Source organism: Eleutherodactylus coqui, chromosome 11 (assembly GCF_035609145.1).
Source record: "Eleutherodactylus coqui strain aEleCoq1 chromosome 11, aEleCoq1.hap1, whole genome shotgun sequence".
Classification (NCBI taxonomy): Eukaryota; Metazoa; Chordata; class Amphibia; order Anura; family Eleutherodactylidae; genus Eleutherodactylus; species Eleutherodactylus coqui.
In genome coordinates, this window is record NC_089847.1 from 83316486 (window position 1) to 83449225 (window position 132740).

The window sequence follows — 132740 nt, forward strand, 5'->3', positions numbered from 1 at the left end:
ACTGGTGGGCTTGAGGGAGAAGAGGTGTAGAAGAAGATTAAAATGAAAGGTGCCTCTGGCCTAGTACGCCGGGAGACCAATGGTCAGATTAGCGTTTGTAGAAATGATGAAGGGGCTAAAAACTTGGGCTCATGTATGACCTACGGGTAATGCTCAATAATAGGTTTTGGTTGCCAATAAAGCTGATGCTTTGTAGAATCAAAAGTTTTTTTTATCAGAATTAGAACCAGCAGTGTTATGTGTTTCGAGGTTTACAGACCTCTTCATCAGGCAGCTGGATTTTAATGGCTTACATCAATAATATCCTGCTCCACATCGTCTACAGCAGGGGTGTCAAACTCATTTTCACCGAGGGCCTTATGGATGCCTTCAAGGGGCCGATTCTAATTGTAAGACAGTAAAGTAAAAGTGAACCCCGTAGTGGCCATTCTGCACATACGCCCCCGCACAGACGCACGTCGTTTTGCGCATAAGCCCCCACAGACGCACGTCGTTTTGCGCATAAGCCCCCACAGACGCACGTCGTTTTGCGCATACGCCCCCACAGACGCACATCGTTTTGTGCATACGCCCCCACAGACGCACATCGTTTTGTGCATAAGCCCCCACAGACGCACGTCGTTTTGCGCATACGCCCGCACAGACGCACGTCGTTTTGCGCATACACCCGCACACCATTCTGCGCATACACCTGCACACCATCCTGCGCATACACCCGCACAGACACACACCATTCTACGCATACGCCCACAGAGATGCACACCATTCTGCGCATATGCCCGCACAGACGCACACCATTCTGCGCATACGCCCGCACAGACGCACACCATTCTGCGCATACACCCGCACAGACGCACACCATTCTGCGCACAGACGCACACCATTCTGCGCATACGCCCGCACAGACGCACGCCATTCTGCGCATACGCCCGCACAGACGCACGCCGTTCTGTGCATACGCCCGCACAGACGCACACCGTTCTGCGCATACGCCCGCAGACGCACGCAGTTCTGCGCATACGCCCGCAGACGCACGCCATTGTGTGCATACGCCTGCACAGACGCACGCCGTTCTGCGCATACGCCTGCACAGACGCACGCCGTTCTACGCATACGCCCGCAGACGCACGCAGTTCTGCGCATACGCCCGCAGACGCACGCCATTGTGCGCATACGCCTGCACAGACGCACGCCGTTCTGCGCATACGCCCGCACAGACGCACGCCGTTCTGCGCATACGCCCGCACAGACGCACGCCGTTCTGTGCATACGCCCGCACAGACGCACGCTGTTCTGCGATTACGCCCGCACAGACGCACGCCGTTTTGCGCATACACCCGCACACCATTCTGCGCATACACCCGCACACCATCCTGCGCATACACCCGCACAGCATCCTGCGCATACACCCGCACAGACACACACCATTCTACGCATACGCCCGCACAGACGCACGCTGTTTTGCGTATACACCCGCACACCATTCTGCGCATACACCCGCACACCATCAGGCGCATACACCCGCACAGACACACACCATTCTACGCATACGCCCGCACAAACGCACACCATTCTGTGCATACGCACGCACAGACGCACACCATTCTGCGCATACGCCCGCACAGACGCACACCATTCTGCGCATACGCCCGCACAGACGCACACCATTCTGCGCATACGCCCGCACAGACGCACACCATTCTGCGCATACGCCAGCACAGACGCACACCATTCTGCGCATACGCCCACACAGACGCACACCATTCTGCGCATACGCCCGCACAGACGCACACCATTCTGCGCATACGCCAGCACACACGCACACCATTCTGCGCATACGCCCACACAGACGCACACCATTCTGCGCATACGCCCACACAGACGCATGCCATTGTGCGCATACGCCTGCACAGACGCACGCCGTTCTGCGCATACGCCCGGACAGACGCACGCCATTCTGCGCATACGCCCGCACAGACGCACGCCGTTCTGCGTATACGCCCGCACAGACGCACGCCGTTCTGCGCATACGCATACTTCACAGCGTCCCCAGTAGTAATAGTGACATCAGAGGAGGGGGGAGGAGGATCCCAGCTGCACACTGACATCACAGTGTGCGCCGGGATCAGCACTTCTAGCAGCGCTGCTGAGTGAATACCAGCAGGGGAGCTGCGGCACCCCTGCCAGTATTTACTAATGTGGTGAACGGCCGACAGTGGCGAGTGCCAGCTGGGAAGGCTCTGAGTGCCGCCTCTGGCACGCGTGCCATAGGTTCACCACCACTGCTCTAGATGATGTGGAGCAGATGTCTGATGAAGAGGTCTGCAAACCTCAAAACACTAAGGCTGGCTGGCCACGGGTGGGGTGTCATAGCGAGATCTGCGGCGATAAATCACACGCAGAGCTCGCATGACACACTTTCTATAGGATAACTATGGAAAGCGCAGTCTACTGCACATGAGCGGAGAATCACAGCGATTAGTGCTTTTAGTGCTCCCCCATACTCACCCGCAGTGGGAATATTGCTAGCGATATTCCGTTGCGGCTATGGACAGGCGGCCTTAACAGTGCTGGTTCTAATTATGATAAATAAAAAAAGTATCGGCTTTATTGCCAACAAAAACCTATTATGGAGTATTACTTATAGGTCGCAACTCAGTACAAGTTTGTTACCACTTCATCAGTTCTGATAATAGGAATAGAAAAGCATGGGAATTGTACATTCCAAAAAGTTACTAGAGAATTGGGGGACATGTGCTGCATGAATTACTGGGGGTCCGAACCACAAGCAGAAAACAGATTAACTGCCCATGACTCTGTCTGCTTGCCTAGCTGCAGAAGATGGCAGACTGGGAGTCCAGAAAGACCATGCCAAGGAAACGGATGTGTGGTAATGGTGAGATGTAAGGATGAGCGAGTATACTCGCTAAGGCACTACTCGCTCGAGTAATGTGCCTTAGCCGAGTATCTCCCTGCTCATCCCGAAAGATTCGGGGGCCGCCGCAGCTGACAGGTGAGCTGCGGCGGGGAGAGCGGGCGGGAGAGAGAGATCTCCCCCCCCCCCCCGTTCCTCCCGGCTCTCCCCCGCAGCTCCCCACCCCGCGGCGGCACCCGAATCTTTAAGGACGAGCAGGGAGATACTCGGCTAAGGCACATTACTCGAGCGAGTAGTGCCTTAGCGAGTATACTCGCTCATTCTTAGTGAGGTGTGATATACACAAGGGGGCTGCAGGATTTTATTCCGATCGTTGGTTTCCATCGCCTCAGCGTGTTTTCTCCTGATTAATTTAATATCTTTATACGGACAGAGATCAATTTTTATACCCCAGGTCTCCCAATTCCCTTCTCTTTACACAGACACAAAGCTATAGGGTGAAATGTCTGCTCCCGGCCACCACTAGGGGTAACACCGATTACACAGTTTGCTACCTTTTAAGTAAAAGGGGCCATACTGTATAAATACAATATACAGATAGGTTGCCACCCAGCCGGTAATCAAATCCAAAGGCCGTTGCCTCTATTTTTTACAGATCATATTACTGCTTAGGGCTTACTCACACGGCCGTATGTGGTCCGTATTTTCCCCACACTGTAATGAAAGCCAATTGTTTTTTACTGGGCCATTCACATCTGCATTTTTTTCACACACATGAAAAAAATCTGCAGTATGTCCTATTTTGGTACGTATTACATTCCAATATAGGCTGTGGGGATTTAACATAACGCATGGGTATTGCTGTGTATTACATATTATGCATGTAAAACAATATGCGCGGAATGCATGGGGAAGATGTGTGAGTCAGCCCTTAGTGTGGGGTGGGCTGCATGGTGAGGGTAACTGTGGAGCCAGCCAGGGACTAGACAAATGCCACATGTTACATCTTCTAAAGTTGGATCATTAAATGCCCATTTGGCTACTTGTCTTGAAGTTGGGGAAGGGGTGACTGTCGGGCGGATTGCTGAGCAAGATGCCTTTATACACTGTAGATTTGAGAATCTAACACTGAATAAGTCTACAGAGCGCCCTCTAGTGTAATTATGTATATATGACAAACCATTTCAGGTACAGTGCTTGGGTTTCCAAATGCAGAAACGTCAGTTATCCATTGCCAATAGATTGGTGGATACAATGCACCCTAGCTGAGCAAGTCTTCTCAGAACTGTCATGAAACTTGTATCTTAGTCAGTTAAAGTTGTACTCTATAGGGGTCGGAGCTGTTCTCCACATTCACTGCATAAACATATATTCAAATACAGTGCTGGCCTTTACTTATTTAGCAAACTGTAGGTACATTTTTTACTCCCTCACCATCATAGGGGGGAAAAAAAAATAAAAATTATATATATATATATATATATATATATATATATATATACGGCGCTGATAGATAGTCTGCCTTCATTCTGCTTGTGCAGAAGGCAGCAAGATGGCAACATACCCACACCAAAGCAACTCAGAGAATAAATACTGTACCAGAACCAAGCTCATAAATACATCACCACAACCAGGCTCAGTACATAAATACAGTACCAGAGCCAAGCTCATAATGTAAATGCAGCACTAGAATAAGGTCAGTACATAAATACAGCACCAAATCCAAGCTCAGTACATACATGCGGTACCAGAACCAAGCTCATAACATAAATACAGCCCATAACCCAGCTCATAATATAAATACGCCAGCAGAATTAAACACATAACATAAATACAGTCCCATAATCAAGTTCATAACATAAATATGGCACCAAAACCAAACTCTTAAAATAAAAATGTCACCAAAACCACGAGCGAATCATTGCACGTCGCGGTGGCAACACATGATGCCAATAGCCGATTGATTTCTGAGTTGGGCAATTCATAGTTGTGTTTTTTTTTTTTTGCGTGTTAAAAAATTGCGCTCTCTTGAAGGATATTATGCACACATACACTCCAAGATTGTATGGGATTAGCGGCATGCAGCAAGTTCGCATTTCATTGCGTACTTGCTGCATGCTTGCACGCCACTACTTCTGAGCCCAGCCTAATATAAATGCAGCGCCATAACCAAGCTCATAACATAAATACAGTAGCAGCAGTAAAATGCAACTTTATGATTATAATCATAAATGTATAAATTTATGAATATAACCATAGAGCCTACCATAAAGAATTGAGGTGACTGGAAGCGGGGGCTACAGTGGCACAGAGAATTTAGTCGAAATTGATGGCAGAATGAATGCGGCATCTTACCAGGAAATACTGGAGAGTTGGCATACGTGAGACAGGAAGCTGAAAATGGGGCCCATCCAAGTTTCCAACATGACAATGGTCCGAAACATAAGGCCAAGGCCACCCTACAGTGGCTGCAGCGAAAGAAAGTGAAGTTTCTGGAGCGGATTTCAAAGTCTGCTGACCTCAACTCAACATTGGCCACTTTGGGGTGAACTAAAATGTGTAGTCCATGCTATCATTCCAAGATGATGGCCTGCCAATATAGGCTCAGAATCCAGAGGTCACTTATCATTTACAAGACATGCACCGGGTGTTTTATCTTTACTGCACAGCTCGGTGATAACTCAGGCTTATATGACTTACATCAATTTTTCAAATGAAGACGCCTTAAATTGACACATATTTCTTTTATATAACCAGCGAGTACACAAGGGGCTCAGCTGGTGTTCACAATGTTTGCACTACATTATGCTTCATTGACACCAAACCTGGAGACAGTTTCTAGGGAATTTGACCAATCAGACAAACACCAACCCTTCATTAAAAAAGTCAATAATGTTGCATAACTTCTAGAACCACTACTTGTCAAAAGTCTCTTAAAAGAGAAGTTACACTTTTAAGGCCTCTTTAACACAGGTGTTGTGTATTTTGGCCGGCCACATCGTGAACTGAAAAATGCAAGATGAAGGAAATCTCGCATTTTGTCGCCCATTCACATGGCTGGTTGTGGCGTATATATGCTGCAGACTGGAATTCCATCAGCTAGGAGGAAATCCTTCAACTGGCACAATAGAGCCAGCTGACATAAGGCTCATTTAGATACAACGATTATCGCTCAAAATTCACTCAAAAGTCGTCTTTAAGCGATAATCATTGTGTCTAAATGTGTCCATCTTTCACTGTTTGGCTGAACGACGGTTTTCAGTTCTGCTTGAAAACCGCCGTTCAGCAGAACAGCTGATAAGCAGGACTGCACGTTGTCGCCCGCGGAGAGCTGATTACAGCTGATAACATTGCTACAGCTGTTCTCAGCCCTGTGGCAGAACAGCTGATAAACAGGACCACACGCTGTGTCTGCTGTCCATGGTGCCGAATTCTCCACGGGTAGCCTGTGGCTAAACAATGGAGCTAATTACAGAGCTCAGACCTCCTGCTTTTGGCCCAACGCTCATGTGAATTGGGCCTCAATGGTTTGGTGAACATCATTCTCTAGGGGCCATACAAATGACCACTGCCTGTAGTTTAGATATCTTTTACATTACTATCCACCCAGTCACCTGCTTATTTCTGGGAGAAGGAATATTAAATCGCACTCTTTTTAAAAAAAAAACAAACAAAAAAACAGCCCCTAGAAGCAGTTGTTGTTTTGCTGCAAAACTCCAGATATGCAAATGATTAGAGTTGCGGTGTGATTAGATGAACGGTCTTGCCACGTGATTCTCTAAAAGTGGTTCCCCCTTGGCCTATAAAAGGCTCTCGGAGGCTCCTTGTGTGCAGTGACCTCTTCTTCCACTGGTGTAGAGCTTGCTGACCACTAGATGCCTCTACGATGCAGAGAAGAGATTTCACCCAGTTAACAGAGTCTGATAGGCGCATTATTGGAGTGCGAGAAGCTGGATGGTCGTATCAATGGATTGCTCGCCACCTGGGCCGTTCTGATCAGACTGGTAGGTGTTGGGTCCAGTAGATACATGAGGACACACAAGGGGACCAAGCTCAGGACGCCCTCGATAGACCACCAATAGAGAGGATCATCTGACAAACACAAACAGCTCCAACTGTTTTGTTGTCCATCATCCAAAGACAGGTGGCATCCCATGTGTTTCTATCGTGGCGATTTTCAAGAGGCATTTACCATCAGGATAATGCTCGGCCACACACACAAGGGGGTCACAGGAATTTCTCTATAACATTGCCACACTTCTGTGGCCTGCCCAGTTACTAGATCTATCACCAATAGAACATGTATGGGACCCTCTGGGACTCCAACTTCGACCGCCTATGAGTTTATCTAAAGTGTGACATTCCTCTAATCCCTGGCTGGATTCCACCCCCTTCTACAGTTACCCTCACCATGCAGCCCTTCCCCACAAACACTAAGGGCTCACTCACACGGGTATATGGCACACGTATTCCGTACTTATGTTAAATCCCCATAACCTATATTGGTACGTAATATGCACCAAAATAAGACATGCTGTGTTATTGTTTTACGAGTGTGAAAAAAACGCAGCTGTGAGTGGCCCAATAGAAATCAATGAGCTTTTAGTATCACGTATTACACGCCTGAAAAATACATATACCTGAGTGAGAGAGCCCTAAGTGACTGACACTGTGTACTAACTTTCATTAAGTAAATGAAACAGTAAATATACGGCGCCTGGTCCTGGGCTTAAAACCCCGCCGATAGTAAAATTACAGCAGGGCTTTAAGCCTCCTGCCTTTGCAATCAATAAGAGGCAGGACAGGTTATCAGCTGTTAGTGACCGCTGATATTCTGGAAAAGAAGGCAGGAGGGGTTTTTAACCCTTTCTACCTTTTGCTTTCCTGAGTACACAGTGCTCAATGAGCGCTGTGTACTAAAAAGTAAAAGTGTAACATTCACTCCGGGAGCCAGGGGTTCATGTGACCACCGGGGTTCCCTGCTACAGCAGAGCTGGAGTGTCATACCAGACCCTGGACAGCAATTCCAGTGATTAATGCCACTGCAGGGGTTGTTTTCCCCTGTAACTGGGGCTCCTATGGATGCCCCAGCTACAGTGGGAAAGTGTAAAATAAAAAAATAAGTGAATGTTCCCCAGAGGTCTTACATGACGTCATGGGGGGACATAGATAGTAAAAAACATAATTTCATACATCAGTAAGACAAAATTCCAGAATAAAACAACAATACATACAAAAAAAAGGGAATAACAAAAAGACGACGCCAACCAAAACCGTCGCCATATGCGCCCTGCAAACCAAAACCATACGTATTATATTTCAAAATGTCCGAAACAAATAGAGAAAACCGTTCCAATACTTTATTTTAGCATAAATATACTAAATTAAAAAAAATAACTATAAATGTTAGAAAAAATCATTTTTTTTAGCATTTTACCCCCAATAAAACTAAGAAATGGGGAAAAAGTCAGTGAAAAAGATATTTTAAAAATCGCCCTTTATGTCACAAAAGAAAATATAGCAAAAATAATTTTGATAGCTTAAGGAAACAAAATAGGGCAGTAAAATGGGTAAAATCTCTAAAAAGTGTCTGGTCCTAAAGGTACAAAACAGCGGGGTTGTCCCGCGCCGGAACGTTTGTTTTTTTTTTTTCAATAGCCCCCCCCGTTCGGCGCAAGACAAACCCGATGCAGGGGTTAAAAAAGATAACGGGATAGTGCTTACCTGAATCCCCGCGCTCCGGTGACTTCTTACTTACCTGGTGAAGATGGCCGCCGGGATCTTCTCCCTCGGTGGACCGCAGGTCTTCTGTGCGGTCCATTGCCGATTCCAGCCTCCTGATTGGCTGGAATCGGCACATGATGGGGCGGAGCTACAAGGAGCCGCTCTCCGGCACGAGCGGCCCCATTCAGAAAAGAAGACAGGACTGCGCAAGCACGTCTAATCCGGCGATTAGACGCTGAAAATTAGACGGCACCATGGAGACGAGGACGCTAGCAACGGAACAGGTAAGTGAATAACTTCTGATAACTTCTGTATGGCTCATAATTAATGCACAATGTACATTACAAAGTGCATTAATATGGCCATACAGAAATGTATAACCCCACGTGCTTTCGCGGGACAACCCCTTTAAGGGTTTAATCCAGTGGACAGACAGATGCTGCTACCCTGATCTCTTGCTTGCTGCTCCATCTTCCAGGTCATAGGCATGGAAGGCCAGTGACTGGCGGTACTGAGCATTATCCTCAGGGATGTAGAGACTTCTGTGCCCCTCCACCACTGTCAAAACTTGGCACCAAGGCTGGCTGCAAGTCTCACCCGGTACTAAAAAACAGTCATACTTGGAGCTTCCGTCTATATTTGTGTTGCTAATCTCTGCTGATACCACCACTATGGGATGCTTCCTGCACATAGAACAGACACCTTTAGAACAAAAAAATACCATCCAAGGTACAAGAGGGTGTGGTTGCGGGCATAGCTTATCACGACCTATGGTTTCACCACCATTATTTTAGTGGCTGCAACTAGTAATTGTATCACACACAGTGTCCCAATAGTAACAGTGACCCCAATAGTGATAGGGCCCTTAGTATTAGCCCTAGTAGTAATAGTGGCCCCAATAGTAACAGTGCCCACAGTAGTAATAGTGCCACCAGAAGTGGCCTCAATAGTAACAGTGCTCCCCAGTAGTGACCCCAATAGTAATAGTGCCTCTAGCAGTGACCCTCGAAAGTAACATGGCACCCTCCTTGTTGACCCGGTGGCCAGGCAGCAACCCAGCACCATCCAGAATGTCATTCACTTTGTCTATCTTCCATCTGGTCGCTGCTGTTGCAATGAGAGGCTGTGGCCCCTGACCTCTGCTCCCCGTGTTGCACTGCGTATGGGATGTAGACAGGATGGAAAGAGAGGTTGAGGTTCACAGTGTCTGTTTTAAAACAGCAGCGTCAGCTGGAAGATAGACAAAGTAAGTTACACACTGGATGGTGTGAGGTCGCTGCCTGTCTGCAGGTACTCAGAGCTAACATTTATTTGCTATGGTAGTTGATTGCATGAGGAACAAAACAAAGTGCCAGCAGGGGTTTAAAAGTCAAAGATAAAACATGGAGCACAAAAACGGGTTTATTTGATCGCTGATGCTGTGCAGCATGCTACTGAGGACAGTTTTCTAAAACATAACAGGTTCTCCTTACCAGCTCATTTGCTGTTGTCTGCACCCTGTTTCATGTTTCTAAGCTCTTGAGTTTTATGTGGTCTTTCCCATTTTTCTATTGCCCTGCTGTTTGCAATCCACTTTCATGCAGGGGCGCACAGCAAGCCTAGCATTTTACCAGTAGTTCACTGTCCTGCACTTCCTTGTCCTGGCTTCTTATGCTGCATTGCTCTGTCTCTGGTGCAATCAGCAGGGGGCCAGTATCTAAGTACCCACCCCTCTGCTGTCCCAGGATATATCTGTCATTCTAGGCAACTGGTGAGTAAACCCAATATAATGTGTGTGCACACAGATATACGTCCCCAGGAGAGGCAGAGATTGTGGAGATCATTACCACGGTGTCTTCAGATTAGATCTGTCAGTCTGCAGCCTCTGAGTGCATACGAGTGTCCCTGTAAAAATAGCTTCTCCCTCAGTTGATAAGAAAACATCCCTGTGTCCGTTATTACAGAAGCTCTGTGCCTAACAACAGACAGTGGGTTGTAGAGAAGGAAGACCCCTAGTGGCAGTTACTTCAAACATGATTTACAATGGTAAAGCAACAAAGTTTTTAATGCAAGTACATTGCAGAAATGATGAGACTAACATGTTATGGCCATCTTCCAAGTTCTTATAAAGTGAACATTGTCCACTGGCTTCACTCTTGAATTAATTAGGTCTGCGATCAGCCAGCCATTTCATTTCTTGAAGAAACCATCAAGATTTACACTAACCACACTGGACTCTTTATAAACTACTGAGTAGTTTCCTGTTCAGCAGACGTATCTTGGATTAATGAGTAGCCACTATGTCACAGGTAATATGAAAGCTGTGTGCAGATCAGGCAAGAATAAATATTAAAATTCATTTTTCACTGACAACTTCAGTTATGTTTCTCAGACCAAAGGGCGCTGATCAGGCCATCATGTATTTTCTATGGTTTGGTCACGTCCTCTTAACTCCAGTCACACCTAAAATTCACAATGTTTCAGAACCCACTACCCGGATACTGAGATAGAAAGCATGTCATCCAGACAAACAGCCTTGCAGAGCAGCTGTCAGATGTTCCAGGACCTGCATTTGTTGCTTTCAGTATCCAGGTGACCACTTCATCTTGTTTACCATCTAGTCGCTGTCTTCGGAATCGGCGCACGTGGGATTTGCCACAATTGTGCAAAGATCCTTGGCTGTAGTTCTCTTAAGGAAAACCTTCTATGGAAAACGAGTTACTTTCTATTGCTGTGTTGTTCAATGCCGTTATTTGTCTATTAGGCCTCATTCACCCAACTTTTTTTAATTTAGCGCCGACCAAAAAAAAAAAATCACAACCAAGTGAAGCATTGGATTCCAATGCATTCATTCAGATGGTCAATTATAAGCCGCGGAAAAATGTCTGGCTGGCGAAGATAGGACATTGGCGGACAAATACGCTGGCTGATGTTTTGACACGGACAGAAAAGATAGGTCTTGCCTATCTTTCAGCCGTGATCAGCTGGCGGCTCCCATAGGCTTCTATGGGAGCTGCTGGTAAAGGCAGAGAGAGCGGCTAGCGCTGCTAAACTATATCAGCTGGATCTATTGAGCCGGTAGAAGGATTTTTGAAGATCTCTCCTGGCCGACAGAATTCCAGGCTTCGCATTTTTACGATTTTTAGAACAATAATCTTTTCATCTAAATACACACTTTAGGCCTATTAACACTCAATGATTGTCACTCAAAATAGATCCAGGCTCAGGTTTATAATGATATTATACAGGATGGGCCATCGAAAAGTAGCCAAGCACCACACTCCTATGAAAGCTGTCTAACAGCCCATAGCAACCAGTCACAGTGCAGCTTTAATTTCTTAGGCATATTCATCATTGCATTCCGGGCATGGAAAATATAGAAACCAAGACTAGGGATTACGCCAGCCAGCAGTGAGGGGGAAAGAGCTAATAGCAGCCACTGTCCAGTACTACAGTCCTGGTTTCAATGTTTTACCATGCTCCGAGCATGCTCAGAGTGCAATGATGAATATGCTCTTATACTGTTGATGAAAAATGAAAGCTGTGCTGTGATTGGTTGCTATTGGCAATAAAAACAGATCTTCTTTTAGACAGCTTTCATAAGAGCGTGGTGCTGGGCTACTTTTCCATGGCCCATCCTGTATATAACATGTTAGCGTTGTACATCATAAGAATCATTGTTGCCATAGTGATATACTACATTGTGCCAATATACATGGCCCATATAATTATTGAGACCACTAGGCCAAGTTAATGAACTTAATAGCCATGTCAAGTTCACCCTAAGGCTACAGGATCTTAAACATTTGCCCTGTCTCAGTGTCTCTCAATACTTTGTTTCTTGTTTTCCATTTCCTGCAAAGCACCAAGATCTGCCCTGAAGATCTACAATGTATTTATGGATTTTATGACTTGCACAAATAAAGTAATCCATCTAATCATATCTTGGAAAAACATATTTTTATTAATAGTTTAAATATTACCCGTCCTTACTGGGGAAATTATAATGATACGGCCGAAGCACGCCCTCGTCGAGTTCATTTCTTAAGAAATTCTCACCAGGCTCTTCTAGTGCCTTGTTTTCCAGACCATATAATAAGGCTTCGCTCAAGTAAATAAAAATGAAACCACATACGGTATTATATTTATTTGCACAAGATATCTAAACCAGCCGTCTTATATTTCTCTGTAAACTACAATGATACGGATGAACAGGCGATTTAGGGTTCCCGCACATGGCCATACTACAGCGAGACAGTACTGAATTGTAAGATAACACTCATACACGTTTATAGAGCCATGCTGTATGAGAGGCATAAAGGTTTTTTCTGGATTCCATATGAATTTGAGTGAATAATGGCATGCTCCATCAGATGCCATATAATGTATACTCCCCTTTCAGTATTGTTAACATGGTGCCATATGTCGTATCTATGGCTTCGTATTATGGCATAATTCACAACTGTCCCTACTTTTGACCCAAGTCCCTTTGTCCCTCTTTGCCTCTTAACTGTCCCTCTTTTTGACCTGGGATATAGATTTCCATGAATACATTTACTATATTGCTCCATAAACTATCTATATAGTTCTTAACTCTATATTCTTATTTGCACAGGAAAAGTGTAGAAGCAATGGAATGAAACAAAGGGAGGAGACACAGATTAGATATTAGACAGTGAGGGTGATGATCAATGAGTGGAACAGGTTGCCATGGGAGGTGGTGAGTTCTCCTTCAATGGAACTGATCAAAGAAAGGCTGGACAAATATCTGTCTGGGATGATTTAGTGATCCTGCATTGAGCAGGGGGTTGGACTCGATGACCCTGTAGGTCCCTTTAAACTGTATGATTCTATAAGACCTTATAAGACCCAGATTTCAATATTATTTCATCATAAAATTTGTGACACACAGGTCACATCATCAATAAAGTCTAAAAAAATATTTGTGAATCAATTCATAAGACTATATTATCAAGCAATTATCCCCAAGATTAACTCTAAAGGGTCCTCTCTTCTATGGAATCATCATTGGTCTAAGCTTGGACCCACAGGAGAATTACCTTCTAATCTGACCCCACCTGCTCACTATTTCCACCAGCAATGTCCATGAAGTGTACCCTTATTTATCTACATTCTCTCCACCTTCCTAGGATTTTTTTTTCTTGGGGGGGGGTAATGGTTTTGATTAGATGGAAATTGAAGAGAAAACAGAGTATGATACATCTCACCGATGTTCCAGATGTAAAACAGCCACACTACTCCCTTGTCAGCATAGGTGAGTTGATATTAAGTGCTATTAACCCTTTAAGGATGAGACCCTTTTTTTGCCCCCACTTAAAAAAAAAAAAAAAAAAACCTCATAACTGTTTTAGTTTTCCATCAATGTAGCTTTCTGAGGGAAGCTGTCCTAAACACATTTCCTCTGAATGATCCAAGGAACCCTAGACTGTCTCTGCAACTGACCTACTTTTGTCTCAACTGAAGTTAGCAATTGCTAATCACATTGTAGTAGCTTTAATTAATAAACCTACAAATCAGTGTTGTCCATTCATTATTCCAGTAGAAGAAACCTAAAGGCCTCAGCCGAATGTACGCCATAATATTTCATAACTGCGGACAGGATGAAGTCAATGTTCTCAGCCCTGAACATTGCACTCCTTCATCTATTGAATTGCTATCTGTCTGCTTGTTTAATGCTTCACTGCTTTCTTACACTTGTTTCTATGGCTGGATTAATCCACAAATCTGGGTGACTACAAGAGGTTTATGCAATCGTGTATCCGAGACACTTCCCTAAGGTGATATTAATATCTGTTTCTAGAATGTGCTGCCGCTTGGTGTTCTCATTTACTGACAGCAAACCAATGCTGCAGACGGTTCATTATAGTGATTAAGCTTTAGTAAACATTGGAAAACCCCTTAATGTTTTAATTATCATGCATTTATTTGGCTGAATGCACTCTGCTATAGTGTATCACTTTATATTACTTGGTGTATTATCTTCATATACAGATTTTATCTACCTCTACATAAATGCAATGTCTTCTACCCTGCTACCCTGTTTCCCTGAAAATAAGACATACCCTGAAAATAAGACATAGCATGATTTTCCAGAATTTTTAAGGATGCAAAATGATTTTTCAGGCTTTTTGAGGATGCTTGAAATATAAGCCCTACTCCAACATTAAACCATGCTAACAGTTAATTAAAAAATGTCAATTTAAATAGTGTCCAGGCAGCTATACATGTAAAAAGGTTAAACCTTTTTGAACAAAAATTAATATATGACACTGTCTTATTTTTGGGGAAATGTGGTATGTGGGTCAGGGGTGTCAAACTCATCTTCACCGAGGGCCACATCAGCACTACAGTTGCCTTTAAAGGCGATCATTCACATGGGCATATTTGCACTCCGTATTATGCAGGTAATATTGACAGCTTAAACACCATTGATTTGCATTGGCGTATTCAGACATACTTTTCACAGGTGTACACACCGAAATTGCCCATTAAGGCTCCTTCACACGGGCGTATATTTGCACACACAAAATTTGTGTGTGCAATATGCTGAGAATTGAACCCATTGATTTCAGCCATTTGCCATATTCACCGTAAAGTTTATTTCAGATTTTTTTTAATCCCACTTGTGATGTCTTGATCTTATTTATATTGCAACCCTGCCATCAGTTGTTTGAAGAGGCCACAATGCTTGGACAAGCACCATAGCCTCTTCTTCATGTGGCCTTTCTGCAGCTCAGTCCCATTTAAGTGAATGAGACTGAGCTGCAAAACCAAGCACAGTGGTATGCAATGTGTGGTGCTGTGCCTAGTACACGATGAAAAGGTAGCAGTGCTTGCCAGAGGGCCATGGTCCGTGACGAGTAGGGGTGAAAAGAAGAAGACCCCTACTGATCTGATATTGTTGACCTATAATAAAGATGGGTGTCATGTCTGACAAAGGCGTTATACAGACCACCAGGGCAAGGAGTGGATAGGAAGACAGGCAACACACCAGAGCAACTGATGAACCTGCCTAACTAGCAGTTCACCCACCCCAAAAGGGGCAACCCTGCGACACAAACCTGGGGCTTCCTTAAAAGACCCCAGACGGAATAAGGGAGGAAGGCAAACCCCAGGAAGAAACCAAGTGGGACAGATCCAGGAAAATACGACAGACCTGACAGGATAAACACAGAAGGAGCAGAACAAAGCAAATGTAGATAGCAACCCAAAGTGACACAGAGCAAATGTCCACATACAATGCCACAACTCCTCACTGAACCAAAACACTAACCTACAAGATACAAGAAAAATAACCCCTCCTTTCTACTCTAAGCAAACAGTTTAAATAGTCAAACATAAATCCTGCCAATTGCCATAGCCAATTAATTAACAGCAAGAAAGCTGTTAACTCCCCTGTGTCCAACCCCAATTAACAATGAGCGTGCTCTGGTTTGGTAAATCATGTGGGCTGGGGCTGTGCCTGTTCACCAGCCTCGGCATGACGACAGCTTATCACTATTTAAGCCCTGGAAAACACCTTTAAAGGAATTGTACCAAAATTGCAAGTTATCCCCTATCCATAGGGAATAACTTGTTAATTGATGGCGGTCTCACCCGCTGAGACCCACGCTAATCCCAAGAACTGCATTTATCATAACCAGTATATTACTTCGTAATCATTGAGATCATTGAGAATGGACGTAGCTGATACTGAGCTGCTTGGCCTATCACAAGAATACCATGTAGTGATTTGGTTAAAGAAATAAATATATTTCTCTAAATCCCTCCCAAACAACTTAATGTTAGAAAAAAAAGACTATTTATCTCGACTGCAGAGATTATTCTGTCTCCCAGTGTGATGTCAGCAAACACTGCCTAATCCTATAAAATTCGTGGTGTGGATATCACTAATCCAATTGAGCTTGCTTTGCATCAGCACATACAATGAAGTATGGGACTGCTAGCTTGTGGCTGTTTTGTCTGGCTTTGGGGTTCTCTAAAGCCATTGATGTGATACCAGGTAAATATATCGAAGTGATTAATATATGTAGCACGTTGTCTCATCGCAACGACAGAATTTTGTGATATTATATTAATTTATAACTAGTCCTTACAACTTGTTACTACCAACAGGTCGAATCCGTAATCATGGTCATTATGTCTGCAGTACTTGGGGAAACTATCATTTTAAGACCTTTGATGGTGGTTTTTACCGGTTTCCTGGCAACTGCACCTACAACTTGGCCTCGCATTGCCAAGACTCCTACCAAGAATTCTATGTCCATGTTCACCGATCATTGGACAATGGTCATCCACTAATAGACAAGATCACCATCACCATCAAGGATGTGACTGTTCAGCTGAAGAACAACTTGGTGGTACTGAATGGGGCCGTGTGAGTTGAAGCTTTTAATGTTCATGCTTTTCATTTCTTTAGTGGGTTATTGGAGCTAAATCAGAGTGTTCCCTTATGCAGCGTTTAGACTTAACAGTTATCGTATAGAAAATCACACAAACGAGCGAAATGGAACAATAATTGTTCAGTTTGAACGCCGCCAACGACTAAATGGCACCTGAGAATTGTGTGCTTCTCATTCGTCGGTCAGTTTCAGCTGGCATAAAAACCAGTGCCAGCTTGTTCACTGATTGGGTTGTTTAAACATTGATCAATGCATGAGAAGTGTACAATTCTCAGGAAGAGTTGTATAGACTAAAAGGATGGCCCAAGCTCGGACGAGCTGGTGATGACGTCATCAGCTCGTTCGCTTAGGCAAAGGAGAATTGTGAGATTCTTGGCCCATGTGAAAGGGCCAAGATTTGACATCAGAATAAAGATCAGGGATCATGCCACCAGTAGGTTGTCAATAGAAGTGGAAGTAAAGGGAAAAACATTCTACAGCTCTACTGTATATCTTCCATTATGAACTTCAAGTTAACTTTTTTTGGGGGGTGGGGGGTTAGAAATGGTTTGGGCATGCAGTTAATTATATGCTGCCCTTTTTGTTTTGAATTGCGTTAGATCTCACGCAGCTGACAATGCTGAATATGTATATGAGCTTGTATGGTGACACACCACATAGACCTTATGGGTCCATAGTGTGGACTGCTAAATACTCTGTTAGCCACCATATGGCACGTCTGTCGATAACTCCATAGTATGGGAAAAACAATATTATTTCTCAAGGTTTTTATGAAGGAACTGTGTGCTTTGAATGCCTCACTTTGGGTATACAGTGTATAACAGTTCGATCCATAATGCAGCCAAGCACTTCAGCCTTACTTTACAACTTTATAATTTAACTTTTTTACTTCTACTGAATCACTGAAATACATATTTGGTGTTTGGTTTTTTTTCTTTTTTTGTTATATGCGCAGAGAATAGGCATATTTTCTATTGTTATATTTTATTTATCTGTCTTTTTGTTTCTAAGTTTCCCTGTTACATGCATTAAGACACTTACGAATAGCATGTTGATCATAAACCATTGCTCCAGTGTGAAATAGAGTCTACCTCTTATACTGGGACAATGAGAGAGAAGTTACCAATGATATATTTAATGAGAGTAGGGTGTATCCTTAATTCAGTTGTAGACAAAGCTAAATATGCGTATTACATCACAAGAAATTATATTAACCCTTGTAGTGTTCCACAATCACAGTTACGGATGATACGTGTAAACCAAAGCTATACAGAATTTTTTTGTAACGCACTCACACTCGTGATTAGCTACATGACATAGGAGAGCATGTATTCATCTACTTCACTGTACTGGCTGTATTTAGGGTGCCAGTACATGTAGCAGTAATTTGCCTCTAGTTTGCAATGTGATTTTTGGGCATGTAGCTTATATCTTTCCAAGATGCATGACCAAAAACCGTATCACAAAACTTTGGCATCTCATGGTAAAACTGTGTGTGGTCTTGGCACAGAACTCTTGGCCACATGTCACATTATCAGTATTGGGCACCATTATGTTCTTACTATTTCATATTGCTCATTTCTCACTTTCCCTCAGCCCCACTGTGAATGTAATACACTTCTCTCAGGGGCGTAGCTAAAGGCTCATGGGCCCGAGTGCCAAAGCTTATCTTGGGGCCCCCCAACTTCTCTTAACCCTTTAACGCAGAGGTGTAACCTGAAGCTCCTGGGCCCCAATGCAAAACCTGTAACAGGGCCGTCAACTATAATGCTTTATTCATAGTACTGGGCTCCCTATATAGCGACAAGAGGCCGTATGGGCCACCCAAGGCTCCTGGGCCTGGGTGCAACCGCATCCCCTGCATCTCCTATAGTTACGCCCCTGACTTCTCCTTCATATTTAACATGGTTTTCACAGTCAAATTTTCACTAGCTTTAGGGAGATAGAGCTGTTTTCACTTTTCTAAATATGAAGCCTTCCTTAAGGCCAGCAATTCGAAAGGAACAAGGCTCTAAAGTCTAGGGCCAAGGTGATGTTTGAAAATAGTAAAGAAATGGGTTTTAGGGATATAAAAGTGTCTCATATCCACATTAATTGCTAATGGTGCTAGATTCTGCACTGCATATTTATGAGTTTTAGATGTAAGAATATTTACCCTCCTTTTCCATAACTGTGAATACTTCTGTTTTTGTCAAGAACACAAGGAGTCTTGATCTGCATTCCTACAAGGGTTGGCATATTGAGTTTCTTGATCTCTTAATTTCTCTATAGAGTTCTTGATATGGGGGGCAGTATTACATGGTTACTTGGCAAAGAAGGATTTAATCGGTTTTGTAGTCTTAAAATAACTATTGTTGTTTCAGGCAACTTGAGATCTTACTGGAATTGACCCATGCTTAACTTCTTCCCCTTATCCTTGGGATTATTTTTCTCAGCATTGTACAGCAGCCCCGTACTATTCTCCGCATTGTGGTGATAATGAGTATGATGTGATCGTCAAATCATCTAAAACATCCTGTTCTCAAGTATTCAAGGAAAAACCATCCTCGGATTGTCGTCTGAACATCTTATCTATAGATTTGAACTGATAACTTGTCTTTTCCCAGAATTGTCATCTTGAATTTAGAGGATGATTTCACAGGAATTCGGAAAGACGTTTCACCATGGAAGATTTGCCTTTATTTACAAGGGACTGTTCATATAGCATTCTGAGCCTTTTGTCATGCTGCATACTTCTGACGGAAGGCTGCAAGATATCCTACTGTAGACCTATACAGTGTATATGTCTCTCATACATTTCCTTCTTACCACACGAAAGGCTGGGCACTATATTGGATGTCTCTAGGCAGTGCCCTTTCTTCCAGCACTGCCACTACTCACTGCTGATGGTAGGATGGGTTGGCTTGTCTTCCCTCTGCCACATATGGTCTTTGATGCCCAGACTCAGAACTACCACTTGTTTTGTAGAAGCCCCAGACCCATGAATAAACAGATACATCATTGGAGTTCCTGGAAACAATATGTAACTCCACATCCAGGCACCAAAGACCAACTTGGGCAGAGGGATTGCCGCCCAACTGATCTTACCCCAATTGGATAAGTGAGAACAGTTAAGCAACTAGAGTCCCCCCCTGAATCCTGAAACTCTGTCGGGGGCACCAGATATACTCCAATACTGCTCCCTTCTCCCTCTACTGACTGTCATGCATTGCTCATATGATGACTGTCCATTAAATGACAGTGACATCAGGGAAGCTCTCCTAGGCATCCTTTAATGGTGGCCAGGGAGATGCTATACATTGGCATCCATCACTCATAGGCTATTATGGTCTATGTTATGCATGTATGTTAGGCACTTTCCTAACGTATACACTAAACATGGAGCAAAAATGCCATATGAATTTAAGAAATAATCCCCTAAAGTGGGTATCTAGATTACTAGTGAAACAGAATGCTGAAATTAGTAATAAACTCAACTCAAAGTGGCTCAGTCAGGTCTTCAATGCTCCCTTATCTGAGGGCACCAGAATACAGGAGGAGACACTGAGGTCGGAAATATAGTTTTCTATGCCAGTTTCATATCTGTGTTGGAACCTCCATTCGAAGTTTTCGTCAGAGAGTTGGCTCAAAATACCAGAAGAAACAGTGCTGCATGCAGCGTTTTTTTTGATCCATACAAAAGCAGCTGAACAGAAGCTGAACGGACTCCATTATGGTCCATGTTCGGTTCCGTCCTCTCACGGAGATGGTCGGTCGAGGGGATTCCCTTGTCCTGCTCCCTGAATGGAGCAAGAAAGTGGAATCCCCAGTGCAAGTGTGAAATCACCCTTATTTCAGTATGATCATATAAAGAAAATTGTTTAAATGCTACTGGGACCCATAGAGAAAACCCATGAGTTCTGCTTTCCCCAGCCACACACAGTAACTGACCACTCTCATGGTCTACCTATATAAGTCCTGGCAGCATTTAAAGAGCTTTATACATGAAATATTAGATCCTATCATAGAAAACTGTATAATCCTACTGTCTACCTTTTTTAGGGCTCCTTTCCACTGGCGATAGCCATAATCGCTGCGAGAAAATCGCAATGTTAAAATCGCATCGCTGCAAAATCGCAAGTTTTTGCGTTGCGATGCGATAATCTGTTTTGCCATTACACTGTATGTGCGAGAGAAAAACGCAAAACGCTGAAACAATCCCCCTGCTGCGATTTTTAATCCTCGCATCGCAGCTTGCCCTTAAACATCGCTAGTGGAAAGGTTGTCATAAAACAACATGTGCAGGACTTTCCTGCGAGAGCTCGCACTGAAAACGCACGATTATCTCGCCAGTGGAAAGGAGCCCTTAGGGTGAACACCCATTTGTGTTTTTTTAACGCTGCGATATCGCTGCGTTTTCTTGACGCGATTGCCAATAGGACTTTCCAATGTTAAAAACATATTGCAAGTTTGTGCTTTTGTGATTTTTGTGCGATGCGTTTTTAACATTAGAAAGTCCCATTGACAATCGCGTGAAAAATACGCAGCGATATTGCAGCATTAAAAATACGCAAGTGGGTGTGAGCCCTAAGGGAGAGGCTCGCTTTGTGGGGTTGCGCTAGAATAGCTCCAAAACTATTGTAGGTATATATAGGAATAACAATACAGCTAATACAAGGCTTCTGGAATTCACAGGTTTATAACTGTTTTTCAGGGTCAAGACACCTTACTACGGTTTTGGGATCCTCATTCATAAAAGTGATGACTATTTTAAGATGTACACAAAGGCAGGCTTGACTCTCATGTGGAATGGAGAAGACGCTGTCATGGTGAGCTACTGTTATTAAGTAACTTCAGATTGGCTTCGACTCCTGGTGACTCTATAGATAATGGGGGGAATATGGGTCATCTTCGCACAGTGGAAATACTGTAGAATTTACACTGACGGAACTGCTGCAGAAGTTCTTCAACATTTATAGTATAAGGGCTTATTCAGATGGGCGTATATCGGTTTGGTTTTTCCGCTTGGCCGATATACGCTGCCCCTCTCTGCAAGGGGAGGAGGCGGGATGGGGCGGGGTCTAGTGCATTGACTCCCCCCTCTCACTTAGCTCTGCCCCCATCCCTCCTATTGCTAACAGTGGCAGGGAGAAGGCGGGAGCTCAGTGCACTGCTCCCGTCCCGTCCTGCCTCCTTCCCTTGCAGAGAAGGGCAGCATATATCGGACGGGTGTGAAAACCCAGCCGATTTACGCCCATCTGAATAAGCCCTAAGCCATGTGGAGGGGATTTAAAAAATCTCATTCACATGGTGGGGAAAATTTCTGCAAAAAATCTGCAGCATTTTTCAAAAATTTGCACCATTTAGGAGTGGATTTGCTGTGGGTTTTCCGCTGTGGAAAGCCTGCAGCAATTAAGCCCCGTACAAAGGTGGCCTTATCATTAGAGGATTTTGTGATACCATTTTCTGAGATGCTTTGTTCCCCAGCTCCAGTGCAAAATGTTCCAAACTTACTATATTGCCGCATGATGTTGATACATTTGTCGCATCTAGAGATGGACCTACACTTACTGGAGTGAGATTGCTCAAAAGTTTTGAGACTTTTTAAACTGTCTCGATTGATGTCTGTTTAAAAACCTCACACCAGTCACACACCGCCCCCTTATTCTAGACACCTCTGAAAAGTTTAATGAACAAAATTGATTTGTACCAAAAAGAAGGCTCAACTTGTGCCAGTTGTGCCAATTCTGGCGCAACACCAATAGTATACATTCCCCAGTATGTCTCTAAGGGTGCATTCACACGAATGTATATCGGCTCGGTTTTCACGCCGAGCCGATATACGTCCTCCTCGTGTGCAGGGGGGGGGGGATGGAAGAGCGCAGGAGCAGGAACTGAGCTCCCGCCCCCTCTCTGTCTCCTCTCCGCCCCTCTGCACTATTTGCAATGGGGAGAGGCGGGGCGGGGGCTAATTCGCGGGCCCTTAACCCCGCCTCCTCTCATTGCAAATAGTGCAGAGGGGCGGAGAGGGGGCGGGAGCCTCAGTTCCTGGCCCTGGCTCTTCCATCCTCCCCCCCTGCACACGAGGAGGATGTATATCGGCTCGGCGTGAAAACCGAGCCGATATACGTTCGTGTGAATGCACCCTAAGGGCTTCTTCAGTAGACCGTATTTGTGCACAGTTTTGCACACATAAAATATATGCACGCAATGCATGGAGAATGGAACTCGTTAATGTTAAACGGTTCGTTACCATTAATGTTTTTTGCGCATGCTGTTCGTGCGCACGCAGAAAAATAGGAACTGCTTTTTCTGCATATATGCGCACCAAAAGCCCCGTAGTCCCAGTCTATGGGAGGTGCTAATGCACACTCAATATGCGCGCAAATATGCAATTTGCTGTGAAATTCTGTGAAGAAGAGAACACATCTGAATCTCATTAGGCTAAATAGCCTTTTAAATCACAACCATGGTGTGTTGAGCACGCATGTGAACTGGCCCTGCAAAAAGGACAGTACTATGCACGCAAATCTAGCTCACCAACCCCGTTCACTGTGAAAATACATTGCACTGAAGTGTGCGTAATTGCGCATACAGACGTCTGAGGATGCTCTAAGGGCTCAGTCACACGGGCGTTTTTATGCTTGTAAAAAACGCGTGACCATGTCCATTACCCCCCATATGTTCTATCTTTTGTAAGTGCGATTTTTTTTTTTTTTGACGAACGGACATTTTTACGCGCGTATATACGAGCGTAAAAACGCACGTGTGACTGAGCCCTCAGGCTGCATTCACAAGGCCGTATTTGCGCAGTGTGCGGCACAATACGCAGTGAATAGTACCCACTGATTTCAATGGGTTCATTCACATGTCAATATTTTGCGCATGCATTTTGGTCACACAAAAAATTACATGACATGCTCATTTTTTTTGTAAATTTGTGCAGCGCAAGAGCCCATTGAAATCAATGGCTTGTGCAAATGCACGAGAAATACACAGGAAACCTGCCTATTTGCAGTGCATGTAGGCATAAAATCAATGTGATTTTCAGAACTTTCTGCAAGATGTACATAAAAAGGGAAAACATTTGGCACCAAAACCTGCAGGTATACATATGCGTAATAGAACAGAAACTGCAGCAGCTGATTAAACTGCGTCTTTAGGGCGCCTACCCACTTGCGATTTTTTTTCCTTTGCGTTTTTTCTTAAGAGCAATTAGGATAGAATGTGTTCTTGTCCACTTGCGTTTTTTTCCGGTCCGTTGCAATTTTTAACATAGGAACTGTCAGTTGCATATGTGTCCTTATTTTTCTCTTAATGCACCCATGAATGTCAATGGAAATTAACGGAAAAGGTGCGAAAAAGCTGCGAAAATGCCGTGAAAAACGCACCAAAAACGTGCGGAAAACGCTGCGTTTTTCATGCACGAAAATCGCAAACGCAAGTGGGTAGGTGCCCTTAGGTGCATTTTGCTGAAATATTCCGCACGTCTGAAAGGTATCTAAAATGTCCTAACTACAGCTGAGCTAATCTGAGATGGGAACGTCCGTTAAAACAACAGTTCCCCAAAAGCCACAAGAGCAGAATATGCAGCGTAAAAGACAGTGGAAGCTGAATGCTGACCTATGAATCCGCAGTCCAGTGAAAAATATAGCCAACGGGGCAATCTCCTGTCAACTGAGGAAACGTGATCATCAGGACTTCGACAGACGAGCGTATTATGCAATACACTCACTCCTGCGCAATTTTTTCCACAGTAAACGAGTGTATTTTTTACTCATGCCTGCATAAATACTAAGCGTACTTGCACAGGCACTGCCTGTTCACACAGGCGGGGGGGATCACCCTGCCCTGATTTAAATGGCTTAAGAGGTGTCAGTGATTGCGGTTATGCACTGCGTTTAGCGCCTTCTCGCGCGAGCAGATATGTGTGTTTGCGCACCTTCCATAGACTTCTATGAGGCTTTTTGATGTTCAAACACAAGCAAGATAGAGCAGGTCATATTTTTTGCTCCCGTGAAAACAACGGGCACAAAAAAAGAAGTGAGAAGAATCCCATTGCAATCAATGTGTTCTATTCTCCGCATTAGGCTCGTCTATCTAAGCCCTCACTCATCTCTGTTCTGCAGTGTTCTCCATGCAGTATTCCTTATCTCTGTGATGGCACCCATTGATTTTATCGCTGACCGCTCATTTTGACTTTTCTTTCAACTCTTCCAAAATCTACTTGTCATTTCCAATGAGTTTAGTCTTGTCTTCTCATACACTCAGTATCTCTGGGTCTTTCTTATGCAGTTGGAGTTGGACCCAAAATTCAACAATCATACTTGTGGCCTCTGTGGAGACTATAATGGCGATCCGAGACATCGGGAGTTTATCTTAGAGGGTGAGTTGGGAAAACTTTTTCTAATGCCTACTTTCCATTATTTACTAGATATAGACCTAAAATTCTTAAATTACCAATAAACCTAGAAATTAATGATAAGGATAAACGGATAATAAACTTGCCGGAATTATTTGTCAATCTGCAGGGAACACAGGGGTTAATCTCATACTCATCTGCTCCATTTTGGGTTGGGAAGAGGCTGAGGGTTGGGGATAAGACAAGGGGAAGAAATTAGGTCTCATTCACATCAGCAGCAGAGGTTCCACTTACGATCTCCATCGCTGAATTCCATTAACCCCTTTAGTGGTACGCCTGGAAAATCTCTGGCCATGCAGTTAAACCCCGGAAGATTTCCGTGGACAGCTCTAGTGCTGAAATGTGCAGAGCACTGAGCTGTCATCTGAAATCTTCCCGGATATTTATTTTTATTTTCCAAAATTGGTATAATGTATTCTATCATTACCAAAAAATGCTGCAATGTGATTGTTGCATTCCTTAAAGGGGTTGTCCCGAGGCAGCAAGTGGGTCTATACACTTCTGTATGGCCATAATAATGCACTTTGTAATATACATTGTGCATTAATTATGAGCCATACAGAAGTTATAAAAAGTTTTTTACTTACCTGCTCCGTTGTTAGCGTCCTCGTCTCCATGGTGCCGACTAATTTTCGCCCTCCGATGGCCAAATTAGCCGCGCTTGCGCAGTCCGGGTCTTCTGTAGTCTTCTATGGAGCCGCTCGTGCCAGAGAGCGGCTCCGTGTAGCTCCGCCCCGTCACGTGCCGATTCCAGCCAATCAGGAGGCTGGAATCGGCAGTGGACCGCACAGAAGAGCTGCGGTCCACGAAGCAAGAGGTTCCCGGCGGCCATCTTCACAGGTAAGTATAGAAGTCACCGGAGCGCGGGGATCAAGGTAAGCGCTCCGGTAAGCTGTCTGTACGTCCCTGCATCGGGGTTGTCTCGCGCCGAACGGGGGGGGGTTGAAAAAAAAAAAACCCGTTTCGGCGCGGGACAACCCCTTTAATAAATACTTGCCAGATTAAATTGCATTGTTGACTCATTTAGAAAACCTGCCCTGTGAGGCATGACAGGGTAATAATAAACTGCCACTGGAGGGGTTTAAAAAATAATGCCGCATGCTGTGCTACTTCATCCTGTAACATGCCAATGTTGCATGAGGAGTGGAAAATGGAGCCCAAAAGTGCTGATGTAAATGATCCCTTAACAATCATTGTCTCCTACTACAGATGAGGGCTGGGGGGAGGGGTTCCTTATGGAGACTGTTGTCCTACAGCCAGACACCGCATGGAAATGGATCATCTCCTGTTACAAAATAGAAATTGTTTCTTTATATATGTTTTACAGTTTCTATTGCAGTACGAGAAAAAATATTTTGCCTCAGCAGTATAAGAAATAGCAACCAATCACAGCGCAGCTTATATTTTACCTCAGCAGTATAAGAAATAGCAACCAATCACAGCACAGCTTTCATGTTACCTCAGCAGTATAAGAAATAGCAACCAATCACAGCACAATTTTCATGTTACCTCAGCAGTATTAAATATAACAACCAATCACAGTGCAGCTTTAATGTTACCTCAGCAGTAAAAGAAATAGCAACCAATCACAGGGCAGCTTTAATGTTACCTCAGCAGTATAATATATAGCAACCAATCACAGCGCAGCTTTAATATTTCCTCAGTAGTTTAAGAAATAGCAACCAATCACAGAGCAGCTTTTGCTTTACCTCAGCTGTGTAAGAATTAGCAACCAATCACAGCACAGCCTTCATGTTACCTCAGCTGGGTAAGAAATGGTTTCCTTTCGATAATCGTGCTTCCTATCTATTTTTTTGCCTTCTCCTAATAATCCACGCTAGTCAGATGTAGCTCGGGGCTCTAGTGGAGCTCAAGGTGTGAAAATTACTAGAAGCCAAGAATCTGATGACCAGGCTGAGGCAAGAAGGCATCAATAAGCTGAAAGACCAGCTGCTCTTAGAGCGGTGGAGACCCGGAGCATCTCCGTCTTAGATAATAAGATACAAATTCCACAGGAACGAAGTCCCGGGTAACAGTCCAGTGTGTATATATGTATGTGTATATAATCTGTATCTGTATAGCGCCAGCTTATTTTGCAGCGCTTTCGATGTACACGAGGAGCACAAACAATACGAAAATTACAGAAATTACAAGAGTTACATGTGGTGTCCATTTATTTAGAAACATAGGGGATGGGGTGATATAGGAGGTACAGGAGCAGGCGGTGGAGTGAGGGGGAGCACAGCAATGCAACAATAACATGTGATATACAGTTTTCGTGACACAAACGGGGTGGGGGTAGTACAGGAGGTGCGGAGCAGGAAGTGTACATGATAGACCAAAGTGGAGAGCCATAGGGAGGGGCAGAGGGCATATTGTGGGGATGGGGGACTAGATCAGGAGGCTTGGTATGCTTCTATGAAGAGGTACGTCTTTAAGGCGTGCCTGAAGTTCAGCGTTCCAGAAAAGCAGTGCTGCTCTAGAGAATTGTATTGTATTGTATTGTATTAGAGGGGTGTTTAGTTTGAGTGTGTTAACAGGGCGGAGGGCGCCGGATGGGTGATGTATGGACAGGAGGGAAGTGATGTATGGTGGAGCGGTGCCATAGAGGGCCATATATGCTTAGTGTTACTTTAATACTACAGATACAAATTAATTTACTAACCTGTGTCACGGTAGTCACGGTTACAAATGCTCTGCAATACAGCAAATTGTGGTCCCACAGACGTATAGCCAAAGGTACTTTGACTGTGCTGGCGCAGGGGGTGTGCTTTATCACTGCAGGGGTTTAATAGTTAAGCTGGGGGAAGGTTAGTTGAGGGCTCTGTTTTGGCCCGGCCCCCCTTGGTATCTAGGGCGGTTACCTTCTGTCTAGCCAGGGAGGGTCCCTGTTTCCTCTTCCTGTGACATTACTGGGTATAAGTTGGCGGTGATCAGATAGAAGTGGGGCAAACAGCATGCATACGGCTGATCCTATTGGCTGCCATGCATGCTGGGGCAGCAAAGGGGCAGAACACTATTTAAGCACCCGGCAGAGGGTATTTGCCCTCTTTTCTGCTGGAGAGAATCACTCGCCCACCTACCTTTTCTTTTCAGACAGTATATTTGGGGATGAAAATGTTTCGTGTTTGGAGCTTGTCAAAGCTGGCGGTTTGTGGATATAAAGTTGGTGACCTACTGCCATATTGTTTGCCAGGCAACGAGTCCATACCAGTTCGGTTGTATTCATGGTTAATAAAGTTATATTTATGCTCAGCTGTGGCCGACCCTGAGTGAACCAACACGTAAAAGAATGTCAATAAAGTGATGACAAATGACGTATGAGGCTAGTAGGCATAAAACCGTTCATTAATTCAATCTGCCCGGTGTCAATGTCAGTTTTACTCATGATCACTGATGTCATGTTCTGCTCTCCCCCTCTCCATGTTGGACCGCACGTCGTTTTTGCTGTCAGCGCAGTCACCTAAATACATGGCTGACTATATAAATATACTGTAGTAGAGTTTGAAGAACAACTCACCCAAGCAAGCGTTCTGCACGCAAAATACACATTCTGTGCACGCTCCTCATAGTGTTATGTGGGACTCCCTTATGGTGGTCATACTTGGTGGCTTCTTATATTATAGTAGGGGTCTCAGCAACGGGACCCCCACCAATCTATACTTTTAACATGTCTTTGATATGTCAAAAGTTTGCGAAAAGTGCAGTTGCTTTTTAAGGAAAAAAATGATACCCTGTATAGTGCAGGTTACAGGAACACCAAAGACAGACATCATTCCTCGCCCCTCCGAATCGTGTGCTGAGCGTTCCACTGCGTTTCTGTTTTTCCCACTGTTCCTATGAGTCCATCAGTGATGAAGACATTATATATCCACCTTATACCATGTATCATTATTTCTCCCGTACAGATAAAACTCTCAGCCCGATAGATTTTGGAAATCAGCAGAATGTTAATGATCCAAATGAAGTGTGTAAGGACACCGAGGAGACTGAAGTCATAAACCCAGCACGTTGTTCTAAATACGTGAGTATGAGGGCTCAAAACTCTAAGCAATGCGACAGGAAAATGTTGCAACCTATAAACGCCAGAATTGGTAGCACCCAGATTTGGATACTGCAAGGGAATTACTCGCTACTAGAGATAAGCGGATAAGGCAGTTACTCGAGCGAGCATCGCTTTTCTCGAGTAACTGCATTCTCGTCCGAGCAGGTTCGGGGGGGCGGCGGGGGTGAGCGGGGGGCGGCAAGGGGGACAGAGAGATCTCTCTCACTTTCCCCTCTGCTCGTCCCCGCTTCCCCCGAGCCTGCTCGAACGAGAATGCAGTAACTGCCTTATCCGAGTGTGCTCGCTCATCTCTACTCGCTACCCAAGCATATGGCTGAGGTTGGGAGGGTGTAGTGCGTGGACCTGTCACGGTGGCACTTACAAACTCCTGTTCCCAGAAGGAGTTACTGCAGCAAAGGATAAGGCCAGTGGTCCTCAGAATGAGGGGGGGGGGGGGGGTAGTAGTTATCAGTTTGTGACGCCACCGTTCCACACACCGGCATTTATACACGGTGGATCAATAAACACTGGACAAGTGTATCGGACCTTGGGTCCTCAGGAAGGTTGAGGCCCGGTAAAAGTTTACTTGAATAACTTTCCAAACAGGTAGTTACAGGTACATTCACGGCAGTAGTTACAGGCAGAAGCTCAGAGGTTGAGAGGCAAAAATACACAGGAGCAATGCGGCCCTATAGTCCACGATATCTGTATATCATGGGTCCTGGACTTGAAATATACTCCTGGGGAGGCAAGAAAGCAAGATCCTCTCCACATACTCTCTGGGACAATACAATTACTTAGCAGACTTAAAATAAATGCACCCCGCACATTCTGTGCATAGGTGTTGAAATCACGCACTTCTGTGCGGTGATCCATTGGCGGAGGGCCACACAGGAAAAATTAACTGCCATGATGTGAACGGGTACCTGGTTCAGTAGCAATTAGGATTTGGGTCGCTCTATCTCTCTCTCTCTCTCTCTCTCTCTGGACGGTGCTCACTGCTCTACATCCACACCCAATACGCTACGTGATATCGTTCCTCCTCTTCCATCTTCGCCAGCATGGAAGCTGATGGTGCTCCCATGCGGCTCTGTGTTAGCTCCGAGCAGCAGGTAAGATGAAACCCTGCTCCAACATAGAAAGAAGAAGACCCTTTCCCACTCTCAGACACTCACTTTTATCACCTCACTTGTACCACATGACATTGTAAGATAGATACATTCAGCAGCAGAGCTGACAGGCAAGGATTTTAAGGAAGTTAACCCTTCAGACGCTGCAGCTGTGCAACACACATACAGAAAATAGACATGACAGATTTGCACAGTGCATCCACATAAGACAGACATGTATGAAAATTACGGAGGGGGCCAGGCTGTTGTTCTGGGACACTACAAAAGTAGATGTAAAACCGGAAATATCAATCAACCAGTAGATACATAAAACATCCATGTAGATATAGAGTGGAAATGTCGATATATAGCAATGTTGAATACAGTATTTTGCTTTGCTATGTCCTAAAGATGTATAACAGCTACTGTATAAAGATCCATGATAACTTCTGTTTCCATATGTGCGAACAATAGACTGGATCATTACTAGATTATGTGGCTAGTGTTGGCTTTTGTACATTATTGTCTTCCCATCAGCGTTCTGCATGTGAAGAACACCTGAACCAAGCTGCGCTATCTGACTGCATACAGTTTCTGGATCCGGAACCCTACATCCAGGCCTGTATGATTGATATGTGTTCCTGTGATCAGTCTCAAGACTCCTTTTGCCTGTGCAGCAGTATCACAGAGTATTCCAGACAATGCTCCCACGCTGGAGGACGCCCAGGAAACTGGAGAACTGAGAACTTCTGTCGTAAGGAATCAATAGATGAAATAAATAAAATATAGGTGAAAGACAGGAATCTAGAAGCTTAATTAAACAGAGAACACTCCGTAACTCTAAGGCTACATTCACACGGCTGAGAATCTCATGTGAGTTCTGTACTTTGCGAGACACACACAACTCGCACGTATATGAACTCCATTCTTTTGAATTGGGACATACACATGAGCGATTTTTTTTTCCTTCATAGTCATGTGCAAGGTAAAAAAATCACTGCATCGCCTATTTTTTTCGCATCCTTCGGACCACTTCGCCCATTTCTTGCAATGGTACAGTCAAAGACATCTCATGCCATGCGATGGGCACATGAGTGCGATGTGATGTTTCCCATTGGAGGTTTGCAATTTCACTGAAGTTATGCAAGGCGTTTTAGCATGAAAAATGCTTCACATCCACGGATAAAACCGGACTCCCCGTGTCAATGTATCCTAAATGATGATGCGAAAAGACCACTATAAAGGCGGTGAGCTGGTAATGTCGTTCCTGTGCTGTCGACCAGAAAACTAACCTCAGGCGGTTTAAGGCTGGCTTTATAGAGTACAACTATCGTCCGATTAGTCGTTTGAAATAGTCTCTAGAACGAGTTCTCAGTTGTTTGCATGATTTTACACGGGGGGGGGGGTTGTCACTGATAATATATAATATTAACATGTAAAGACAGTTTTATATTGAATTAGAATGATTTAATAACTAGAGATGAGCGAGCGTGCTCGTTTAAGCCTGCTACTCCAGTGGGTAGCAGTCTTTTCGAGTAACTGTACTCGCCGGAGCAGCATGCGCGGGGGGGGGGGGGGGGGGGGGAGCGGAACGGAAGGGAGCAAGGGCAGAATGAGAGAGATCTCTCTCCCCCCCGCTGTCCCCCGCCGACCTATACTGCTCTGGCGAGTACACAGTTACTCGAAAAGACTGCTACTTGCTCGTGTAGCAGGCTTAAACGAGCACGCTCGCTCACCTCTACTAATAACCACATTTTTGTGTATTTCCCAGCTAAGCAATGTCCTGCTAATATGATTTATCAAGAGAGTGCCTCCCCTTGCAAAAACTCCTGTTCCCATCTAGAGCTAAACAGCCTGTGTGAGGAGCATTACATGGACGGCTGCTTCTGCCCTGAAGGTGGGTCATGTTGTGTTACTAAAGTGATCACTGAAGAAAGCAAATATTTCAGTTTTGTCATTCAAATTAAACATGTGTAGCTTAAGACCCCCATCCAGTAGCATGTTGAACCTTCCTTGGCCTTCAGAGCTACAGCAATTAACGTGGCATCCATATATGAGGGGGTGCTGATGAGTATTGAGCTTTACCTAGAAAAAATAAGCTAAGAAGCTGAAACTGCCCCACTATTCTACATATTCCCCCAGGATCTCAATGCACTGGCAACATTTGTTCTGCAGCTATTTAAGTCCCTGCAAATAGAATTCTTCTGACTGCTGGTCAAATCACTCAATTGCAGCATTAATTGCCTCCAAAACACTCCCAAACTCTTTAAGTGTTTTTTGAAATTGGGAAACAGATGGTAGTCAGGCAGAGCCAGGTTGGGCGAATAGGGTGAATGGGGCATCAGTTGAAAGCCTAAGGAGGTCATTTTTACAATACTGGTACTTGCAGTGTGTGACAGGCATTGTCATGCAACAGGATGACACCTTTGGAGAGCTTTCCTCTACGTTTTTCCTTGATATTTTTCCTCAGCTTTGTCAATCAATAATCAACAGTAATATGTTGCATTGATGGCTGAACCATGGTTGCCATGCTTCTGTGCTGACCTTTGCACACAGAACTTCTTTGGCCTGGGGGAACCTCTGTGCCTCCCATTCCTTAGACTGTTCCTTTGTCTCTGGAACATAGCAGTAGATTCGTGTCTCATCAATAGTCACCAGTTTGTCCAGGAAATCTGACTCATTTCTTGCAAAATGCTCCAAAACAGCCACTGATGTCTCCATGCGTCTCCTCTTCTGTTCAGTGGTCAAAAGTTTTGGAACCACTTGGCTGTAAGCTTTCTCATTTCCAAGTCGCTGTAGATAATGGCACCAACTCTCTCACCTGATATCCCCAGATATGTAGCAATACTTTTGGCTGATATTCAGCGGTCCTCCATGATCATGTCAAGGATGGCTTTCACATTTGCAGGCAAGGAGACGGAGACAGGTCTTCCACTGGGGTTCTCACTTGGGTTTTAATATTTACAACCCAACATTTAACTGTTGCATATGAAGGGCCACTGTAACCCAAAGTTTGTGACATTTCATCATGGATCTGCTTCGCACCTTTGCCTTGGAGAAGTAGCAACTTGATTATGGTCCTATGGTCTTCCACACTGAACGTCTTTGGAGATGCTGCAATGTTCACTTTGAAGTTAAAATCATAGGTAGTTGATTTTTGCATCATTGAAAATAGACAAATAGACAAGTACATCCTGTAATTTACAGCTTCCTAGCTCAATTTATTCTGGGTAAGGCTCAATACTTACCAGCATCCCCTCGTTCAGGTCTACAGGTCTTGGAGGACCTAGAATGTATCAAAAAAATATTTCCCATTCCATTGCTCCACCTCCATCACCCTGAACTATTGACAATTGACAGGAAGGGTTCATCGGTTAATGCTGCTTGTGCTCAATTTTTACCTCCCATCAGCACTATGCGACAAAAATCTGGATTCATCTGACCAGGCAATGTTTTTCCATTGCTTAGTGATCCAATTTTTGCACTCTTTTGCCCACTGAAATCTAAGATTTCCGTTTTTTCTTAGCAAAGGTGCTGGAACTGGTCATCTGCTCGTCTGACTCATGCATGCTAAGGAATAATTAGCTATAAATTTGAAATAGTGTTGCATTCGGCTGCAGTTTGCTTGTTCTACTTCAGATTTGTATTATTGCTGTGCTCCTCTTTTAGTAAGGCCACCTGCACACAAGCATATTTGCATTGTGGATACTGAGGTGGGCGTCTGCCCCCGGGTTCCGCAGCAAATACCGTCCATAGCATGCTATGGAAAAGCAGTTTTTCCTGCACATGAGCAGAAATCAATTGTGATTTTCCGCTCATGGAGGAAAAATCGCTGCATGCTCTATTTATGTGCGTAAAGGTCGAGGCGCCCGTGTCATTGCCTAGCGACAGCACGCGAAAATCTGTATTGCGTATGTCCGACGGCGAGCCATCCGGACCATCTGTAGTACAGATAAAGAAGAAAGAAGACTGGTACGCGGGGTCAATGGCCAGGCACAAGGTAGGATTTTGGTGTGGTATCTCGCATCCAGAATCCGACCCTTTTGTGTGCAAGCGGCTTTAGTCTGGACAACTGAAAATTCTGTAGACTCAGAAATTCAAAAATGTAGAACGTGATGATGGATTAAGATTCCTTGGATATATGATTTAAATGCCTTTTTGTCAATCATCTTAGGTACGGTGGAAGACAATTACTCTGGCAGGGGCTGTGTACCAGTAAACGAGTGCTTTTGCAAACACCAAGGAAAACTTTATGCTCCTGGAGAAATAATTAAAAATGATTGCGATAAATGGTGAGTTATTAAAAATGTAATTCACAAATCATTCTTTACAGCACAGTTTTATTAAATGTTTATAGTAATCGCTGATATGAGAAAGCAACTCAAACATAACTGCTGAAAGATCATGGAGGTGTCAAAAAGTAAAAATCTTAGGCTTCTTTCACATCTGCTGTGAGCGTTCCAGTTTCCTGCTCCGCTTGTGGAGCAGGAAACAGGAATCCCCTGGCCAAATGGATCAGTCTAATGATGGAACTGAACAGCGCCGAACAGACCCCACTGACTATAATGGGATTTGTTCCGTTTTTCACTAGACTGCCCTGTATCTTTCCGGAAGAAAAAGTTCTGCAACGCAGGACTTTTTCTTCCAGTGTTTTGTGGCAGATCTGCAACGCAAAGTCCACATGGAGGTTCCAGCGAGATGTGAACCCGGCCTTAGGCTGCTTTCACATCTGCATCAGGGGTTCTGTTTTTCTGCCTCAATATGAGAGCAAGAAAGGGGAATCCCCTGACCGAACGGATACGTCTTATGATGGAACCCAACAGTGCCGAACGAACCTAATGGACTATAATAGGGTCCATTCAGTTTCTGTTCAGATGACCAGAATATCGCAGGACTTTTTCTTTCAGAATTTCATGCCGAATCGGCGGCAGGACTTTTAAACAGAGGTTTCAGCACAAATGTGAAAGCAGCCATAGATAGACAGATGCAAGTAGCTTTATAGCATTAGTTTGACACACCGGCCATACAGCCTAGAGCACATAAGATAATAATATACATCATCATGCTCAATGGGGTTATCTGTAAATAAAGTTTAAATATTGTACATTAACTTTTTAACTTACAGCCAGTATGTCAGAATGAAAATGTTCCTATTTACATCAAGAGACTGATTGTAAATTACTTGTAGCGTTTTTATAATGTGTTAACCCTTTCCAATCCAGTGTCAGACCTCATCCGACATTGAGATTTCCCTGCATAACTGCCACGTGGGGCAAGGTCCGACACGTTTTTAACACTATGCAGAAGAGAGCTCCAAGATTGGAGCTCTCTTCTGCATATCTATATTACAGTATGTAGAAGAAAACTCCGACACTGGAGTTCTCCTCTGCATAGTATAATATATATATGCAGAAGAGAGCACCGATGTCACACTTGTCTCCTGCATTGTGTAATATAGATATAGAATATACATGTATATTATACATATATAATAATAGGTTCTATAATCTAATAATATACATATGTATAATACTAGTACCAGTGTTTCTGGTGGCGCAATGCGCCAATTAGTAATATAATACAGTGGTGGCTTGGCTTAAGAGTTTAATTCGCTCCGCGACGGAGCTCTTAATCCAAAACACTCTTATCTCTAATGAATTTTCCCCATTTAGGTGAATTGAAACGCCATTAATCCATTCCAGACCTCCCCAAAACACAGCGTCAATTCCTTTAGTTTTTTTCAGTATCTCTGCTTGCTGTCACAGAATGACACAAAATGAAAATCCTTATCACCATCACAGCACTCAATCTAGAAATCAGATCTCCCTTTTGTAAAGAGTCGGGGACAAATGTCATCATAATATCACTAGTACAGATATTGGGTTTTTAGTAGTAAATGGTTCCCATTCAGTGACAGCAAGAAGACACCCTGACAGACAGGAGTAGGTACTAACAAGGACTAGAGGGAGCTGGAGATGTGGCTGCATTTGAGGGGGTTCTGCAGTTCACCCCTATAACATGGTAAGGACAGAGCTGTGACATATAACAGACTACCAGGCAGTCAGCCAAGGAGTCCAGCAGCTCCACCCTGTGCCCATAAAGCTGCACACGGTGCACCCGACTTGTCCCCGTCACTCCCCGAAATGCTTCTCCCTTACCTGCTACAGCCCGCAGGCTTATGATTGGCTGCTGCGGTGTGTGACAAAACCGCAAGATTTCCGGAGACAGCGGCGGCACTGCACATGCGCAGTGACGTCACCTATCTCTCTTGCAATGCAGAAGCAGGCTCGTAACCCGAGTTATTGCTCTTAAATCAGAGCAACAATTCCAGAAAGAGCCTGCTCGCAAGTCAAGAAGCTCGCAAGCTGAGGCATTCGCAAGCCAAAGCACCACTGTATAGTGAAAGAGATTGGAGTTGGTCAAAATATTTCCGTGCAAAAAGTAAGCCATTGCTATTATTTGCAATTTTGCTGAATAGTGCAAACACCTATGAATAAGAAAACGCCAGTAAGTGTACAAAATAGCAATACCGATACATGTTGGCTCGTTGCTTTCGCATATGAGCTGCATGTGATTTACGAACTTCAGCAGCTCGCTGAGGAGACATGTTTGCTCGTAGCTTTCACATATGAGCTGCACGTGATTTACAAACTTCAGCTAGTGGCTGAGGTGAAATTGTGGCTTGTTGCTGTATCACGTCAGCTGCATTAGCTTCACGGCAGCATTGAACCCTCTGTGGTGACCTGTTTGCATGACAGCTATGGTTTGTTTCAACACTGGACAACGGTTGAAGATTAGATGAAGGCTGGACTAGTGTTGGTGGCACTAGCACTTGAGATCACATGATATCACGTTCAGGAGATGTGAAGATAGCAGTGAAGGACTATGCTTGAATGTTGTTGGTCAATATGCACCACCAGCTATGTATGTGGACATTTGTGAGGTGCCATTTATTGGAGTCTCCACACAGGTGTGCAGCTGTCTCACAACCAGCTACAAACTGCCAGACTGAGTATTGGTCTGAGACAGAGGTTTGTGGGGGATGTAGTCCACCTGTAATCTCTCATTCAGTGCACAGGGATGAAGGATCTGTGATGACGTCACCAACATGTGATCAGGTGCGTAGCTCAGAGCCCCGGTGACTGATCACATGACGGTGACATCATCACATGTAACTCACACAGCCACTCATTCACTTATCACTCACAGACAGGTGGTCGTTAGTATTTTGATACATATAATGTAATATACATAATAACTCACTTTTAATTGTCCAAAAATTGCTAATAAAATCATCATGACATTTTTATGTGTTTTATGTTTAGAAATTCCAAGGAATTCACAACGCTCTTTCCCGCCCAAAATAAAAAGAAAGCCGAGTAGTGTGCGGGTGGCAGGGAAATTGGATTGGAAAGGATTAAAACCACATTAAAAACCCATCTGATACAAAAGCATGTCGCACCTGTATGCTTAATCACTATTATTTCTTGCAGTCACTGTGTTGCTGGACGATGGAACTGCACAGATCTCCACTGCCCTAAAGTTTGCTCCATTGAAGGGGGAGTGCATTTTACCACTTTTGATGGGAAGACGTATACTTTCCATGGGAACTGTTACTACGTGATGTTAAAGGCAAGACTGTTCAAAGTTATGATTTCTAATCAAGCGCAGATCTCATAGAGGGGTTCTATGATATTACATTTGATTAAAACTAGCTAGTCGGATATAGTGGCTTACTTAATAAATGGCAATATAGACCCAATGCAGCATTGTTAAAGTCCACTTAAATATTCACAGAATAAGCATTTACGTAATGAAGTTATCAGCCATGTCCATCAGAGAAGTAAATCGAAGCCCCTGTGCATCAATACAGATGGGGTTACAGGCTATGGCTACACAGCAACTCACTTCTGCACTTTTGTTTTCCATTAAGCTGTTTAGTCTGAGGAGCAGCCCAACAGAAAGCAACAGTTCCATTTAAGTTCCCATTGATTTCACTGGGAAATAAAGTGTTTCAATTTGGCTAAGATTGCCTCAGTTTGATTTTCATTTTGCTATTGTTTCTGTGAACCCCCCCCCCCTCTCTGCCTCCTCCCCACCCCCCTGCACTATTTTCAATGAGGAGAGGCAGGGCGGGGGCAGAGCTAATTCCCAAAACTTAGCCTCGCCCCGTCCCGCCTCCTCTCATTGCAAATAGTGCAGAGGGGAGGAGAGGGGGTGAAGAGGAGGCAGAGAGGGGGTGAAGAGGAGGCAGAGAGGGGGTGAAGAGGAGGCAGAGAGGGGGTGAAGAGGAGGCAGAGAGGGGGTGAAGAGGAGGCAGAGAGGGGGGGGGGGGGGCGGGAGCTCAGAGCACTGCTCCTGGCTCTCCCAGCCTCCTCCCCCTGCAGAGAGAGACGCCGTATATCGGCCGGCGTGAATATGCGGCCGATATACGGTCGTCTGAATGCACCCTGAGGAAGAGTAGAGAGAGATAATTACTTCATGTGATCTAGACTCTATGCTTCTCCTAATACATCCCAGAATTGTGCATGCCTTTTTTGCTGCTGCATCACATTGTTGACTCATGTTCAGTCTGTGATTTATTAGTATACCCAAGTATACTAATCTCCCTGAAGCAGCCCATTCACATGCTCCGAGGTGCGTGCTGCGTGCTTTTAAGGCTCCCATAATAGCCCATGGAAAGCATGCAGCAGAGATAGGACATGTCCTACCTTTGCCTGCACCTCAGAACCGACATGCGAGTTTGCACTTGCATGTCCTATCTTTTGTTAACTGCGCAGAGTTTAGCGTACCTAACATCCTTTATGTGAACGCTTCTAAAGGAACCTATTGGTTCTTATTAGAAGGGTGTTCTGTGCGCTGCTAGCAGCGCAAAAAGCTACGCCCATCAGCATGAGCCCTAATAGAAACTTTCTATTTTTTTAACTGATCTGTATATTTGACTTCCTTTTTGCAATTCGTTCCATTAAAAAAAACAATACAAGATGAAAATCGAAATGCTAATGTGAATAGGGCCTTACTTGCACACAAATCAAAGTATATTTGCAATTGCAACTCAACTACAATTGTTCCCCAGGGAAACAATTTATAGACAAACTTGAAAGTACGGGGATATTTTCAAAGAGTTGAAAATGTTGTATTAGTTACAAATCCGTTTGAACGATTTGCACACAATATAGGTACACCACAAGGTAATATACCTTGCTTCATTTAGTATAATTACATGATCCTGCACTTACGCTACATGGCCAAGAATGTGTGGACACCTGACCGCATGTATACATCTAAAACCATGTTAAAGTTTTATAGGGATATTCCGCGCACAGACTAACATTTTAAAACCCAATGTACATCATCACAATAAGTCATTATGTAATAGGTTCACTGTACCTCATCTAGATCAGGGGTGTCAAACTCATTTTTACCGAGGGCCACATCAGGCTTATGGTGACCTTCAAAGGGCCGACTGTAAGACAGTATAGTAAGGGCTCGTTCACACAAGCGTATTTGTGTACATAATATGCAGTGAATAGAAGACATTGATTTCACTGAGTTCATTCACATGATGTTTATTTTCACACAGCATGACCTATTTTGTTACATACTGTGCACCCAGATAGGCCATTGAAGTGAATGGGCCGCGCAAATATGCGGTGAATGTGCAGGAAACCTGTATATTCACTGCATATTTGCGCACCATTTCAGTGGGCCCATCTGCGTTCTTTTTTGCGTGCCCAAATATGCAGGTATAAGCGTTTTTCGATTGCGCAAATACGCAGCATATTTGTGCGACGGAAATACGATTACACTCATGTGAACGAGGCCTAATAGTGACCCCCATAGTGGTCGCAGTAGTCATAGTGACCGCTATAGTGGTCATAGTAGTAATAGTGAATCTCATAGTGGCCCCATTAAAAATATTGACCTCCCACAGTAGGCCAATTAGTAATAGCGACCCCCCTACAGTGGGCCAATTAGTAACAGCGTACTCCATAGTGGGCCCAGTAGTAACAGGGTACCCACAGTGGCCCCAGTAGTAAGAGCGACCCCCACAGTGGCCCCAGTAGTAAGAGCGACCCCCACAGTAGTAATAACCCCACAGCAATATTATCACCATCAGTAATATTAAACCCCCCCCCCCGCAGCAGCAATATTAACCCCCTCCAGCAGCAATATTAACCCCCTCCAGCAGCAATATTAACCCTCCCCCAGCAGCAATATTAACCCCCCAATAGCAGCAATATTACCCCCCACCACCAACAGCAGCAATATTGCCCCCCCCCCACCAACAGCAGCAATATTAACCCCCCCACCAACAGCAGCAATATTAACCCCCCCTACCAACAGCAGCAATATTAACCCCCCCCCCACCAACAGCAGCAATATTACCCCCCCACCAGCAGCAATATTAAGCCCCCCCACCAACAGCAGCAATATTAACCCCCCCCCACCAACAGCAGCAATATTAACCCCCCCAACCAACAGCAGCAATATTACCCCCCACCACCACCAACAGCAGCAATATTACCCCCCCCCCACACCAACAGCAGCAATATTACCCCCCCCCCACCAACAGCAGCAATATTACCCCCCCCCACCAACAGCAGCAATATTAGCCCCCCCCCCCACCAACAGCAGCAATATTAGCCCCCCCCCCCACCAACAGCAGCAATATTAGCCCCCCCCCCACCAACAGCAGTAATATCAGCCCCCCCACCAACAGCAGCAATATCAGCCCCCCCACCAACAGCAGCAATATCAGCCCCCCCCACCAACAGCAGCAATATCAACCCCCCCCACACCACAGCAGCAATATTAACCCTCGCCCCAACAGCAGCAATATTACCCCACCACCAACAACAACAGCAGCGATATTAACCCCCTCACCAACAGTGGCAATATTACCCCACCACCACCAACAGCAGCAATATTAACCCCCCTCCCACCAACACCAATATTAACCCACCAACAGCAGCAATATTACCCCCCACCACCACCAACAACAGCATTATTAACCCCCCACACCAACAGCGGCAATATTAACCCCCCACACACACACACACCAGCAGCAGCAATAATATTAACCCCTCCAAAGCAGCCACCATTAACCCCCCCTCCTTCCCCAACCCATATACTTACCTCCTCCCTGCTGTCAGCGCCGCTCCTTCTATGCTTGCGCTGATTCCCGGGTGCACTCTGACGTCAGTGTGTAGCCCGGAATGCTTCCTCCCTGAGTCCTCTTCTGTGGAACTGAAGAGCAGGGGACTCAGGGGAGGAGGATCCCGGCTGCACACTGACGTCCGAGTGTGCGCCGGGATCAGCTGTAACACCACGATTACCAGCAGGGAGCTGCGGCACCCCACATAACATGAGGCAGCAGGCCAGATTCGGGCCACGAGCTTTGTGTTTGACACATGTGATCTAGATACTTTCTTCATTCTTCTGTTATGTGACTGTGCGCTCAAAAAATATTGCCACTTCCTCTGACAACTTCTCAGTTTTTGCTACTTCCTCAGCTGTCCATAGCCTCCAATATCCTGTGAGCAGTGCATGAGGGGAGGAGAGAGAAGGAAGCACAGCGCTGTATTGCTCATATGCAGTTCAGAGTGCTGGAAGCTCCTATCTGTCTGCTTTAGCAGGTTTCCTCTGTCTCTCTCTGTGAGAGGGGGTTGGTGCTACCCTGTTACCCCCAAAATAAGACAGTGTCTTATATAAATTTTTGCTCCAATAGATTTTACTTTTTTACCTGTATAGCTGCCTGGACACTATTTATATTGTCCTTTTTATTAACTGTAACTAGAGCTTAATTTTGGAGTAGGGCTTATACTTCAAGCATCCTCAAAAATCCTGAAAAAGCATTCTGCATCCTCAAAAATCCTGAAAAATCATGCTAGGTCCTATTTTTGAGGTAGGTATTATTTTCAGGGAAACAGGGTAGTAAGTTGCAGGACCTGTTAGCAGTAGGCAGAGCTCTATGCATGCAGAAGATGTAGGTAACAGTCTACTGTGTTCACTGTGGAAGTGATGTATGTAAACACAATGGCTGCTACTTAACTGTAGCTCCTAGATTTTGAGAATTTCCATTTTGTGCCCGGAAAACCCCTATAATATGAAGTTGTGCTTCCTTTTGTGGCTATAACAGCCTCCACTCTTCTGGGTTTGCGTTCCACCAGATTTTGGAGTATCTACAGAAATATGTACCATTCATCTGGAAGGAAATGTGTGACATCAGTACAATGTTTCAGTAGGGATTCCTCATGGTTTCAAGATCCGTGCTGCACATATGCAATAGGAACCTTCATTATCTACTGCTAGAGATGAAAATGTGTCTTGGTCATGAGATGGGCACAGAAGTGGATAGCTTGTCACAAACCAAGGCGTGATCAATTACCTTAATTTTCTGACACTGTAATACCAATTTAAGGAAATGGATGTAAATTAATTTCTACTTCTACCATGAGGCGCTTACCTAAAGTAAATGATGTTCAGCGTAATCTACATGTAATTGACGCAATACATGATTCTATATATATTTGTGCTTCATCTTGTAGGAAAGGGGAACAATTATCGTGAGTGAGCTGGTACCTTGCAGTTCCTCCGAGAGGGAGACTTGCCTCCAGGCTGTTCTACTAATCACAGACGACTTGAGAACTGTGAGTATACAAGTGGTGACAAGAAAATAGCTGCAACAAATCGTATGCCAATAAGATCTAAAAATACAGACAAGTGCTTGGTATAACTCATACCTAATGTATCACACTAAACTGACTGAAATAAGCAGGGGTAAAATGTTACATTAAGGCTTTTTGTGATGTTAAATACTTTTGTGTCAAAAGCATTACAGGAGTGTTCCTTTAGCTATCATGCATCATATATATGTACATTAATTTGTAAAATGCTGTGGAATATGTTGGAATTCTATAAATTAACCCTTTCCAATCCACTGTCTGACGTCTTTCTACATTCTGATTGAAGCTTGTACAGCTGCAATGTCAGAAGAGGTCCGACAGGGTATTCTTACCGAACCAAATGGCACGGTTGTATAATAGCAAAAAGAGAAAGCCTTTTAGGAAACCCTGAATCCAAAATTGGATTGGAAAGGGTTAAAGGGGTTGTCCCGCGAAACAAAGTGGGGTAATACACTTCTGTATGGCCATATTAATGTACTTTGTAATGTACATTGTGCATTAATCATGAGCCATACAGAAGTTATTCACTTACCTGTTCCGTTGCTAGCGTCCCCGTCTCCATGGTGCCGTCTAATCTTCAGCGTCTAATCGCCCGATTAGACGCGCTTGCGCAGTCCGGTCTTCTCCCTTCTGAATGGGGCCGCTCGTGCCAGAGAGCGGCTCCTCGTAGCTCCGCCCCGTCACGTGTGCCGATTCCAGCCAATCAGGAGGCTGGAATCGGCAATGGACCGCACAGAAGACCTGCGGTCCACCGAGGGTGAAGATCCCGGCGGTCATCTTCACAAGGTAAGTAAGAAGTCACCGGAGCGCGGGGATTCGGGTAAGTACTACCCGTTTTTTTTTTTTTATCCCTGCATCGGGTTTGTCTCGCGCCGAACGGGGGGGCTATTGAAAAAAAAAAAACCCGTTTCGGCGCGGGACAACCCCTTTAAGATTATTATTAAAGGATTTTCTCACTACCTAAAATTGCTCCACAGCCAACCTTCTTGGTTGCTGCTGACCTGAACCTGTGAATCCTATAGTCACCTTCTATAGCCCATGATTGGCTGCAGCAGTCACATGTCCTATTCAGCAGCACCCAGGAAAGACAAAGTGGCTATGGGACAATTTTAGCTAATGAGAAAACCCCTTTAAGTAAAAAACATCCAAAGCCATGATCCCTGGAAATCACAACATGGAGAATGAAACACAATGTTAGGCCGAGAAAATCACACAAGATTTGTGCATTGTGAGATGCACAAATCTTGGACGAATATGAACCCCAATTAGAGATGAGCGAGCGTACTCGGATAAGCACTACTCGCTCGAGTAATTGGCTTTATCCGAGTATCGCTGTGCTCGGGGCTAAAGATTCGGGTGCCGCTGCGGCTGACAGGTGAGTCGCAGCGGGGAGCAGGGGAGAGCGGGCGGGAGAGAAGGAGAGAAAGATCTTACCTCCGTTCCTCCCCGCTCTCCCCTGCAGCTCCCCGCTCCGTGCCGGCACCCGAATCTTTAGACCCGAGCACAGCGGTACTCGGATAAAGCCAATTACTCGAGCGAGTAGTGCTTATCCGAGTACGCTTGCTCATCTCTAACCCCAATCTTTTGAGTTGTGTCATATACATGATCGATTACTTCCCACATTGCATCGTGGTGCGGGAAAAAAATCATGGCATATCCTATCCCTCGAAACACATCTTCCATTGTTTTCAATGTAGTCGGCTAAAGCATTGCACGGCATGAGAGGTGCACATGGGATTTTCCAAAACAATGGAAAACACTTGCCAATCCTCCGGCGTGGCTGATAGCCGCACTAGAGGATCGCTATTTTCCTGAAGTGATGCGAGGTATTTTTGACACAAAAAAACTCATAACCACAGGTAGATTGCATATAGGTGAGCACGATATCGGGCCAAGTTTCACAACCCGATATTGCACTCACCTGTGTGAAATCAGCCCTAGGCCTACTTCACATGGGCGACGCTATATCACCACAAGAAAATCGCAGCGATATCGCATTGGGGGTCCGTGCGATATTGCTGCGTTTTCTCGCAGCAATACCGCAATTTTGTGGCACTACAAAATCGCAAGTGGTGCTACAAAGTCGTGCAACTTTGGAAGGATTTTCGGGGGGAAATGGGGGTGGGGAATATAAGCCCTACCCCGAAAAAAAGCCTTAGCTGCAAAAAAAAAAGAATACATCCCCTAGAAGCGCTGTCCGACTCTGCTGCATATTTTCCCTGATTTCTGGCACTGGTCTTCAGCATCTCTTCTGGTTGGGGATTGGAAAATCCCCGCCTCCAGGAAGCCCTGCCTCTAATTGGCTGAGCGCTGTGACACTCACCCAGTCAGAGCCAGCTCTAGAAGAACTAATCACAGCCATTCATTGGCTGTGATTGATTCATCAAGCCCTGGCTCTGATTGGCTGAGGGCCATGACTTTGCCAATCAGAGGCAGCGCTTCCTGGAGGCAGGAATTTTCAAATCCACGACTAAAAGAGATGCTGAAGACCAGTGTGGACTGGGAGGAAGATGCCCACAGCTGACAGCACTTTTAGGTGATGTATATGGGGGTTTTTTTCTGCAGCTAGGGCTTAGTTTAGGACTTTGATTTCCTACTGTCAAAGTTGTATCGCACGAAAACCGTGTTTTCGTGCAATGCAATGCAACAGAGAGGAAGGCTCCATAGGGAAACATGGGCCGCATAACATCGCAGGTCGTGTGCGTATCGTGAAACCCGCAAGGTTTTTAACTCACAATGTTGCATGCTACAAAACATTGCAAATGTGAAGTAACCCATAGATAAGCATGGGCTTCACATACATCCTATTTTTAGCGTTGTCGCAAACAAGAAAACCACGCGATTTTGCCGCCTGTGTGAAGGAGGCCTTAGAGAATTTCATTTTTTTTTGTTTTCAGTATATTTTTAATATAATCACCATGAAAAAATTCTGTGATTCATATGCCATAAACTGCAAAAGAAACAGGTCTTCTTGTTAAATCCTTCAGACTAACTTCTTAATTCATGTAGGATGTGATATTCAAAGCAGATGGAACTATTTTAGTGAATGACCTTAAAGTTTCTCCACCTCACATCGCAGGTAAGGATATACATAATTGTACATTAGAAACAGTAAGTAGTGCGTGAAGCAAAGTTTAACTTGCATGTGATTACTTTCTGTGATAAGTTGTTTTATTGTAAAGCATACCTAACTTTTTTAGACAATTTATGTTTATCTAGTAGCCTGTGTGTGTATCATGAGTCTTGTAATATACTTTCATTATTTTTTTTACCACTGCAAATCAAAGCTGAATTGCAACCCATGTGCAATCCACTGCTTGTCGTTGGGCTTTCAGCTTCTCTATTAATTAATTCTCTATACAATTCTTAGCTGTGTGAATTGGCTGCCTTCACAGGCTCAGCTCCCTTTACTCACACTGCTCTCAGATCTGCAGTCAGGCCTCGGTCACACGACCGTTTTTTGGTCCGATCTGCAGACGCGCTTGCGATCTGCAGATCTATAGACCAAATGCATCCCATGGGATCGGTCACATGTCCGCTTTTTATGCGGATGTGTGATCAATTATAGGACACAACGATTCGCAGAACGCGCCTATGTGCGTTCTGCGCATCGCTGTGTTCTATATAAGCGCTCAATGGGGCCGGCGGCAGCAGCGCCGACCCCATTGACAACATATACGAAAGATCGTTCTCCTCTGCCACAGCTGTAACAGATCCTGAAAAATCAGGGTAGGACTTATTTTCAGGGTAGGTCTGGAAACAGGGTATCTACTCCACTCCCTGCAAAATTACCTGTGCACAAGTCACAGAGCATGTGTAGAGCAGTCTCCCATATAAGTCAATGGGTCGGCTCTTGTCTATTGTGTGAATGGCCCATGTAGCTGCTGTAAAGCATATCTCTCAACTGCTTTAAATGCTGTTAAGTGTAGCTCAAGAAAGATGTCAACCCCATAGTCATGTACAGACAACAGAAGAGCAGATTCTACACTCAGAAAATAAAAACAGATTATGAAAATGGAAAATGTTTCTCTATCTGGCTATTATTAATTATTCAAAAAATGGCGATGTAGCTAAAAGAACGCTCTAGGCAGGACTGAACAAGTGCAGAGTGTGAGAGGGCGGAGCATAACACAGAAATGTAAAGAACCCTCCCCGCTCTATGCTCCACCCTGAGTGTTCATTTAAACAGATTGATGGGTGGTTTAAGAGGAATGAAGGGCTATATAGATGATATAAACAATAAACTATACTGTATATAATATAGCAAATTAGGTGACTGACAATCCCAGGTGAATTGATTTTTGCTTTCTCCACAGCAAACTTTTCAATATTGCAACCATCCAAATACTATATTATTGTTGAAACAGCAAATGGCATCCAAATGCAAATTCAACTATTACCCAAAATGCAGCTGTACATCACTATGGAGAAACCTTCCAGAAAACAACTGCAAGGTCAGTTAAATTGTAGGCAACAAATACAAGATGGTTACAAAGTGTTATTTATATGGTCAGTGATACACTAGATACCGCTGCTGAATATATACAGAAGTATACATTACTAAACAAAAGTATACATTACTAAACACTGCCTCGGTAAGGCAGTTACTCGAGTGAGCATTGCTCTTCTCAAGTAACTGCTTAGTGATCCGAGCAGGTGGGAGCGGGGGGGAGAGAGAGAGAGATCTCTCTTACTCTTTCTCTTGCTCCGCTCCTCCCTCCCCCCCCCCCCCGCAACCCACCCAAGCCCGCTTGGAACACTAAGCATTTACTCGAGAAGAGCGAAGAGTAACTGCCTTACCGAGTAGGCTCACTCATCTCTACTAAACAGCCTATTCATAAGGAAAGTAAGCAGTAATAAGACAAAAGGAGACAACTTCGGGCAGTTGTTTAGACACTGGAAAGGGAAAATATATATATATATATATATATATATATATATACACAATATGGAAAGGTGGGTGGAAAAAAGCCCCAACAGTTTCTGATAGGTCCACAGAGAAAAACTCAAAACAGGTTGGTTCCACCTTTGCATCCTCTCATAGGGATCAGTACAAGCACAATTGGAGGGCAAAAGTGGCCCAAGGGTGCTGCATGGCCCTTCACTTCTACAAGGGTTAAGAAATGAGTTGCAAATAAGAGCTGTGTTCTTCTGTTGTGGAAAGTGGGGTATAGGGGTCAACCTGAACCAAGATGGAAGCACATTTGCTTAGGGGCCCCTATACTGTAAATACTGTAGATCTGAAATGTAATGTTTTACAATTTACCTGTTTGTTTCTCCCAAATCGGTAGACATCTTAATATGTACTTGTTGATAAAAGTGACAACATTCTTGTATAAATGAATTCATTTCATCTGGTTATTTACATATTGAGAACAACAATATCCCTTGATGGAAATGAGCGTGAAGATACTGGACATGACAAGTGCTCTTATGTTTTTATTTTTTTCATATAAAGGTCTTTGTGGAAATTTCAACACTAAGGAAGGAGATGACTTTACTACATCCGCTGGTCTTGTTGAAGCCACAGCATCAGCCTTTGCCAACACATGGAAGGCCCTGCCCACTTGTCATGACATTTCGGACTGGTTGGAAGATCCTTGCAGCATCAGCATTGAGAATAGTAAGAATAAATGGTTTTATGTAGTGAAAGCCCATTTTGCAGCCTCTATAAATTTTTACATGATGGAATAAAATGTGATAGCTATCAGAGGGTCGCATCAATACTGTAGTCCTGGACCCACTTCCTCAAAAAAACTTACATGCTACAATATCTTTGCCACCAACTTTTGCTTGTTTGAACAATTTTTTTTACAAACAATCGTTCCACCTAAAAGCAACTTTTGTAAGCTCATGTTTATTGTACTTGGTATTACAGTAGGTATAATACCACCATATAATAGAGAAAAGGTTAATCATTACGTTCGTGGTGGTCCTGGTAACAAAGGATTACGTACTTCACTGTAAAAAAAAACATCTTTTATATGCACTTAAAATATTGGTGCTTTAAAGTAATTAATAATAATACATATTCTATATTGCCAATGCCATATAATAACAACAACATAGTAATGTGGTGACTGTTGGTACCGTGTTACATGGTGGTCTACAGAGGCGTAACTTGAAGCTTTTGGGCCCCAATCCAAAACCTGTAACAGGGCCCCTAGCTAGGATTGTCCCGTTCGTCCGTATCCTTCAATGTCCGGTCCCTCCGGATCCAAATCGTCCATGGTCCAAGATGGGCGCCAACTGCCGTGGATTTATTTTGGGGTCCACAACGTAATCAATAGGAGTGTTTGCACCCTCCCAAATTTATGTTCAGAGATTGTGCGCACAATGGAAGAGATTGACTGTCAGTGTAGAAAGGCTTCTTGGCTCTGTTTTTAGTAGGCATATAGCATCTTATATAGCATGATGAGTTAATTGCCCTTTATGGGCAGCAGGAAGCAATACGTGGTTGGAAATCAAAGCATGGGATTGGGTGGACCAAATATGGTCTTTTTATATCCGGTCCTGCGTGAGTTGCTGTCGTCATGGGCGTCCGACATCACGTGTTTTCAGATTAAGAGCCAGCTCCATCTTTCTGAGTTTGATGGAGGGGGCAGGGGCGGGAATGAGCAATATGTCGTCAAATGGCGCCTGAGGGTAAAAGGTGTGCCCTGAGGTTATGAGCGCGTGTTTCTGTCAAGCTGCATATTCTGATAACGGTTAGGAGTACAGGATGCGTCCAGCACATTCCATTCACAGATAGTGAAATAGACATTTCACCTTGCATAGACATATGGATCTATATGTACTTATCCTCCTTAGTTGTCATGGCAGCTTGGGGCTTTCTGAAGGCCCCAAAGGGCTGCCCTATTTGACTGCCTGACAAGACATACCTGTGGTAGGTAATCTGATGAAATAGTATGGCATTGCATGATACTGTATGAGTGATCAAACTATCAAAAGTTAATGTGCCCTATGGGGACTAAAAGAAATGTCCAAATATATAAAAAAGTTTTAATTGTTAAAAAAAATGAAAAAGTAATTAAAGTTTTTAAAAAACAGCTTTTCACATATTTATAATAAAAAAAAATGAAAACAGAAAGCAATCAAACAACATATTTGGTATCACTGTATGGCCGCCTGCAGACGGCCGGGTCAGATCCCACTGCGAGAATTCTGGCACCGGGACCCGACCCGAGCCCCTGCAGGGACCAGTGCGGCGCTCACCTTTCCCGTGAGCTCCGGCTCTGTGATGTGCCGGCTGCCAAGCAGAGCCAGCGGCCCGGGAGTGACATTTCTGTGCGTGCCTCTGCGAGACCCGCACAGAAATAGAGCATGCCAAGATTTGTTTTCCGCGTGCATTTTCACGTGTACGAATTGCGGCCGTGTGCATAGGATTGCGTATTGTAATGCAATCCTATGCAGGCATGCAGGGGCACAAATTCTGCAGGAAATCCCACCGCGGAATTGCAGGGGGCCTATCTGTAAAAGCCTGACCTCTCAAAGTAATGCATTATTTATTCCGCTTGGTGAACGTTGTAAGACAAAAATAATAAAAAGAGTTGTGCTTTTTTGGTCACCCTGTCTGCAAGAAAAAATATAATAAAAAGTCATATAAATTCCAAAAATAAAAATAAGAAGCTAGAAACGACAGGACGTCCCGCAAAAAGATAAGCCCTCACACAGTTAAGTCAACAGTAAAATAAAAACGTTATGGTTGTTAGAAGATGGCGTCAGATAGAAAGATAATTTTTTTTTTTTATAGATAGCATTTGCAATTAGAATACAGCAGATTACAAAAAATAAAGGGGGTGAAATTTAATAAGTGTAAGGTGGGAGGAAACCAACAAGGGGTTTGGGGCTCTGCTTGATGATCCAATATCAGAATTATATGGTATTTGCATTTAAAGATATGATTTAACATCTTCTGTACTTTGCGCCAGAATGGATATAGAGATCAACATAAGAACCGAATATGTGATTGTGTCCCCTCCACTTTGAGACATCTCCAAGACATCGGGGAATAGTTTGGATCAATTTTTTTGTAGCAGCTCTGGGGTTTTGTACCACCTGGAGATAATTTTATAATTTAGTTCTTGGTATCTTATTGATGTTGACTTTGCATGTGAGTTTTTTAGGATGGTCTTAGGGCTCCTGCAAACTGGCCAGAGCTATATCGGTCCGTGATTCACTGCAATACTTCTGAAAAGCCCTGGATGCGCGGAGTTTTCACATGGAAACAGCTTCACATCCTTGCGGGGCTGAAGGAATCCCCCATAGCAAGGAGAGAGAGGGAGGCGGAGCTACAGGGGATCTCCTGGAGATCTCCCCATATTTGGAGAGATATAGGGGTAGGGCTAGAAGGCTCCCCCGGGGCTTCCCTGAGAGCAGGGGGAGGGGCTAGAAAGGATTCAAAGTGATCCACCCTCTAGCCTTTCCCATCTCTTAGCTAGAGTGGAATCACTATGAGCACCCCCTCTAGCCCTGCCCCCTCTGGCCCCATTTTTGGGGAAGCCCTCTTGCCCCGCCCCCTATCTCTCCAAATATGGGGAGATCTCTAGCAGATCCCCTGTAGTTCCCCCCCCCCCTCTATCTTTCCTCACTATGGGGGATTCCTTCAGCCCCGCAGGCTGTTTTGCAATCTTCTCCTATTGATTTTAATGAGGCTGGCAGTGCTGGGGATGCAGAGGATGCAGCTGCACCTAGGCCCACCAGCCTTAGGGGGCCCATAAGGCCACTTTTCTCCATATAGTGAACCCAGTACTAGGAATAAAACAATATATTTGGGAGCCCTGTTACAAATTTTGCATTGGGGCCCGGAAGCTTCAAGTTATGTCTCTGCAGCTGGTAATATATGAGGGGTGCTCATTATCATATAGGTATATGATATAGTTTGGAACGGATTCCCTTAAAAGTGAATCCTTTCTCAAATATCTTGAAAGGCAACATCCGATTTGTATTAGGAATATCACTTTGGAAAAGAGATACCGAGTCCATGATTGCAGCATAATCCCTTTTATTTAGTGGTGGTAATTGTCTTGTATTGAAATGACTCGGTTACCATTATAGAGTTTTGACAATGGTATATTAGGATAGAATGTTGTAAAAGGTAATTTTTACTAAAGTTTCTACACTGTAAAAACAAGAAAAAAAATAGCTTTTTTCCCATTTTACCACACTTAGAAATTTTTAAAACTTTTTCAGTAAATTATATGGTACATTAAATAGTTACATTGAAAAATATAACTGGTCCCACAAAAACAAGCCCTCAGAGAGTTACATCGATGGATAAATAACAGAGTTATGATTATTTGAAAGTGGGAAGGAAAAATCAAAGGGCAGTGTCATTTAGGGGTTAAAAGGGGTTGCCCAGGATTAGAAAAAAAAGTGTTTTTTTTTCACTTCAGTCATTCTGCGCTTGTGGCATTTATGCTGTTACTTAACACTAGAGATGAGCGAGTATACTCGCTAAGAACAATTGCTTGATCGAGCATTGTCCTTAGCGAGTATCTCCCCGCTCGGCAGAGAAGGTTCGGCTGCCGGCGCGGGTGACAGGTGGGTTGCGGCAGTCAGCAGGGGGGAGCGGGGGAGAGAGAGGGAGAGAGAGATCTCCCCTCCGTTCCTTCCCGCTCTCCCCCCGCAGCTCCCCGCCCGCCGCCGGCAGCCGAATCTTTGCTCCCGAGCGGGCAGGTACTCGCTAAGGGCAATGCTCGATCGAGCAATTGCCCTTAGCGAGTATACTCACTCATCTCTACTTAACACCCATTAGGACATTTCTTGATATTTAGGCTTTCGCACAAGCGACCAAATTGTGCGATTTTCTCGCAATGCGACAGTACTACAAATCACATGTATATGAAGCCCATGCTTTTCTATGGGCTCCTTCACATTAGTGATGCTTTGTTGGGCTGCTACATTGCAAGAAAAAAAAATCATGGCATGCTTTATACAGCCGCGATTTGCAATGTTTTGTAGCCCATGTTTCCCTGTGGAGCCTTCCTTTGTGCGGTTTTCGTGCCATGCGATGCAACTTTTACAGTAGGAAGTCCTACAGTTTGGCCCTAAAATAAGCCCTAGCTGCATATAAAGAAAAAACAAAACTATACATTACCTAACAGGCAGTTGTCCGCTTCAGCCACCGCTTCCTGGTCAGGGGGTTCATACATTCCGCCTCCAGGAAGAGCTGGCTCTGATTAGTTCTCGAGCGTCACGGCTCAGCCAATCACTGCAGCGCTGCATGAACCAATCACAATCATCGTATTAAATATATTGTGATATCGCTGCAAGAAAACGCAGTGATATCACACAGAACACAGCTTGTTGTTTGCGCCAAACAGTTAAAGATTTCAATGTTAAACTTGTTTCCCATTCCAGAAAATTACGCAGACTATTGGTGCTCTAAGTTGGAAAAGGACGAGTCTCCATTTGCTAAGTGTCATTCCGTAATAGACCCTACTGAATATGCAAAGGTTTGTACTATTATACTAGTAAGCTATTATATATACATACATATTCGTTAAATATTGTACATTTTAAAGAGGACCGTCATGCCCCCAGACGTTTCTTTAGTAAGGCTGGCTTTACTTGGACATATTTACGCGCACGATACATACAGAATAGAATCCATTGATTTCAATGGGTTTGTTCACATTTCCATATTTTGTGCTCGCAGTTTGGTTGCACAAAAAAAAAGAACATGCTCTATTTTTCAGCATATTTGCACACCAAAGGTCCATAAAGAAGTCAATGGGGATGCACAAATGTGCACGCAATTCGCAAGGAGATACAGACAACACAGCGTAATTCTGCTAGAAGAACAACACATTCGGAACTCATTAAGACTAATTAGCCATTTCAATTGGTGCGTTTTTGTTTATTATGCGCAAATGAACACGTCTTGCGGGTGCAAAAAGTACAGTAAAATACGCTGATGCACGGCAAAAAAAAAAAGTTCATTCTGAAAAAATGCTTCACAGCGCAAATACACGTACTCTTGTGTAAATCATATAGGCTCCTGCACACGGGTGTGACATATTCATTGCTTATTTACCCAACTGAAAATCTCTTATGCTCGCGTATTTCACCCACTTCAGCATGTTTTTGTGTGCGCACATACACGCAAAAAATAACACACAAAACTTTATTAATTTTCTGTGTTCAAACGCAGTGAACACGCAGGTTTCCTGTGTGTTTTGCATGTATTTACACATGTCCATTGATTTCAGTGGGCTTCTAAGGTACATAATACACACCAAGATAGGACATGCCGCGTATTTTTTACATGATTGCACATTATGGGAATAAACCCATTGAAATCAATGGCTTCTAATCACTATATATTAGGCATGCAAAAATAGCGCAGATGATACGCATCGCAAATACCCTCGTGTGAACGAGCCCTTAGTCTTCTTGGAAGTATATGAGTGAATTTTCAGCTGAGTACAATACATTCAATTGACAACCATTCCCCTTGTCAGGGCTCAGTCACATGAGCGCCGATCCGCCCGTGTTCCTGCACGATAAGACTCCCGCACTGCAGGTGCGGACAACTCTCCGCACCGCCGGAAGAAAGAACACATGACCGGCTCCATCACCGGTCATGTGTTCTTTCTTCCGGCGGTGTGGAGAGTCGTCCGTTCTTTCTTTCGGCGGTGCGGAGAGTCGTCCACACCTGCAGTGCGGCCGTCTTATCATGCAGTAACACGGGCGGATTGGCGCCCGTGTGACTGAGCCCTGAGTGTGGTGTGTTCCTACACACTCCCATCACCATTGAGAGAACACGGTCAGATTGTATAGGGACCTGTCATCTTATTTACTAGCGTAATGGGGACATCCAGTTGTCAATTTCCAAAAGGAATAACAGAGGAACAGCAAAATTCACAGTTCTAAAAAAAAGATGCTAGAGAATTATTATTTATAAGACACATTGGCAAGTTCTCCTTTAGTGCATAGCTAAATATATATTTTTATAGTAGATTGGACAAAGTTTTGTTCTAGAAACAGCAAGGATCATAAAACAGAAATGTTACATTTAATAGATCCCGCTTATTTTTCACCCACAGAGGTGTCGCTATGATTCATGTACCTGTAAGGACAGTGAGCACTGTATGTGTGCGGCGCTCTCCTCCTATGTCAGAGCCTGTGCTGCAAAGGGGATCATACTGTGGGGATGGAAGAACGGAATCTGTGGTAAGTGCAGATTGATACCAAGGATTGCATGCATATGCACATGTACAGATGGGGCCGCCTTTAACGTGACCCTTGACTTAACATATCCAGACACGTGTGGCATGAGATGACCAGCCTTTCCATAAATATCATTTTGCAATACTCTGTGTATTGAATTGTTGTGATATCGAATTGAATTGTTTTCATGAGAAATTGAAGTCCATACCAAATTAAAGCCAAGGTGAGGGCGGCCACTCCTGTAATTTTGGTTCTTTTTCATATTATATTTACTCCCCTCAGTTGTGCCAATTTTTTGTTTCCTTATTTTTTGGAAACAACCAAAAGGTCATTAATATGGTTATCTTCCAACTACCGGCGTTGGAGTCAGGAAGGAATGTTTCATTAATATTGATCCAGGGATTATTCTGACTGCCATTATGGAGTCAGGAAGGAATTGTTCTCCCCCCAAAATAGGGTAAATTGGCTTCTGCCTCATTGGGTTTTGTTTTGCCTTTGTCTGGATCAACTAGAGGGAAGGAGGGGGTGGAAATAGGCTAAACTGGATGGACATTTGTCTTTTTTCAGCCTACCATACTATGTTTCTATGCTACAAAGAATCAGTCATGTTCCTATTTAGACCTCGTTAACACGAGTGTGAACCACACATCTATTAGAGCCATTGTTTTCCAATGGTGTGTTTACATATCCGTGTTTTACTGCAGTGATTTTTGGAGAAGGGCTTGAAATATAAGCCCTTCTCTGAAAATCATTATTGGCTTGAATAAAAAATATATATATTCTTACCTCTTCGCCGCTGGAGCGTCTTGTCGCTTGGCTCCCTGGCACTGCTCTGAAGCTCTTTCATTAGGCGGGGATTTAAAATCTCCGCCTCCTGACAGGGCTTTGTCTGATTGGCTGAGCACTCAGCCAATCACAGGCAGCACTCAGCCATTCATTGAATTCAATGAATGGCTGAGCGCTGCCTCTGAGTGGCTGAGCGCTGTGACCAATCGCAGGCAGCGCTCAGCTGTTATTCACTAAATAGCTGAGTGCTGCCTGTGATTGACTGAATGCTCAGCCAATCAGACACAGTGATTTAAAAATCCACACCCAGGGAACATACTTCAGAACACTTCCGGGGATGCCAGAACGAAGATGCGCTGGAGCCCGGACAGTGTGGCTAGGTGAGTATTTTTTTTCCCAACACTTAGGGATGATTTTCAGGGAAGGGCTTATATTTCAAGCCCTTCCTGAAAATCACTGCAGTGGTTGCCTGCATCCTATTGCTTTCAATGGGGCCACCGGCAGGAGCGGCGGCCCCATTGAAAGCAATGGGAGAGCTTTGCGATTCTTTGCCACAGCTGTCACAGCAGTGTCAGGGAATTCTTTCATCCCTGCTGCAGTCCCCTCTACACTGAACACTGTGACAGTGCTGTCACAGTGTTCAGTGATCAGGGAAATTCGTGGAGCAGCTGGTCCAGTGAACGGGCAAAGTTTCATGCGCAAACTTTGCCCATTTATGCATTCTCTGCATAAGCGAGGAGCGCATTGTTTTCACGCACATACGCACATACAAATACACGCTTGTGTGAAAGAGGCCTAAAATAATACCACTGATAACAAGTGAGAGATATACAATCCATTTCTACTGTATGAATCAATGAAAAGCATCCTCTCTTTCCCCTTTTACTCACTACAGACAAGGATATTACATCCTGCCCATCTAGCCAAATTTATCTGTATAACTTGACCACATGCCAGTTGACTTGCCGATCCTTGGCAGAGAGAGAGAAGGCCTGTCCCAGTGTGTTCACATCGGTAGATGGCTGCGGATGTCCAGATGGGCAGTATTTGAATGAGAAGGACCAGTGTGTCTCTATATCCAAGTGTTCTTGCTTTTATCGTGACACTTACCTGAAACCTCGAGAGACAATCAACGCAAAGAATAAGCAATGGTAACTGCGGCACAGGAATAAAGTTCTGCAGTTGAGACATTTTTAATTTATATTTTAGAATATTTTCCTATGATTTACTAAAAGATCTAGATTGCAAAATATACACATTCAGTTTTCATGAATTAGTACAAGATTGGGGCAAATTTACTTATGTGATTGTCCATAGATCTTGTCATACAATGCACTGAAATTGGGTGCATTTTTATGTAATAAATGCATCAAAAGTATAATCCACCTCACCTAGTCCAAAAAGGGCGTGGCTTAGCAGAATAGGTGTAGTTTACAGAAAGGGTGTGTGGCTTAAATATGACAAAGTGCCCCCAAAGTAAGCCAATCCATAGGTGGTATAAACTTAGACATAAGTATTTTAAAAAACTCCACATTTATCATCTAGCATGAGCAACTATTAGAAATTTAGCACACTTTTAGACTGCCTGGTCTACAAACTCTTAGACAGGATTAGTAAATGTTCCCTATTGCGCTTTTGTTTGATGATATGTGGTGACAACAATAATATATGAAACATATCAGATTTTTGAGGTCTTACCATTTATATCAGCTGTGCATATTCTACTATGTTATGGGGGCATCATGTGCCTTAATCTGTGGGCCACTCCAAACATTAAAGGGGTTGTCCCGCGCCGAAACGGGTTTTTTTTTTTTTCAACCCCCCCCCCCGGTCGGCGCGAGACAACCCCGATGCAGGGAGGTAAAGAAAGCTTACCGGAGCGCTTACCTTAATCCCCGCGCTCCGGTGACTTCAATACTTACCGCTGAAGATGGCCGCCGGGATCCTCTGTCTCCGTGGACTGCAGCTCTTCTGTGCGGTCCATTGCCGATTCCAGCCTCCTGATTGGCTGGAATCGGCACGTGACGGGGCGGAGCTACACGGAGCCTGCATTCTGCACGAGCGGCTCCATAGAAGACTGCAGAAGACCCGGACTGCGCAAGCGCGGCTAATTTGGCCATCGGAGGGCGAAAATTAGTCGGCACCATGGAGACGAGGACGCCAGCAACGGAGCAGGTAAGTGAAAAACTTTTTATAACTTCTGTATGGCTCATAATTAATGCACAATGTATATTACAAAGTGCATTATTATGGCCATACAGAAGTGTATAGACCCACTTGCTGCCGCGGGACAACCCCTTTAATCTCTTCTACTACTGGGACTCTGTGAGGATGCCCACAGTTAAATTCCACCAAAGTTCCCAGATGCACAAACTTAACACTCTTGTTCACGACCTGAAGGTTACAAGTTCAATCCCCGCCTGGTTCAGGTAGCCGACTCAAGGTTGACTCAGCCTTCCATCCTTCGTAGGTCAGTAAAATAAGTACCCAGCTTTGGGGGTTTGGGAAATAATACATAAATTACTTGAAAGCGCTGCAAAATAAGTTGGTTGTATACAAATATCAAGATTTATTTTGGTGTATTTAAGATAATTTCCTTTCACTGTTCTTTTACCCTTTCAATTGCTTTTGCAATTACTTGTGTTGTGTTAGTACAACATAACAATAACTTTGCAAGTGCTAAACATAAGATGACAGAAAGTTATGACACTCAAGTTAAACTTTGCTGCATCTGTACATAAATGCCGGATCACTAGATTTCAGGCAGAGTGTGCTATATAGTGCATAGCTCATTTGTTTCTATAGGTTTATCAGTGTCTCGCAAACTATTATGGAATGTTTCTAAACGCTGAAACATAAAGATGGAAGCTGCGGAGTATTGTCAATAGAGAAATCAAATTCAGTCAGACCAGCACTGTTTCTTTTTACTACATCCTTCAAAAATAAAAATTTTATGTATATCGCACAGTGATTACTGCATATTTATCACAAAGTGATATTCACACTATTACTCCTCAGTATGATGTATATGATTATTAATTCATTTTTTCCTAACAGCATTTGCCATAATGGGAATCTTGTGTGCACTGAGCAAGTCAATAAAAGTAAGAAAGAATATGACCAATGCTTTGAACTTACATATACTGTATGTTTTTCTATGCAGGCATCACTGTTAGCCAAGCTGTTCCATTTAGTACCGATTCTTTTAAATCTTAAGATGCAAATGAACTAAACTTTAAAGGCTTCAGTGATGACCCCCTGTTTTTTTCTTAGCATGTTATGGAAACTGTTAAAGCCTACATCCAGGCAAACTTTGATTGTTCTCCTAAATCCCCATGTTTAGACTGAGTGCTGCTCAGGGACTTGTGCCTGAAAGTTACCATTGTTAAAAGGCACTTTGAGCTGTTTTGCTGCAGCTCCGTGCATTATGTAGTGGCCAAGGTTGGTACTGCAGGATAAGTCTCATTCACTTCAATAGAGCTCAACCTGCAGTACCAACCCTGGCCACTGCACAATATATGGAGCTGCAGCAAAACAACTCAAAGTAGGACCATCCCTTTAATCATATTAGCTATCTAAGAGCAGCTTTTTTGCTACCCAATCACCCAGTGGATCCTTACATTTCACCTTAGTGCTTAGAAGCCACAGCTACAGGAAAAAAATATCTTCATGTAGTGACAATAGTCACTGGCAGAGCTGATCAGGGTCTGCTAGGACCTTGCAGATCTGCTGTAACAAGGATACTGGCAGTCACATGATCGCCAGGTTGCGTAGTGGAAGAAACACTTCCGCATTAACTTCTGAGTAAATAGCGCTCATTGAGCGCTATGTACCCAGGAAAGAAGAAGGCAGAAGGGGTTAAAAACTGCTTCTCCCTTCTCCTCTGGGTCCTCTGCTGTGTTTGACAGATGACAATCCGACCTGCCCCTGTTTGATTGCAGGAGCAGAGGCTTTAATCTCGCTCTGTATTTTTGCTATTGGCCGGGATTAAAGCCAAGGACCAAACGCTGTAAATTTACAGCAGCTGGTTGTTAAGCGGTTAATATCGACAGCACAGTGAGAGGATGCAAGGAGTTTTTCTTATTTATTGTCACAGTCCTTTTGTGTATTTAATCCTATTTTGATCTAAACTAAAAGAGACACCATTGCATGTGATTGATGTACTGTAAACTAATATAAGAAGAATATATAATTCAGTAACTATACAGTAATTTACTCAGCACTAGATGTAACTGTTTAAAGTTGCAAGCCCTAATCTAACTCTACTTACAGCTTGCCCTGCAGGAAAAGTTTACTTTGACTGTAACAAGAGCCAGCCCCAGCTTTCCGGAGCCCCTGTTCGCAGAAGCTGCAAGACTCTGAGCGTTGAATATGTAAGCTGAGATTGTGTTTTCTATCTTTTTTTCTCATTCTCAAATAATGAAATAGAATTACAATCAAAACTTCAGGTACAGTGAGCTGCGTACATAGGAGAGAGTGGGCCCCATAGTAAAGATTAAAATATACCTATTTATCATACCATATACATAGTTGAAATTGAGATTGTCCTCACTTCATACGACTGTGTTCCCATGGGGGTTTTTAATAGAATGTTTTTGGAGCGTGGGAAGAAACCCAGAATCTATGCAGATATTGCCCTCGGCCAGATTTGAACCTAAGACCCCAGCACTGCAATGCAACAGCGCTAACCACTGTTTAATATATGGAGTTGTGTTTTGTAATTGCAGTTCCAAACAGAATGCACCTCGGGATGTGTTTGCCCAAATGGACTTCTAGATGATGGAGCCGGAGGCTGTGTACCCGAAGACGAATGTCCTTGTGTCCATAATGAAGACATTTATCCCCATGGATCTCAGATCAAAGCAGACTGCAATACATGGTGACATCATATGTTATACACTCTTTAAAATCAATCCAGCCCCTAGAAGGAGTTGTCGTTTTGCTGCAAATAAATATACAAATAGAGTTGTGGTGTGATTAGATGAACAGTCTTTCCAACTATGGCCCTAAAACAAGTTCCATCCTTGGCCTATAAAGATGTTCTCAGAGGTTTAAGCTTATGATGTCCTCAGCAGACCACCAGAGGATTGTCTGATTATCCAACAAGCACAAGCAGCTCCAACTGTTTAATTCTCCACCATCCAGAGACAGCTGTCACCATCATTATAAGTCCATGTGTTTGTCAGAAACATTTCCAGGCACTTGGACATTTGATCTTTTGGTGCACATTACGTGTACTGCCTTTGACACCCTTCCTCTATCGCCTCCGATTGCAGTGGTGTCATGAACAATGAAAATTTACTGCTACAGAGTGGAACCAGGTTGTCTTCAGAGCTGAATCCAGGTTTAGTTTGGGCACTGACAATGACTATGTTCATGTCTGGTGGCCTAGGATTGAGCACCTCAATCCTGCCTTTGCTGTGAAGCGGCACACTGCCGCCACCACTTGTGAGATGGTCTAGGGGGTTACCTCATACAACAGTTGTCCAAGAATATGTGAAAAAAGCCCCGCGCTCTTTATGGACCAAGATGCGTTCCTTATACAGAGTGTAGTCAAAAACCCATGTTTAGGTTTTCATTCTTTTAATTTCAAGTAAAAACCGCCACCCATTCCAACACAACAACCAGTGCCTTTTTCAAGGATAAAAATAACACATCTCATTAATATATACATATAAGCTGACTTACAATGAGGCGTCCATCACGAGTACCACCCGATACATTCTGACATCATCTGAAGGAGAGGGAGTTTCCCTCTAGGTCATAGGTAGATCACGTGTTCCGTCTATGGGATGCACCGTGCGTTCCAATGTTTAACTAAACTTTATAAGTCATGTTTCTTATAGACTCAGAGGTCTCTCTCTGTCATCTCTCTCTCTCTCTCTCTCTCTGCTTATTTTGCCTTGTTATTGTTGTTTCAGTTCATGCAATACTTATGGTTTTATAAGTTGATCAGTTTTATTAAAATTTCTATGCCGAGACATTTGGCGAAACATAATGCTGCTATGTGTATTCACTTACAGCTTATGTCAGAGAGGAAGATGGACCTGTACAAAGACTGACTGCCATGGGACATGTACAATCTACGGAAATGGTCATTATATCTCCTTTGATAATAAAATTTATGAGTTTGATGGAAATTGCGAATTTGTGGCTGCTCAGGTAATTGACCCAATAGCTGATAATATATATTCATTATTAACTAACATATACTTACATGATATATTCCAGTTTACTCTATTGGCCATCTAGATATAAACAAAGTTCTCCCATTTGTTTTTGCTTATCTAACAGAATTATTATTTATTAGTCCTGCATGATATACTGTATATTAGAAAGAAAATATGCATTTAGTACCGTTGGAATGTAGTAAGGATATAAGCAGGGGGGAAATAATGTATTGCAGTCATAAGAGTTGAAAGGTATGTAGAGGAAATGTAAAAGTCATTAGGAAGATATAGAGATATTGAAGGGGTTGTACAAACTTGACAACAAGATAAAGTTGCCCCAGAGATCAGCTGATCTCTTCCATTTATGAAGACCATATACCTACATTGGACAACCTCTTTAACATACAATTAGTAATATGTGTCTTGTTTTTAGAGGAAATCGATAAACAAAATATCTAACAAATTATGGTCCTCCTGAGTCTGACTGACCACTTTGTCTTAAACTGCCTGGCCATCTCTAGATCTTTGTACTTTGCACTCATGTACTAAAAAACTGCATAATGTGTTTAATATGTTTATTGTGTGATATGTATTATATTAGTTTATTACATATTAGCCTATAAAGGGTCAAAATTTATGCCTATCGTTATTCTAGGACTACTGTGAGACTAACAGTTCTGATGGCAGCTTCCGTGTCCTCACAGAGAATATCCCATGTGGTACCACTGGAGTTACGTGTTCAAAGTCTGTCAAAGTCTTTCTTGGGGTATGTATGAATGGGAGAACCTCATGGTAGACTTAAACGAGTATCTATAGCAATCAGTCATAACTTTAAAATCACCTGCCTAATATTCTGTAGCTCCCATAGTGCAGCCAAAACAGCTCTGAGCCATTGAGACATGGACTCCATAAGATCTGTAAGGTGTTCTGCAGCATACGGCCCCAAGATGTTAGCAGCAGAACCTTTAAGTACTAGACGTTCTGTGGTGTGGCCTCCATGGACCAGACTTGTTTTTTCCAGAACATCCCATATATGTTCCATCAGATTGAAATCTGGAGAATTTCGAGTTCAAGATAATACCTTGAACTCTTTGTCATGTTCCTCAAACCGATTTTGGACAATTTTTGCAGTATAACAGGGTGCATTATCCTACTGAAGGAGGCCACAGCTATTAGAGAATATAGCTGCCATGAATGGGTGTACTTAGTCTGTTCAATGCTTAGGTAGGTTATACAATACGTGTAAAAGTAATATCAATGTGAATGCAGAACATTGCCCAAACATCACATTATATCCATGGGCTTGCTTTATTTCTATAGCACATTCTGGTGCCATCTCTTCCCCAAGAAAGTGGCGCACATACATTCAGACATCCATGTGATGTAAAATAAAATGTGATTCATCAGACCAGACCACGTTCTTCAGTTGTCCATGGTCGAGTTCAGATGCTCACTGGCTCATTGTAGGTACTTTTGGTGGTGGACAGAGATCAGCATGGGCAATCTCTGTGCCATATGAACTGTGTGTTCTGACATCTCTTTATCATATATCACAGGGTAAACTAAAACTGAAGGTCAAAAAGAATCAGTTTGTAAGATGGATTAGCATTAAAACTTAACATTTATTATAACCTTAAAATACTTAATTCTATAGTGTATAATCCTAAAAAGGAGAGGGAGGGGGATGGGGGAAAAGGACAAACTATCCCTATTCTGACCCTATGAAAAACAACCCTCCCTATCAATCTTGGGAAACCCATCCTGACAAGGGTGATCCCAACAGGATGCTCCTGTATATGTCCTGTTGTACCCTATGTTGAGGGAATAAAGTAAATATCTCTTATTAACAATTGAACATCCAAATGTCTATTTGTCTGATTTCTGGAAGGATGCTTCAAAGTATTAGTTACTGTCATGTTGTGCTCCTGGGACCTGTAGTTTTTTGGTTTCCAGGAGCACACTTCCACAGGTTTGGGATGATTAAGCTGACTGGATGTGAAGTTATCTAGCCAGCCAATCACCACCGGTCTGCTGCATATAAATACCAGTCCCTCTTACTATACGGCACTGGTCATTTATTAATTTTGCTATTTTCCTCATTCTCTCTCAGAACGCTGTTTTTTGGAGTCATGCATGTTCTGCTGTGGTGTTGCTTGCTTGCACGAGGTTCTGGATGGGAATTCCTGTTTGTTGGTGTGAACAGCGGCATGTTGAGTGTCTGTGTGGGTGACCAGACACTTGGTGTAATCAGCTCCCTGTTCAAGGTGTATGACCCATGTCTGTTTGTGTATGTGTGAACGAACATGATAATTACACATTGAAATCACCCAGAACCTGGCATTTATGTATTATAATAACCCCGTGAGATACTTTATATGGGTCTAAATAATTCAATATACCTACAATTATTCATATTGTATGCATATCAAGTGTGTCTGGTGGCCCACTCCAAAAGTATCCACCCGAACATACTCCAATAGAATTATATCAAGAATATGCTAGTTAGACCATCCCATACCCCATATATAAACAGCCAGTCATATATCCATATTTACTTTATTCTCTGACTATAGGGTGCAGCAGGACATATACAGGTGGTTCCTTTTGGGATTGCCCTTATCAGGGTGGGTTTCTCAAAATTCATAGGGAGGGCTTTTTTGGTAGGGTTAGAATAGGAATAGTTTTTTTTATCTTGTCCCCCTCCATCTCTTTCTTTTTATAGGATTTTACACTATAGAATTGAATTTTTTAAGGTTACGTTTTAACCCTTTCCAATCCACTGTCTGACGTCTGAAGATATTCTGATTAAAGGCTGTACAGCTCCGATGTTGGAAGACGTCCGGCAGGGTACTTTTACTGTATATTACTGGCTGCTCTGTTGTCGGGGGCCTCGCCAGCATGCCCCATACCGCAGAACTGGCTCTAGCCAGCAGATGGCGCCATTGTATAATGGCAGAAAGAGAAAGCCACCTAGGAAACCCTGAATCCAAAATTGGATTGCAAAGGGTTAATGGTAGTCCATATTGCAACCCCTCTCTCATAGCCAGCATTAAGTTTTCAGCAAATTGTCCTACAGAATTTTTTGTTGGCTCAGACTAGACTTATTACCCCATACTGCCTACATGCATCAATGAGTCTTGGGCACCCATGGCTCTTTCGCCTGTTCATCGGTTATGCTTCCTTAGAGCACTTTCTGTAGGTATTATGCTACTCATAGCATACCAGCAGCACCCCACAAGACATGCCATTTGCAGATGCACTGACTCATTCATCTAACTGTCAATCTTTGGTCTTTCTTAAAGCTTCTGTTACCTTAATACTTCATCATTTTCCCTGCTTGTAATACATCAACTTCAAGAACTGACTGTAAACTTCTTGTGAAATAAATCCTACCCCATGACAGGTGTCATTGTCCCGATATATTAGCTCCCCCGACAGTCACATTACAATTGGAAAAAACATCCGGAAAATGTCACTTTTTTAAATTTAGATATTGAATTTATGTCCCATGTAAGGCCTTAGTCACATGGGCATTTTTTCACGCGATTTGCGCATCGCATGACGGATGCGCATGCGCAAATCGCGTGACCGGCGCCGAAAAATCGGCCGAAAAATCGCCCGAAAATCTGCTCCTAGCCGCGTTTCATTAGAAACGGGCCAGAGCTGTCCAGCACATTGCATTCAATGGAGCCGGCAATACAGCCGGCTCCATTGAATGCAAGCGCTGCGGGCGAGTGTGGGATGAATTGTCGGGAAGGGGTTAAATATATAACCCCTTCCCTGCAATGCATCCTGAAAAGTGAAAAAATAAAAAAAATGTATGTACTTACCTGCTCCTGGCAGCCGGAGATCCCCGCGGCCGTCCTACAGTGGGTGTGAAGGGGGTGTGACTCAGGCTTGCCCCTGATTGGCTCAGCGCTGAGCCAATCAGAGGCAAGTCTCAGTCACACCCACTCATGAATTCATGAATGGGTGTGACTGAGATCAGCCTCTGATTGGCTCAGGCTGAGCCAATCAGGGGCAAGCCTGAGTCACACCCCCTTCACACCCACTGCAGGACGGCCGCGGGGATCTCAGGCTGCCGGGAGCAGGTGAGTACATCCTTTTTTTTTATTTTTTCACTTTTCAGGATGCATTGCAGGGAAGGGGTTATATATTTAACCCCTTCCCGACAATTAACCCCGCGCACGCCGGCAGCCCATTGCTTTCAATGGAGCGGCTGTATTGCCGCTCCATTGAATTCAATGGGCAAACATCGTTCTTCTCTGCCACAGCTGTTCCAACTGTGGCAGAGAAGAATGATTTGTCTTCTATATGTTCTCAATGGGGTCGGCGCTGCTGCCGCCGGCCCCATTGAGCGCATATAGAGAAGAGAACAGGAATCGCAGATCGCAGATAGGTGCGATGTGCGATTTCTGTTCTCTAATTTATCGGACGAGCGCATAAAAAGCGCTCATGTGTCCGATACCATTGCAAAGCAATGGTTTTAAAAAATCGCCGGACGCATGCGCATGCGCAAATCGCGGCAATAAACGCCCGTGTGACTGAGCCCTAAATGTATTTGATGCAGAACTCAATCGCCTTAAGTGCATATTTAACCCATTAGAGACATAACTAATTTTAGCCTTAAGAGCCAGTAAATCATATCCTCTTTTGTGTTCCAGCAGTTATAACTTTATAATTTTTTTTTTCATCAATAGAGCTGTATGACACCTTGTATTTTAAAGGACGAGTTCTAGTTTTTATATTGAGTTTTGGGTACATATTATTTTATGAGTCCTTACAATTATGACAACACCAAATTTATGAAGGCTTTATTATGTTTTACCACTTTTGCCCAATATAAACACTTTTTTTGTGCAAAAATACTTTTTGTGCGGCACCATATTCCAGGACCAGAGCATTTTTGTTTTTCTATCAACAGAGTTGTATTTATTATTGGTGCCATTTAAGGGCTCATGCCAACGACCGTCGCAGGATACTCCCATGGATCTACGCCGCAGGAGTACCGCGGTGGTAAACAAAGCATGCCCGCTGGTGATCATGGAAAAACAAGTGTTTTTCAGCAGTCTCCATTAATTCTATATTAATGGAAAGCTCCAGTGGTGTAAATTCGCGGTAAAATTCCGCATGTCGGCATTGGCTGGCAGAAAAGCTATTAGGTTCAATAGAACTTAATAGCTGCGGAATTCACGTGTAGATTTACGCCGCGGGAACTGCAGTGCAAAACCTTTAGTGGGCATTAGCCCAGAAATAGAATGAGATCTGTTCATCCAAAACTGTAATACTCTTTCCCTGCAGATTGTCCCAAACTGCAGGTGGAGGGGGTAAAATGTAATTCACTTCACCTCTTCACCTGCCAGAGACTTTAATGTTATGGCTGATTGATGTATGTATATATATATATATATATATATATATATATATATATATATATGAAAATATCTGTATATATTATAATTTGACATATTTCAGAATACCCTGCTGACACTAACAGAAAAACATATAGTGAAGACTGTTGCAGAAGGAGGAGAACCTGTGGATTATATTACTCGCGAAGTGGGAATTTTTTTGGTCATTGAGGCAAGTAATGGTATCCTGCTGATTTGGGACAAGAGAACCACCATATTCATCAAGGTGCCACCTGCATATAAGGTACGCTGATATCATCTTATCCGTGAGTTGAGAAGGGGGGGGGTCATTATTTTTCTAGAATATGAATAAAACAATGAAAGCTTCCGACTCGATTGGAATTTTATTAAAATACTAATACTGACATCTTAAAACAGGCATCGGACGAAGAGATACATTTCTACAGGTTGTGTCCTTATGCAACGCAGACTGTTAAACTTATTTAGATTATTACACAGTAGATTTATCATAAATTTTAACTATTTCTGCATATTATGGTCTTATTTTCAATTGATTCTTCAATTTGCTTTCTAGAGAAAACTTTGTGGCTTGTGCGGCAACTTTGATGATAATTCACAAAATGATTTTAGAACCAGACATATGATACAAGTCATTGATGTTTTGGAATTTGGAAACAGCTGGAAAGTGGACGCCACGTGTCCTGATGCTACTAATGTAACCCACCCATGTAGTCAGAATCCTCATCGCCATTCTTGGGCTGAGAAACGGTGTGCTCTAATCAAAAGCCAAGTTTTCAAAATCTGCCATAGCAAGGTACAATGCTTATATGAGAAATTAGCAAATGTTTATAGTTCAACTAGATCATAGAACCAGAAAAACACATTAAATTATTTCTATACAAGACCAGGATGACAGGCAGAGTAGGCAGCCGTCCAGGTCACCATAGAGAGGGGGCAACTGCATTTAAAAGTGATAACCAAGACATCAATTGTGGATAGTGAATAAATGTCTGACCGGTGGGGAACTGCTCACTGGAACCTTCACTAATTACAAGAACATGGATTCCATGTGTTCCTATAGGAATGGAGTGCCTATCAAACACAGTGATAGTGAGGGTGATCAATGAGTGGAACAGGTTGCCATGGGAGGTGGTGAGTTCTCCTTCAATGGAAGTCTTCAAACAGAGGCTGGACAGACATATGTCTGGGATGATTTAGTGATCCTATACTGAACAGGGGGTTAGACCAGATGACCCTGGAGCTCCCTTCCAACACTACCATTCTATGATAATAACATGCATGCCCCTTCCACACTCATGGTGTACTTGGCTTCTCTGGCAATCCAATAGTGATGAAATGAGGGGCAGCACACATACTTGGCTGCTGCTCTACTTCTACGTGGAAAGACATGACTCCCATTCTTGTGATCAGACATTTATCCTCTAACCTGTAGAGGGGGATACGTTTAAAACTTTGGTAGCCATAGGAATGTAATGGAGGACAATAAAACTAAAAACAAATGGCTATAAGATAAAAATGGATATAATATATTTCTGATTCTGAAAAAAGTTGCTGTTGTGAATTGTTTCATTGGGTGCCATGTACTGTTCATCCAGGTGAAGAACTAAAGATACTTTTCTAGGTTGAGCAATGTAGTCAACAGGAAAGACCCACTTTCCCAGGACATGGTTCTTGTGCCCTGATAGGAGGAATGTTTCACAAATTACTTTATCCATGTAGACATTCCCCTGTGTAGATTAGTACAGGAACAGCAATTACAATGTTACTTACCTCTTGTACACAAGGAGAGTGAAAGAAAAATGGATCAAGGCGCAACGACTCCAAAAAATGGTGATGATGGTAATATATGAAGATTTTATTATATGAGGAGTAAAACCAGCAGAGCAAAAATGTTTTGAGGAAAGACCTCTTCTTCAGTAATTGCTGGGGCATAACATGCTAGATGGCTACGGCCAATAGGGAAACTATAGGGGGAGAACCAGGCTGCAGGGGTGGCTCCTGGTATCTGAAGTATAGATATCTAGACTTCAGACACCAGGAGCCATACCTGCAGCCTGGTTCTCTCCCTTTAGTTTCCCTATTAGCCGTGCTGACATGGCAACCTAAATACTCACCGTAGCCATCCAGCATATCTTGCCTCAGCAATTACTGAAGAAGAGGTTTTTCCTCGAAACGTGTTTGTTCTGCTGGTTTTACTCCTCATGTAATAAAATCTTCCATCATCATTTTTTGTAGTTGTTGCGCCTTGAGATATTTTTTTTCACTCCCACTGTGTACTTCTCGACCTGTCTTCTACAGGTATACATTTGGCCGGTAGCACCTCCTACATACACTTGTACCACTATTCATAAATGAACTTTATACATCGCCCACAGAGTAGCTCCACCACTTTCCTTTCACACTTACTTCTTGTGGCAGGAAAGACAGGAGTGTGGGCACTCAGGGCAATGTAACTGGTAGAGATCATTCTCTTCATGTGCCCATTTTGGTACAGAGGTCAACCACTTGTGAGGCCTAGAGCTATGGTGTGGCCCTGAGGCTCTGGAAGAAAAAGTTTTCAAAAACTTTGCACTAGATAATAGGTTCTGACCCCTTTATTACTATGAGCTGCTTTTAAAGTGTTGAAAAAGTCTAATGGGTTGAATCTACTTATTTAAGGTTGATCCAAAACCATTCTATGAGGCTTGTGTAGAGGACGCCTGCTCATGTGACAGTGGCGGAGACTGCGAATGCTTCTGTTCTGCCGTTGCTGTCTATGCTCAAGAATGTACCAAAGCAAAAGCCTGTGTCCACTGGAGAACACCAGACATATGCCGTGAGTCTATTAGCACCTGGATTTACAATGATAAGTCATATCTACAAGGGAAATTTAAAGGAACACACTGGACAAAATCTATATGTTGTGTTATATCGAGTACAGAATCAAAATAGCTGGGTCATGACAGAGGGATTCCGTTCTGAATGTAACCAGTATTGGGTATTTAAAGATAATACAGGGGTAGTTCAGAAAAAAATAGTTTTTTAAACATTGAAAGTATCTATCTTTATTTAAAAGTGGCTAAAAAATTTATGATTGCAGACATGAAGATGATAACCTACATGTTGTGAACACCATACTTTGTTAGCGCTATGAGTAAGAACATGGTGTTTCTTCATATTTGGATTCATGAATTTTCAATCCGCTTTTAAATAAGAAAACACAATTTAGCAGCTGCTTGTGCAAAGCTGAATGGGCGGCCAGTCAAAAACCCATTCATTGCTGTGATTGGTTAATGCGGTTGTCTCACTTCTAGCTGTTTTTCTGCAGGAAGCAGACAGCTCTGTACATTGTGAAGTGGCCCGAGTTGGTACTGCAGGCATGTATTACATTGAAATGCATATGACTCAGCCTGCAGTACCAACTAAGCCACTGTGCAATGTGCAGAGCTGTCTGCTTCCTGCAGAAAAACCGGTAGAAGTGAGAGAACCCCTTTAAAATCCCAGCCTATAGATTCATTCAGAGACAAGTAAACCCCTCAGACTCATGCACTCCTAACTGCAGCTTTCTGGAAAACAATCAGCCATTTCATTGACTTGTTTCCAACTTTTGTAATAATAATTTACATTAAAATGGAACTACACTAATAAGATGACATTTATTGTAGTATCGCATATCATTGTGTCAATAAATGTGACTTTTTTGTGCTATTACAGCCATATTTTGTGACTACTACAACCCTAAGGGTGAATGTCAATGGCATTATCACCCATGTGGCAATGACCGTGTTCAAACATGCCGTTCTATTAACAACATCTATACTAATGTCACCGTTACTTATCTGGAAGGTAAGTGCCTCGGAGCAATTGTAACTTAGATTCATAAACCGAAAACATCAACTAAGCTGTAATATAACTTTACTGAATTCATTACAATTTGATTTGCTATTTCTGCTCATTTTATCATTTGACCCCTACATGATAAATTGTACAATTTAATTGATGTATGTTTGCGGTTTAAGGCTGTTATCCAAGTTGCCCAAAGAATAAGCCAATTTTCGATGAAGCAAACCAGAAATGTGTGACCAAAGAAGAATGTGGTTGCTATATTAATGATATCCATTACAAATCTGGAGCAGAAGTTCCCCAGTATATGAAATGTCATAAATGGTAAGAATTGTGATTTTACATGGCATCATTCACTCAGGTCTTGTACTAGGTCTAACATAGCTCCACATCTCCCTTTAAAGGAGACTGATTGTTCTAAACATAATTGTTTCCTCTCATTTTAGTGTCTGCTCTTCCAATGGAAACATTGAGTGTGAAAATCTAGGTATCATTTCTATTTATTTCTAAAAAAATAAAGCAATTCCTATAGAATTATGCCATAACCTTTGTGATACATATAACTTGGAATGAGTGTCAGGCCGGAATACTGCTAATAGTAGAAAAATGTACTAAAATTTCCATATACGGTAATCAATGATAATATATTTTGTACTTAGTTGCTGACTTGTGAACATACATAGAGAAGAAGTGGCTTGTAGCCCCCAGGCCACTCTGGTATCAAATTAACTGGAGTTCCACTAAGGTTCCTATACTTTCACATACAAATGTATAACAGGACCTCTTTTCGTATTAACTTCCTTGTTCGATCTAAATTTTCCATAAAGTGAAGCGTTTGTTTAATCAACCTCTTAAGGACCTACAGCCTTCTCCTCAGGGTCCTCAGCTGTGACTACCAGTCAAGGACCCTACCTGCTCCTGCTGCATTTCAGGAGCTTTAATCCCATTCCGTATTTTTGCTATAAACCCCAGGTCCAAGCGCCATAAATTTACAGTGCTTGGTCCTTGGGGGGTTTATAATGTGATTTAAGGAAGTAAAAGAGAGATGTCTCAACTGCCACGAGCTCTGCTTTAATAACTAGTTATCACCACCTCAGGCTGGTTTAAATGTAGAAAATGTTGCTATCAGGGACTTATTTATATGTAGTGCACTGGTTTCAGTTGCAGTACGGTCTGGGTGTGTGGGGCACCTCTGCAATTTAACATGGCAGCAGTGCGATAAATGAATATGATGATTTGGGCTGTATTACAAATGTTCTATCAGAGTCTAGGAGCATCATGATGTGTCTCTGATTGCCAGTTTATACTGCAGAAGAGCATCAAGATGGGATTGAGGAAAAGAGTAAAACAGTCAAAGGAAAAATAGTCTAAAATTTTGTGCAGTTTTTAACATTTTTCATAATTTATTGGCAAATTTTGCATTAAAATTTTATTAACAAAAGTTTTCCTAATGATGTTTAGGGGGGGTTCACATCTGCATTGGAACCTCCGGTCAGAGGTTCATTCGCAGATCTGTAACAGAACTAATTTGTATCCGGAACATTCTATTGCTGCTGGACGATTTTAGAAAGAAGGGGATTTTCTGATACAATTTTTTTATGGCTGAACTTTGATATCGGGCCACAAAAATAACTAAAAATTATGTAAGAAACCAAATTCTATCCAAAGTACAATCCCTTTTCAGAAGAGTATTACGTCCTGACGCCTGGACTCCTTTCAACATTTCTTGCCTCTTATATTTTGATTATAGAAGTCTCTTCTTGTTCCAGTCCAACACCCATCATAACCACATCTCTTACTTCTGCGACCAGCTCTCAAACTGCAGCCACAAAGGGTAAATCTACTACCGATTACTCTTATCATTATAGCTGGAGTGTGTACAGTGGAGCACATCTATTAGCTTTTGCATGTCGGTTTTTCGGGATACAAAAGTTGTAATTGTGGGGTACTTGCCAAAATTGCAATATTTTTGGAATTTACCACAAGTCGTACTTCTTTTCAAAACATGGATGTAGCCTAGCTTCAGGGACAATAGCCGTGCGTGGCCAGATACTACCATATATTGTACACCAGAAACTGACATACATTCGAACCTACACCAACTTGGAGTTGGCATAGGTTTCTGTTTGGCACACAGAGATGACTCCAGATGAGAATCATGTGTTGTTTAAGTCCTAAATGTATTTTTGTAGAACAGTTGGCACTTCCCTGTCCTTTTCTTATTTCCTATAACTCCCACCCCTCCCGACAAGTCAAATATAGTAAAGCACTTGGAATTATTCGCTTTACAAAACAAAAATGAAGATATGGTAAAGCTGTTGTTTCAAAACTTTGTTTTTAGTCACCACTAGGAATCCAATGACCATTGTGACCCCGCACTCCACAGCAAGTAAGTGTTTGCCTTTGTTTCAAAAATGATTATTTATCAAGAAAAGTTCTAAACCGTTCAAGAAGATAAAGCTGCCATCTGAACGCTGAGCCAATGTAGCAAGGAAATAGGAGATTGTTTCTTGCCTTTTTAGTAAAATTGTAAAGGTAGCAATACATCTGTAATAGCTGTTGACCAAACACTCGTTTGGATGACAGCTATTCTTCCCAACTCCCCCATTCATATTCATTCTTGGTTCGGCCATGGTGTGTACACTCCCATCAAACTGAGTGAGTATGGCCAACTTTGCTCTTATGCGTATGGGCACCTCAAGGCTGGTGGGTTGTTGGCTGTTTTTTTATCTTGCTGCCTGTATTCTCTGATATACTAATAACTTTATGGATAATTGGTTCATCCGTAATAAGGTCAAAGAAAAGAAAGAAAAAAATGATGTGTAACATAGAAATATCTCCTACATAGTATTAATTAAATCTGCTGTAGTTCTATACTCAGAGGTATATATACCGTTGAGGTTGAGAAATGGCTTTAGATCTTAAGGTGAATTGAAACATCGCAAAAATTTTCATAATTAGTAAAATGGAGTTTCTGCGGTCACGTAAGATACCAGGGCTGTTATTTTTTTTCATTTTGGTACAAGTTTCTAATGGGCTTGGTATACAATCAGTCCTTAAAGGTGTTGTCCCACTTGTAACTGTTTTGCTGCAGGACGCAGACAGCTCTATACATTGCACAGTGGCCCACAGTGGTACTGCAGGCTGAGTTCTATTGAAGTGAGCTGCATTCAGCCTGCATTACCAAACACAACTGTGCCATGTATAAAACGGTCTACTTTCTGCAGCAAAACTGATAAAAGTGGGACAACGCCTTTAACACCATGTTACTTGATGGTCCTGGAAAAGTTGCCAAAAACATCACCCCCTTTTCTGAAATCGCTATGAGCTCTGTATAAACGTTTTGTTTTTAATATTTGCCATGTATTCCCATATAGCTTGTGTTTCTGAAAAAGTGTGCCAGTGGACCCAATGGTTTGACGTCAGTAAGCCTGGAGATGATCTGGATAGCGGCGATAATGAAACATATGAGGAGATAAGAAAACACCATGCATTCTGTGAGGTCCCAGAGAACATTCAGTGCAGAGTAGCAAACGCTCCTGATGTCAGCTTGGATGACATAAACCAGGTTGTACATTGCAATGTGTCATCTGGACTCATCTGTAGGAACAGCGAGCAGAAGCCACATGACAACCTTTGGCAAAAGTGCTATAACTATGAAATCCGTGCGGAGTGCTGCCATTGGATATGCTTTGAATCAACCCCATTAACCACAACTCCTATTATCATCAGTACAACTACTGCAGCCCTACAGACAAGCAAAACTGTAGATGCAACTACAGAATCTACAACTTTGTCATCCTCCATCACAGCAGAGCTGACAACTACGGGTGAGATTTAGTGTGGTTAGTAAAACTAATTTTCAATTTGGTTTTGTAACCTAGACTGTCTGAATATGGCCAAAGTGCTAAAGGAGAAATTTTTCATTTTTTTATCCCCACTTTCAAAAAATTATATTTTTCTGGAGACATAGCCACATAAGGGCTTGTGTTTTTTACAGGACGAGTTGTATTTTTCAATGGCACCATTTAATACAAAACTTTTGAAAAACTTTTAAAAATGGAGTGAAATGGAATTTCCTTTTGAGAAGGGGAGTGTTTGGTCCATTTCATCATTAATTGAGGTTAAGATTCCTCATCCTTTTCAAAGAGAAATTTTACTGCAGCTGTGGTATTTCTTACACTTTTTTGTACCAAATTGGAAACAATTGGGGCTCGGTAATTTGAACTGCAGCTGCTGTAGGACCTCTTTTTAAAAAAAAAAAAAGACAGGGAGCGCATCATGTCAGTCAATGAGTGAGTGACACAGGAAAAGGAGTTTGAACAAAACTCATCAGTAACGGCTCAGTCAGACGGGCGTTTTTCTGTGCGTATGTTACCTGCGGCTGCGATCTGCATCTATTAAGAATAGAGATGAGCGAACGTGTTCTTAACGAACACTTACGCACCCGAACACCGGCTTTTCCGAGGACTTCCGTGTTCGCGCGTAAGTATTCGGGGGGCGCCGGGGGGCGGGGAGAGGCGCGGCGGCGCGGGCGGCAGCAGCGGGGAACAGGGGGGAGCCCTCTCTCTCTCCCTCTCCCCCCCACTCCCCGCCGCAACCCCCCGCGCTGCCACGGCGACCCCCGAACTTTTTTCGCCCGAACACGGAATTCCTCGCGAAGTTCGGTGTCCGGGCGAAAAGGGGCGGAGCCGAACACGTTCGCTCATCTCTAATTAAGAACCAATGCTTTACAATGGCAGCGGTCGTATGCCTGATATTTACCTGTGCACAAAAATGTGCAGCGGTGAATATAGGGCAGCAGATTTTAAAACGCAGGTAACTGCAGCATCCGTCTATTTTGGATGTGAAACCCCTGGATGCTGTCACATACAGGGGTTTCACCTTGTGCTCAGTGGGGGCAGCGGCAGCAGCACCAACCCCATTGAGAACATACAGTGAAGATCGCGATCCTCTGGCACAGCTGTGACAGCTGTGGCACAGGAGTGCAATGTTCTCCTATTGAGTTCAATGGAGCTGGCACTACAGACGGCTCCAATGAAAGCAATGGGATGCTGGCAAGCCCTGCAGTGATTGGCTGAGCACTGTGACTAATCAGAGGCAGCACTCAGCTATTGAATGACAGCTAAGAGATGCTTCTGGTTGGTTACAGTGCTCAGCCAATCAGAGGCAGCCCTTTCAGCAGGCAGGGATCTCAAATCGTCGCCTGCTGAAAGCACTTCAGAGCAGTGCAAGGAGAAGACTCGGCTGGATGCGCCTGAGGGGCAGCTGCGGAGAGGTGAGTATATATTTTATATTTGTTACACATTTTAGGGATGATTTTCAGGGAAGGGCTTATATTTAAAGCCCTTCCCCGAAAATCACTGCAGGGCTTGCCGGCAGCCCATTGCTTTCAATGGAGCCGGGTGTAGCGCCGGCTCCATTGAATTCAATGGGAGAACATCGAGCTCCCGTGCCACAGCTGTCACAGTTGTGGCAGAGGATTTCTTCATCCCCGCTGGGAGTCCCCTTGTCACTGGACATTGTGACAATGCTGTCACAGTGTCTAGTGACAAGGGGATTCCCCGCAGAGATGAAGAAATTCTCTGCCACAGCTGTCACAGCTGTGGCAGAGGATCATAATGTTTTCTGTATGTCAACAGGGTCGCCACTGCTGCTGCCGCTGGCTCCATTGACCAAAGGTGAAATCGCTGGATGTGACAGGATCCAGGGGTTTTACATCGGGGGAATTCCCTGCTGCAACTGTCACAGCCGCAGCAGGGGATAGCGGGCAGCGCACTTTATGTGCGCAAAAACGCGGCCAAGTGCGTTTTTTTCAGCGTGATGCCCGCTTTGGTCGTGCAAATTTTTTTAGGCATGTGTTTTTGGGCACAGAAATTTGCATATAAAAACGCTCATCTGACTGAGCCCTAAGGGTTGTTTCACATCTGCATCAAGGATTACGCTTTCCTGCTCTGTTCGGGGAGCAGTAAAGGGGAATCAAAGTGACTGAACGATTCTGACTCTGGACAGAACTGAACAGCGCCGAGGAGACCCCATTGACTATGATAGGTTTTGCCTGCTTACCGCCCAGCTGCCCGGCTTTTGGACAGAAGAAAAAGTGTTGCATGCAGACTGCTTCTACAGGAAGAGATATATAACCCCTACATAGCGCCACTTATAATTGTCATTTACAAACATGTCAAAGGAAATTCTGATCTATTTTCTATGAATATTCACAATTTGTATCATTTTGAGGTAAACATTTATATTGCATTCTTTACTGTTGTCTTTAGAATGATAGTGATACAAATATTTCATGTTTTTCTCCTCTTGCAGCACCTTGTGCACCTATCTGTTCATGGTCAGGATGGTTTAATGTGACTTATCCTTCACATGACAATGGAGGGGATTATGAAACATACCATAATATCAGACAGGCTGGCCACGATATCTGTGATGCGCCATCCCACATTTCCTGCAGAGCAAGACATTGGCCTGACAGGGCACTACATGACCTGGGGCAGAAGGTGACATGTAACATCTCCTATGGGCTCATCTGTAAGAATGAAGAACAGGGTGGTTTTGATTGTTTCGACTATGAAATCCGTGTAAACTGCTGTCGACTGCCGGATACGTGCTTACATACAACCCCAGGACTTAAGTCCAGCACTCCACATATAACAACTCCCAGCAGTGCTGGAACACACACAACCACAAGAACAACAAAGTCCACAAAGTTCAGTGAAACAAGTTCTCCTACTGCTGCCACACCGCGCTCCTCATCTACACATGGGACTTCCTCCGTAACTTCAGGTAAGTGGAGAATAAGCTGTAAAATATATCCATCATAAACCAATAAACCAAATGTCATTTCATATACTGTATGAGGTAGCATGGCTAGTTGGAAATGAAAGCAAATCATTTCTTTAGGCAACCAAAGCCCAAAAGTTGATCATATGAACACTTTTTCCAGGAGGTGGTGAATGGGCACATCTCTTCTCTTTCACATGATCCCTACCAGCTCAACCAGCAAGGGCATACCAATCTTAAAGGCAGATAATGCTGCTGCTATGGGGCCATTAGAGAGAGAGGACCCATCCCTAGGTGGCCCTATGCCTTCTGCAAGTTGGTGAAGAAACTCTGAGCTTGGACGTCACTCTAAAGAGGAACTGGGAACTGGAAGTGGCATGTGCAAGGGCCCATTTAGACACAATGATTATCGCTCAAAAGCCATTTTTGAGTGATAATCATTGTGTCTAAACCCACAGCCATCGTGCACTTTTCGTTCACTATACGCTCATTGCTGACTTTTAGCTAGCTAAAAGTTAACAATGAGCCTTATCAGTTCTCAGCATGATACCGCTGATACTATTGTTTTAGCTGGTGTGCCACTCAGAGAACACAGCAGAAGTATGCTGTCTTCTGTATACCCGGCTCAGAGAGCTCAGCTGGATACCAGCTGATCTCTCTGAGCACACAGCAGCTGTACACAGAAGACAGCACTCCAGCTGTCTTTTGCATACAGCGGGAGCCTTCATTTAATAATATCTTAAGTAGCTAATTAGCTACTTAACAGCTTATACAAAGTGATCGCTCAAAACTGACACTTAAACTGCCATTTCAGTGAATTTTGAGTGATCATCTTGTCGAGTAAATGCACACAGCGATTTTCTGAGAAGGCTTGAGAAAGGGGTCCTGAGAACCACGAAACGTGTTGCCTGCTGTTTGTTTTATCTTCTAATCAACTAATAAATCATTGAAATGAAGATTTGCTTCATCCAGCTGTTGTCAGGTAACTGGTATGACACCTGGAATTACATTACATAGGGGTGCACTTACTTTTGCAATTAGCAGTGAATAATCAAGTTTTGATCCTCTTACTTTTCCTATTTAGGACCAAAATAATACTTGTGCCAAATTTCATGTTTGTACGACCCCAGAAAGTTAGAGAATTAGATTAGGTACATTACATAGGGGTGCCAATACTTTTGCACTTAGCATTGAATAATCAAGTTATGACCCCTTTAGTTTTCCTATTTAAGACCTAAAGAATGGTCATGCCAAATTTCACGTTTGTACAACACCGGGAAGTTAGAGAATTAGTGCTGAGTCAGTCAGTCATTCAGTCAGTCAGTGAGGTCTTTCACATTATATATATGCTTGTACTTGTATATCAGAAATAATATAGTTGTATTGATTAGTATCATCCTAGTAATTATTCATTCTAGTAAAGTTGCAGTAATTTGGCTAGTATTTGTATTATTTTTTAGTCTTTCAAATATGCAGAATTTATGGGTTTTTTTCATCCCTGCATACAGCCGCTGATCCGAATATGAAGATACCACAGGCAACATCTTTTACTGCTTTGTCTTTACCACAAGGTGTGTATAAAGGAAGAAGAATCTATTACGAAAATCTACATTTGATATCAGTGGCATAGGTATAGGGGTTGCAGTGGTTGCAGTTGCAACAGGGCCCTTGAACCATGTGGCCCAAAGTGTCCCCTTGCCACACTAGTCAGCGAGGTCTGATGTCTCTAGACCCTTCACTCCTGAAACTCTGGTGAGCACTGAATAAACATTGTGATCTACTCACGCTGCTGCATAGAGTAGATCGTAAACAGGTCGCAAAGAGTGAATAGCGCGGCTCAATTCCTCTTCCTGTCTCCTGGCTCTCTGGTGCTCATACCGTACTCTGAGAGGCAGAAGATGAATGGGAGGAGTCAAGCTAGGACTTCTATGACCTTTCAGGTGATATTGTGAGTAAGTAATAAAGTTTATTCAGTGTTCGCCTGCGTTTTGGGTATGGGGATACAGAGGGCAGCTTATAAAATATGAGGGTGTGCGGGGATTCACACAGTAGATTATAATTTAGGAGCATGTAGGGAGATGCAGATTATGAGGATGTGGGGTGATGCACGGGGGGCACTATTAGTATTTGGAGTACAAAGGAGGCATTATTATTGTGGTATAGTGAACAAAGCAGGGCACCAGTGCTAAGGGTAACACTGATAGAGGCATTAGAGATAGCGGCAGGATGGGGAGAGTATACAAAGAGAAGTCATGGCTGGAAGAAGTCCTCATGGCGGTCTGCTCCTAGATAAAGAAGAAAAGGAAAAGTGGACGACTTTAATCAGAGAAGATTACAACTATGCTCACTGACTAACTGTGTTGTAATCACTATCACTGTGTAGAGCTGGTATCTAACTATTACATTGTGACTGCATTACTTAGAGGTACCATATGTAGAGCTGAGCCACTGTATCTAAGCCTGGGGAAGAATCCAGGGGGGAAGATGGGAGTGTGGGGTGGCAAGTTCAACTTTTGCACCAAGGCCCATGAGCTTCTAGCTACGCCTTAGTTTGATATACAAATAGTACAAAATATGACTTTGAAACACTTGAGACATTTTGAGAAGCTGTGTTTATGTGCCTTACAGATGTAGCAAAATTAAGGGTTTTTTCCAGAAACAAATATTATTGATGACCCGTCTTCAGGATAGGTCATTGATAGTTGATCAGCCAGCATCCGCTGCTCCGGCCCCTGTGTAGTGTCTGGCACTTGTAACTGTGGGTGCAGCTCTCATTTAACTCAATAGGTACTATGCCTGCAATTGTAGGCGCCACCTACTATATGGGGCTGGGAAGCAGCTTCCTCTCTGACACCTGTGTATAGTGGCGCTGATAGCAATCAGTTCGATTCCCGGGCAGCAGACCCAGGCCAATCAACTATTGAGGATTTATCCTGAGGACAGGTCATCAATAGTATTTGTGCATGGAAACCCGTTTAGGGCTTTTACCGTCTAGCGTTTTTTTGAAACCCTACGATATCGCTGCGATTTTTTTCAATGGGACTTTCTAGCGTTAAAATCGCAAGTTTGTGCGATGCGATTTTAATATTAGAAAGCCCCCATTGACATTTGCATTTAAAAAACACAGCGATATCGCAGAGTTAAAAAAAACGCTAGTGGGTAAATGTCCTTTGGTTTCAGTGTTTACATCTGAGTTTGTAATCTTGCACAACACATCAGTGTTACAATGTCTGTGATTTGTGAAAGGCCTGTAGATGAACCTTATGCTTTACATGACTATAACTTGGGTATTATGGATCACAAAATATAATTCAAGCTCTTCTAAACCTGTAAACTGTACTTAATGAGCGCTTGTATTATGTACTGTGTGCTACAGGAAGTTGTGTCTTTTGTATATACAGTAGGGTTCAAAACATAGCAGTCCAACATCATTTGCTGATAAATCACTGTTTTTTAGAGGTGATATTTCTACTTAGCAAGTAATTTATGTGTAAAGGCCCATTTACAGTCAATGATTATCAATGAAAAATCGTTCAAACAACGGATGGAACTGGACAGATCCCACTGACTATGATGGGGTCTCCCCGCTTACCACCAAGCTGCCCCGCTTTTGGACAGAAGAAAAAGTTCTGCATGCAGCGCTTTTTCTACTGGTATTTTCGATCTTCTGACGCAGATATGAAACCGACCTTACAGACTGCAAGTAATTTACGTGTAGGTGTAGTAGAATAATAGAAAAAAAAACTAAGGCAATAATAAGGCCGTACGTGCCGCCCATTCTGAAAGGGGAGTTTCCAGAATAATAGCAGTGAGAAGTTAAATTGGTGAAGTCATTAATTGTGTGGAATATCCGCGGTTAATTTTGGCCATTATTTAAGATAGGGAGGGTGGCAAATGTAGCACAAGTTGATTATAGTGCAATTCCTTGTGAAATAGCGGTCACAATAGGTTATTCCAGACATTATTCTGATGAAGGACATATTTTGATTTAAAAGTTGATTGGAGAGGAAAAAACATAGAGAAGTGCAGCAAATTATAGGCAGCTCAGCTAAAATTATCTCAAATGCCTTGAAGTGGCAACTCAAACCTGAAAGACACGGAAGGAAGCAGGAAACTACTGTTCGAATGGATCGAAGAATTGCCAAAATGGTATAGACTCAACCAATGATCACCTCCAGAAAGATCAAAGATCTGGACTTCCAAATGAGCATTGCTACAATCAGAAGATGATTAAGTGAAGTCAACTTACCAGCAAGAACTTTCCACAAAGACGCTTTGTTGAAATAAGACATGTCCTGTTACCATGCGGCAGTTGCTGGTCCTCCCCGGGCGGTGGTGTGCAGGGTCCCGCGGTTGGGACGCGCCCTCCCAGCTTTTTGATAGTTTGCCGGGGGCGTGGGTGCATGGCCAGCATGGTGCTGGTGGCACGCGGCGCCGTACACGTGCACCCGTGAGTGCAGCTGCCGTGCACGAGCTCCCTTTTATTATGTTCTGTTGGGAGTTGGCTGTCTCCCTCTCTCCGCCCCTGGGCGGAGGCTTTTGTTTAAAGGTCGGTCAGAGACTGGCAATCACTGCCAGTTATTGGTTTCCCTCAGTGTGCTAGCTAGTCTGCCTCAGTTGCTATACTTTGCTATTATCCGCCAGGTTTTTCTATCTGCCTCAGTTCTGCTTAGTATTGTTTGTGTTGGTTATTTACATCTGCCTATTCTGTCGGTATTCTACCCTTTCCATCCAGGTACGCCAGCATCCCTTTTTCGGTCCCTAGTGAGAGTAGGGATCGCCGCCCAGTTGCCTGCCTGGGGATAGCCAGGAGTGGAGGCAAGTAGGCAGGGACAGGGGTTGCGGGTGAGATCCAGGGGCTGGCGTATCAAGGGTAATATACCGTAACATGTCCTGAATAGGTTAAAATTTACAAAGGAACACATTGATCGGAAAGGAACACATTGATCGGCCAAAGAAAAATAGCCATCGTTTTGTGTACTGATGAAAGCAAAATTATTCTTTTTGGGCCTAGTGACCACAGACAGTATGTCAGACTACCCCCAAGCACTGAATTGAAGCCACAGTGCACTGGGAAGACAGTAAAGCATGGTGGTATAAAAAGCATTGTGTTTCTCGTTCCATTGTGTTGGGCTTATGTATCGCATACGAGAGATCATGGATCAGTTTAAATATACCAAATACTTGAAGAGATCATGTTGCCCTATGCCAAAGGAGAAATGTCCTTAAAATGGATGTTTCAATATAACAAGAACCCAAAACATACCAGTAAGCGAACCACATCTTGGTTACAGGGTTGAGGTAATGGAATGGCCAGCCCAATCCCCTGACCTCAATCCCATAAAAAAATTATGGGGTGACATACAAATGCTGTTTGTGAGCCAAAACCAAAAAATGCAGAAGAACTGTGGAATGTTTGCCAATCGTCCTGGACTGGGATACCTGTTCAGAGGTGCCAGAAGTTGGTAGACTCCATGCAACACAGATGTCACGCAGTTCTCAGAAACAAAGGTTATGCCACTAAATATTAGCTCAGTAGTTCAAAGGAAAGTGAAATCTTAAACATTTTTTCCCGTTTATACATTACATTTTTGAGTTTTTTTGGAAAAATGCTGCACTGCTATTTCTTGAAGAGCCCAAAATTCCTTTTTTTTAAACTTTCTGTAAAGGATTAACACAAACGGGATACATTTAGTTATTATTTAGTATTTCTAGAGTATTTGCATTTATGAAATTAAAAGTTATTATAATGATCTTGCCCTATATTTGCTTTTCCAAACTGACTACCATTCCTTTTGAACAACTCTGTACTAGATATCAGAGCTAATTTATGTCTTTTACAGACCGCAGAGCTACCACTAAGAAAACCACCATAACATCTCCGACAAGTGAAGCTGACACAGTACCTGGACCCACCCAATCCTCAACTACTGCAGATACATTTACTCCACTTATACCATCTCCTTCTACTACAGAAATCACAATTTTACCAACTCCTCCTCCTCCTACTAATACCTCTACTATACCACCTAAAACTTCCACCACAAGCTTACCTCCTACGGCTTCAAGTGCAAGTACAGTGGTTTATACTCAAAAGCAAGTCATTACTACCGAAGGTAGTCTGACTAGCATATCTACTCCTAAAACAGCAAGTAAATCTACTTCTAAATCTGCATTAACATCAGCCACTACTACTTCTACCACTAAATCTATCATAACTGCGACTACAATATTACTCACAACTAATGAAACTTCATCGACCACTGAAGCTCATAAAGCCATCTCCATTGCATCTACAACAACCACAAATGTTGATGGAACCACTATGGCTTCCTTGACTTTCTCAACTACAAGTAAGGGTACAAATAAACCTACCAAATCTACACCAATCACAACAGAGGCTACCGGTGCCACCAACACATTTCCTTATACTACCGGTGAAGTTACAATACTAAACAACTCTACTAAAACAACTGCGACTAGTTCTACTGCATCGTCTATGGCCACAAGTAACGTCAGAACTATTTCTACACCAACTGAATTGAAGCAAACCAGCAATATATCTCCTACTATTACTACCTCTACCAGTAATCCATACCCGAACACTCTGCCTGTAGTTCCTACTGCTATAGCTACAGCAACTTCATCTTCTACTAATCCAACAAAACCCATAACCTACCAATCTACGAAAACGATGCCAACCTCAACTACTAAATCTACTTCAAGACTGACTACACAAGCTACCTCAACTAGTAGCTCCCAAGCTACTACATCAGGAAGTATGAGCCATATGCCATCTACTATACTTATACAATCAACCACAGAGAGTACTATCAAGAGCACAATTCCTCGTTTAATAGGTAAGTCAATCTAATTCATGACATGTTGATGTTTTTGAACATTCCTGTTGCACATTTTTATTATTATGCATCTACTATGTCTATCACATTTTGGATTAACTTTACATCAATGTCATAGTTATGGAAAATATAAAATTGTTGCAAAGTTGGAAATATTAAAATACCTGAATTTATTTATGTGCCTTTTACTCTTATTTGACAGATAGCACTACATCATCTATAACTACAACTAGTTCACTGAGGACGACAATGCCACAGACATCCACTGTCCACACTATTAGCGAAACATCTCCTACCACTAGATCAGTAATCACGTCTTCTCCAGTACCGACTACTGTAAAAGAGACAAGCTTCTCATCTGCTGCAGTGTGTGTCTGCGTGTATAAAGGAACTACTTTTTCCCCAGGTAACTTTTTTCGATATCTCCAGAGGGTTTGATATGAGCAGGTGAGTCTGTATTACCAGCCGGGTTGGATCCCGCTCCGAGAATTCTCATAGTGGGATGCGGACCCGTGGTGTTGCAGAGACCTGTGGCTTACTTGCTCCCGGCGTCTTCCGTCTCCTGCTATGCGCCGGCTGCCGGCCAGCTGGTGCGTGCGCAGGGCAGAGCCGTCCCGTCACCACTGACATTTCTGTGTGGGCCTCTGCGAGACTGGCAGAGAAAGAGAGCATGCCCCGATTTGTTTTCCGCGTGTGATTTCACGTGGAAAAATCGCAGCCGTCTGCATAGGATTGCGTTTTGTAATGCAATCCTATGCAGGCGGGCACGGGTGGAAATTCTGCGGAAAATCCCGTATGCAGGGTGCCAAATGCTGCTGAATTTCCAAGCAGAGGGTCCACACAGAAATTCAGCATGAAATCCTCCCCGTCTGGATCCCCTCCTTTCGGGTTTTCCTTATTCAATGCAAATGGTGATATATACGTTAGGGTTTATTCAGACAACCGTATATTGGCTGGGTTTTCACGCTCGGCCGATATACGTTGTCTCTCTCTGCAGGGGGAGGAGGCTGGAAGAGCCAGGAGCAGTGCTCTGAGCTCCCACCCCCTCTCCACTATTTGCAATGGGGCGGGGCGGAGCTAAGTGCCGGAACTAAAACGTTAGGCTGCTGAGACGGTTTAAAACGGGCCCGGCAGCACAAAAAAGACCTAAAATGTGCTAGCTGATGCATGAGAGCATGTGACCGTCCTCTACTCAGAGTGCAATCACGTCATCCTCTTGCAATGTATCTATGCATATGCTCGGGTGCAGGAGCCATTAAGCCCCATTCAAATGGGTGTATTTACACACGCAAAATGTGCGCCTCCAAAATACGCAGAGAATAGAACCCATTGATTTCAATAGGTATTGTTCTCACGTACACATTTTTCCTGCGTAATTTTTTAGCACAAGAAAAAATGCAGCCTGCTCTGTTTTCCTGCGCAGTTGTGAACCAAACTTCCTCATTGAAGTGAATGGGGATACACAAATGCGCACACAATACGCTAAGAAATGAAGAAACACTGCATAAATGCGCAGAAAAAGAATACATCTGGAACTAATTAGCCATTTCAATCAATGGTGCGTATTGTTTTGCGTATTTTACTGTATGCGTTCCACAAAAACGCTGCTCTGTGCTCATATTTTACATTATGTATACCTTCCTGTGCCATCCAAAGCTTTTATATATACAATCCGAAGGGTAGCTCCACCCATTTTTTCTCTACATGCTTCTAATTAGCAATTGATACAATTCAGATTTTTGCAAATCATTGTTCCAATATTTCTCGAGAAATATGCGTCTTACTACAACAGACGTGAGAACTGACAGGTCCTCTTCGCATGTATATATTTTCGGCCAAGACTACATAATTATCACTTCCTATTAACATATTTGTGTATTTAACCCCCAGGAGAAATAATGACAGTAAGCGAAGACATCTGGTGCCACCAAGTCATTTGTAGTATGCAATGCAAGCTAAAGGTGAACAAATGGCTTTGCTCCACATCTGTTCCAGCATTGCCATCAACACCAGATACTTCACCCACATCACCGCGGATGACTTCCACAGCATACAGCACAGCACCCAGTCGCGGTAGCGTTATATATGACGTCACATCTAAAATCGATGGTTGTTCATTTGAGCCATTTCGAAAGGTTGGTACATGTAGAAATTAACTAAGCGGATAATTGCTGACATGTTCCTGAATACCCCAGTCATGGCTGATTCTATAGAGCGGTGTTTCCCAATTCCAGTCCTCATAGTACCCTAACAGGTCATGTTTTCAGGATTTCCTCAGTATTGATGTAATTATTGTCAGACATTACCGCAGGTATTCTCACTATAGGATATCCTGAAAACATGACCTGTTGGAGGCGCTGAGGACTGGAGTTGGGAACCACTGCTATAGAGATTTACAATCCACCTCTACATGGCACTGGTGGCACTGGTGGCAGTGGTGCTGGAAGCTCACCACTATAACCAGTGATGTGGATTTAGTAGCCAAATACTGGGATGTCACATCATCCATGCAGCAGAGTAAACAGAGAGTGGCAGGAGACATTTGTCACGAAAGCAGTACACAATTTGAAGGTTACATCAAACTTTCTGAGTGATTTTAATCCATGAGGCTGGAAAACACCTTTAGTAATGATATGGATATTTAACATAAGAATATCTATCATTATAGATCATCACCAACATAGAAAGGGGTTCTTTACTGTAAGAGCAGTTAGACTGTGGAACTCTCTGCCTGAGGACGTGGTGATGGCAAAACCCTTAGAGGAGTTTAAAAGGGGACTTGATGTCTTTCTAGAGCAGAAGGATATTACAGGATATAAATCTTAGGTTATTTGTTAATCCGGGTATACAGGCAGGTAGGAACTATTAGGGGTTGATCCAGGGAACAGTCTGATTGCCATTAGGGAGTCTGGAAGGAATTTTTTCCCCAAAAGGGCTAATTGGATTCCGCTCTTGGTTTTTTTGCCTTCCTCTGGATCAACAACACAGGAGGATAAACAGGCTGAACTAGATGGACATTGTCTTCATTCAGCCTTACAAACTATGTTACTATGTTATATCTATATATATATATATATATATAAAGACGAAAGCCCTCACTGACTGACTGACTGACTGACTGACTGACTGACTGACTGACTCACTGACTGACTCACTGACTGACTCACTGACTGACTCACTGACTCACTGACTGACTCACTGACTGACTCGCCAAAAGTTCTCCAACTTCCCGATGTTGTAGAAACATGAAATTTGGCACAAGCATAGATTATCTCCAAAATAGGAAAAGTAATTGGGTCCCAACTCGATTATTCAATTCTAGCGCAAAAGAATTAGCGTCCAAATTTTATGTACGGAATTTAATTCTCTCACTTCCTGGTGCCATAGAAACTCAAAATTTGGCAGGAGCATTGATTATGTCATAAATAGGAAAAGCTAATGCGTCCCAACTTGATTATTCAATTCTTTGCGCAAAAGAATTAGCGTCCAAATTTTACGTACAGAATGTAATTTTCTCACTTTCCGGTGTCATAGAAACGTGAAATTTGGCACGAGCATTGATTATGTCATAAATAGGAAAAGCTAATGGGTCCCAACTTGATTATTCAATTCTATGCGCAAAAGAATTAGCGTCCAAATTTTACGTACGGAATGTAATTCTCTCACTTCTTGGTGTAATAGAAACTTGAAATTTGGCATGGGCATTGATTGTGTCATAAATATGAAAAGTTAATGGGTCCCAACTCGATTATTCAATTCTATGCGCAAAAGAATTAGCATCCAAATTTTACGTACGGAATGTAATTCTCTCAATTCTTGGTGTAATAGAAACTTGAAATTTGGCATGGGCATTAGAGATGAGCGAACGTACTCGGTAAGGCCGATTTCACAATCAAGCACCGCGATTTTCGAGTACTTCACTACTCGGGTGAAAAGTACTCGGGGGCGCTGTGGGTGAGCTGGGGGTTGCAGAGGGGAGTGGGGGGGAGAGGGAGAGAGAGCTCCCACCTGTTCCGCGCTGCTACCCCCCGCTCCACCACGCCACGCCCTGCCCCCCGGCGACCCCCGAATCTTTTCACCCGAGTAGTGAAGTACTCGAAAATCGCGGTGCTCGATTGCGAAATCGGCTTTACCGAGTACGTTCGCTCATCTCTAATGAGCATTGATTGTGTCATAAATATGAAAAGTTAATGGGTCCCAACTCGATTATTCAATTCTAAGCGCAAAAGAATTAGCGTCCAAATTTTACGTACGGAATCTAATTCTCTCACTTCCCTCTGTCGTAGAAACATGAAATTTGCCATGAGCATTGATTATGTCATAAATAGGAAAGGGTAATGGGTCCCAACTCGATTATTTAATTCTAGCGCAAAAGTATTAGCATCGAAATTTTACGTACATAATCTAAATCTCTCACTTCTCAATGTCCTAGAAACATGAAATTTGCCATAAGCATTGATAATGTCATAAATAGGAAAAGTTATTGGGTCCCAACTTGATTATTCAATTCTAAGTGCAAAAGAATTAGCGTCCAAATTTTACGTATGGAATCTAATTCTCTCACTTCCTAATGTCATTTTATATAAAGGAAACGTCGCATGGTTGCCTCCCCGTGGTGTTTCCTGGGTAACGCAGAGAACTATGCAAAATGGTGAACATATGTTTTTCCTCGGTATCTCTAAAGTAACCATGACTTCATAGGATTTTCCGTGTGAACACCAGATAAACACCAGTACCAAATTAACTCGGGCGAAGCCGGGTATATCAGCTAGTATTATATAAGTCTATTGGGCATATTATGGAGAGAAACATGCTGATTTTGTCATGTATTTGCTGCAGAATTGCTAAATCAGCAGTCGTTTCTCAGCAAATACATCTAAAAATTCACGTTAGGTCCTTTTAGACGAGTCAATTATCGTTTGAACGCGTAAGTGTTGTCACCATTAACTAATTGGCTCTGGTGCAGCCTGTTTATACAGACAGATGCATCTTTGGTACGTTCAAACGAGAATCATTCAGTCTTTCAAATTAGCTGTATAAGTGAATGAGAGTGAATGAACGATAGCTGTTTACAGCAAACGATAAGCGAATGAGCCAACGATGATTTTTATGCCTGCATAAAATGAATGATGAACAAAAAGTGAACAATTATCGTTTGTCGTTGGCCGTGTTTAGACCAAATGATTAGCATTCAGGTTCGCTCTTTGAATGATTTTTGGAATGATAATTGTCCCATCCAACAGCACCTTTAGATATTCCGATTTTTTTGGTGCAGATTTGTCAGTGGTGACATTTTCCATCATGTGTGAAGTCATGCTTCCACTATATGGGTATTGACTTAATATGGGCACTGTGTTTGACACTGTCCAGGAACATTATAGTGCTTTGAGAAATGTAGTGTATACTGTAATATAAAATAACTCCCCGACTTCGGCTGTTTATTGGACTTCGTTGTTACTCTCTGCCTGCCCTGATCATCTGCCTGGATTTCGCTACTGGTCCTGTGCCGCCAGCCTTGACCATAGACCGTCTTTTTGTCAAGCACCTGTTCACACCATCAGATACTGCTACTATCTGTGCGTGTAAGGGCTTGGAGACCTAGAAGCAAAGACCATATCCAGCTTCTAAGGGTCAAGGGTGGAAAACAAGTTTCCCCAAGTGCTGCCACATCAGATAGCCCAATGCCAAATCGGTGTGTGGCAAGGTGGATCAACATCTGCCTGCCAATAGAATTATTGGCATTAATAAGACAGGCCAAAGTTTAAAAACCTTTTCTACAGTCTTTCTTATCTACCTAAGTAGCAGATGTTTATTAAGATCCCATTCAATGCACTAATAGTGAATTCTGTTTGGTCTAAGGGTTTTCAAAATATCTATTCTGGATCAGTTAATTCTAATTTTGTCATTAGAGGATCTACATTACTTTCCGAAAATTTGTGCTTCTCCAGGTCAATGAAACGTGGATGCTGAATAATTGTACCCAGGCCAGATGCCTGGAAAACCACACAGTAGAGATTACTGAACTCAGGTGTGAGCCTCCACCAAACATCACATGTGCCAATGAGGGCAAACCCATAGCTGTATTGCATGATGACCAATGCTGCTGGCACTGGGAGTGTGATTGTGAGTATAGAGCTACCTATTGCATTGATTTCTCATTATTTGTAACCACCTCTTGTAGGTTGAATTTTTTTTTCAGCAAGGGTCAGCAATTACAGATGTGCATTTTATCATGCAGGCGTATGCTTGGTTTGGGGGGATCCACATTACAAGACCTTTGATGGAACCTATTACACTTTTCAAGGCAACTGCACTTATACACTAGTGGAGGAGATAGAAAAGAAGAATAATTTCCGAATAGACATAGACAACTATGACTGTGGAGCAAAAGATGGGGTTTCCTGCCCTCGTAACATCAGTGTTCTCCATAATACTCAAGAAATCAAATTTGTTGTTCATGGTTTCGACATCATTAAAGTACAGGTAAAGGCTATTCCAGTGCCCGATCCCTAGAGCCACAAGCTAAGTGCAAATGTGAGCAATTTCATTTCTACTTTATTTTTCTTCCCGCAGGTTGCTGTAAATGGAGAGATTATTGGTACCCCTTATAAGAGAAATGGGGTGACCGTTTACATCTTGGGCGTTTATTATATAGTAGAAATACCAGAACTGGGAGCTTATATTCAATACAATGGCATGAATTTAAAAATCAAACTGCCTTATCAACGGTTTGGTCATAACACACAAGGACAGTGTGGTGAGTTCCTGAAAGTTTTGGCAATGCTCAGATTTATTGCAGTTCTATAAAGGTGGTATTGCAAAATAATGTCAAAAGAAGTTTAAAAGATTCCAAATACAGCTTTTCCCAGAAAGAAGTGCTGCATGTGCAGAGAGGTATTATCGGCTTGGGCAATGCCCAGGCCATCATCATGAAAAAGCAGCACATGGATCTCTGGGATTATGAGGACTAGAGCGAAGTATAACTCGGAGGGAGTGCGGTGGGCATCTTTCTGAGAAAAGGATTACATTTTAAGTTTTTTTCACGTGATAAGACATTTAACTGCATTTGGTCCTTTTTCCAAAAAGGTGTACCTTGGAGCATCCTCTACGTCTACAGGAAAGAAGGCTTCTACACAGACAGAGAAGGGGGTTCTTTACTGTAAGAGCAGTGAGACTATGGAACTCTCTGCCTGAGGATGTGGTGATGGTGAATTCGATAAGAGTACAGGAGGGACCTAGACGGCTTTCTTGAGCGATACAATATTATATGTTTTAATCGTTCAGGGATTATTCTGATTGCCAGATCAGAGTTGGGAAGGAATTTTTTTCTCTTAAATGTGGAAAATTGGCTTCTACCTCATTGGTTTTTTTTTTTGCCTTCCTCTGGATCAACATTGGGGAGTAATAGGCTGAACTGGATGAACATATGTCTTTTTCGGCTTTATATACTATGCTATTATGAAAAGGCAGCTAACAGCTACTATTATGTTTATAATTCATGTATTTCATTACTTTTTATTCCCATTGGATTACTTGTACTTTTAATGTACTGTAAACTTCTATACTGTATATCTCTATATGCCAGTATAATATCCTTGGTGTCATCACACCCAGGACCCAGGTGAATGCTAGTAATTTTTTGTGTAAAGGTGGTATCATACACAATTTTTTTTTTATTTTTACTTTAAAGCTGCAGTTTTTTGGAATTTTTTTTTTAGCCAAAACCTGAAGAGGATTCAAAATACTATATTAATACTTGCCTCTCTTGGACATGGATGGTCGCATTAGATGGTGGAGTAACTGCATACTGCGAGTCATGGTGCCCAGCATGATTTACTGAACTACCTTCAATTGCTAGGTTCTATTTAGCATGATCATACAGTGGGAGGAGCATCACGTTGTTTCATTTCCTTCCAAAAGTGTTATCGTATCTCTCGCCTCCATACTGAGATGTTACGAACATTTAGAGGGATAATTGCATATGGACAGTCTATTTCACTTGCTCAGACAATAATCATACATATCAATCAGCCACAATCGTCATAGTCACATGATTATGATGAAGATTAGGGAGCTTATTTCCCCCTTCCCCAGAAGTATTGTATCGTATTGCTACTACACATTGGCTGACTGTTCTATTGTAGCAATCAATAGACGGCCTCATTGATTCCCCTTTCATGAGGAAGTAATTACATCATGGTTAATCTCTGTATCAGACATAACACTGCCTTTTCAGATATCTGCCTTGTCACTCCCCCAGACTGTGGGCTGCCAATGCTTGCGGTTTGCCCTTCCTTTTCAGTATCTGTATCCGATGTTTGGCAGTCGAAGCTAGTATTAATCAAAAATTTTATATTCTCTAAATAACCCAGTTCCTGACAATAGTTATCCTCAACCAAGTTGCTCTCTGGACGAGGCTGCATCATGCTTCTCCGGGTAACACAGAGATTCTTTATAGTCCGTGGTGTGTGAACACCCTCTCATTTACACAGTACACTGTCCATGCCAGCAGTCCGCTTCAGCATCATTCGACCACTGCAATTCCTTCCATAGGCAGAGTAAGCTGTCTCTTATCATCATCGGCAACTGAAAAGCCTACAGATATAGGCAGTGCCCAGACAGGTACATTCTCTTGTATGTACCTATAATGGTTTTCTGCAAGTTTTTAATCTCACGTTACACACCTTTTTTTCTGCTGGGTAGGATTCCAGCGCTGGTAGTTTTGCGGGTGTCAAAGAGCTACACCCCTCCTTACTTAGGTGGGGTAACTAGGCAATACAAACATTCATCTAATTTGTGGGTGTATTTTAGTGCATTCATGTCTCAGTATTTAGGTCAATGGTCTGGCACACCTTAGTGCCCATCCTTGACATGTAGTCCTTAGTGTGTGAAAAACAAAAAATTCACACTATACGTGAGCCTTGGGCAAATTGTTTTACTCCCATACTTCTTCCAATTTCTTGTGATGCCTTCTCTCCTTTCGGGAAAGATCTCAGCTTAATAGCACTGGTCCTTGATTGTTCTGGCCTCCATGGTTCACCTGTACTGATTGTTCTCCAGTGAGGCTTCTTTCTTGCCCAAGGGGATTCGGGTTTGTCTGTGGTGCAGATCCCTCAAGAATTCACCCTAGTGAGCATTGGCCTGGAACTTTATATCTATTTGCTGTCTTTCCCTGTCTGGTCCAGCTTTATGATGAAACCTTTAATAAAAACTCGTCTGTTTGATGAAAGACTCTCAATCACATCTTAGAGGCATCTTCCTTGTTTGTGTCTTTATCCAAACACAAAAAAATAATAACGCAAAGCAGTTTCCTTTGCCAAAGTTAGCTTCCCAGACTGGTTTTCCCTTTTTATCACATTCTCAGATCATATGATTGGCCCAAATTATCAATTTGCCTAAATTTGTACCAATGCTTCTGGCATAATGCTGCAATAAAATCTTCATGGTTGGCATTTTCTCTGGAAGGCAGTGTATAAAAGAAGAACTTATACTTTTTCTTTCTTCTGGAACGAAAACTTTATCAAAACTGCAACTTTATTATTATTATTTTTTTTAAAGCGGTGTTTGAAACCACCCTTAAACTGTTTAGGGCTATGGCGGCAATGGAAGCTATTTGTATTACTGGACTAATTATTCTCAAGTATGCAACGTCCTTCATGTAAATAGCTTGTTACATATACTGAGGAGTAGGATAACAGTTTTAAGGCATATATAAGGAAAACTGACGTCTCCATTCTCACTATGCAGGCACATGTACTAACAATCGGTCTGATGACTGCAGAACACGTAATGGTAACATTGTACCAAGGTGTGAACTCATGGCAGATTCCTGGATCATAGAAGACCTTAAAAAGCCTGAATGTGTCAATAATACGATTCCAGGCACTCCTCCTCCTTCCCCCACTTGCCGTTCGACATCAATTTGCAGCCTCGTTAACGGACCGTAAGCATTTATCCGCCATATAATCACGTTTGCCTCTGTTTAGCTTATAGATTAGAAGAGTTATTGATGCATTTCTGTACTCTGTCTATAAAGGATATTCCAGAAATGTCACAATGTGGTGTCACCGAATGATTTCTATAAGGCTTGTGAATATGATAGCTGCCATGTTCCACGATCCGGGATTGAATGTTCCAGTTTGCAACATTATGCTCAACTCTGTGGAGAAAAAGGAATCTGTATTGATTGGAGGAGTCAAATCCCAGAATGCTGTAAGTTCGTTAGTTTATGAAGAAACCCTACTGATGGACAGATTTAAGGATATTTCTTGTATACTCTACTTTACATCCTATTTATGGAGACCTTCTTTAGATCATAGTTTTTTTTTAAATTTGAAAGTCTACTAATGTTGTTCCTTTTATTTTAGCCATGCCTTGCCCCTCACACAAGGTCTACAATGCCTGCGGCTCAGCCATACCAAGAACATGTGAAACCATGTAAGAGTTATAACTGTTTTGTGATGCTTCTTTGTGAAGAACAGTATACTTTCTAAAGATTCTAACTGCAAATGTCTAAATTAGTGCACCTTAAAGGGGTTTTCTGGGCAAATACTATTGATGACCCATCCTTAGGATAGGCCATCAATAATTGATCGCCAGGGACCCGCCACTCGTGATCCCTGGTGATCAGCTGGTCGTTTGATTGCAAGGGCTTTGCTTCCGTTGAAATCTATGAAACCCTCTATGATGTGGGTCCCTGGTGATCAGCTTTTGATGTTCTGCCCTGAGGATAAGTCATCGATAGTATTTGCCTCCAAAACCCCTTTAAAGTTAATATCTAAATAGTTCATTAATAAAGGGAACTTGTCACTAAATTCATGCTATCATATCTGACAGGGCAATGCTGCATAGACAGGGGCATAGCTATAGAGATTTCATTTGCACTTGAACCTTTGTCCTGGAGGGGACCAAAAGCTCTTTGGCCAGAAGTAGGCACTCCTATTGTAAATGGCATTTTGGATTATGGGCCAGAACATGCAAGCCATGCCTCTGAATATTGGAGATTAAGTCTGAGAGACATGTAGGGAGATATATGGATAGGGAGAGATCTGTAAATCACAGGGATGAATGTGGAGGAGAGATGCCATTCAATTTACATTTTTGGTAGCACTGGCTGTAAAAGCAAAAAAACCATACCCTTCTATCTCAGTCAGTTCCATAGACTTTGAAAGGAGTGGCAGTGCAAAGGACAAAGGATCTGAGCTCAGCCAATAGCCTCGGGCTATTAGCATGCGCTCAGCAAAGGCTTCATTAAAGGGGTTGTCCCGCGCTGAAACAGGTTTTTTTTTATTCAATAGGCCCCCCGTTCGGCGCGAGACAAACCCAATACATGTGTTAAAAAAAAACAAAACGTTTGGTACTTACCCGAATCCCCGCGCTGCGGCGACTTCTTCCTTACCTTACTAAGATGGCCGCCAGGATCTTCACCCACGATGCACCGCGGGTCTTCTCCCATGGTGCACCGTGGGCTCTGTGCGGTCCATTGCCGATTCCAGCCTCCTGATTGGCTGGAATCGGCACACGTGACGGGGCGGAGCTACGATGACGACGCGGGACCAGCTCTCTGGCACGAGCGGCCCCGTTCACCAGGGAGAAGACCGGACTGCGCAAGCGCGTCTAATCAGGCGATTAGACGCTGAAATTAGACGGCACCATGGAGACGAGGACGTCAGCAACTGAACAGGTAAGTGAATAACTTCTGTATGGCTCATAATTAATGCACGATGTATATTACAAAGTGCATTAATATGGCCATACAGAAGTGTATAAACCCACTTGCTTTCGCGGGACAACCCCTTTAACATATATAATTGGCATATATATCAGGCTATATAGACCATGAAAGATTACTTTAACTGAAAAAGCTGGCACAAGCGCAATTCTTCAAATAATAAAATCCCGAGTAGCAGCAATTTCATTTGTTAGGTTATATTGATATATACATGATATATTGTTCACAGTATATTTGAATCTCTTTTGTCATGATATATTGATTTTTATTGGGATTTCCATTTTCGCTTTCTATCTATTCTACCTTTGCCCTCTATTCTATATTCTGCTGCACCTTTTATGTATTCATACTATTGTGTATTACCCCAACTAAACTGAGGAAGAGGCTATGACCTCGAAACGTGTGTTTTCCTGGCTTGAAGCCTTTACCCAATAAACACATTTACTCATAGCATTTTATTCCTTGGATAGTTGTGGCTTTTGCCAACTTTTTTCCTTTGAAGTAAATTTTCATGGTCGTTGCATAGAAGGGCTTTTGAGCAGTGCGAACAATGAGCACTTGAGATTAGTGAGTACTTTATTTTTGGAATTGCAGCATAATAGAATGGGCTTCCCGAGATGGGAATACCCCTTTAAGTTAAACTTGCTACATCTGGATCTATAGAGCACATAGTAGAACCTAACACTGTTCCCTGGTGGTACAGGACGCGTCTGCTCTGGAAAGCTGTATTGGTTTTACAACAAGATTATCTTTAAACATCTCAATAATGTTAAATCCAAGTATGTTGCCAAGGAACTTTACTATAATAAATCATTAGAAAGCATAAAATACTCATTTCAAAACTCTCCCAAGAGTAAAGGGTCACCTGAGGAGGCACGTTATACGATCTCAGACTATATGGGCAGATGAGAATATTACGCCTACTGAAGGTTTTAGTGATACCTATGAAGGTTCCTGTGTAACTATATATGTATTTCCATGGTGTTTCAGCCAAGAAGAACATTTAAAAAAGAAAGATGATGAACACTTGGTTGAAGGCTGTTTCTGCCCTCAGGGCACCGTCCGCTTCAGTCAAGCTGTGGACATATGTGTACAGACTTGTGGTAAGGACTGATGGGTTGCAATTTATTTTTCTCAAATTAATTCTCAATTAGGAAACATTAAATTAATCAATTTTACTTGTAATTACAATATAATGACATATTATTAGAGATGAGCGAGCACCCAAATGCTCGGGTCCGTGTTATTAGAGTCAAACTTTTCGTAAAATTCGAGAGCTCTACTCGAGTAACGACTACAATAGGAGACTCGAGCATTTTTGTGTGTGGGACGCCGGGTCCCAAGCTTTTTTTTTGTGGTTTGTGTTCTCTCTCTTTCCCCCAAAAAAATTTGCCATTGGCGCGCGCTGTGGCAGGGAGAGACCAAAACAGACACGTCACAGTGGGGAGGAGCCAAAAACTGGGGCGGAGTCGAACACGATATGATGCTCGTTCGAGTAGCGAGCACAATTGAGTACGCTAATACTCGAATGAGCATCAAGCTCAGCAGAGTATGTTCGCTCAGCTCTACATATTAAGTTACTTATTATGTTACATTATATAATATTGCTAATTCCCAGTTAAAATTTAAGTTCTCATCATTTTTTCTGTTTTGGCATTTTAATTCCAGCTACAAATATAACAGTAACCAGCCCTGCCCATCATACATGTGTGCTAAAACTTTAGCCATATAAAAGGAGTCTAAGGTTGCTTTCACACCTGCGCTGGGGGTTCCACTTTCCTGCTCTGTTTGGGGAGCAGGAAAGGGGAATACCTGAGGACGAATGGCTCTGCCATACAAAAGAACAGAACAGCGCAGAACAGACCCCATAGACTATAATGAGGTTTGTTCACTTTCTGCTCAGCTGCCCAGTTTTAGCCAGAAGAAACGTGCGGCATGCGGCACTTTTTCTTATAGTATTTTGTGCCGCATCTGCAATGGAACTTCTGACTAGAGGTTCCAATGCAGATGTGGAACCACCCTAAATTGCCTTAGACTACATGCATAATACTGGCAGGGACCTTGTTACATACTAAATTAACACTTGAGATAGAGAGGTTGCAGAACTACATTCTGTAGTATATATATACATTTCAGTATTGCCTACAATCTTAGGATGATCAGGGATTAAAGCCTCCTGACCCAGTTAGACCTGCTTAATCAGAAGGTATTGTATTTGTAGGCTGACTTCCAGCACGTATGCACAAAACAAGGAAGTTCTCCTCATTCTAGCCTGTATTTGTCCTACATCGGCACTTCTGTATGCATAGTCAGCTGTTAGGGGTATAAAGGAACTATTTAATTGTCATCTCCTACAGTCCCAGAATGAAGATTAATTTCTTTGATTTACTGATGTGACCTGGAATTAAGCATGTAAACATTTATTGAGTTTGGTATGTTTCAATAATGCCAACCATAGTGTTGGATAAATAATATTACATATATAGTTAAAGAGTCTGTCCAGGCTTAGGAAAACATGGTTGCTTTCTTCCAAACACAACGTCACCCATGTCTCATGACCAGCAGGTGTGGAAGCACATGAATTAAAACCTGGGTTAGAATAGGAGTCCCTATTGCATGGTGTAGTGTCTTTGTCCACCTCTGTAGGTCCTAGCATTCTCCCCAGAAGCAATGAGGTTCATATGGCAGCATGTAAGAGGCAATAGTTTGTTCATGCGCTTTCATATTAAAGTATAAGTTAATTAGAGGTACAGGATACGAGTATAAGATATTTAGGATTGCATATAACGCAGATCTAGAATAAAATGTATGATTTAAGGGGATTCTTCCAAGCTATAAAGTTAGTCCCTATCGATAGAATAAGGAATAACTTTATGATCAGTGGGGGTTTGACTGCTGGAAGCCACATCAATCCCATGAACGGGGATTTTAAAGGCACTTGTGTGAATGGAATAGAGGTTTCACATGGAAGTGGTAGAGATTGCTGAGCACTTCTACGTGAAAATGTCTAGAGCTTCCACTGAAATGCGCGACCTGTGCTCAATTCATGCAGGGACCTTCAGGATCCCGGTTGTCAGGGTTGATGTTGGTTCCAGCAATGGAACCCCACTGGTCATAAAGTTACCCTCTTTTCTGTGTATAGCTTGGCAAAACCCTTTTAACTTGGTCTCCTTAGACACTTGGCAGATAGTTGTTTTAATTGGGAAGCCACAGCTAGCTAGAAATTTGCTCGTCAGATGCTGCAACAGGGGAAATGTAAATTATATGTTAGCCATTCAGAAGAATGTCCATCAATGTAATACAGGGACTGCCATGTCTAGCAGAGCAAATGTTACTGTTTGTTAAAAGTTATATGCTTTTAATCAAAGATGGTGGTCCGAAGTGGGCCATACACATCCTAATAACATAGTATTTTATGTTGAAAAAAGATATGTGCATACAGTTCAGCTTATTTTCCTGCAATGTTGATCCAGAGGAAGGCAAAAAGCCCCAATGAGGAAGAAGCCAATTTTCCTCATTTTAGGGAAAAAAATTCCTTCCCGACTCCAAGTCTTGCAGTTGAAATAATCCCTGGCTCACCGACCCTTCTGAAGTAATCAGTAATTATAACATGTAATATTATTTCACTCAAGGAAGGCGTCCAGGCCTGTCTCGAGGTTTCTCAGTGAGTTCGCCATCATTAGGCCCTCAGATAGACTTCGGTAGTCTCACTGCTCTTACAGTAAAGAACCCCCTTCTATGTTGGTGTAGAAACCTTCTTTCCTCTAGATGTAGAGGGCGCCCCCTTGTTACAGGCACAGTACTGGGTATAAATAGATGATGGGAGAGATCTCTGTATTGTCACCTGATATATTTATACATAGTTATTAGCCGTCTTTTTTCTAAACTAAGTAACCCCAATCAGTAATAAACTGTTGCCAAACACGAACATCGACTGCTATTTCCACCAACTACTGAACTCCAACATGCCAAGTCCCTCTTTCTTCCATTTTTTGCCATAAGAGGACAGTTGGGAAGCCCTATAGACATGAGATTATTGGAAGATCCTTCTGAAAGGCTTTACACATAGAGTAGATCTGCATGTTCTGCACACAGCACTGATTGATGAAGGAGGAAGTTGGTGTGACGTATACAGTACAAACTTAGAAATGGGGCACTCTTGCCAAGTTAGTCTTGAGGGGATCTCTAGGCAGACATTTGTTGCCCTTATTCTACAGCAGTTTATAATAATAGATGAACATCTTTGCCCGGCACTTGATAGTCAATAATAAATCTGATACCTGTAACATTACCTTACATTTATAATGTACCTTCATTTATAGGATGTGTTGGTCCTGATAACGTACCACGAAAGGTATGTTCCTTACCTTAATCGTCATTGTTTTATATTTTGTACTGCTCTGATTTACTCTTTTATACTTAACACAGTTGCTGAGTATTGAATACTGTGGTTATATGGACCAAGCATGGAAAATAGATAAGCTTTGGATGTGTCAGTGTGATCTGAGCTGTTTGTTTTCTGATGCAGTCATCCAATGAGAGTTTTTCTAGATAAAAGGTTTTAATAGATTTTTTCCCTGTGGGATAGCCAGCATTTTGTATATCGCTCCACCACACATTTTCTCTTCAGTGGTCTTCTGAGCCTGTGCCCCGAATGATAGATACCTGGGAATTAGAGCACTAGCAAGCCACTCAGCCTAGGGCAGTGAACGTAACCTATGTGAAGGAAAGACTCTCTATAACTCTGAAGGGACTCTGCAGAATGCTGACAATCCAATGTCACCCATTCACAGTGAGTGGTGGGGTGTGAGAGTGCCGGGAACGAGACCAATGAAGAGCCTGTCCAGGCAAAGGTAGGTAAGTATTAAAAAAAAGAGCTAAGTCAGGTCATCTTTAAAACGCTATTCCTATTGCAGTAAAGGCTCATTTAGCCCCAAAGATTCTCGCTCAAAATTCGCTCAAAGCCGTCTTTTGAGTGAGAATCATTGGGTCTAAATGCACGGACATCGTGCAGTTTTTGTGCACGAGTCATTCCTTGCTCAATTCTAGTTTTCTTGAATTGAGCGATGAACTCTTATCAGCGGTGCAGGTTGTTACCAGTCGGCAGCGCTGATAAGATTCTTTCAGCTTGAGTCCCGCTGGAAGTTCACAGTGGGACGCGAGCTGATATCGCAGAGAACAATACAACTGTTTGCTTATGCAAAACGGCTGTATTGTTCACCGAGCAATAGCGGCAGTGTCTCGCTCCGCCTGCATAGCTCCTAAGTAGCTACTTAGCTACTATAGACTATGCAAAGATGATTCCTCAAAACTGTCACTCAAATTATCGTTTAAGAAACTTTTGAGTGATCATCTATCAGTGTTAATGGGGTCTAAGTTATCCCCCATCCACAGGATAAAAGATAAACTTGAAAATCAGTGTGGGTCTGTTCGAGGGGAACCCCACTGATCCTAAGATATCATTTCTGGCACATCCTGAGTTGTGACAGAGGTGGCCATGCATGCATGCCACTGCTCCTTTTACTTTAATGGGACTGCTAGAAATTGCTCAGTTCAAGTGCAGCAGAGAGGATTGGAGCTCATTAACAAATGGACTGCTCTGTTTTTTGGAGGAAAGGGGAATTTAGTATAGCACAAATGTTTTATTAGTCAAGTACAGGGGATAACTATCTGATCCATGAAGGTCCAAGCACTTTTATTCCCACTGATCACAAAACTGGAGGTTTCGAAGTTTTGCAAATGAGTGGAGCAGCAGTCCAGCGCACACTGCCTTTCCATTTGTTTCAATAGAACTGTTCAAGATAGCTGAGTGCTAGAACTTAGTTATCTCGAGAAATCCCATTGAAATAAAATAAGTAGTGCGCATGTTTGACCACTGCCACAGTCATTTGGGGATCTTCGGGAGAGCTGTTCTTATGATTGGTAGGAGTCCCAGCAGTTGGACCCAAACTGATCAGAAAGTTATCTTCTATCCTACGAATAGAACTTTTGTGCTTATCAAAAGCCCTTTAAAGAAATTGATGATCCGCTGATTATGGCTGGTCTGAGAGCTAAAACTTCCAGTCTCTCATTTCTCCTGTGGTGGCCGTTGCAAGTTGGACTGTGGCCTTGCATAGTACTCATTCAAATTAGCAACAATGAAATATATGGTTCTGCTCATTCATTTACAGTATATATGGCTCTTCACTTTAGCTAATAGAGGCAGAAATTCATTGCAGGGACTCTTCTTTAGGGTGGCTTCACATGAGCGTGTGAGTACATGTGTGCGCATCCCTGTACGCGCAAACAAAAACGCATGTGTGAAAGTCCGTGCATTGACTCCAATGTAATCCGTGACAGCTGTAGTAGGGAATTCTTTATTCCCCGTGGGGATGAAGAACTCCTTTGCTCCATCTGTCACATCTGTGACAGGTGCAGCAGGGAATTCTTTATCCCCCCGCGGGGATGAAGAACACATCTGCCGCATGTGGCACATGTGTTCTTCATCTCCGCAAGGGACACCGCAGCGGCGGACAGGTAAGTATACATATATATTTTTATTCATTTTATTTTTTTTTACACTAAAAGGGATGATTTTCAGGGAGGAACTTATATTTGGAGTTCTTCCCTGAAAATCACTTCTGGGGTTCCGGCAGACCATTACCATCAATGGAGCCGCCGGCAGCAGCCGCGGCTCCATTGAAGGCAATGCGTGCATTCCCAATGGTGCATGCACGTCCTCTCTTTGCAGGCGCATGCCTGTAAAACATGGACATGTGAACACACCATAGGGAATGCAGTGGTTGGAATAGATGCGTATTTTTGTGCGTGCATATGCATGCACACAAACATGCTCGTGTGAAGGCACCCTTACAAATAAACTAAACCCATCATGCATGTTTGGACTAAAGCACCTTAGTAATACAGTGCTGACATTTCTCCACCATCAGATTCAACTATATATTTTTGGAAGTTTTGGGGTGCAAATACTTAATAATACAAACTTCATTCTTTATAGTTCGGCGAAAAATTTCAATTGGGCTGCGAGGACTGCATCTGCATTGATGGCGGTAGTGGAATCACATGTCAAAGACACAAGTGCAAGGAGAAGTCTGGTGTACAGTGTAACTTAGAAGGTTTCTACCCTGAAATCCAGATCAACCCCACTGACCCCTGCTGCAATGAGTCTGTGTGCAGTAAGTAGAGCTTGCTTTATGAAGAAACTGTCTACAATAGGCACAGTGTGTTGTTCATTATAATTGAAGTGGTTCCCCAAGGCTTCTCAGACCTCAGTCGATTGCAATTTTGTCACGAGAAAATCACGTCTTTTTTCCCGCGATTATTGAGCTTCTGCGATGCTTTTTCTTGTAAAAACATTGCTGCCGCTTGGGATTTTCTCGCACATTTTTATCGCACAATTTTACCGGGTCAAACCCACTGCTCAGTGAAGGGTCACTGAATCATCCCAGACAGATGTCTGTCCAGCCTCTGTTTGAACACTTCCATTGAAGAACTTGCCACCACCCATGGCAACCTGTTCCACTCATTGATCACTCTCATTGTGAGAGTTTTTTTTCCTAATATCTAATCTGTATCTCCTCCTTTTCAGTTTCATCCCATTGCTTCTAGTCTTTCCTTAGGACCTGTGGCAGAGTCCTTTAAACAGTGTTTCTCCTTGCAGAGTGTGACAGTAGTAGATGCAACATCACATCTCCCACCTGTATGCTTGGCTATGAGGCTGTTAGTAGCATTCCAGAGGGACACTGCTGTTCTGAGTATCAGTGTGGTAAGTTCTAATCACCAGTCCATCTATAGATATGACATACATGGGATGGACAAAAATCTGGAAACACCATATGAAATGTATACCTTAAGCCCTTAACGCCACAGGATATAAATGTATGTTCTGGCTGGGGGTACTTAATTGCAACAGGACATACACTTGCGCCCTGGGGATAGCACAGGATCAGAAGAGATCCCGCGCTACCTGGCAGCCGGAGCCGGCTGTCACCGATAGCCACCCTCCTGATGCAACAGCAGGGGTGCATTGGGACAGCAAGCCCCGCTGTTAACCCCTTCCTTGCCGTGATCTATGTAGATTGCGGCATGCAAAAGGTTCACAGAGGTGATGTCTGTGACGTAATCTAACTTTGATGAGTTGCTATGGCAAATCATTTCCAAAAAAACGGTTTTAAAAGTGGAAAATAGTGGAACCCTCCTTCCCCCCCCCCCCCCAAAAAATAAGCATTTTGGTATTGTTGCAATCATACTGACCTGCAGAAAAAAATGCATTGTGTCATTTATGCTGCATGATTGACGTTGTAAAAAAAAAAATGGCAGAATTGATGTGTTTTCTCTCCCTGCTATCATAAAAAAATAATAAAAATTTTACAATATAGTCTATGTATTCATAAATGGCACCGATGAAAACTACAGTTCGTCACGCAAAAAACAAGCCCTCATGTGGCCATGACCACGGAAAAATAAAAAAAGTGGAGATGAAAATCCCCCAAAAATCATTGAGTCCCAAAATAGGCCGTGTCCTTAAAGGGGTTGTCCCGCGGCAGCAAGTGGGTCTATACACTTCTGTATGGCCATAATAATGCACTTTGTAATGTACATTGTGCATTAATTATGAGCCATACAGAAGTTATAAAAAGTTTTATACTTACCTGCTCCGTTGCTGGCGTCCTCGTTCCCATGGAGCCGACTAATTTTCGCCCTCTGATGGCCAAATTAGCCGCGCTTGCGCAGTCCGGGTCTTCTGCAGTCTTCTATGGGGCCGCTCGTGTAGAATGCCGGCTCCGTGTAGCTCCGCCCCGTCACGTGCCGATTCCAGCCAATCAGGAGGCTGGAATCGGCAATGGACCGCACAGAAGCCCTGCGGTCCACGGAGACAGAGGATCCCGGCGGCCATCTTCAGCAGGTAAGTATGAAGACGCCGGACCGCCGGGATTCAGGTAAGCGCTGTGCGGGTTGTTTTTTTAACCCCTGCATCGGGGTTGTCTCGCGCCGAACGGGGGGGGGGGGTTAAAAAAAAACCCGTTTCGGCGCGGGACAACCCCTTTAAGGGGTTAAAATCGGTCTCTATTTCTTATTGAAATATGATTTATAATCCCATGTAACTTACAGTATATACTTGAGTATTAGCTGACCCGAGTATAAGCCGAGGCAATAAGTTTCACCACAAAAAACTGGTAAAACTTATTGACTCGAGTATAAGCCGAGCTATACTCGAGTATAAACTAGGTTTTTAAAAAATGTAATACTCACCTCCCAGCCAGTGTCTGTGTCTGTAACAAGCTGCTTGAATTCTCCCCGCTGTCTTCTCTGCTTGGCTCTGTCAGTGCTGTGTAAGTAAGTGCTGTGATTGGATTGAGCACTAGCCAATCACAGCTGGCGCTCGATCCAATCACAGCGCTTACTAACACAGCACGGATGGCAGGGGATTTGAAAGCCGAGCAGGGAGATGACAGAGGGGAGAATTCTAAAGCAGCTTGATCGACTGTGAATGAACGAGCATCGGCTGTGATAGGCTGACGCTTGATCCAATTACAGCTCTTGCTTACACAACACTGATGGCAAGGGATGACAGAGCCGAGCAAAGAGGACGTCGGGGGATGACAGTGGAGAGAATTCAAGCAGCCTGCCGCACCGCCGCCGGAGACATAGACGCCGGCTGGGAGGTGAGTATGGAGGGTTTTTTTTAAGCCTTCCCTGACTCGAGTATAAGCCGAGGGGGAGGGGGGGGGGGTTTCAGCACAAAAAAATGTGCTGAAAAACTAGGCTTATACTCGAGTATATACAGTAAGTGAAGGTAATATGACTCAGATGCTGCCAAAGTGAACATCTGCCCGAGCAACAAGGCTCCATTGGTCAAGGGTTTGAGCTACTCAGCTGCTGTTACCAGCTGGCTCCCAAAACCACCCAGAGCATGGCAAGAGGTGAAGTAAACACAAATTTGTCAGGAAAGCTCTTAGCCAAGCAGGGGTCAAAAGGACAGCTGAGTACTAATGATTTAAATCCCATGCATTTTGTATGGTGTTTCCATATTTTGTCCACACCCCATATATCACAGTGCACATTGTAATACAGCATGACAAGATTCTATTAGTTACAGCTCTGTCATCTGTCTGTCTCGCTTTTCAAAATGGACCATGTGGAATGTGACAGCCTTTTTCCTGTATGATAATATACTTGTTAAACAACTGATGGTTCCTCTGAGAAAAGATATAAATTGAACTATTACTGTCTTTATAGTCCCCAAGAATGTCTGTGTGCACGGCGGTGCAGAATACATGGTAAGGAATGGGACACATTGAATAGATCTATTGTCCTTCAGTAATGTAACAAGATGCAGTAGCTGTAGGTATACCTGTATACTGTATGCTGTGCCCGATTCACTGTATGACTGACACCAGCAGCGCCGAATGGGCCCTAGTCACTTAGGGTGGACTTGCACAAAACTTGCACGTACAATAGGCAGAGAATACAACCCATTGTTTTCAATGGGTTCATTCTCAATTTCACTTTTGTGCGCGTACTTCGCACGCACAAAAAAAAATGCGGTGTACTTTATTTTGGTGCACATAGATATTTATTGTGCTGAGTGTTTTTTATCCCCTGGCAAATCAACAAAGTTTCCACAGGGGTTGAATATTTATGCAAACAACATTATTTTCAAATTTTACTAGACCTCATAGCAGCCAGGCCACGTGACTGCTAAGCAGTCCATGTTGGAAGGGGACGCAGCACTGAACTGCTTCCCTTGCTCACTGTGACCTTACCATCTGCAGTCATTAGTACGAGCTTACAGTATACAGATGTTATATATAAAGCTCCCCCTGAGTTCATTGATTGGGGTTTTGCGCAGTATTTCACCCTTTCCTTTGCATATTTGCGCACTTCCCTTAGACTATGAGGCCATTGCTGTGCAACACAGGAAAATAGAGCATATAGGTCCTATATTTTTGCACACGCATGAAATTTTCATGCAAAATGCACTTCTGAGAACTAAACCATTGAAGTCAACGGGTTCTATACTCCATTTGGCATGCCCAGATTTTGCATGTGCCAAAACGAGCGCAAACACAACCGTGTGAAGGAGCCCTCAAGCAGAAAACCTGCACAAACCCCGTGTATTTGTGCAACAAAATCAATGGGATTTCATGCATGTTTTTTATGCGCATAAGTACAATACCTATGTATGTACACAAAAATACTGCCGATACACTGAGTATTTATGGACCAAAATATACATACACCCCTTTGAATGCGCCCTTAATAAATCATATTATTTCAATATATACAAATACACTGAAAAACAATGCCATCTTCTCTCCCCAGCCTGGAGCTCCAGTATATGCTGAGGACTGCCAGAGCTGTGTGTGTGCGGAAAGTGCAAACACCACCACAGGGCTGGAGGTCCAATGTACAAATATTACACATCATGAACAGTGCCCGTCGGTAAGTAGAAACCTCACTATTGCTGTAGATCCCTATAGATTGCAGTTGCATATGCAGCAATTTCTATTTTCGCTGTGCTACCATCAGGCAGTGCTTTTGGAGCCCTGGCAAATAATGGATCCACCCCACCCAACGGTACTGGTGCATCTTGTCTCTACCGGTACTATGGGTGGAGACAAGGGTTTGTCCTGAGTGGAGAAATGGGTTTGTCCTGGTGGACTCCGGGAATGCCCCAAGCTCCTGACTGGCTAACGCTGTCGCTCTGCCATCATGTCCCCTCCAGGCTAATGTCCGTGTGCAGGGCGCTCCCCCGCCTGCTGCTCCGCCGCTGTCAGTGTCCCTGTGGGGACAAGCATTTCCACTCACGCGCGCGTACAGTGTGAGTGTCACGGCTGGCCGCTCCCGCGCAAGAGTGTCAGTGCCGGCTCTGCCGCGGACAACTACGCTCAGAGGCTGGGGTCCCTTTCCCAATGCTAGTGCTGTCACTCTCTAATGCTGCCAGTCCGATCCACGTCCTGCAGCATCCGAGTCACTCTGTCCTGCTGTGGCTGCTGATGGTGATGCTCAGCCAGCTAGTAGTGCCACATGTACTCTTTTAACCCTACCACTAACACTAACCCTCACCCTAACCCTCCAGCCAGCTCAAACCTCAGGCACTGCTAGTGCTGTAACTGTACCAAAAACCCTAATCCTCCAGCCAGCCAATCAGGAGCTTGGAGGCGTAAATAGGGCGAATACAGTCCATCACTATGTCTCCACCCATACTTCTGGTGGAGACAAGATACACCAGTACCGATTGCAGTTGCATATGCAGCAATGTGTATTTTCACTGTGCTACCATCAGACAGTGCTTTTGGAGCCTGGCAAATAATGGGTCCACACTCACCTGGCGGCTGTCCACCCCCCCACCCAACTGTCTCTGCATAGGAGCTACAAAGTTTCACTTGTACTTACTGCACTATTTGCATAGTCAATGCTTGAGAAGAAGCATAGCAGCCTTCTAAGTAATAGGGAAAGACTCCAGGGAAGGTTAGCAGTTCACCTTGTGTAGAGCACCAAGAGGATGTAAGAGATCCTATAGGGCATACATTACTCCCTCAGAAAAAGTTATGTAAATTAGTGATGGAATGATCCTTCACAGCGCCACCTATTGGAATGGTAGTTACCTTACAAGTCAATATCTGACTTTTCAACTGGCCTTGGAACATGACTATGGATATCAGCCAAATCAGAATATCCATGTACAGACAGTTGTTAAGGGGTTCCTGCCCCTCATCATGTACAGCGTAGTTCTGGTTGGATGTGTGACCGGCCATCATTGTGAACGAGGCGCTTTTGCAAGCATGTCTGTAGATTATACTGTACTTTTTTGGAGAGCACTATAGGAGAGAGTACAACAAGGCTGTAAGAAATCGTACAGGCCAGGCAATGTAATAGGGTAAAAAGATGGATGTCGATGAACATAACAGAGACTTTAAAGTAACCATTTGGTTTTAGGACAAAATTCCCAGGACCTAAAGAGGCAGGGGATGCATTGCCTGCAGTTGATGTCATCCTTCTGATCCACTGGCTCCATGTCCCATTTTTAGCCATCCAAGATGGTTGATGCAATCCTCCACAGTGCACGGGTGGTTTTAGACTACCAATGCACTATACCGGCACTCTGACTTGCATCCCTGCGGGGGTTCCCTTTATCCCATTGCCTTCAATGGGGCGACAGCAGCAGTGGCCCCATTGAAAGCAATGAGAGAATATTGCGATCTCCTGCTGCTGCTGTCACAGCAGCAGCAGGGGATTCCTTCATCCACTCAGGGAGTCCCCTCATCACTGAACACCCTGCCGCTGCTGTGACTGTGTTCAGTGATAAGGGGACTCCCCGTGGGGATGAAGGAATCCTCTGCCGCTGCTGTGACATTAGCAACAGGAGATTGTGATGATCTCACAATGTTTTACGCTGGCCCCATTGAAAGCAATGAGCGATATCGCAGAAAGAAAGGAGATCCTGCAATTTTTTTTCTTCCACGTAGCATCGCAGGCGTGAAAACATCGCAAATGAGAATGAAACCATTGAAATTGATTGGTTTCATAATCATGCGTTTTCTTTCCAATGATTTTTAGTGGTATTTTCAATAGCATACAAGTATAATTATGGTTGTAGACATACAGCAGCACATGGTCCGAGTATGCAGATTTTTTACATAAGTCTAACTGTAACCTGTAATATTCAGATTATTTTATTAATAACATTGCTAACATGTGAAACAAGAAATAACACTTAACCAGTGTGTTCCATTTTAATCATCATGCGGTTTCACTCCCTCTTGCGGCGCAAGAAAATCGCCTGATTTTCTCGCCAGTGTAAAGAAGCCCTTATACAGTGAAAGTGAATGGCTGAACGATTCGTCTGACTTTATAAACAGGCTGCACAAGCGAATTCTGTCATTCTTCACTCGTTTGCTCATGCGAATGTTAAACTGCTCTGTATAAAAGCACCCTTATATGCTGCAAATCCGCAGGTTACAACCTAATGATACCTAATTTTGTAACAACAGGGCTTCACACTGAGGAAGAGCAGAAGACACTGCTGCGGCGAGTGTGAGCAGACTCACTGCGTGCTGAATCTCAACGGCTCCATGACTTCCTACCCTCCCATCAAAGTAAGTTCACTGTGACTATAACATCTCTATGTAAGAAACTCACATTATACAGAATTAGACGGCTTTCAAATGAGTGGATTTTAGCTTCATATTTGGTTTATAGTTTGCAGACCGTAATATGAAGCTAATGTAACTCTATGTATCTATTCTATTGGGTTTTTTATAGCCGTTTTTTAAAATGCAGCATAACCTATTTTTTGTATATTTTTCCTCCATATTGCTTTTATTTTCTATTGCACATATGCAAATTAGTATTTGCCCATTAGAATAAAATATACAGAGGCAAATACTGATGACATACGGTTGTAGTGTCATCTGAAACACGTCCGTAATACACATCCATATTACAGGCGTGTTTCTATACGCTCATTAGAGATGAGCGAGCACGCTCGTTTAAGGCTGCTGCTCGATCGAGCATTGGTCTTGTGGAGTAACTGATTACTCGATTAAGCACCATGCGGGGGGGACGGCGGGGGACAGCATGGGGGAGAGAGAGAGAGATCTCTCTCACTCTCCCCTCAGCCGCCCACCGCATGGTGCTCGATCGAGTAATTAGTTACTCGACAAGACCAATGCTCAATTGTGCAGCAGCCTTAACCCCTTGAGTGGCACGCCCGGAAATTTTCCGGGACAAGCTCCACTGCTCATAGCGACATAGCCCGGAAGATTTCCGGGCTATGTATCACTATGGGAGCTGCAGAGCACAATGCCACAAGCTGTGACAGTGTGCTCTGCCTGCACAGACTCACAGAGAACAAAGCAAGGGCTTTGAAAAACCAGCAGAAGATATTGCCGATATGCCGGCAATCTCCTGCTTTGTTTACAGGTTGCCATAGAGACCATCGGCTTGTCAGAAGCAAGCCGATGGTCTCTGTGGCAGGGAGAGCTTGGTGCTTGGCTGTCAGAGGACAGCTAGGTACCAGCTCTTACAGCAGAGATCAGAGAAAACCTCCGATCTCTGCTGTGTTAACCCTTTACATGCCGCAATCTATGTGACTGCAGCATGTAAAGGGCTGTCACTGCAGCATGTAAAGGGCTGCCACCATCGGACCCCTGGAATGTGATCAGGGGTTCCTGATGGGTCCCTGTGGAAGTCCCCTAAAGGGACTAAATAAATAAATAAAAATAAAAAAATAAAAAATAAAAAGTTTAAAAATTATAAAAAAAATAATAAAAACACTTGTCTCCCTTTACTTTGTAAAAAATCAAAAATACAATCACACATGTGGTATCCGCGTTGTAATGACCCAGAGAAGGAAGGTAATACATTATTTAACCCCTTAATGACATGGCCCCTTTTTTTCTTTTTTCCCCATTTCTTTTTTTCCTCCCCCCTGTTAAAAAAAAATCACAACTTGTCCCGCAAAAAACAAGCCCTTATATGGCCATGCCAATGGAAAAATGTAAAAGTTATGGCTCTTGAGACGCAACTGCAAAATTAGTTGAAATTCAATGATTAGACCATTTTAAAAAACCTGCCCTGGTGGGCACGACAGGGTGGTAGGAAACCCGCCACTCAAGGGGTTAAATGAGCGTGCTCGCTCATCTCTAACGCTCATCTTAAAACAGCCTAATAAACAAAAACACACTACCGTAGCCTTAAATACGCCCCCTGCAATGGAGTGTAGTTGTGCCTGCACGAGAGGAATTTCTTGCTCTCCGATGGCCTTTCAAACTCTGCGCCAGAGTGCAGGACATTGAAAATAACCGCAGGAAGATGGGTGCCACCTGATCTTCCCCACACGATGTATTCACTACATGCGGGGTAGGTAGGGCAGGTCATATATTTTCTCGTCCATAGTATTCACGGGCAAGAAATCCCAATAATGAGAACGAAACCAATGAAATCCTATTGAAATCAGTGATTTCATTTTGTCCCGTTATGCGTCCGTGATTATCACGGTCATATAAGGGGAGAAAAAAATGTCCATGTGCTTTTGCCCTTAAAATCATTAGTCGTAGGTATAATGTGCTAAAATAGTAGATGAGTGATTTACACGAAGACTTAGTAACGATCTTTTATTGAATCACTGATAGCATAAAACACTGTAAAAATATCAATAATTAACAAACAGCAAATATAAATTCTTAATGGAAAGTGCAAGTGAAAATGAAAAAGTCTTTGTATGTTTTCTCTAACTGTACATTGTATTTCCAGGATATGCTATAACAATTTTGTTAGGTGGTAAATAACAGGAGACTGAAGGAAGAGGGGTCCTATACGGCGCTACCTGCCTTGTTCCGCAGTACAGGGAATAGTAACAGTGGTCCATTCAACAGAACCTGCATAGCCAGTGTCTGGAAATGTCACTATATAAGGAAAATGTCATTGTTCTCAGTTAGGCCTCATTCACACGGGCGTGGCTTTTACGTATAATAGGCATGTGAAAAAATTGCGTCTTTTAGAACCAATAGTCTCATATAGAAACGTTCATATCAAGGAATTTTAGATGCGCAAAAAACTTGCACCTTAAAAAGATAGGAGATGCGTGACTGCAATACACGCATCTAAGGTCCGTGCTGAGAGAAAAGATAGGACCTGACTTGATGGTCAGAAAAGAAAATTAGAAGTCATTAGGAGGATTTCTGCCGACTGACGGAATTAAAAACAGCAGCAGCGCCGCTATACCCAGAAGCACATTTTAAATGTCCCGCTGTAAACTTGCGGGGATGAGGGGAAGCCCCAGGGGTTCCCTTAATCCTTGCAGGGACCAACAGGAGTTTACGGGGGGGGGCATTTAAAATGGGCTGCAAGTTTTAAATGTCCCGCTGTAAGCAGCAAGGAATTCCCCCAGCCCCACTGCTGGGCAGTTTGCCAGCAGCGAGGGGGCAATAGGGGACTCCTTCTGTCCCCAGCATCGGGTTCCCCAAGGAAGTTCCCCATAGCGGGGAAAGAGAGGGGGGTGGGGTTACAGTGCTTCCCTGAGAGCAGGGCAGGACTTGATGGATCCACCCTCTAGTCCCAGCCCTTTAGCCCCTCCCCTCTCAACTTGCAATGCAGAAAACCCAGGGAGGAGACCTGTAGCTCCGCCACCTCTCAGCACTATGGGGATATGTCTCGGGGATCGCCTATGGCTCCACCCCTTTTTCTCTGCACTATGGGGATACCTTTCGGGGATCCTCATAGCAGGGAGAGAGAAAGTGGGGCTATGGGTTAATCCCCCATAGCCCCTCTCTCTCTCTTTCCCTTCTATGGGGAAATCCTGAAGCCATGCAGGGATTCTTCTCTCTCTCCTCCTGGAGTAGCTGCGCTTTTTTAAAGCAACATACTGCTCCAGTAAATGCGTGATCTTTACGTGCATGAAGCTCGGGTCTTCTGTACATGAAAAATCCCGTTCATGCGATTTTTAGTATAGTATAGCCGTAATTTTTTCTTCCCCCTATACTGTGCTAAAACAACACCCATGTGAAAGAGGCCTAAGAGAAACCAAGTAATTTTGTAGATATGATACCTTTGAATGGCTAGCAAAAATAAATGTTTCAGTGAACTTTTGAACCATCTGTGACACACTCAACAAAGGCCTAAATATTTCGAAAGGTTTCATGGTAGAGTGGGCCATATGAGAAAGCTGGAGCAGCGGTACCACACTGGCCTGGAAACCCGCTAACACCAATTCAGAGACCACAAAACTTTCACATCCATTGTTAGTTAACAAATCCTGTTCTAGTATTGTTGTAAGTGTAAATGTATCCCTTTTATATGTATGTATGTATATAAATGCTTCTTCAGATCTATCCTAGTATGTTTGTGGAAGAACCCTGTGTAGGTTGGAAAGCTCGCTATAACCTCATGTATTCTTGTTAGCCATTAAAAGGTATCATATCTACAAGATTACTTGGTTTCTCTTGCTGAGAACAATCACATTTTGCTCTACTAGCTAACACGGTGCAAAACTTTTTTCCTTTTTTGTATGTATGTATTAGTTGGAATTAACATTAGGCTGGATTCTCTTGATGTAATGTGTTTTTTCTGGCCATTTTTCGAAAACCAATCTCCAGGTCTGACAGATTGGTATAATGTATATACTTATATAATGTGTATTTTCTCAGCCTGGAGAGATGATGCTTTCTGAAGATAATTGCACCATGTACAGCTGCGATGTGATCATGAATCAGTTCATTACATCAGTGACACAAATCTCTTGCCCCAATTTTATTGAAGACGACTGTGAACCTGTGAGTATGAGAACAGAAATGTTCTTATCATATGTGTTATATGTGAAAATCACATGTAGCGTGATACAATGCATTTTTCCTGCAGACCTGCGATCGAGCCAGGACAGTTATTGATAATATGGGCAGAAAAAAGTGCCATAAAACACTTTGATTTCAATTGGAAACATTGCAATGCACTTGCATGCAATGTCTTTCAAGGTCCCACTGAAAACAATGAGTGAGGCGTTCTGAGGGAACACACAAAGATACAACATGCTGAGATTTTTTTTTTTTCCTCGTCTCATCGCTAGTGTAAATGAATCTATTCAAAAGGACAGAATTTCATATTTGTGCAAGTTGATAGTTACATCTAGCCCATAAGCATAACATTTTTTGCATTACACTTATTCAAAATATTGCTATCCCCAGATATTATGGGGGTGATATTAGAATAGCGCCACCTACTGTTTATATTGAAGAGTCTTTCTGTCTGGTTCACCTCAGTAAATGTTCAAAGATGGTCACAGTCCTTCTTGTCTGCAGTGGAACAGAGAGCAGGTGGAACAATTACTGAGGTGGACACAGAATATAAACAACAGGTGGCGCTATTCTAACATTAGTCCTGGAATATCTGGGGATAGAAAGGTTTTGTTAGCGTAAATACTAAAAATATTTATAATTATGGGCTGAATATAAAAAATATTTTTCATGGGACAACCCCTTTAACTGGTGCTGATTTACAATATAACATGTAGGGCGGCGCTTGTTACACGTGCCTGATGATTTCTGGTATGTAGAAGCACATACATTTATACAATCCTTCATCTTCATACAGTTTGCATTCGTCAGTAGCACCATCCCATTTCCATTTTTTTCTTTTGGCCCACAAACAAGAGCGTGGCATTTGTCTTCTGATCGCAGGCGTATTCACATAGGCCAGTGGGAACATTCATACTGGATCATCCACCCTTGTAAAAGGGTTTTAATACATCTATCAATCTTAGGTTGCCTTCACACTGGTGAGAGGGAGTGAAAACGTATGATTATGAAACCAATGAATTTCAATGATTTCATTCTCATTTGCGATGTTTTCACTCCAGCTATGTTGTGTGAAACAAATTGCAGCATATCCTTTCTTTTTGCGATATCACCCATTGTTTCCAATGGGGCCTCCGGCAGCAGTGCCTGCCCCATTGAAAGCAATGGGAGAAGATCGCAATCCCCTGCTGCAGCTGTAACAGCTGCAGCAGGGGATTCCTTCATCCGGGGGCTTCACCTTGTCCTCAGTGGGGCTAGAGGCAGCAGCGTCGGCCCCACTAGAAACATAGTGAGAACATTGCGATCCCCTGCTGCAGCTGTGACAGCTGTAGCAAGGGAATTCATTCATCTAGGGCGTTCACTTTGTTCTCAATTGGGCTAGCAGTAGCAGCACCAGACCCATTGAAAACAAAGGGAGAACATTGTGATCCTCTGCCACTGCTGTGACAGCAGCAGCAGGGGATTTCTTCATCCCCGCGGGGTACCCCGCATCACTGAATACTATGACAGCAGCAGCAGAGGATTCTTTCATCCTCGTGGGGAGTCCCCTTATCACTGAACACTGTGACAAGCAGCGGCAGGGTATTCAGTGATGAGAGGACTCCCTGCCGGGCTGAAGAAATCCCCTGCTGCTGTCACAATTTTCCCCCATTGCTTTCAATGGGGCGGAGCTGCTGCTGTCCCATTGAATACAATGGGATGAAGGGATTCCCCACAATGATGTAAGGCTGTTTTCACATGAAAACACCTTGCATCCAGGGGTTTTTAGAGGGACTGTGAGAGCGATATCGGACCATGAATCACGGCCCAATATCACTCTAGCCAGTGTGCAGGAGCCCTTACTACAGTACTTATACCGGTAGCTTAAAAAGTCTACCCTAAATTTCTTTACATCTGGAGGGAGCTTGCAGAAATTCATGCTTGGACTGCATGAACAACCCAACTCAGATGGCAGGAATGAATTTTTCAATTGAAAACATTTTTGCAGATTCACTATAAATCCTCCTGTTATTCTGGATTATGTTTTGTATCATTTAATCTTTTATTTCAATGTAGGGAACCACTGCTTTTTCACACAATGGCTGCTGTAAAGTATGTAAGTAGCAAGGCCCTTTTATATCCATTACAAACTCATATAGTATTGTGTGGTGAAAGGACCAGGAATATACCTTCTAAGTAAATTCCCAAAAATATTGACCTTCCAGGTACTAAAAAGATGACGTCGTGTAAGCTGACTGAATCCTATGATTATCTGTCATACAACAATTGTCGCACAGCAGATTTGGTGAAGATGCCTCGTTGTGATGGGTTATGTGGAACATCTTCCATGTAAGCGCACAGTTTATTTATTAGTTTTTACTAGTTACAGAGGCAGAACTCTGATGGTCTATGGTAGAAAAATGGTTAATGGGCACACCTATGGTAATGATGTAGAACAGTGGGGGCTTACTAGGGGACATCTTCTGTGCTTACTGGGGTACACCTTCTGTGGTCTAGAGATGAAAATCTTAGCATGGCTCAGGGCACATGTCCCAATTGCTCACCCCATCCCAGTTACTCCCCTGTATAAGAGGAAACAACTACAACTTCCAGCATGTCCAAGACAGTATGGATTAAGAAAGGAAATTACAAGAGGAGAATATAAGAGGAGAAACTACAAGTCCCAGCTTCCCCAGACTGCTGTGTGATCTTAGAAGATGTTACATAGAATTAATATAAAAGAATTACAACTCCCAAAACATTCAGGCATTACAGTGGAAAGTCAGAAGGCATAAGAGGAAAGAGCTACCGTACAACTCGCATCCTTTCTCCGACTATAGAAGATCACCCAAAAATCCACCATCACAGGACCTTCACTCTCGACCATGAAGCTTCACCCCTCGTAACATCATTACAGGTCCTTCTAGTCTAGCATACAGCCTAGCCTTTACTGCTGAACTCCACTCCTTGTCAGATCATCGCAGGTCCTTATTAAATGATCCTCTCCACATTAGCGTAGGTCCTTAACCTCTTCACTCTTTCTGTCTGACGCCCCCCCTAGGGTTGCCATCCAGCCAGTAATCCACCGGCCTTGCCAGAAATTCTGCCTGAAGGTTGGTGCCAATAATTATTTTTTCCGAGCCATAAAAATGGCTAGTCAAAAATAAATTAGCTGGCCGTATGGAACCTACAGCTGGGCAGCATCCCTGCAAGTATGCTGAACTGTTTAACTCACTCCTCACAAACCCTCCGGATGCTGTGCTGGAGTGATCAGCTGACTCCTTCTTCGGACCCTGCTCTAATAGGTGTATATACAGAGCAAGTGCAGGGTCTGAGGAAATGATCAGTGGCATAGCAATAGGGAGTTAGAGGTAACAGTCACTCCTGAGTATGGTGCCAAAGAGGACCCAAAGACCTCTCTGCTGAATAGTAGAGTATCAGTATTATAAATGTCACATGGTAGGTGGGGGTACAGATTTTACATTGGGGCTCAGGGTTTCAAGTTATGTTCTGAGACAAAATAATAATAAAGTAAATCTTTTTAATAATGTTTACAGCTACTCTTCAGAGGCCAAATCCATGTCCCATAAATGTGCCTGTTGCCGGGAGGTGCAGACCAGCCAGAAACATGCAGTGCTCCAGTGTACTGACGGAAGTCAAGTAGAACATGAGTATACTGTGGTGGAGAAATGTGACTGCATGACTACAGAATGTGAACTGGTGAAATTAAATGAAGAAGTGACGTCTCCTCCAAGGAGCTCAATGGAAAGACTAAGCTAACATGATAATTTACACTCAAATCGCAACAAACATAATAATGAGAAGCAAACCACTGCAAAACCATCTTTAATTTCACATTCTACTGATTTTGTGCAAAGTTTACTTGTTGAATATTAAATCACTCATTTCATATTTTTGCTTGTTGTGTATAAGTTTGCCAACCCTATTAACTAGAATAGACAGCAGAGACCAACAGCCAATCGGCAGCTAGGGGCATGACCGGGGCATTACCTCCAGCTAAGGCTGGTCAACCCTTAGCTTATGGTGGAGACATAATACACCAGTACCTTACTGATGACCTATCCTCAGGATAGGTAATCAATAGTTGATCAGCTGGGGTCCATTGCTTGGGACCCATACTGATCAGCTGAGCAGGCGCATGCTGTCAGCGCCGCAAATACAGAGGTCGGAGCTGAAGCAGTGGAAATCTCCACGCCGACCTCTGATATTAATACATCCAGTCGCAGAAATATAGTGCAAATTGCATGCATCTTATGTTTCCTCTTTGATATTGCAAAGCATGCTGACTCTTGTAAAGAGTTCAAATAAGATGAAGTGTGAGTATATATAGCATTATAAACACTGATCAAACAGCAGCTGGGATGCCTCGCAGCCTTGTAACTTTTATATTTGTTTAAGATGTTGTTCCAGGACCAAGAAATTATTAATATATTTACTGTATGTCACTGTACCAAGAATGTTGAAACAATGTCAAGAACTTGACAGTCAGGTTTCACCTGCATACAAATTCCAGAGCAAGGGGCAATGAAAGGAAAAATTTATAGACCGGTATCAGACCCAAAGGAAATGTTTCATTCCAACAAACAGAAAGATGTAATCTCATAAATAAAATGGGTTGGACATTGTATAATCTTATGTCAACAGAAATATATCCGCTTGGATTGTTTACTTTCATGAATGGGTGACACCAGAATCTACAGATGGACCTGATAAAGTATTACAATTATTAAGGAGCCACACTTCTAAAACACATTTACCTGATTGTCTGTCACACTATGGAGGTCTCTTCTTTGTATTGCAGCCACTTCCATGCAGTGCAGCCCCCTGTCTGATGCTTATGAGGCACCGTCTTGAGAGTGAAATATTTTATTTTCACTTTCACATCTATTCCATGATGCATCACCACAGATATGCCAGTGGCTATACCATTTTATCCTGCACGGAAGGGGGGGGGGGGGGGGACGACTTTTGTTATCATTACCTTCTGTATTAACCTAAAAAAGCTACAGCCCACAAATATACAATCAGAGGATTAGCTGTGATCTCCACAGGGTGGTCCAAAGGTATGGAGACACCTGAATGGAAAACAGTGGTTGGGAACACCATCCTGTGTATGGCATGTTGCTAAGGGAAGGGGACAAATCTGTGGAGGGCGGGGTCCAACATGGCAGCCATTTTGAAAGTGGGCATCTTGGAATCAAGTCGATATTTTCAAATGGAAAGGGGTGTATGTGACGTGTATATATCTGATAGAGAATTTGATGAGGAATCCAAATCCATGATTAATTCCTGCCAAAGTTAATATCAATTCTGGCTTTGTTATAGACACAGATAGGGCTGCTAGATTGACAGGACAATTATTATGCTGATCTATAGGGAGCACAGTACCCAAGTTATTGCACTAGATTTCAATAGTTGGCACCCTAACAGACCACTCATCTGACATGGCATTGCTTGCCAAATTTCACCAAACAGGCAATGTGTTGGATCTGCCAAAAAGTGAATGTAACAAGATTGCCACAGACAAAGCAACAATAATAGCCATCCTGGCATCTTTCTGCAAGAGCCCACATGATAGAACCTGGCGTCTGTCATAAGAGAGCAGGGTAAGTTAAATCGTCATCAGGTGAATATTGGCTACGCACAAATGGCACCCATACAAGATCTAGTTGCTGCATCATCTCAATGAGGACGATACCAATTGCTGAGTTCAATTTGCGGAATGGGTGTCACAGCAATTATTAAGATAGAAGTAAAAAAAAAACTTTTAGAAGCTGATAACAGTACAAAAAATACAAAGGATATAAAAAAAACTTCAAACACATAGAATGACCCTGATTAATCAATACTAGTAAGAAGCCCTCGCATTGGGGTACTCAAAGAGGAAGAGGAAAACATAGGGGATAAGTAAATGACCCTTAGGATCTCTAGTAAGATTATCTAGTCTCCTCTTCGTCTGCACCAATAAGCCCTCGTCCTCATCTCATGCTGCACTGGGCAAATACAGAGCGTATCAGATTGAGTCCTGTGCAGAGAACCTGACTACTCCAACCACTATAATAGAAGCTATTGAGCTTTCCTTGCTGGAAACATCCTACATTAAAAATGTGTCCTACTCGTTTCAGCAGCCCTGTCTATAGCTACCTCATCAGGGGCACCAATGATACATCAACTGTAAGAGGACAGAAAAAACATTTAATATGCCCCTCCTTGATGGGGGACTAGGCGTCAGATACAAACAACCCGAAACCACACGGGTCGCTGAGTTAAATAGCTCACAACTCTACCTCTTGCACGGATTGGATTTGGCGCACAAGCCAATGAGAAAACTAAGACCACGCACACCCCCAAAGATGGGCATATGCATCCGACCTGTCAATAGAATTAGCCAAAGCCAACACAGCCACCCACCCTGCATCTATACGCATACCCAGCCTATCACACATCACAACATACTCCAACCAAAACCTTATAAAACTATGGACAATTGCATTGGTCTCTACCCAGAAACAATCATTTCCATGGTTACAAGCAAAACATCCATTCGCTTCATTACAAACAATGGTAAATGGATAAAAGCACAACAGCACATCAATTGATATAACTGTCCATCATACAGCATGAGCATACATAAATCTTCAATGTATAGGTTATTCACCGCAAATATGAACGATGTGTATATATAAAGGTTATCAGATGCCTAACTGGGATCGCGGGTAATCACACAAGATTTAAAATAGCTATAACTATATTGCCATTAATGAAAAAGATGCCAATGTATGTATATATCCTATCCCACTCATTATGGGAAAGATAACCCAATGTAAAGTGATGACAACATAACAAATGCCTGCAACATTGCTTACAAATGTCAAATATCGTACAGCGTCACATCTAAAATATCAATTGACATGGATATACAAGCGTAAATATGCATCACTTAGCATGAGTGTACATAAGCCTCCAATGTATTATAGGGCGACAATGTGTATATATAAAGCTTGTTTACAAACCTAACTAGTATCATGGGTAATCACACATGGTTTGAAATAGTCATAGCTAAGTACTTGTATGTTGCCATCAATGAAAAAATGCCAATCAAGGTAAGGGTAGCTTCACACGGGCGAGAAAATTGTGCGATTTTCGCCTAATGCAAGAGTCAGTAAAATAAAAGGAGATTATGAAACCAATGATTTTCAATGGTTTCCTTCTAGAGATGAGCGAGCACCAAAATGCTCGGGTGCTCGTTACTCGAGACGAACTTTTCGCGATGCTCGAGGGTTTGTTTCGAGTAACGAACCCCATTGAAGTCAATAGGCGACTCGAGTATTTTTGTATATCGCCGATGCTCGCTAAGGTTTTCATGTGTGAAAATCTGGGCAATTCAAGAAAGTGATGGGAACGACACAGCAACGGATAGGGCAGGCGAGGAGCTACATGTTGGGCTGCATCTCAAGTTCCCAGGTCCCACTATTAAGCCACAATAGCGGCAAGAGTGGGTCCCCCCCTCCCAACAACTTTTACTTCTGAAAAGCCCTCATTAGCAATGCATACCTTAGCTAAGCACTACACTACCTCCAACAAAGCACAATCACTGCCTGCATGACACTCCGCTACCACGTCTCCTGGGTTACATGCTTATAGCCGGTTCCACTGAAAGCAATGGGCTGCTGGCGTGCGCGGGATGAATTGTCGGGAAGGGCTTAAATATAGAAGCCCTTCCCTGCAATTCATCTAGAAATGTGTAAAAATAAAATAAATATATATACTTACCTTGTCCCGACAGATGGAGTTCAGCGCAGCCGGCCTACAGTGGGTGTGAAGGGGGTATGAGTCAGACCTGCCCCCTGATTGGCTCAGCCTGAGATGTGAGATTTTCTATCTCCCATGTTTCTCTATGGAGCCTCCTTTGGCTATTTGCCATAAAGTTGAGACAGTTAAAATTTGGCTAAATAAGTGACCGCACCAGATGTACTGAACTGCGGATCGAGGAAAGTGATTTACCCAGTCTACGTAAATTTAAAGATTTTTGGGCAGTGGGTTAACGTGGGGTTAGTGAGGGACCTGTAACAAATTTAAGACCTAAAAGCAACAGAATTGCCCCCCAATATTGATATCTGATGATTGGTGAACTGAATAAGATATCGAATACTGCTGGTTCAAGAATCCTCAAGCTTTGTTCTCCTGAGTTAGAATTATTATTAGTCTTGGAACAGGATCAGTCCATCATTGTCAAACCATCCAACAAGGGGATGAACATAGATAGTGGTTTTGGACCACACCCCCTACGTAGTGATGTTCTTGACAATTTTCGAAGATAGAAAGGGATACACTGAATTCAGTGGTGATCTGACACATGTTTTCTTGCAGCAAGTGGCAGGCATTCTTTCTGAGGCCAGAAGTCTAGGAATAATAGGCAACAAATCACAACTTTCTACTGTTTACCTAAAAATTAATAAGGGGTTCTCACCCTTTAAGGGTTGATCAATTGTATCTGGCATCAACAGTCTCATGCAAAACATCAGTGAGAACATTGACCAGATAGTAAGACCGTTCATTGAATCCTTACTCTCATATGCACGTGATACCATGGATGTCCTATGCAAACTCGAGGGCATCAAAGTCTTGGATGAGGTGAAATTGGCAAGTTTGGACATGGAGGTGCTATACAGCTCTAACGTTAATCAAAATGGTTGTATGGCAGTTGCACATTTTCTCTCACATAGAGGTATTCAGTATCAGGCACACCAAAATTTTGTGCTCCAGTTCTTGCTATCCATGCTGGAGCACAATTATTTCCTCTTTAATAGAATTTTTTACCAGCAGCTTATGGGTTGGTAGGAGGAACAGACCGTGCTTGTTGATGCAAATGATAAATGGACATCAGCCATACTTTTATGGCTTTGGTACAAAGATGATATTTGCATCTTATGGTCTGGTTCGATTAACTGTTTTCTGAATTTGTGAAGGTACTAGATAAAAACCTATTAGGCTTATCTTTTACATCAGAAATTAACAAATCTACCCTAACATTCCTGGACTTGGGGACCAGTAAGACATCAGAGGGGAATCTGTTGAGAACAGTGTATTGGAAATCAACAGCCACAAACAGTTTGTTGAGTTGGAAGAGCCGTCACCCCATGCCCCAAAAAAGGTATTCCAAGGGGCAATTTTTGAGAATTTGTCATAATTGCTCTTCCATTAAGGAGTTTCAATAAGACCCCAGGATATTAAGAGATTGATTCTGGAGGAGAGTTTATCCTTATTGTTTTGGATTCCTCTTATCAACATGCATTGGCGAAAAATCTAGAGCGTCTATTATAGTGCCAAGCAGAAGAAAGGATGAGGAGAAGAAAATCAGATTGATTGTAACATTTGATGCAGAGGCCTCTCGGATCCAGAATATAATTGGTCGTTACTAGGATATTTTGAAAGGAGACGCTGATATTGCAGAGACCCTGACTAATGTGCCATGTATCACATATCGAAAGGGCATTAATCTGAGGGAGTGTTTAGTCCATAGTCACCTGGAACTGATCGTGTTGGGCCATGGCTGGACATAAGAAAGACAGTTGGTACTTACAGATATGGCAGGTGTAAAGCATGCAGTTACATCACCAAGTGCACATAATTTAACAGTGCCAGTACAGGACAAAGCTTTAAAATGCAGGTGTTTATTAACTGCTGATCTCAGAATGTGGTTTATATGGCCACCTCTTCTTTTCCTAAAAATGATGTGCGTAAAACAACCCAACAATTCCAATGCAAGATCTTGACATGTGGGCAACACTATCCATGGGGAACAGATGCCATTGTCCTGACAGCGTGAGGAACCATCATAATGGGAGACCAGAGATTCTGGGTTTTAAGGGGATTAAGCTGATATGGGATAATGGATGCATGGAGACTTAGATAGAAAACTCTTGCAGAAGAGGTAATATATGGACTCACCTGAGCCCATCAGAGGACAGTGCTCCACACCTATGGTCCAAGTTAGCCTTCAATGGTCAACAAAGACACGTAATCCTGTCAGATGTCATATCGCAGGGAGAGCAGCAATGGAAATATCCGGGGTCAGTTGAACTCGGTCATGGAGAATACAGTAGTCACAATAGTGACAAAAGAATAAACCCTGCACTATTAAGTGCTTGAAGGTATGGTAGAAAAAAGAGGAAGAGCTTACTTCACAGGGGGGACTTGGATACCACCAACTCCCCCTCGTCCAGGTTTTCCGATTAGAAGCCACTTTAAGAGGTTAGGAGTCATTTCCAATCATTTATTCCAGAATTGTACAAGTAAAAAAGAGGTATATACTAACAAAATATGAGCAACAAAAATAAAAAAAATTAAAATAAATATATAATTAATAATGGAGTAGCCTGGCAACGCATTTCGGGGTTATAATAACCCCTTATTTTTATAGGCAGAGAGATATTAGAGACGGTCAGAGTTCTAATGGGGAAACCTGGACTGGGGGGAGTTGTGGTATCCAAGTCCCCCCTGTGAAGTAAGTTCTTCCTCTTTCTTCTACCATATCATTTAAGCACTTAGTAGCGCAGGATTTTTTTCTTTTACTATTATGACTCCTGTAAATACATATTAGACATTGCAACCGGAGATCGCCCTGGGTATCGTGTGAAGTTTGTAGAAGAAGGCTTCTAAGGAAAAAACGAAATACAGTAATTGTTAAAGGAGGATCCTTTTTTAAAGTGTAGATTAGCAGCTTCGCAGGAACCAGTATTGTCTAGTTGCTTTCTCATGAAGATTTGTTCACACATTTGCATAAAGCTTCCTTCTTTGTACACTTGAGAAATACAATTTATCATTTTATTTGAGCCACGACGCTCTTCTAGTTTTAAGGGAATCAATAAGGCTTAATCATTCTGTAATAAAATGTTCTACAGTCTTCTTTGACCTTAGCAGTGTGGACTCAAGGCTGACGCATTTTATCTGCGCAGATACATTGCAGCAAACAATGACTGGCTGGGGTTCTGTGTGCCAGCACACCCGCGTTTAATTGCATTGCAAACTTTCTTCTTATCACTGCACATATGGGATATACCATCAATAAATTCTATTAGATTATTCGTAAAAATACGAAAGGAGCTTCATGTGTAGCATCTGCAATTAAAGAGGTCGAAAAAAAAGGAGGGAACACCGATAGCAAATGTTGTCAGAGGCTGCCAATGGTTGGAAACAGCTAACATTGGCTGTCTTTGAAACCGTGGCTGATCGTTAACAAGTTAAAAAGCATGAACGCGGCTGAAGCATTCCAAATCTACAGGTCTTTAGTCATTACAGGGTAGTAAATTTATCAAATATTCTAAATTTCTACTATACAGCTGAATGTGCAATATGGGTTTTGGATGTTGGTTTTTGAACAACTTTTTATTGACGGTTGGTGCTTGAAGGCTGTTGTTTTAAATGATAGGGCCATAAGTTTAAATGAAAAGTTGTTGATCGATCTCTACTATGATTTGTGGCCTTGTCTGGGCTTCCACTGCAGAACAATGACCGAAACAATCCAAAATGGTAGATCAATTTTTGACAGATGTTAGTCAGTACTTGTTATACTAGAGCACCAACGGCCAGTAGAAGATGGCCTAAATTGGCTTTCAATGCTAGGAGGCTGCAAATATATAAAGTATATACTTGACAGCAGAGGCGTAACTTGAAGCTCCTGAGGCCCCAGTGCAAAGCCTGTAACAAGCCCTCCAACTATAATGCTTTATTCATAGTACTGGGCTCCCTATATGGAGAAGAGAGGCCTTATCGCCCCCCTGAGGCTCCTGGGCCCGAGTGCAACCGCATCCCCTGCATTCCTTATAGTTACACTAGTGCTTGACAGTTCTCCATTACAATTACATTACTTGTATTATATTCCCTGATAAGACCCTTGTGATAGGGATGAGCACTGGAAATTAATAGGGTATTGTATTGTAAGAGGCAGGTTCTAGACAGGGTTGTCCTTGTCAGGTCAGAGTTCCTGTGTTAGGCTATTATGGCTTTAATAGGTGTTGCAATAAGGGCGCCTGCAGACACCCGGGTCGGATCCTGCTGCGAGAATTCTCGCAGCAGGATTTGGCCCGCGCCCCTGCAGTGACCAGTGTGGCTCATCTTCTTCCGCGTCTGCTCTGCTCTGTGATGTGCCGGCTGCCGGCCAGCCTATGCATGCGCAGAGCGGATCCGGCACGTCGGTAGTGACATTTCTATGCAGGCCTCTGCGAGACCCGCACAGAAATAGAACATGACACGATTTGTTTTCCGCACATGTTTTCACGCAGACAAATCGCGGCTGTGTGCATAGGATTGCGTACCGTGCACTTTTTGGCCATCGCTGAGTTCAGCTCAGCTTAGAATCCATCATCCCTGATAAGAGGGACCGCAGGCTGAGTTCTCCATGGGCAGCGCTGATAACATTCTTTCAGCTGCTGTCCCACTTGAGAACAATAGCGATGTATTTAGAGAACAGACCACCCGCAGATCAACCCATTAGTAGCTAATGCAAAATGATCGCTCAAAACTGTCAGTTTCTGACGAATTTTGAGCAATCATCTGTGTGTGTAAATGAACCTTTAGTGTTATAGCTAGTCATTGCATACATAGATCACCTATTCTTGAACTTATCCACTATGTAATAAAAGATTGGTCTACACAATGAGCATACAATACCGTAAATTGGGTTAGAGCCTTTGTTTGTATATGTTTATGGGACTTTGACAGCCTTCAATGGAGAACACATTGTAACATGTTAATAGACTATCAGTCCGAAGACATTATTATTAGATATTACTTCTTGTTTGTCACTATCTAAAGAATACGCAGTGAAAGTGAACTTGGAATTCAGCGACATAATGTAATAATAAATTAAAAATGCGGAAGACATTAGTGCAGCATTAACTCTACTGTACTACTAATATAGTATAGTGTAAGAATGTGGTAAACACTGCACGGGACATCAGTCTGAGTCTGAGCTTTAAACCCATTAATATGTCACTTTGTCTCCAGATTAATGGAATGGGAACAGGTTTATTTGTAATTATTAACATGAAAGGGTCACACATCCCATAGTACATAGCACTACATGTTAGGAATCTTACATAAGGAAGTGGTAGCGTTATTTGGTGGGTTCCAATCTAAGCAGTTTCATAGTCACTTTGGCCATTTGTAAGTATCTTTTTGAAAAGAATCTAATTTCAGTTGCTCTAAATCTACATAATAGACAAGTTAACACACCCTTTGTAATTCCACTATATTCTAGTAAATGAGATTAGAGCTACAGCATTGCCAACATCCTTCAATTATTTCTTGAGAAACAACCTTTAAGCTGGTGTACTATGAGTTCATTTACACGTAAGTATTGCATGTTGGCAGTAAATATCTTCAGACCTACACCAATCGGTCATAACATTAAAGGGGTTTTCCAGAGAAAGGCTATGGATGACCTATCCTCAGGATAGGTCATCAATACTTGATTGGCTGGGGTCTGCCACTTGGGTACCCCAGCTGATCAGGTGCCAAGCTGCTGCCCCGACCCCTTTGTAGTGGGGCTTGTAACTGCAGGCGCAGCTCTAATTAAAAGCATTTGGAGCTGCACCTGCAGTTACAAGTGCCGACCACTGCACAGGGGTTGCAGCAGTAGCTTCCATTTAATACCACTATGTGTAGCAGTGTTGATAGCGAGTGTCCAATCAGCTGATCAACAGGGGTCCCAAGCAGTGGATCCCAGCCAATCAATTATTGATGACCTATAAAGATTGGTTATTAATAGAATTTTCTCCTCTTGCCACCAAAGCATATATAATTTATAGAGGTATTGCGCCCATAAGACATTTGAAGGTCTCCTCCTGGTATTTAATGCCAAAGTGTTAGCAGCAGATCCCTTAAGTCCTATAGGTTATGAGGTGCTGCCTCCATGGATCTGACTTATTCTTTCAATACATCCCATAGATGCCCATAGAGATCTGGGGAATTTGGGGACCACGTCAATACCTTGAACTGTTTGACTGCGCCTCACACCAATTTTAAACACTTTTTGCAATGCAGCAGGTGGCATTATCTTCTTGCAAGAGGTCACAGCCACTAGAAAATACCACTGCCATGAATGGGGCTGCAAAAATAATTAGGTAGGTGGTACATGCCAGAGTGACATCCACATGAATGTCAGGACCCAAATTTTCCTAGCAGAACATTATCCAGAGCATCCGCTGGCATGTCTTCTTCTCAAAGTGTATCCTGGTGGGTTCTCTTCCCTAAGTAAGTGACACACATCTGGCTGTCCACATGTAAATGGAAATGTGATTCATGAAACAGGCCTTATTCTTCCATTGGTCCATGGTATAGTTCTGATGCCCATGTACTGATTGTAGGCACTTTTAATGGTGGACAGCGGTCAGCATGGGCATGGTGAGCATTCTAACGCAGCCGCATGTGCAGCAAGCTGTGATGTACTATGTGTTCTGAAACCTTTCATCTTAGAAAACATTTTAGTGATTTCTGCCACAGTAGCTCTTCTGTGGTTTAGACTAGATGGGACAGCCTTTAGTCCCATGTGCATCATTCAGTCTATGACACCTATGACCCTGTCACCAGTTGTCCTTCCTTGGATCATTTTTGGTAAGTACGTTAGTAACCACTGGATAGCAGGCACAACCACCAAGAGCTACTGTTTTAGAAATACTCTAACCCGATCTTATAGCTATCTCAATTTAGCCCTCGCCAGAATCACTTAGAGCCTTGCATAAAACAAAACTGAAAAGTGAATGTTAGAAATCATTGCAAATTTAAAAGAAAAACATTTTGCATTGACATAAGCATTCACACCCTTTGGTATGACACTCCTGAAAGTTAGCTCTGCGGACCACCAATTTAACTTGATCATCTTTGAGATGTTTCTACACCTTGATTGGAGTCATCTGCAGTAAATTCGATTGGTTGGGAATAATTTGAAATTCTGGTACAATCCCTTTGAAGAAATTTAAAACAACTGGGACTCTTCCTAGAGCTGACTGATTCACCAAACTAAGTAATCGGGGAGAAAAGCCTTGGTAAGAGAAAGGCCAAGAACTCAATGGTTGAGGCTGAAGGTCAACCATCGCTGCAGCAGTCCACCAATCTAGGGTTTATGGCAGAATGGCCAGAAAGAAGCCTCTCCTCAGTAAAGGGACCTCAGACTGAGCAGAAGGTCTACTTTCCAACAAGACAGTAGCCCTAAGCACATAGCCAAGACAACACAGAAGTGGCTTAGGGACAAGTCTGTGAATGTCCTTTAGTGGCTCAGCCTGAGCCATGACTTGAACCCAATCGAACATCTCTGGAGAGAACTGAAAATGGCTGTCCACAGACAGCCCTCATCCAACATGATGGTTAACTCCAGTTTTCAATGTAACTGTATGGAAAAACAAGGAGACATCATTTTTTTAATGGTGGCCTCCGGCAGTCTTATCCACCATCTAGATATACAATTTCAAATGTTTGGAGCATCTGATTATTTCAATGGGGCCTAATAAGGCATATGGAAAGCTCTTAAAAACCAGTTTAGTTATCTGGAATATACAATATCTGAACTGTTCTTTCGGGCCATATGTACATGGACAAGTGCGATATCGGTTCGAGGAACTTAGACTAATATCGCACACATAAACCTGCAATTTTTTATGCAAGATCGATGCATCTTGCAAGAAAAACACATCGCATTGCAGTCCATGTGATCTTCATGCATGTTTTTCATGTACGTGAAAATAGTAGGTTGTTTCGATAGTAAAAAATAAAAATCACATCTACATGCGAGTTCAATTTTTTTCTCTCCTGTAGGAAACGTTGCGATTCTTGAATACAATGGCCAAAACACAGGACATACTGCCCTTAATACGTATAATGGGTTCTTTTCATGTGCGATTTCTGTGCACCTTGCAATGTACAGAAATCGTGCATGAAAATCACCCATGTAAATTTGCCCTCAGTGTTCCTCCAGCCTTTAGCAGATACAAACAGAAGTACTGTATTTTGTAGCCTGTAGCCCATTAACGAACATGTACAGCACATAATAGGCAGTGTTAAGGCAACAGAAATGCAGTCCTAGGCTCTCACTCCTGACCTGAAGGTTGCGAATTCAATCCCCGCATGGTTCTGGTAGCTGGCTCAAGGTTGACTCAGCTTTCATCCCTCTGAGATCTGTAAAATGAGTACCCATCTTGGTGGGGGGTAATAAATTACTTGAAAGCATCGCAGAATAAGTTGGCGCTATACAAATAACAAGATTTTTTTTTTTTTTATTTAACCCGGCCTAGTTTGATACATAATAGGGTGGTGATTTTTTTTGTTTTTTTCTAATCATTTTTATTTTTCATTCAACATAGTCATATAGGGCTTGTTTTTTTATGGGCCGAGTTATATTTTTCAAAAGCACTGTTTTAGGGTACGAATAATGAATTCTATAAGTTTATACATTTTTTTGGGGGGGGGGGGCATGGTGAAAAAACACAGCAATTCTGTCATTCTTCTTTGTGTGTAGTATAAATATATAAATGACTTGACAACTTCATCCAGTTGGTCATTGCAACTACAGAGATACCAAAATTATACACTGAACAATCACTGCATTAGGAATAGCTGGTACATGACATCTTGTGATAGGTAACACGGTGCCACGTGATGAATTCCTCACAATCCACTATTAGATAATGTGCTGACCTCTTCTCTGTGCAGCAAAAGGCAACATTAGCAGTCATGGGTAAATGTGATGACTTGAGTGACTTTGACTATAGGCAGATTGTTGGTTCCAGAAGGTTTGGTGCCAGTATTTCTGAAGCAGGTGCACTTGTTGGCTGTTCCTGAACCACAGTATCAAGATTGTACCAAGACTGGTCGAACCATGGACAGATATCTGACTGAAGATCACACAGCTGCAGGCCATGTGTAGTTGATCCTTGAGGAGGGTGTCGGATAGCAGATCTCAGCAATGTGCTCTGGAAGCTGGTCTTAGATTATTAGCCCCCTCTTCCATCGTAAACACCAAGGACCCTAGACGAGTTTCTTATATATACCTCTCCACTTCCTTTAATGACCAGGAATGTCTTAATTGGTATGAAATATTTATTCCTAGTTTATGATGTCTAAAACCTGGATGTGTCGAGTATGTTTTGTGGACTGCATTCTATCTATCTATCTATCTATCGATCTATCTATCTCATATCTATCTATCTCATATCCATCCATCCATCTATCTATCCATCTATCTCCTATCTATCTATCTATCTATCTATCTATCTATCTATCTATCTATCTGTCTATCTATCTCATATCTATCTATTTCATATCCATCTATATATCTATCTATCTGATTATTATGTACTGTATGTTCTGGTATTATATCCACATACAGTTGAAGTCATATGTGACCCTTGGTTGCGAGAAAATGTAACTAACACTTGATGAACAGTATTGTCTAAATTGACCAGTTTGTTTGTCAA

The 132740-nt window shown here is 42.9% G+C and overlaps 2 protein-coding genes and 1 long non-coding RNA gene across 3 annotated transcripts; all 3 read left to right on the plus strand.

Moving 5' to 3' along the window:
- Positions 1-6761: 6761 nt before the first annotated feature.
- On the plus strand, positions 6762-104075 carry LOC136581727 (mucin-2-like; the record flags this gene model as incomplete). The annotated part of the gene is made up of 39 exons (XM_066582351.1): positions 6762-6879; positions 16715-16976; positions 21695-21809; positions 25276-25366; positions 29311-29426; positions 31094-31310; positions 32328-32453; positions 34731-34848; positions 38050-38196; positions 38313-38333; positions 43131-43209; positions 46255-46324; positions 47562-47699; positions 48704-48868; positions 53608-53702; positions 55296-55422; positions 57101-57356; positions 59263-59350; positions 60933-61084; positions 62229-62367; positions 63031-63141; positions 67851-68030; positions 68322-68561; positions 70427-70583; positions 71462-71593; positions 71767-71914; positions 72037-72077; positions 84226-85242; positions 85445-85648; positions 87133-87377; positions 91191-91365; positions 91481-91725; positions 91816-91999; positions 94990-95185; positions 95279-95454; positions 95610-95679; positions 97964-98076; positions 101296-101327; positions 103971-104075. Coding segments are annotated over exons 1-39 (6411 nt in total), but the record flags the coding sequence as incomplete, so codon positions are not given.
- A 10-nt stretch (positions 104076-104085) lies between these two features.
- LOC136582082 (uncharacterized) lies at positions 104086-107252 on the plus strand. The gene is made up of 3 exons (XR_010787131.1): positions 104086-104148; positions 104634-104738; positions 107213-107252. It is a non-coding gene; the product is annotated as an uncharacterized lncRNA (long non-coding RNA).
- Positions 107253-115161: 7909 nt separating this feature from the next.
- Positions 115162-119049, plus strand: LOC136581728 (intestinal mucin-like protein). Its single transcript, XM_066582352.1, has 4 exons — positions 115162-115251; positions 117325-117364; positions 117474-117597; positions 118806-119049. The coding sequence occupies exons 1-4, from the start codon at positions 115162-115164 to the stop codon at positions 119026-119028; spliced, it is 477 nt and encodes a 158-aa protein (XP_066438449.1). The 3' UTR covers positions 119029-119049.
- Positions 119050-132740: the final 13691 nt, after the last annotated feature.

What these genes read in the sequence shown, in the direction of transcription:
- LOC136581728 (XM_066582352.1), top strand. Translation starts at nt 115,162, where the DNA reads ATGTACAGCTGCGATGTGATCATGAATCAGTTCATTACATCAGTGACA. An exon ending in CAATGGCTGCTGTAAAGTAT is followed by an intron (nt 117,365 to 117,473) that starts GTAAGTAGCAAG and finishes TTGACCTTCCAG; the next exon opens with GTACTAAAAAGATGACGTCG. An exon ending in TTATGTGGAACATCTTCCAT is followed by an intron (nt 117,598 to 118,805) that starts GTAAGCGCACAG and finishes TAATGTTTACAG; the next exon opens with CTACTCTTCAGAGGCCAAAT.